The sequence below is a fragment of the Syngnathoides biaculeatus genome, chromosome 15, assembly GCF_019802595.1.
Source record: "Syngnathoides biaculeatus isolate LvHL_M chromosome 15, ASM1980259v1, whole genome shotgun sequence".
NCBI lineage: Eukaryota > Metazoa > Chordata > Actinopteri > Syngnathiformes > Syngnathidae > Syngnathoides > Syngnathoides biaculeatus.
This window is the reverse complement of record NC_084654.1, coordinates 13,540,392-13,665,000: the sequence shown is the minus strand read 5'-3', so window position 1 is coordinate 13,665,000 and position 124,609 is coordinate 13,540,392. Positions and strand designations below refer to the sequence as shown.

The window sequence follows — 124,609 nt, the reverse complement described above, 5'->3', positions numbered from 1 at the left end:
ACTAAGAATGCTGCACGCTTGACTGCCTCTCCTCTGGACTTCATGTTTCCTTTCAGCTCATTTTTTTGTGTGTTTCTTCTTACATCAGAACGGAATCGAGTTCACCGCCTCTCCTGCAAATATGTGAGCCCTGGCAATTTCATCCATTTACCGACTTCTGCCCGTTTCCTTGTGCGCCGTCCTCAAGTCCATACGAAAGCACCGCTTGTTTGAAGCCATTAACGATGACGGTCTTCCTGTCCAACTGTGTTTTAAGTGCAGCACAGGTTTGATTGCACAGCCCAGTGGAGTGTTTGCACAAATTGCAAAGAAATATTCAATGTAGGTGTAAATGTACAAGGTTAGATGTAATGCTGCTGTATGTCAAAACACTGCCAGGTGGATTTTTATTTTTATTATTATTGACTACAACAAAATTAAAGAAGTTCAGGGGCTTTTATTTTTATACTTATTTTTATAAAGACACTGAAGAAAATTTGATTTTATTGATGCATGCGTGCATCTACTTTGGTCAAATACCTCCAGGAGTGTACTGCTGCCAGAAGATGTGTTATAAAACTGTGAAACGACTCTACAGAGTGACTGAGCCTGTTTCTCAGCCCACTGTCGATCCGGAAGAGTGGCATATCTCTCTCGCTGAAACAACTGGCAATTTTAGTTGCAGCTAAGTTTCTGTGCTCTTTGTAATGTAATTTATTCCTGTTTAGAATGCTTTCTTTTTCTCTGTTCACTTGTATCTCTTCTTTAAGTGTTGGACTTGGGCAATCACCTGACTGAATGTTTAGTACCATTCAATGAAATGTTTCTTGTGATAAACAAAAAAAAAAGAAAATGTCCTGCTGTTTCACAACTGAATGTATTGCTGCTTTATTCTTTCTGATACTGCCTCTGTTTGGAAAAAATGCAACAGAAATAAATCAGATAAAACAAAATATTCTGTTATTACTGACCCAAAACAATAAAAACAACGTCAAGTTTAATGTGATTTTGTTATGAAAATCATACCGTATTACTTATCTCCCAGCCAAATTTTGGGTTGAAATGAATGTTTATATGGTAATAGGAAGTATCTTAATAGCAAGTAGAAAGTGACAAACTACTTTAACTTACTTTGTGCTCCACATGGATGCCAACATAATGTACTATATAAAAAGAAAGCTACTGTATACTAAATAAAATAAAAATGAAGCATATCACTACAAAATAACGTACAACTGGTACGTAAACCCATACAGCAACTTTATAACTTCTGAATAATGCACTATAATGAGTTTCATACTAGGCTGTAATGTCAATAAATATTTGTGTATTAATGAAATAGAAGCATGATGTATCCCCCACCCCACCAAAACAAACAAAACAAAAACGTGACTACCACTTTTTTGTCATTTCCAGCCAAGATGTACCTAGATAACATTAAGCATTAAAAATCACTTTACTGCAAAATCTGTCTCAGGAATGAAAAAAATGGGTTTAATAGTACAGTGCTGTGAAAAAAAAGTGTTGGCCCCCTTTATCAAAGTTTTGCATAGTTTCACCACTTTTGTATTCAGGACAAAAATCAAAATCTAAATCAAGTTGAACAAAAGCTCTAAAAAAGCAGCAACGAAATGACACAATCCAAAGAAATTCCACAACATTTAAAAAATGAAGTATTTGACATCAATCAGTCTGGAAAGGGAAACAAAAGCCATTTCTAAAGTTTCAGATTCCAGGGAACCATCGGGAGAACCATTATCCTCACATGGAGAGATCATGGAACAGTGGTGAAGTTTCCCAAGAGTAGCTGGTCTACAAAGAACAGCAATAAGTCATCCAGGAGGCCGCAAAAGAAATCAGGACAACTTTTAAAGAACTGGAGGCTTCCCTTATTTCATTTAAGGTCGGTGGTCATGATAAAAAAATATGGAAGAGAAAAAATGGCATCCTTGGATGACTTCCAAGGCGAAAACCACAGCTGGCCGAAAAAAATAACACAAAGGCTTGTCTTACCTACTCTTATTTTTGTTTTACTTCAACCTTTTTTTAAAGTACCATACATATTTTTATTAAAATACTTTTAATTTTCCAAAATAAATACAGTTCAACAGAATATTTTACATTGTTTTGAACTTTTTTTTGATCATGTAAGTATGCTACCGTAATATAATCATCGATTAGTGTTATCGCTATCAATTGTTAAAAGTGTTTCCCCATTTTTTTTTGGGAACACTCCAGTGAGACACTTTCTCCTGATGGTCTAACTGACCTAGAAATGAAAACCTAAATAAAATAAAAAAATGAAACACTTATGAAAAGTAATACATGTTTTGATTTTATTAAAATCATTATAATCATTTTAGATCACGATATCCCACTTTCTTTTGTTGTAATTGTGATTACGCGGACAAAATTATTTGATTTTACTGTCTTGTTGTGAGGCAGGCAGCATCTGTTTGACTAAAGATCAAGTGACCAAATATGTTTCCTAAAAAGAAAAATTCTTCTCAATAAAACGGGTAAAATGTCTGTCGTCAATGTGATTTATTTTGTGAGGGCGGCTGCCTGGTCGTCGTGCCTACTGCTCGGAACCCAGCTCATCCGGTCGGACCAGCACGGGCCTCATTCCTGCCTGAATGAAACTTGTTTGAACCGAGCCCCAACTCATCATATATAAAGGCGGTTGGGACTTCGGTTGACAAAGTTTTAGCACAGGTGACAGCAAGGTAAGAAAGAGCGAGACACGGAAGGTACTCGTCCTCTCCAAGGTAATGGCTCTTGACACGGTGCTCTCTCAAACCTGCTCTTGTAGCGATACCTTTTTTCAGAATCAACCCAGGATTTTGAGCATGAATGTGGTCTCCCTGATTGAGTGGTTCTCGACAGTTCAACAGTTCTTTGAAGAAATTGTGAAATGTTTAGGACCACTTGACCAGTCAGACATTTGCTGCACAGATCCATCGGCCTTTTGTTGGAGATGTGGGGTGAGGAACGACCTCTCAAGGCTCGCATATGATTATTTTTTTTCAACGATGTTGACAGTTTTTGCTTTTGCTTTTGTTTGTGCTTCGTAATGCTATAAAAACAAATAACCATCAAAAACTGCAGAGGGCTCTGAAAAAATACACCACAACAGATTCAATCTTTTCTCTCTGCAGCCGTGAATGCAGTTATTGACATCTCTACACCTTTGTTCCTTATTTTCTCAGTTTATTGTGACTGTGATTAAAGCTTCTGATTAAAATGAGTCAATAAATATAATTTGTCTCGGTTCCATTAACCTGTATGGACAGTTACTGCCAAGAGACAAGCATTGCTGTGCATGGTGTTCGATTTGACTGCAGCCATTGAGGAAGGTGGTTGAACTTCAAACAGTGAGAACCAAGTCACACGTCCTATTGTGTTTCTTCAATGAAAACACTTGTTTTAGCCCATAAATGTGAGAAAAAAACCCTCATACTACTATGTTCATAGAGGGAACAGTTCAAATCGGGATCTAAATGGAGTCGCTTTCATTTTTCATTATAGGCACTTGCAGACAAATTTATTTAGCAGTTGGCTATAATACAAAACAAATTTGTTTTATACATTTTTTTTGTGGTTGATATAGAACGAGCAACACGTATGAAAGTTGAGAACATCGATCTGGAGAGAAGACGATAAAGACCGGCACATTGTGGCTGCCCGATCACGTGGCGTCCTTGCATAGTGGCCAAGATGGTGGTGGCAATGTTCCATGAAACAAAAGGGCTGCAGAAATATTTTTACCTGTGAAAGGTTATTGCCGGTTCCCTCGTTGTGACGCCGTTGTGTTCAACCCAATGCACCACAAAGTGCAGACGTCCTTGTTTTATTTTTTGTGCTGTCCACAAACAGGGAATGTGCTGACACCCCCCTCCCCCCCATTTTTTTAATGCTGCCATAGTCACAAAAACTCTAAGGGGTGTGTTGTATCCCCCTGATGTTCATATCTTGTGCTAAGAATGATAAATGTAAATGTGAAGCGAGCTCTTACTTGCTCGCTCCTCAAGGGAGTCAGACCACAACTTCATAGACCTTGAGACCGCCAACACTTTGACCCTAGAGCAGATAGATTCAATTTATATGAGGAGTCTCATACTCAATTTACCTTGGGACCGCTGTAAGCAGAGTCTGGTTGAGATTGGGTCGCAACCTCGGCGCACATGCACATGTCTGCAATTGAAATGAAGTCTTAAAAAAAAAAATCCAATCTTTTCAAATGAATTATTATTATTTTTTTTCAAAACACAAAATAGGATAAAGAAGGACTCTGGTTTAAACAAGTTGTGTTCCAAACTGTGACTCGAACTCTCCATGGAAATGCTGCTGTAACTTTCATTCAATGAAAACGGTTTCTCTGCTTTCATCAGCCTGGTCGATGTCACACCCCCCAGAGCCAGTGTGATTGGTAGGTCCGTCACCTCCCCACACAAAACTGTAAAAGTGCCATGGATATAAAACTTGAGGGCCGCACTTTTGTTAAACTTTCATATTAAGGTGGGGTCCATACAATATCGACTCACGGGCTGCAAATGGCCCACGGGCCGCCAGTTTAAGACCCCTACTTCATATTATTTTCTATGGAGTAGTGATTAGAATTCAAAAGGTTCTTGACTCTCTCCTTCCTGTGAGGAATTTGCAAGTTCTCCTTGTGCTTGCATGACTTTTCCTTTTCCGCCCACCTTTCAAGTTCATGTATGTTACGTTCATTGAAGACTGTAGTGTAAATTACCTTTGGTCTGAATATAATTGTGAACAAAGTTAGCTGGGATAGCCACCAGCACTCCCGCAACCCTTCTGTGGATAAGCGACATGGAAAATGCAACAGAATGGTCCCTGACAATTGGCTGCTGACTTTTCAGGGTTTGTAACCCCCCCCCCCCGCCCCCCACCATCCAAAGTAAAATGGGATAGGCTCCATGTCACAACTGATTCTTATAAGGACAAGAGGTATATAAAATAGATAAATGGAGGATTATATTTTTATAAACCCTGGTACAAGCGTTCAGTCAGTCACTTCAAACAGCACCCTCTCCTGGCCCTCTTATGATCCACACATAGGTTTATCACCATTTGCTTCATAAATGAAAAATGCGCATATAATTTAAAATTACGTTTCAAGCAATAAAAATGTATTAAATTGAATTGGGATCCACTAAAACTTTATGACCTGATCTTCTCATCTTGAGCACAATTGATTCTAAATGATCACAGGATTTCAATTGATTTATATAGTAGAAGAAACTGAGTTGTCTGGAGGTCCAATACCAGTCTCCTTAATAAAATACACTTAGAGCACCACGTGGCTCTTTATATCCAAACCTGTGTGGTGGGAAACTAACAAATCAAACAATCTTGCAACGAAATCCAAACTCCTCCCTTTTCCCAAAGAACGCACCATAAATCATTCATGAAAGCACAGTGCACCCATGATCCCGCTTGTCTCCTTTCTCTTTGATGCCCTCCACGCGGTAGAACTATCAATATTTGCTAAATGATTCTCACAAATCCTTGTCCATGCATGCACCGCGGTGCCGAAGCCGCTGGTCTCACAAGCAAGTCTAAGAAATAAAAGAGGCCTTAATGAGATGCCCTGAGCCATTTCCCTGTACGTGCAACAAGGCCGCAGATGTAGTGTCTCAAGTCCCGAGGGGTTCCCTCCATGGAATTTCATCAGCAAAGACTCGAGCCAGACCTCCTCCACTGAGGGGTGTGGAGCAAAGTGACGGACGTGGTAAATCATCTTTACTATGGATTGTAATTATCAGCCTAGTGACAGGCCCTGCCTCCACTCCCTTACGAATAAGACATGCTGGTTGTTGCTACAATAATTGATTCCAGCCTGAAATATCATTTATTCACCCCGCTGTACTTGTTGACATTGTGTCAGAATGTACCGGTAAATCTTCATGTGATCCTCTTTTATCTATAATGACAATCGTCCAAACTTTGATGAATGATTTACCCACAAATCTCTTTTTTTTCCTTCTTCATCTGGGATACAGGGACTAAGGATTGGGGATCTCATATTGGATACTAGATGGAGAAGAAAGGATGGTGATTGGTTCTAAGGTGAACCCTTACGTATTTGCAGTCCGGCATTCCAAATTCACCTATTCATTTTTTTTTCTGAGCCCGCACTTTTTTATTTGCTTAAAAATGCACTATCTTTAAATGTGTTACTTAGATACCATGTTGAAATGAGTTGAGGAGGTTCATGGAGACAAAAGGAATGCTTGGACATTCGATTGTGGCATATTGGTAACAAGGAACTATGTTGAAGTTTAGGTGATTGATTTTTGGCAAGTGTAGTGCTTTGAGATCATCTTGTGGGATCTATAGCCAATTATAAACCTTTCTTGGACAAATTTAACATCTTCCATTAGTTTTAATGCGTCATACTTTTTTTTTTGCTTTCATTTGAATATTTAACTGAAGAAGAAAACTCAATTTTCCTCCCTTACAGTGATCTACATGCAACCTGCTGTTTTTTCTTTTCTTTTAATCAATACTTGCGCGATCTATTTTTAGATTTCGTTTTCGATTTCCGCATAGGGTGCCGTTGAGCCAATCCAACGTGATCACAAGGGTCATTTGACTCCAGTTCCCCAATCAAACGGCACAAGGCAGCCACATGACTGCATGAAAGCCTTCGCGGGCCAATCAAAGTGATTCATCTTGGGGTCAAACAATCAACTACGCGATTTGTGTTTATGTGACAGACCGAAATACGACAGCTTTGTCAGACGTACAGTGTAGCCTTAAAATGTGACCGCCCAAATATTTAAGAACACACTTGAGGAGACAACTTGCTGTTGTTTTAGACGTGAAACATAATCCCTATTTTATGCTCATAAATAACTGTAAAACATGTGCCGCTATCTAACCTAGCCCTGCTTTTCAGGATCTTTTCCTCACGACATAGTACACTAACGGTATTTCCTGGTGGTGTAGCCTGCTAGGTTACCAACATGGGTCTGGTGCTATTCTAGTTCTCCTGTTCATGCTTTATGGTTGTGAGATCTTTTCATCTATCAGCAACGTTTGCCGTAGAGTGTATTTCTTTTGTAATGAGTCCATGAGTGAAATTCTCGGGTACTGATGATACAACTTTGTGTCAAATAGTCTGATTCTCAAGCAGAATAGTTAATACCACTTCAGAGAATGATATGACTCATAGGTGCCTACCTGCATGGGGGACCTCCTTTGTGATGACCCAGGGGGCATCCACAGCACACCGAGATGAGACAGCTTGATGGATATTGTGTTTCAGACTGATACTAAGATTATGAAGGTATACTTGTACACTTTTCTTCTGCACACATTCTCCCATCCTGATGTGTAGGAGAATGTGCTCAACCACCAAAGAGGCGTAGTTCTTTGAAGGTTTAGGCTAGCTGTCAATCACGGATGGAGCATGGAGTTTGTCTGGGACTTTGAATGTCATAGAAATCCATCCATCCATTTTCTGAGCCGTTTATCTTCACAACGGTTGTGGAAGTATTGCAGCCAATGCCAGCTGTCATCGTCCAGGAGGTTGGGTACACCCTGAACTGGTTGTCATAGAAATCTATTTGAGGAAAAAAATACCACACTTTAATATGAAAATACCCTATGTAGTGGATGTGTTGTTCCCAGAGGAATGTGTGAGGCACGCCATTTTACAGACTACACTTGAAGGCAGCGCCTGTTTTTTTTTTTTATTCTGTATGAAATAAATCCAATGAAAGCAATTTAATTGACTGAATGTATGCTTGGAGGTCCATCAGTAAAAAAAGGGGGTGTACTCGCCTTGGTATTGATCAGTGGTGTCACGTCTTCCTTTCCAGAGACCAGGTGAGTCACATTAATGAATTTGATGAAGAACACCCCCGAACCAAATTATTAAATATCTACAGCTTACAATTGTGCCATAAAAATTACGGTAGGTACTCCAATTGTGGGAGCCCTGCGCCAGCAACAGTTTTGAAGTGGAAATGCCCCTCCCAGATAAAAAAAAAAAAAAACACGACTGGGACTGATACCTTATGCAGTTAATATTATATAACATGTTGATATTTGGCCGTGGGTGTACTTTGGTAGGGATGCTTGATGGCTGGTGGGTAGTCACTCCTGTTGAACGACAAAATGAAATAAATAAATATTGAAATAATAACATGGAAATTAACATATTTGAATAAATGACAATATAAATAAGATATAAATCATAAATAAAGAGTAAATAAGTAAGTTTCTTTCGGCTTGTCCCTTTCGGGGTCGCCACAGCGAGTCATCTCAGACACATATGTTTGGCACAATTTTTACGCCGGATGCCCTTCCTGACGCAACCCTTCTCAGGGAGTGGCAATTAAATAAATGTTAGAACAAATGAATTTCAAATAAGCAAATATTTAGATCATTACATAAATATGAAAACATTTTATCACTAATATATTTAACTTTTAAGGTCACATTTCTGTATGTGTCAATGCATGCATGTATATATGTATCAATGCATGCATGTATATATGTATGTACTGTATGTATTTATTTGTCACTCTTGGTCCTCCACACTAGAGCCCCCAAGACTCTGCAGATAACAAGTGGTAAATAAATTTGATGGATGGATAATGCCATGTTAAATCAATATAATCATGGTAATGGGGGATTCGTAATATCTCAAGTTGAGATAATTGCCATATGAAATAAAGGCCATAATATGGTTTCTAGAGTTACGACAGCATAGTGGTGATATTATGGGTTTGGATTCAGTTGGTTGAGTTCCATTTGAAGGTCCAGGTACTGGGTACTGATTATACATCCAAGTAATTTGAACTGTAAGTAAGGACCTTGCTTTGGGAGAAGTGCTGTGTAATGCCAAAGATCTGATGGGGATTAAATGAATCTTAAATGAAGATTCCTGCAGTGGACCAAAGCGAGACTGGGACTGGAAATAAAATGGGACTGGCTGATGGAAGAGATCCCAGTGTCGTTTTCATTCAATGTCTGAGGTGCACCGGCAGGCACCCAACCTGCAATTACTTGGAGTCTAAATGTGTTTTGTGCACGTGTTATCAAGGCTAATGGAACGTTGTAGTTGAACAAAGTACAGTGCGAGTTAAATTTCCCCTAAGGGGGACAGTTAAAGCATCTTCAACTGCACTGTGAATGAATTGATAATTTAAAAATAAATCTGAAGAGTAATCAGGTACAATGGGTTAATCTAATTCTGGGGTGCCCAAACTTTTTTTGCCCCAAGATCTACTTTTTCAAGCAGCCAACCTCTCGCGTTATACCTTATGTTAGATTAGATTAGATTGTAAAACTATTTAAAATAACCAAAGTGAGCTCCACCCACCATCCTCAACCATTTAGTCTGTGCGATAACAAGACTCAAACCTGCTGGAAATTGTGAAGTGAAGGTTATTCATTGAATATTGATTTCCAATCATGAGGTCTTATTGGCTTCTCAGTACCAGTATTAAAGATGAACACGAGCCATATTTAAATTTTATTGTTGAGAGCAGACAGTCCAAGGCAGCAGTGCGGATTAGGTTGAATACATCCTGCAGAGTTGTATAGTAAAGCCAATCCGAGTCCAATCAGCTGTAGTTTATCAGTGCGGTTTATACGGATCATGAATAAAAATTATCGATGCTACCTTGCAATATGTCAGTATATTCAGCAGGATATTTATACAATGCATCTTGTAGGACTATTAAAGGAGAAATGGCACCATTAAATAAGTCCAGATGAGGTCATTTGCGTGTGCACAGACGCACTGCGAGACTCCGTGTGAATGTTACGGGGAAAATCGCAGGGACGTGTCGTTAGTGATTATTGCCTGTGATGTCATGGTTGTACATCTTGGGATTGGGACCACTGCATGTAGTGAATAGGGGAGGAGAGAGAGAAGGGAGCAGGGAGAGAGAGAAGGGTAGAGTTAAAAGGGAGGGTGATGGGGAGGCAAGAGAGCAGAGAGGAGCAGAGGGTCCTCCTCGGATGATGTCCTAGAAGTCTCCCAGTTGATGGAGAGTGCCTCTTATGGATTGTATGGCTTCACTCCGTGGAATTCTGAGAAACTATGTCTCAGATGTGGGGATTCCTGGATTAAAACTAGCATGTGGAGATTTTTTCTTCTTTTGCGCAGGATCCAAATAGCTTCTGGTTTAGATGGCACTTGGAATGAGATAGGACGAGTGGGATATAACTGTAGGTGACATTTTTGCTGCCCCACATGGCTTTGCCGAACTCACTGGGCTCTCCCGGAGGGGGCAAGCCCCAACCCGGCATCATCGACCTGGGCACCATCTTTGTTGACTCTGACATCATTTTTGGATTTACCAGTCACTTGCTGAAAAGAAAAAAGAGGGTAAGAACAGCTCGAGTCAGTGACGACAACATCGGTGTTGCTTTGGGATTTGTTAAAAATAATGCACTAGCAAAAGTTGTGCTCAATGCTTCCAAACCTCAAACTTGCTCTGTCATTTTTTCATTTTTTAAATATCAAACTTTACTCAATGAGTTTGTGCATTTTGTATCATTTTCTTTCTCTTCTCCCTCTCTCTCCCTCTCTCTCTCTTTTTCTCTTTTTAATATTTGGCTTTTTATATTAAGCATGTAGTAAACTGTACTAGTAAAAGGACATCTTGGACTAATTTGGATTTGATTCTAATTCAAATTCATTTATAAAAGATGGCGTTGACTTTAAGTGATGTGATCAATTTTAATATCAAATGTGACAAATAACTATCAGTAAAAAAATAAAATAAAAGCATAAAAATTTCGAATGTTGTCACTTTCCGAGGGCCATCTGATGGCACCAGGCTATTTTTCGGGATTTCACGAGGCCGCTGTCTCTTACGTCACCCCTCACCATGAAATATTGAAAGTTTACAAATGAAATATTTAACCCTCAAGCCCACCACCCACCCATCTCCGGTGCTGTTCGCCTAAAGCGGCATTGCGAATGTTTGCCAGATGGTGGCGCCAGAGTAGCGTTCAATGTAGCCAAGGGTGCTGCGTTTGGGCTCCTGGATGATTTGCAGTTAGCGTTTAGTCCTTCCTTTTTTTGTTGTTGTTGTACTTTTTATTTCAAAAAAAGTCACTGTAAAACAGTGTACTGTGCGCAACTAAATTCAAATATACAAAAAAGTGGTCTAAATGCAGGTAAAGGGATATCGTTCACTTTTATTAATATTTTGTATATACTGTATAGATATCTATTTTTTATAGTAACATTTTAGGGATTTCCCCCCACTTAAACACAACCACACAAACAAACTAAAACAACACCTTTTGGGAGCGGAGTACTCCAAACATGAATTCAATTCATGTGTTTAAACGTTGTTTAGTGGCCTCAGAAAGTTCAGCCCTGCCATCCCACCACAACAATACCGCCTCTTGCGCACCCATGAGCACGCTTGTGGCCGCCCCTGCAGCACACTGCTGAGCAAACTCCTCGGAACACATCCGAAAGTGGACTTGGATCAAGTCAACAGTTGCTCAAGTCATCTCGGCAGCCGATATGACTCGTCCTCGCCTCGATCACGACCTTGGCGTCGGCTTCTTTTGAGTTGGAAGGGTGTACAGTAGAGCCTACTAGTGTACAATGTCTGCATCTGGGGGCTGCCAGCTTTCTCCTGACGACGGGGGGCATCCAATTGTAAGTGGTTAGGTGGAATGTTGCATTTGTAACCTTTTCAAATTATACACCTGCTCATAGCCAAATGCATTTGATGTGCCATCTACTCTGACAAGTGAAACTAACAAGAGCTCACCTTTTTTTCATCCCCCGCTGAAGTTGGAGGGATGTCCGACTGGTCAGTGTCCGCCCAGCCCCAGGAAGAGGCTCCTTTCTGCGGAGGACGCGCGCTGCAGCAGCCGACCCGCCCCCGAGGGCGCCGGGTCTGTTTCGGTGCCTGAGACGGAGGAGAAGGGAGGCTTTTGTCACAGTTGTCAGAAGAAAGTGTCCGATTTGAGGCAGCTGGCGTTGACACTGGCTGACCAAAGCTCATTAAAGGTAGGTCTGGTACTTCTATCTTATTAAACTTAATGTGAGCGACACAATATACTATACACAGTATACTATGAGCAAGTAGTTAACAAAAGGTTAGGGTTTCCATATAAGCTTAAAATGCAGGATAACATTTTGAGTAGTGCTTAATTTTTTCAAAAAAAGTTTTCTCAACTTTGAAAATGCTCATGTCCAACTGTTCACTGGTTCAGTACTTTTTGCACCATGATATTCTCGAACAAGGGGCCGTTGCTTGATCCATGAATTGAAATGAGCTGGTATTTAAGCATTTCTCTAATCTTTCCACCATACTGATCATGTTTTACATCATGAAGCCAAGATAAAGCCTAACAATTTGATCAGTACATCACCATAGCAAGGCGTCAAGGAGGATATTCTCAGAGGGGAGCGCCCCCTTAAGCTTAAGAGTGACTAGAAGAGTCACAGAAAGCCAAATAGTGTGCGAGGACATTCTTACAAATGGTTTATTCATGAATCAAACAGCTCAATTATGCCTTTCAGTTCCTTGTCAGAAAACAGCAAGTTGTGCAAGAAATAATGAAACACAAAACATTTGTGCATCCGTAGTTAAAAGTTTAGAGAACGTCAAATTAAGATCGTCTGTGGTGGTTCTAATACATTAGGATCATAATGACAGTTCAACCGAAAGTTGAATAGTCATATGCATTTTGCATGCAGTCAATAAAACTTTTAAAAGTAAAGTGTGCAAAAGTTGCAACTTTCGATTTTGTTCCGTGCCATTAGCAAGTCCTTTAGCAGGGGTTCCCAACTGGGGGTGAAGTGGTTCTTAAAAACAGAAGAAATGCTTCTTATCAGAAAATGCAGTACCAGAAATGTGAAGCCATCCCTGTACATTGTGTGTGTACATTTTGAACTTGTCTATCCAAGTAAGTGCGTACAGTGGATTGTCATTTTTGGCCAGAAAGCTGATATGTCCAAATGTGATCAATCTCATATTTTTTTTCCAAATCTATACCAATGGTCGGACCCCACATGGTTTTACTATTTCTTTGAAAGAGTTGAACATTCCTTGCTCTCTTAAATGATGGATGCAATGTTAATGATGCAAGAAATGTGCTTTTTCCTGTTTTCCTGAAAAATGAGAAACTTTTGTGATGCTTACATACTGACTCCTTACAAAGATGTCATTTAGCTACAAATAGTTTGCATGTTCTCCCCGTGCCTGCGTGGGCTTTCTCCGGGCACTCTGGTTTCCTGCCAGATCCCCAAATCATGCAACATTAATTGGACACTGTAAATTGCACCTAGGTGTGATTGTGAGTGCGGCTGTTTGTTTCTATGTAGCCTGCGATTGGTTGGCGACCAGTTCAAGGTGCACCCTGCCACCTGCCCGTTGAAAGCTGGGATAGGCTCCAGCACTCCCCGCAACCCTCGTGAGGATAAGCGGCAAAGAAAATGCTTGGCTGAATGGATGTTTCACACAACATGAAAATAATTAAATGTTAATTTAGTGGTGATGAGGTAAAAATGTACTGTATTTTAGGTGGGAATGTGAGAATTTTTTTCCATTGTGGACACTGAGTTGGTAACGACTGCTCTCAAAGTGTACTTACTCTACCAAAGGATTTACACGGTCACCTTTAACCCTCACATTTAGCGATGATGGCTTTAAATCCACCTGACAATTTCTTATTGCATCGAGAAAGTTGTTTATTACCAAGCTAAACTTCAAAAACTGGCCCTGGGTGCCAAATTGGAAAGGTTTGTAGATTTTGAAAGTGCGCCATTGTTTGGTGAAACAATGCTTATCTCTTTATTTCACTGTCTGGTGTAAGGACGGGGGTTGAGGGGGGGGATTGAACTAAACCAGCCTCTGACTTTGTAGACTGAGGAGGAAGCCGTGTCCCAGTCGACCTTCACTGTGCATTGAAAGTGTTCCTGTATGGCTGCTCGCACAGTTCCCACCACTGTTAAATATAGGATCAGAGACCACTGTTGTTGTGACGGGGTGCTATTGACCCCCGCAGCACATGGTCTGCCTTTTGTTGTCCCATTTTAGAGAAGGAGTCTCAAAATTCAGATTGGGTTACAACTCTTCTAGGTTGTTCCTCCAAATCCCAAAGTAGCTGATGTTCACTGAGGAACAGGTATACAAGGGAGTAGGTAGGGGCACCTGGATTTTAAGTCCCAGACAGCTCCATGTGTGGTCTCTGCTTATTATCAGATCCATATTTTGGTATCAGGTAAAACAAACAAACAAACAAAAAGCCCCAAAACAACGAAGCCATTTCAGTGCTATTTTCCCATGGGAACTGAGCCCTTCTTCTAGTGCAGGACCCTTCAACAGTTCTTTGTGGCCTTCACCAGGTGCGCTGTCTGCTGGAGGATCACTATTTTGCACTTGTTGATAGCTAAATTGGACCTTAATTCCGGGGCGGCAAACGCTGATGGCATGGTGCTTTAACTTGAGGATTCCTAATGCATAATGAAGCCATTGTCTTTGTGAGATTCAGCTGCTCACCTGTTGGCCCTCACAGTAAAGACACAGTTCTGGATGATTGCTTCCAAATTGCTTCCTCCATGACGCGAATAAGGTCACGGGGGCCACTCGGGGGAACTCCTGTTGCTTTTGCAATCACACTACCTGCTGGATTTGCATGGACTTTGTGTTGTGTCTACGGTCGTCATGGCTAAATAGAAGTGGAGACTATTTACCGAAAGTCGTGTTTCCCCCTCCCTCTTCATCCGCCGGCTGACCCGTTATTGTGAAGAGGAAGTGGGCTTGGTCCCCAGACATCCCCCCCCCCCTCCTCTTTCTCCCCCCTCCCTCACTGTTATTGTTTGAATACAGTAGTAATGCATTCTAGGTGAACATTTAGGGAGCAATGTGCTGTAATACAGCTCGTAAAATCAACTTGTTTTAAGCATATTGAGCAGAGGTATGTGCAACTTTCGTACATCTCATAAAATTCTTGTGGCACTGATCCTTTAGATGCTGAGCTGCAGTCTTGCAAGATAACACTTTGGTTGAATTACAAATTGTCAAATAGGATGGCCCCAGGGCCATTTGAGTATGAAGGTTCCATTGTGTCGAAACACACGCCGCTTTTGATAGAGATGTGCTAAATGCAACGACAACTTAGTTCAACCCAGAGGGAAAACCACACTAAACAATATCTTCTATTTTCTTGTGAGCCTACGTCCCCAATTATTTATAAGCTTCCACTTGATGGGTACCTGCAGGGGAGTGACCCATTTAATACTTAATATTATGGAAATTTGAGGGTTCTTGGAATAGTTTTTATATCTTTGTTTTAAGACTTAACCAAAGAGGAGATGATTGAAAACATGCAGAAATGTTTGAGACCCCCTATCAAATGAAAATTCATCTGCTTTTATTTGCATAATCAAAACCTACGGGCATTATTTCAATAGAGTGGATTTAATAATTGTGGACTAAGCTAATTGTAGCAGGACACGGTGGCCGGGAATTAAAGAAAGAAAGAGGGCGATATACTATAAAGCTCCAACTTCAAAGTAAAAAAGTAACTAGCGCCTTGCAGTCATCACAGACGCCGCAGCCCGGACCATGTGGTTGGTTGGCTTAAATTCTCACTTGGCAGCTCTCCTTTTGTTTTATGTTTTTGTGTGCGATCTCAAGGAAAATAATGTTAAGAGAGTATCAGTGACCATTATGGGTGATTAGGTTTCAGTGGCGCTTGTCACCAGCAATGATTGCAACCATCCTGAACTCATTTTTATGGCTGGAACAGCTCCAACAACTCCGTCACGCTAACTTACTTTTTTAAAAGAAGGTTGGTCATAAGATAGAGGATGTTTAAAACTGTGGAGTGGTATCAAATGTGGAAGAATTAGTTCAAAAGAGCATTGAGAAAGCTACAGGTAGCCATTATGCAAAATTAAAACCCTAATAAGTATACAGTTAACCCCCACCATTTTACTATTCAAAAAGTCACCTTTTCATCAGCTATTTGCTGAAAAAACTCACCTATTTGTTCTTTTTGTGCTGTTTCTATAATGCTCTAAGATGTGACAAAATGGTGGCAAAGCTGTGGCTAATGAAAAGAGCAATTGGCATCAAATAAGTACGTTGGAGTGATGGGTCTCAACTGAGAGACAAACATCTAGTATGCTGGCGATGAGTTAAGTTTAGCCTGGGCAGTTAGTGGAAATTACAGAGTCTCTTCAATCAAACGATCTATAAGCCATTTATTTTAGGGTAATGTTGTGAGATGAGTTAGAAATAATATTAATGAGTTTTGGGACAATAGCTTGTGGTACAGTTACAGTTTAAACTATTAATACAGGCAATTGCGGGGGCATCCTTTTTTTTTGTTTTTTTTGGGCTGTTAGTGATGGGGCGGCACAGCGGGTCGCCTGGTAAAGCGTTGGCCTCACAGTTCTGAGGTCGCCGGTTCAATCCTGGACCCACCTGTGTGGAGTTTGCATGTTCTCCCCATGCCTGCGTGGGTTTTCTCCAGGCACTCCGGTTTCATCCCACCTTCCAACATGCAACATTAATTGGACACTCCAAATTGTCCCTAGGTGTGATTGTGAGTGCGGCTGTTTGTCTCAATGTGCCCTGCGATTGGCTGGCAACCAGTTCAGAGTTTACCCCGCATCCTGCCCGTTGACAGTTGGAATAGGCTCCAGCACTCCCCGTGACCCTCGTGAGGATAAGCGGTGAAAAAAATGGATGGATGGGTGGATGTTAGTTATGCCTTTCACATTTGTTGGCCAAGGCACCCTAGAAATATCAGAACGCTGCCATGTTCTTTCATGCAGCCCCACATTTAAATGCTTGCACTTTATCATTTCAATTAAAACTAGCACCTGTGTTTATTTCGCCAAATATCTTTTGATCCCTCTCATGCAAAATTTAACGGAAGTGTTTTAGCTACATGAGAGTTTGGTAGTTGCACATACTGCAGGTCAATGATGGAGTCAGCAGTGAATCTATTCATGAATATAAATGCAGTGTTGAATCTCCTGTGCACCGCCATCACACTGATTCATTAACAGAGATCGTTCTACAGGGCTCTTATAGGCCTGACAAATGAGAATTAGGTGGCGCTGACACACAGGAGCCTCAATTTAATCAGGGTGTTAGCTGGGTAAAAGCAAAAAGGACTAATGGTGATTGCCAAGCGCAGCTGATGTACAGTATGCACAATGTTCCCAAATTCATTCTGGACAGAGTGTTTGAATGCGGCTTCCGGATTTATTAAATCTTAGGATCTTTTGTCTGTTTTCACATTGAATTAAATAAAGTAGTGTGTAGCAAATGAATCACAGGAGACATATTTGTATTCATGTGTAATCACTGACGACAGGTTTTTGTGGCAACTTGATCCTCCGTCCAGTTGCAGTTTCTGAATCCTTCCATGTCTAACAAAGCAGTTTACATGTTTCTTGAAGGAGGTTACGTCATGCTGCTAATGTTCCTGGGTTAAAATGTGAATTATTATTTTCATCTGTGACACCGTCCTTTTCACTTTCCTGAAAGATGTGGTGTCATTTCCTATTCAATGCCGCCATGGGTGACGCTCAATCAAGGACATTAGTTTGTTGTTTGGTTTGAAGTGTTTATACAGCACTGTTGCAAAGAAGCGACTGTGGCTTTTCCTCTCAGATGAGTGGATGAGCTATAAACCTCTCCTTAGTTCAGCCGCCTGAGGCCTTCGTGTCAGGTTTTGACGGCTAAGACTTTCACGGCTTGGACCACGTGTATGCTGTCAGGTTTGCAAACCACAGGGCCGAGTGAGTGGCAACCTGATGGTGAGATGGGGCTGGAAAAAGAAAGTTTTAAAAACGCCTCCGGTGATAAAACTCGAACCGAGTTAAAAAAGAAGTACTGTAGACCACAATCCAAGGCAAAGCACCTCTGGCCTTGGAGCTCTGCATGTGGCGCAAGTGTTTGTGTTTGTGTGTGTGTGTGCGAGCCTGCGTGTGCATATTCAATAATGTGTGAGAAGATGAAAGATGAGCCGAGTCGCTTCACGTCATATGTGGTCGCTGTGTGATTTGTGTTTTATGGGCATGTGTCTGTGTGGGAGCACAGAGTGATAATGTGGTGTCAAGTGGTGCACAGACCTCAGACATCAGTCACGGCTCTCCACGACTCTGTGGTCTTTTGTGAACTCCTGCAGCTGCTCACTGCCAATTTACCTCTTTGCTCAACCTCGTTTTGTTTACTCTTTGTGCATGGCAACCTCAAAGGGGCTGGTAATTCTCAGAGTTGGTTGAAGACTATTTTTTATCCACTTAGCATAGCGATACGTGTACATATTGGATTGTAGTCAGATAAAATTCAAATAGTTTTATAGTATCCAGAAAAAAAGTTTTTTCACAAAAGTCTTGTTGGTAATGGTAGCAAACCAAAGATAAAATTTCAAATAGTGGGTTTTGCTAACGATGCACCATGGTGGTAGAGTAGCATGAAATTAAAGGTTTAGTGAAGTGAACACTCATTTTATTGCGTAAAGTAGGTGGCTGCAGTAATCTGGGGGAAAGCATACTGAAATCTTCTTAATTTCTTAGCCCTAAACAAAGTATCTAGCAGCAAATGTTTTTTTTTACATTATATTCCCCCCCCCCCAATGCCATCTGGTAGCTCTGGTGTGTCTCTGCCTCACTTAGCCATAATGCAACCAGACCATAATGACATTAATTCAGAACAAATCGACACCTTTATCTGAATGTACACCAGGAGAAGGAGAAAGTTTCTTGGACATAGACAGTTTTTAAAAAAAAATTATGATTATAAGATGCAAACATCAGCAAGAACCTGACCTTATCTAAAATAGTGTAGAGGAGGTAAAGAATACATTCTCTTTACAATATATCTGAATATTGTAAATATTGTAAACTCTGATTAATATCTATGAAAATGGTGTAGACAGTTGATCCCCACTCGAATCATTTAAATAATCTGAAAAATACAGTAGGCCTGCCCTGCATGAGTTTTGTTGTTTGACCACAGTGTTTTTACATAAACACTATCTAATATGGGCAATGTGCCCACACGTGTATTCTTTACCCTTTTGTCATCGTTAACGATCTTAAGGAAGGCCTGCCCTGCATAATAACGCCCGTGTTTGCTGGTGTCGGGCGCAGGATCATGCGTAACAAAGAGCCAGACTGGAACCAAACAATAGTGCCACGGTCTGGGCTGACAAAGTGTTACGTTACAATGTCGGAGCGTGAACACAAAAAAAGTCGAAATGTCAGCGAGCAAAGTACACAAATACAACAAGAAGTGCGACGAGAAGTGAATTAATCAGGGTGACTTGTTAATATGGGGCTGGTCCCTGTGTGTGTGAGTGCAATGATGTGTAAATGCTGACTTGTTTGCTCTTCCCTCACTGGGCTCCTTCTGCTCAGCTCCATAAGTCAAGGTCAAGTGAGACGGGTACAATGAAGGAGCACAATCAATTCTTGAGTCTGATTCAGAGGGTTGAAGAAACATAGTTGGGATAAATTTTCAAGGCACTAAGGTAGGTACACGTACAATGAAGGAACACAGTGCGAGAGCCGGCTCCATAAAATGTACTCTTATTGACAGGAGGCCTTGTACTAGCAGACAAATCGCCTGGCTTAAAGTGAAGTGTTGAAAGAGAACCCCGGTGTAGTGTATCTGTTCACGGGCAGAGATGGATATGCGGACGGCAAACTGGGCTTTCCGGGCGTGGCTCCCATGCTCAAGGCAAATACTCGATTGGGGGGTACGAGGCCTTATGTAACCTTGAAATTGCTGTGTTTGTTTTAGTCTTTGTCAGATGTGAATGTAGCTCTCTCCCACCACCTCAGAGGGCTGCCATGCGTTGTGTGGCCTCTTATGGTGTCCCCCCGCACACACACACAGCACACAAAGTGGAAAATTGCATCTTTAACTAACTAACTAACTAACTAACTAACTAACTAACTACTAACTAACTAACTAACTAACTACTAACTAACTAACTACTAACTAACTAACTAACTAACTAACTAACTAACTAACTAACTAACTAAAGCACACTAGAGTGAAGAGGCGGCACGGTGGATAAGCTGGTAAAGCCTCACAGTTCTGAGGACCCGGGTACGATCCCAGCCCTGCCTGTGTGGAGTTTGCATGTTCTCCCCGTGCCTGTGTGGGTTTTCTCCGAGCACTCCGGTTTCCTCCCACATCCCGAAAACATGCAACATGGACACTCTAAATTGCCACTAGGTGTGATTGTGATTGCAACTGTCTCTATGTGCCCTGTGATTGGCTGGCGACCAGTTCAAGGTGTTCCCTGCCTCCTGCCCGTTAGCAGCTGGGATAGGCTCCAGCACTCCCCGTGACCCTCGTGAGGACAAGCGGCAAAGAAAACGGATAGAGTGAAGAACAATGCCGATGGAAGCCAAGGTTCAGTACCAAATTATACACAGATGAGGGCTGAGCAAAATAATGAAATCATTGATTCATTAATCAAACTGTCAATTTTGCAGGATTGGTTGACAATTAATTGTGCCTTGAATCAATTTTCCACGCTTCTTTCAGTGTCATCCTGTTTGGTAAATGACATCACCTCTTGGACGGACCACGCAGTCCTCTGCCGTGGCAACTCTTCCGGGCAAAGCGTTATCCTGCTCCATATGACATTGGCACGGAAACAGAAGTGCAGAACGTTCAGAGAGCTTTTATATCATAAGACTTGATTTTTTCCAGGAAAGTCATGTGTTATTAATGGAGGGATGTTGGAAAAGTGAGGGCGTGGCAGGGAGAAATCCAGATTTCTGGTCAATACCGCAATGGGCCTTTCTGTGCCAGTACCACCCTGCTGCACAAAAGGATTGTGGAAACTGCGCTTGAATCATCCTGCCAATAAACAAAACAAGCTGCAATGAAACTATAACCTCTTTCATAACCAAAGAAACAGAGAAGACATTTGATATTTTCCTACTTTGGAATGGACAAAGGACACGTTAAACATTTGGTTGTTTGTCCATCAGGTGACAGTACAGCAAACTATTTACAATTGCAGTCTTTTATTATGTTGATAGGGGATGTTCAGGTGGGAAATATCCGACTCCATCTAGCTATCTATTCATCAGCAAGATTCATCCCATGAGGTCTAGACTACATGAGTTGGCATGTTCTGGATCTGTATTGGGGTCCTCCTCCCTCTGGTCGACTGGGCTTCAGCCTAATTATGTCATTATTTAATCACCCCCAAGAGTATGTAATATTAAAATAGTGGTACAGTAAATGATGACGATATGCGGCAGTACAGAGACAACTTTGTCTTTTTTGAACTGTTCGTCTGTTTGATCTACCTGTACATGAGTTGGTATGTGTTAACTGGCCCTATATTTGCAAGCTAAATTAGTCAGGCAATTCTTTTCAGTCAGGACCTCATTCACCTACCTACAGAGGGCTCCATAAATCCTGGCGCCATGTGAAAATGCCAGTCAAAGTTCACGCTGCCCATGTTCATTTCATGCTTGACTGTCCAGCTCTGTGAATGAGGATGAGTGTGTGTATTGATGGCGTGCAAACGTGCGTGTAAGTACCAGAGGAAAGAGAAAGAGATGAAGCGCATTCTCTCAGCATCCTTTCCACTCTGCCTCAGCTGTCATCCATCTTTCTCAACTTAACTACCGAGCAATTTATGATTGCATTATTGCAGTTGGTGTTATATCCTCATCCCAGCACACAGAGATCACAGTGGTCTCCTTAATGGGGAATGTGAATCACTTTTGCTCTGATACCCCATTGTGGGCTTTAGTTTCAGGGGGAAATTGACATGAGACAATGTATGCACTGTTTAAAGTGACTCATTTACAGTAGTCTATCGGTATAATCTGTTCTAAGGGTTACGTTTTCCCATGTCATGAAGAACTAATAATATATGCAGAGCTAGGGTAACGCTTACAGGTTGGAAACCAGATGACATTTTTAGAGCAGTGTTTTTACATCTAAATTAGCATGAAGAATGTTAACGTTTCGCCTCAAATTGTCTGTACCGTTGATAAAGCTTTGACCCTAAAACAGGGATTGATTTTATATCCCAACGACCAATGCAATGTGTTCATCTTCAGAGGTTCCTTCCACTGCAGTAGTTGATTAATATCCGTTTGGATCTGACCTGAATTGAGATCAGTGGTACCTACCATCCATCCATCCATCCTTCCATCCATCCATCCATCCATCCATCCATCCATCCATCCATCCATCCATCCATCCATCCATCCATCCATCCATCCATCCATATCAGGCACTTATCCTCACAAGGGTCGCCGGAGTGCTGGAGCCAATCCCAGCTATGATTGAGCGGGGGCTGGTCTACACCCTGAACTGGTTGCCAACCAATTGCAGAGAACATAAAAACAACCATCCACACTCACACACACACACCTACAGGCAATTTAGAGTCTTCATTTAACCTACCACGTATGTTTTTGGAATGTGGGAGAAAACCGGAGTGCCTGCACTAAACCTACGCAAGCACTGGGAGAACATGGAAACTGCATGGGTAGGACCCGGATTTGAACCACATTCCTCAGAACTGTGAGACAAACCACTGTGCCTGCTTCTGACTGTTAATATTTAATTGGTGTCTTTTCATCCATTAGAACTATTTTTCAAATTTTCCCACTTTAATAATTCAATGGCACAAGCTGTTTTGTGTGTTTTCCACAACAAAAGTAACGAGAAGACCCGTTAATTAATAGTACCCCATGTACATATAAAAAAAAAAAGAGAAGCTAATTATACAGAGGAAGTTGAGGCAAGAAATCCACGATGAACAAACTCTAACCTCTTTGGTGGAGGAAAATATTCATAAATCCCTTATTCAAAGCTGGTACGTCTTCTACATAGATGGCACAGAGAGAAAGTGCATGCGCCACTGTGGTGTTTTGTTTCAGCATTTGAGTGATTTGATTTCAATGGCTTTGCAATTTGCATGCTGACATTTGAGAAGAAATTGCGTAGCAATGCGTTCCACCAAATGACAGCAAAGTCGTTTTTATTCTGGTGCAAAAACAGTGAATTTCTCCATAGGCAGATTGCTATAAAAGGTCACCCTCATCTGTATGGATTTTCATAACCAATTTCCATGAGAGAAAAGTCAAATGCTCCATTGTATGTCTTTGTCAGTGGTCCTACTATTTTGGACTTTGTGACACATTTGATGTATGTGATTTTTTTTCTTTCAAGTTTTGTCAAGTTGGCTGCCCTGCACCAACATAAAACTGTAAATAAGTGCATGTGTAAAAAGAAAAAGGAATTCTCATCAAACGCTGGCGCAAAATTGACTCTTAACATGATAAGACATCAAAAACTATTTGGTTGCAAGGGTGAACTACACTGACTCTGCTGGCTGCTCGAGTGAAAGTGGACGAAGTAATGAGATTCATATTTACGTTAAACAGACGACGATCCATGAGAATTGATGCCTGAGCTGGTCGACACTGCTGGCAGATGCTCGCACAATAAACCTTCCATGAACTGGCTCCCATTAATATATCTATCCTTTATGTTTCCCATCTTGTTGCTGCTGCTCTATTTTATGATGTCACTCTCTGTTACTGGAGAGCTCAGGGCCACTTTATCTCCTTCGTGTGTGTCAGGCACTTAAAGTTAAACCTCTCTGTTTATGAGCCTCAATCTGCCGCTCCATCCTCGGCGTTTGCGGCTCGCCATTACTACAGCATCCTCTATAAAAATGCGCTTGTTGTGGAAACTTGCAGCTTAAGGCACATATACACCAAGATGAGTGATATCCAATAAGCGTGGGAACAAGCGTGGTCTTCTGGATTTGTGGAAATGTTTAGTTCTCTTCACCTTAAGGCTTTGTCCAGATTTTCTAAAACCCATGCAAAAACAAACAAACAAACAAAAAAACAGTCCACACCATTTGGCTTTTGTCAAAGCAACAGGTGGTGCTGCTATAAACCCTAAATGGCTTCAAGAAGCTGTGATCTTCAAATGTCACTCGAACGAGTGTGAAGCGGCCGTGATGAAAATAAGCCCTTCCATATCTGAGGCCACAGTCTTCAGTTGGAAAATGGTGGAGTGGCCTCTATGGGCTGAAGAACAGATCCTGACCCAAGTATATAAACTCAAGTATCTTGGGGTGCTATTCATGAGTAAGGGAAGAATGGAGCAGGAGATTGACAGGTGGATTGGTGCAGCATTCGCAGTGGTGCGGACACTGTATTGATCGATCATGGTGAAGAAGGAGGTGAGTTGCAAAGGAAAGCTTTCAACTTTCTGGTTGATTTACTTTTCTACCCTCACTTGTGATCACGAACTCTGGGTCGTGACTGAAAGAACAACATCATGGATACCGGTGGCCAGAATGAATTCCCCTACACGGTGTCCAGGCTCACCCTTAGATATTTTGCAAGAAGCTCCTTCATCCAGGAGGGATTCAGAGAAGAGCCGCTTTTCCTCCGCATCGAGATGAGTCAGATAAGGTAGCTTGGGGATATGGTTAAGATGTCCCTGGACGTCTCCCTAGTGAGGTGTTGCAGGGTAACCCAAGCCACAGTGGAGAGACTACATCTTCCGCTGCCCCCACGACATGGCCGTGGAAGGCCATATTAACTAATCAGGATGGAAAACATCTCCAAATAGTAATTTTGCGTCAAGAAATTTGAGAGTCAAATGCGTCCAGGAGTTTAGGGGCACATGTAGAGAAACGACCACTCACATTGACATATAAGACAAGTTAGTCAGCAATGAGCCTACCATACAAGAAATCTTGGAGGAGGAATACCTGGAGAAAATCCATGCAAGCTCTAGGAGAACATGCAAACCTCCGTAGCCCGGATTGAACCCCAAAACTCAGAACTGTGAGGTGGGTGTGCTGAATATTAACTGAACAAACGTACAAACAAACATTCATCACCTTCATCTTGAGTTCAAGAGAGACGATTTGCAATTTCCAAAGAAGCAACCCAAACTTATTGCTTAACATTTATAACCATGCAAACTTATGACAGGACAAATGAGATTTATTCCAACCATTAGAAACTGTCTTGACCTTATATTTGGGAAACTGTCTAATTCCATACAAAGGATTTATTTTTCCAGCGTATATGAAAACACCGTACTGTTTCCAGAAGTGGGCTTTTACTCTGTTACAATGACTCGATTTTTTTGATAAATTGTACTCATCAGAGTAGTTGTTTTACTTTTACTTGAGTATTTCAGCCAAGAAAAAAAAAAATCCAACTTAAATGAAGTCTTCAGCCTCAGCAATATCTGTTTGTTTTTGGTTAGTCGCCGGGATATCACATGACTGAAGACAAAGTCTCCGTAGCCCCACAAAGAAGGAATGTTTTCAAAGTGACTCCTTTACATGAAGCATGACAGAAACAATGGCGTAAACAAGTAGGTGCGACATGGGAGTCAGAAGAGCCACAACACACACACCTGGCCTCACATTCAACCTACTCTATGTTTACCTTAAACACTACAAAATGAACAGCTAATACAGGCGACTGGTTCCTGTTTTTATGTTTCGCCTGTAGAGCTTATAGTGAAACAAACACAAAAAAGACAAGTAGTGTAAGACCATCTCGGATGGCCAATTTACCATAATTAGTTTCTAAAGATCTGATTCATTTTTGTGTGTTGGCCACGTTCCTGTTTTAAACTTGACATTAATTCGCTGATTTAATAATAATTATAACAGAGACAATACTGTTAGTATTTCAGTTGATTTTTCACTTTGAGTAGTACTTAAACTTACTCAAAGTAGTAATTTTTAGGAGTGTTTTTTTTTCCTTTTCGCTTGAGTCAAATTATTCCAAAGTAGCAGTAGTCGTACTTGAGTACAATTCCACCAACTACTACTACTACCAACCTCAGGCTATTTTGTCAATGTTTATTGGAGATGTTTTGCTGCGAAACACCTACATTAGCTCTTTGCAACATGCTTTCTTGAATCAAACGTTCCATGAAGACGGGGCAAGCGCGGCCAGCTTGACTAGCGTACACATGTGAGGAATTCTCCCCTACTCGCACTATTTGGAGCCACGGTGGGCATTGGCCCGGCTCTCTTCCCTCCATTACCTCAGACAGACTTAACTCCAGAATTCTCCCTGCGAATTCAGACAGCCAACGTCTTGTAAAAGTACATTACGTGAACAAAGTTGAACGTGTGGTTTTATTTGCACGCAGCGTTTTACAAGTTCCATGTTGGTGTGTCTTTGAAGCAGTGCATCAGTTTCAGGGGCAAGTCCCACAACAAACCTCGGCGCTTTGGCCTGAACTTCACGAGGGGGGATGAAATTGTATGATTTGCTCAAAGACTCATTTTTGTTCCAAATTGTCCTCCCTCCTAGTGTGCATTCCACAGTGTTCACTGCTTTCACACGGTCATTGCCACATGGGCCTAGTGAAACCTCGCCCCCTCCTTGTCCTTCTCCTTCTGGCCATCCGCTGACCCCACAGCTCCAATCGTCCCACACTGGGCATTTATGTCTTCATCTCTTTGTTAGTGCATTGATGAGGTGAATGCAGAGCACACTTGAACTCCCCCAGAAATGGATGCCGGAGACCACATCTGAACTGGATTTGACCTCCTCACACACAATCTGGCTGTCACACAACTGGAGTCAATTTAGACAGTAAATCCTGGCTAGATCTTGATAGTAATTAAGATATGAAAGGTGCTGTAAAAGCCCTACTCTAGCCATTGAAAGTCACAGTGGTACAATAGTGGATTGAAGCCCGGAGGCTCCCGCGGTTCCTGCACAATGCTTAATTAGCTCATAAACAAAGCTTGTGGGGCGATCAGAGGGCGCAATCAAAGTGGTTTGTTCTTTGGCGGCGCTCTCGTCATCAACAAAGCAACTCAAATAGCCCCGTTCCTCCATCGTTGTTGTGTCTCACTACGGTGCGCTTCCTGCCGAGATAAAAGGCCCAAAATCCAAAAAGGGACTTCGGACAGAAGACCGTCAACATTGGCACCTCTCTTGGCCTTCAAAGCTCGAGCCCCTTCTTCTTGCCGCTGGGTAGTGACATTGCTCCTCCGCTCACGACAGCGGCATCGCTGCATGTTTAGTTCCCCGTGGTGACTGCACCAGCTTTCATGTGTCCGTGACTTTGGTGGTCTGTTTTTATTGCCTTCCTTTGTACGTCACTGTGTTTGACTGGCATAAGACGGAGCCTTGAAGCTTGGCATGAGGATAGTTTGATATACACGTACGTGTTTTTGAGTTGGCGTGTGTGTCACAGTGCCTTGGTGTCCATGTTTTTTATTACCTAAACCAGGGAGGTTATGTTTTCTTCAAAATGGGCTTGCCCCTTTGTTTGTTTGTTTCCAACTTCCCGGCTCCAGTTTTTGGTCAAACTCAGTTTAAAAAAATAAAATAGTTGGTATTCTTCCGAGTCCATTCTCATTACGTTTTGTTGAAAACCACACCCTACTGATGACGTTTGTTTGGATTTTCAGTAATTTAGATCATCATGAAGCCACTGGAATTTTAGACAACTGAACTTTTCTTCAAGACACCGCATGTTTTAATGAAGTTTTTAGTTTCAACTAATCACAAGATGAAATCCAATTAGATATAAGGAGAAACACCTTAAAATGTCCAGCTGTCCATCGTTGCATTCAAATTATGTTAAAATGATTGGTCTTTGTATTCTATCAAAAGGTGAAAAAATATGTATTCTTTTCAATGCACAGCAAAGCCATTCAATGTGGGAGGTTTTCATAATTGTTTAGCATGCTTTGATGACAAATTTCATTTTTTTGTGGACTATCTGAGGTTAGACCCAAAATTCTTTAAATGTTTTTCAAAATTCCAAGAAGAAAAGGTAATTTCTGACAAAACGTGATCGGTTTTGCTGGTCATCCAAATTAGGATTATTCAGTCGTTTTGGTCTTCTACCTTTGTTCAGACTTGGAGGTCCTTTAAAAAAATAGATGCAGCAGGTTGCAGGCGATCACTGCTTATTTGTGTGGCTGTTCAATCATTGCCTGTTTCCTGTCAAAACAGGAAACGTCAGGGACGAAAAAGGAGGCGAGGAAAGGGCTGCCCTTGATGTGTGTTGGCTTGGGCTCAGGCTCTGCCTGACAGTGACCCTCCTGGTCAGGAAAAACAGACACGTTTGGGGCGTAACCCGCAGCCATGGTGGTATTTTTATCACTTTCGCAATGCACCACAAGAGATCCTTTTCCCCATCTGCTGACAACGGTCTGAGTCGCTTCTATCTCCCAAAGCACTCCAGCAGCTGCCGGCAAAAAAGTGAGGGAGATGTCCCACCTCGTTGTCAGTCTCACATTATTGGGGTCTCTGTTTAGGAAGGGAAATCCTTTTTGAGATTTGAATAATCATGAAATTGATGTACTCCTCCTAGACCTCCAGTCACAGTAGCACAATATGTCCTCTGTCAGACTTTAGCTGTCATGTGCTTTTTACCAATTCACCATCCACGTTAATGAAACATATAAAGAGGTAATATCAACCACATTCCAGACTGAATGTCCTCTATCAGTGCAGCTCAGGCAGTGTATTAACTGCTGATGGCAGAGCAGCTAAAAGGCCAAATGTCTGAAGTGTAGAGCTAAACGAGAAGGCACGGGCAGGCGCAGCACACAAATAGCTCATTAGGGGAGTTGGCTAATTATTGACTGTTGAAAAAATGATAACCATCTCTTACTTTGCCCTGAGTCACGATTCCCTCTGTTCGGCGTAGAGTTGTGGAATTCCAGGATTTGGATGGCACAGCTACTTTTAGCTCTTTTAAGAAGTCTCAAAAAAGAGCAAGCTGCCTGCACAAGAATGCTATTGTTCAACCAGCCAGAGTGTTTGTGTTTTCCCAACAATGTCTGTGGATCCATGTGTGCCCATAACAAGAGGCAATATGTGGGGAGTAAGGAAAAATATTATTGGCCATGTAAACGCCGACTTCAGCTCAAACAAAGAAGCCGAAAAGATGACGTGTGTGATGGCATCGACTGGGGGTCATCAGCAGGGAGGAGAGCGCTCATTTGTCTTTTCTTGGCAGACTTTCACATTGTGTTCCAATGCTGTGGCAGGAGGCCACTCCGATGGTGACCTCCACGAGCCACACAATTAGTTACCCTTTAACCTCCCATTCCGACAATCAAGCAGCAAGCACAGACGGAGGCATGCTTGTGCATCCCCAAACTTGCTTTCCATAAAGATGTGTTTGGATATGTGTGTGTGTACATAAAAATGTACCCTGAGTCAATCCCACAAGATGTCATAGCTCTGTCGTCCGAAGATTTTGAATTGAACAAAACAAAGGTTATAGGTAAAGATGAACAACACTTTTTTTTTGTCATGTGAGGTTACCAAAACATTGTTATATGACTCATAAAAATGTCAATTAGGCTGAATCTCTCTGGCAGTTAGTGTACTGTGGAAAACTTAAACCCTTGGGGTTATTTGCGGGCTTTTCAGTGCTTTGCTTCTTTTAGTGCAATTTAAGCTATTTTACATTACTTCAATAATTTCCCTACTTGTTGCCGAGATAAAAAAAAAAAAAGCCAGAGCTGACAGCAACGACAAACTGGTTTTTATTTATTTATTTAGAATATCAGTTGCTATGTTTTCAGACATGTCGGTGTCCTAGAAACAGTTTGGTAACCTTTTTGGAAGGAGGTCATTGTTCTTATAAGACAAAAGTAGCAAAATGTGCATTTGGGAAAAGGTTGCGAAACTATGCATTTTCTGGGATGCTGAATGGAAATTCCGATTCGCTATGAGGATTAGTGCACATTATTCTCCACCATGATAGTTGAATGTGTCTAGACATCTTAATTAGCAAGAAAATAAAAGATGGTTAGTGCTTATCTCTATGTATTGTTTTCTATCTCTTCTATTCTAACCAGGGTGTATTTTTTTCTGAATAGACAACAGTTTTCCATTACCCCACCCTGAACTGAAGCCTAAATTTCTATTATTGGTGAAAATTGTGTTTGCTGAGAAATCCGTGACATGGTAATCTCAGACATGGACATGTTTCATTCTGAATTAATATTCTCTATACCTGCAGTGCTTGACTGTTCCACCAGAATGATTCTGCCTTTTTCCACCGCTGCTGGTCCACGTGGACAGGCAACAGCTTTGTAACACAAAGCATGTCGCTCTGTGAATTCTTGACTGTTAGGGATGTCCTTGCACATCTCACCTTGGCATAAAATGACTTCAGTAAACCTCATTTTCTTGTTTAGCTCAAATTATTTTGTACCGATAAATATCAAATGTTCTATCAAATTTATTAAAATAGCGAATTATCGGTAATTGTAGATTCAAAGCTAGCTCATTCTGTTTCTTGTGTCTGGGTCATGTTTTCTTTTTTCTTTTATTCTTCTCAGCTTGGATGGTTCTTCTGTGAGCTACACTGTTATTTACATTGCGCACTGTATTTTATGCATCATTTATGACACCCCTGTTGGTGCTAACTCAAGACAGATTATATACAGTAGTTCGGTAAACCAAGCTTGTGTTTCAAGTGGTGTTGAGACGAAAATGTAGCGGCATCAGCTTGGTAAACAATTTGACATCATCCTATGCCAACACATCTGTGTGCAGTTTGCCAATTAATTAAAGAAAGAAAAAAAACCAATTGTAATGATAATGATTACTTGCTCATTATATATATCTTCCCCTCACAGTGGGTCAATCTATTCTGAAAATGGAAAATGGGGAGCTTAAGTGTACAGAACGTGAACACGTTTCTACATGGCTGCTTGCCAGCATAGCATAATTACAACATTGTGCATTACCAGATTTACTGTAGGATACTCAATATTTCGCTTTGTCATCATGATTGTACAACTCTGTTGTCATGACTGCAACTGTGAGGCTATGCAGTGTCTCTTTGATGTCTGCATTGGATTCAATGTTGTAATGATTACTGTATGTAAAATGAGAACAATATGTAGGCTACTAACCCCAAACCATATATTTGAGATGATGTGAACTGACAGATTGTAATTATGTTGTTGATGTTCAAACAGACATCAACACATCAAGAGATGTAGAGAATGATTATATACAGTTGAAAACAGATGTTTACACACATTATCTATCTATCTATATATATTTGCAGATATTACACTTTAAGCTTTGCCTTTTCAAACGTTTAGGATATTCTTCCACAAGCTTCGGCACATTCCTCCTGACAAAACTGGTGTAACTGAGCAATGTCTGTAGGACCCTTGCTTGACCATGCCTCTTCAGGTCAACCCATTTATTTTCTGTAGGATTGATATCGGGGCTTTGTGTTGGCCACTCCAAAACGGCCACTTTGGAACCAGTTTTGTAGTATGCTTTCCATAAAATGTTCTTTCATTTCATTTTGTGACATTCACCAGTCCCTTCAACCCAAAAACATGAGGCTGCCACCTACGTACTTTCAAAGTTGGGATAGTGTTCTTAGGCTTGGAGGCTTTTCCCTTTTTCCTCCATGGAACTATATTCCTTATGACCCAACAATTTGAGTTTGGTCTATATATCCAGAAATCAAGGTTTTTGCCCTTATGTATATATGTGCAAACTATAATCTTTTGTTCTGCTTCTTTTGACATAATGGTTTCTTCTTGGCAGAATAGCGTTCTACCAATTAAATTGGTGCACCACTTGTTTCACTGGAGACTACCAGTTTCAGCAAGTATCTTCACAAAGTCTTTTGCTTCTGTTCTTTGGTTGGCATACTTCTTCAGTTCAGCATCGTGGACTCGCTGTTGTAGTCTCGCGACGCTGCACTATTTGCATATCTGTTGTTGACCAATACTGGGCACTCATGTACCTGGTTAGGATCTGTAACATTTGGACAATCGACATTGTCCCAGGTTCTCGCACTAATAGTCACTTCAACAACATTAATTTCTTGAACTCTCTGCTCCCTTTGTTCAGTGGTCATTGCACCAGACTTTTGTTCTATTAGTAAGTTCAAAATGTTCTAATTGTTACAGGACTACATTTTTTGCACAATTTTCAAGGAAAAAAAAAAGTGACTTTTTTCTTTTTTAAAAATCTCTTTAAGACTCAAATGTATTCCCTGTCAATTGACTGTCTATTGTGATACTAGAGCAGCTCCCACTACTAGAGAGAAATTCCTTATGTGGTTTTGACATTCTTGTCAAATAAAGATGACTCCGATTTGTATTCTGACTCCAATTCTGAGCAGTTTGAAAGCTATACTTTCCCATATAATTATTCGGACAGATGAAAATGGCACCTTCAGGTATCGGGAAATTGCACCCATTGATCAACCAAACATGTGCAAGTCTTCAATTCTCTTCCTTTCTTTGCTGATTTCTCTCGACTTTACTTCTGTGAAGTTACACAAAGACGCAGTATCTTCCAGGTGTGCCTTCAAATACATCCACAGGTGTGTTTGTAATGAACTCCAATGTTTCTTAATAAACATATGAGAAGCCCCCAAAGACATAACATCATCTTCTGTGCTTTCTGAAATTGTTTAAAATTGTAGTAATATTACTGAATAGAAAGGCATTTAGAAAATATAAACAATTTGGTTAAGCTCAACAGGAAAGGTTTAGTCTGATTTCATGTTAGAAAAGAGTGTTTTAAATAATGCATGAAACAGTGGATGAAAAAAATCTGATTTCAACTTTAGATACAGTACATTTCTTTTGAACATGAGTGAGGCGCTTTGCATTATTCTGAAATGATTAATCACATGCACATTTTCTTTAGGTGTGGGTTAGTCTTACATCAGTTTCATGTTATTTGGCCGAGGGAGCTTTCAGAGGAGATTTATTGCATTAGTTGCAGTTTGTTTTCTCTCTAAATAAGCTGTAGAAAAGTGGGAGTGCTCCATCTCCAAGTGAGGACAGCCCCCATCCAAAACAAACTCCATCCCTCTCTCTCTGGTGTGACAGTTGAGACAGAGGAGAGGCAGGTGGCTGTCATCACTGGAGGGAAGTTTCAAGCACCGGTTTGGAACAAACTCTTGATTCTGGTTTCTATACTTTGTGGTGAGTGTTTTAAAGTGGGCTCTTCAATCCAAATAGGCCTTTCAACAAGCTCTAGTGGATGCTTTAGAAGACAGAATCCTGGTTTACTTTGGTAACTGCCTCAGAGGACGTTCCAAATGCATGGAACATATACTGTAGTTTATGTTTACTGGTTGTTGCAAAAAGCCAAATATTATTCCTTGCTCTTCATCATATGTGCATTATGAGACTATGTAATGAGGTATTGCACCCCTCTGCTGGCTTTCCTTTTCACTGTCCGTCCTTGCTTTCACCTGCATTTTATGGCAACACCTGGCACCAACTTGCCTGTTGAATCTTTCATTTATTTTCACTGTTCGCCTTGATAAGGGCGGGGGGAATACCGCAAGAGACATCACAGAGCCCATAAAGCAGTCGTTCCAATTAAAAGAGCGTGTTCTTTGCAGAAAGTAATGCAAACATGATGCAGTGTGTGAAGACGGTGGAGCAAGAAATACAATTGCTGCACTTTTTTTAACCAATAGAAACAGTCAGTTGATGTCGGGGCATTTTTTTTTTTTGCAAGCCATCAGTGAGATGCACGAATAAGCAGATGTCATTTAAGTGGCGAGCCCTCCCAGTACCCCTTTTATAGTTGATGAAAGAGACAGTAAGTGCTGCCTCAGCCCTGTCGAGGCCAGCGAGAGAGGTCAGACGAGGGGGAGTTAGGGAGAATGGAAGTCTGTCCAAACAGTGTGGAAGGGGCTTGTTTTCTTTATGAGCGTGAGTGAACAGGAAAGCGTAATTAACTGGCCAAGTGGTGAAAGGCTGGAGTGATGGATGGGCGCGGTGTGGAAAGACAGCCACACGAGTGGACAACCTACTCACATGTACTAAAGCTTTGTCCCATCAATTTTCTTTTTTATTTAAAGACAGTTTTACAGTAAGGGCAGCTACAAGTACCCCCATGAAGATGGATGTGCTGACCGCATGAACGCGAAGTCGTTGATCATCGCAGTCCAACTCCATTGTTTAACCAACGGAAAAAAAATCTACATTACTCTAGATATTTAAGAAAAAGTACATGATTGTGGCTAATAAAGAATGTGTTGCTGTGATATTGTGGACAGGTGGTTGTATCGTGTGTTGCAAGTGTCAAAAAGGGTAAGGTCTATTTGCATTTCTAGTCAGCAGTTACTTGATGGGCAAAGGGAGGAGAGGCCTAAATCACACAGGGCAGACAGTCTGACATCTGTCTCCGTGAGCTCCTCGTCAGGGAACAGATGCCTAAAGCTTTCATATTGGGCTGCTCATTTAAGGGAACACTCACGCAGACACCTCCCGCTCTTCAAACAACGTGATCTCCTGTTCCATCATCGAAGAGTTCGCTGACTGTAATGTGCTGTTCATGCTGTAAGCGGCAAACTGTTTTTATTAGGCGCTTGGAGTAATGCAATGTTTAATTTCTTGTGTCGTTTGAATTTGGTGCTGTATGCGGTTATCACCCACACTTAGTTCTCTTGCAGGTTAGCATCCAGTCACACACTAAATAGATTCTGCAACCATATCTGTCATGAATGTTTAAACTGAAATAATGTGACAAAAGTTATGTGCTGTATATGTGAGCTGAATGTTTGCTGTTGAAGTGGTGTCTCGTCAATATTTGATAGAATCTCACTGTTATGCATTACATATTCAGAGGACAGCAACAGAGCAAAAAGACCTTTGTAAAGGCTTAACGAAGTGAGCGCTTACAATTTCACCTCTTAATTTCTACCCAATTTAGCATATTTTTTCTTGATCTAAGAGAATAACATGACGAGATTCTACAGAAGCACAAGTTACAGTTCAAGACTATGAGAATTGAGATATTATACAAGCAGTAGGCTCATGCTAGATGTGATTTTCCATTGTTAATACTGATTTAAAGCATATTCACACTGATCACATTATATTCATAATTGCAAAAGATTAGATTTAAATGAAAAATGAAAAGGAGACAATTGCATGGTAATAATGAAACGATGGTGTGATTTCTGTAAAGCTATCAAGTCCTGTGTGAGGCGCCAACATCTGTTTGATGTGATTTGCAGAGCTGTCCAGCTTTGTTTTGCACTGAAGGCGTTCCCACAGTTTGCAGAGTAGCACGCTAGTGTGACATCCTGAGTCATTGTGTTGCGTGCCTCTGAGCAGGCAGTGGTTAAACTTAATGATGTGTATCCCACAGAATTGCTGTGCCACTAAAATCTTCACCTGGTATCTGATCAGAGTCATAGCTCGCAGCTCTTTCAGCTCACCGCTTTCCTTGAGGGGGTCTGAGCAGAGTCATAGGTTTTGGAGAGCAGGTCAGAAAGGGTTGGGGTGGGGGGGAGCAGAGGTGAGGAAGGGCAAAGAGTTGGGCGTAGACTGGGATTACACCGCTTGATGTGTTTCTTTTATCCTGGGGATGTAATCTGCCCTAATGCTTTGGGCCCACCTGGGGCAAGGCCAGCAGCTGTGGTCATCCTTCTCCCACTTGGCTGTCAAGGGGGAACCCAGCTACCTGTGGGAACCCCGATCAGATGGAATCTCTTGTCCTCCTGGACAGGGCCTCAACAGGTTTATTGGCGGTCAGTTCCTTTTGAGTCTTTTGGACTTGGTGTGTGGTGAGGGTCAACAGAGTCTTGATGCAAGTAAACAAAGATGACTTAAATCCTGTTATTTTAGGACACTGGAGAAGACTAAAACAAAGAAATGAGAGCTCTGCGTGGTCTTGATTTTCATTATAAGATCAGTCATACTATAGAATGTACAACTGCAAAGAAATGCATTGCTGTTGGTGTGAATATGATGTTTGATAAGGACAGACATGGTCATAAGACAAATTATTTCAAAGAAACATTAAATACAACGCAATTAATATTTACTAAGTTCAAGTCATCTTTTGGTAGTTAAACTGGTCTGTGTTCCAATCTAGTGTATTGATGAATCAGAGAGGTGTTACTGCTAGAAGACATGTACTAATTCTTGCTATGGTGCTGTGGGCTCACAAAATAAATCAAAGCAGTCCAAAACTGCACAAATATCTCCGGGGTGTGCTATTTTAGTTCCTTTTTTTTGTTTTGTTTTGTTATTTCGGATTTAGGTTGGGACTATTTTTCTTCATTTCTCTTTCTGTCACTGTGGGCAATGGGGGGAAATGGCCTCAACTGCAATGTTTTTTTTCACCTCAATGAAGCATGAGGGAAACTCATGCATTTGAAATTGTTGGAACCTTCATGTGATTTAAGTCAACTCCATGTCAGACCAACATTAAATAACACATTTAAAAGTCATAGACGTTTTCATTTTTATTTTTTTTTTTGCTTCGATAAATGATGCATTGACTAAGTGGAGTAAATGATGGGATTTTATTAAAAGTCAATATCTATCTAGACGGTACTGTGAACGACTGGTTAACACCTATACTTTACTGTACCTATGTGTTTTTTTTCTGGCCACTCTGGTTTCCTCTCACATCTCAAAAACATGCATGGTAGGTTAATTGAGAACTCTAAATTGCCCGTAGGCATGATTGTCTGCACGAATGGTTCTTTGTTTAAATACGCCCTGCAATTGGGTAGCGACCAGTTCAGGGTGTACCCTGCATCTCGCTGGAAGATAGCTGAGGTAGGCTCCAGCACGCTGTGAGCCTTGTGAGGATAAGGTGGCACAGAAAATTTATTTCTATTTACAGTACCGTTCAATGTTTTTGAAAAGCCTGAGTTTGTTTCAATCAGCCTGTGGGTATGCAGTGTGTAAAATTCTATCGAGTGAAACTCCATCATCACTGCACAGACACATCCAGTTACTGTAGATGTTCTGCCTGGTTTTCATTAAAGATAGTGATAGACGTAGGTCCGGAAGGACTTATTTCACCTCACTACGTTTGCCTCTCCGTCACAGTGTTCAACAAACCTTCTTTCCATATAAAGGTCAGTGCATCTGATTACATTTGTCCCCATAGTTTAATAAAAAGTAGTGCCGATAGGCAGTAAACCAACATAAGCACACGCGACCCTGGTCTACCTCCTCTCTCCACTCTTCATCTAACTTTCCTCCAAGCCACACCCACAACAAGTGACCCTGGCTGGAAAACCGAAACCTTCTCCCACTTTTACACAACAATGGTCAGATCCCCAATTTTAGCACCACGCCTCCTCACCAACAGGAATGCTTTGATTGTGTTGGTGCCTTAACTATGTTCTTCTCCAAAGACGTGATGTTCTTCACACTCACGTGCACCTGTCAATAATACATCACATGGATAGTTTACAAAACAGCCTTGCCGTTGGGGCTCTCCCACATATTCCTTATATTTATAGTCTCATATGCAAAGATTGTGGACCTGCCTGACTCTAAGTGTCATGCATATAGATAGTGTGTCCTTCACTTTTATCATTCTCACATCATTCGCCATCATCAGTGCCATCATCCTCACATCCTTGCGGCCCTGACCCTCTGTTCACTCGGCTAAGCATAAAGCTTACAGACAGTTTTACAGGAGAAGCCTGCTCTCTAACCTCCCAAAACCTCACTGAATAGCAGATGGGTGCAGCTTTGTGTGTCTTTTTATTAGCTCTCTTAAATCAACACTTAACAATGCATGGAGAGCAGCAGGGGAATTGATTTCTTCCATCTACCAGTGGCCTGAGATGGGTAAGGGTTTTGCCGAAGGGTGGAAGGTGAGAGTAGATAGATAGACAGATTTAACTGGTTCTGACATGGCTTCAATTTCTTCCCTGGGAAGCAATGTACAGTTGTTAAAGGAGAGGCTGTGCTGTTTTCTTTCGCTTTTATCCAGAATTTTCACTGAAGCCCCATGGAGCCAAGTTTTTTTTTTTTTTGGGGGTGGGGAGATACATTACAGAAAGTGACATCTCATCGCATGTATTTATAAAGCAAAGATCTTACTCTGATCCAACCCCTTTTGAGATATTATATTTCACTTGATTCTGTATCGTATAAAATCTGTCACTGAGCTGGCCACAGGCCCAGTTTGTCAGCTGCAGCCAGGATTTATGGGCCTTTGTAAGACCATAAGACCTGTTTCGTAGTTGTGCTTGGAATCTACACCCACCTGCTCAAGTATAAAACAGGTAGGCAGCACAGTAAATCATCAACCAACAACATAATGCCAGCGAACCATTCAGTTAGTTACTCTCCTTATGCTGGATTGCCTCAATTAATAATCTTAATAAAGAGTTTGTGCTCATATATCAGGGAAAATTGTGCATAATTGGTCTTAAGAAATGTTTTTTGTCAAGACGAGTTTTAGTTTTTTGTTTTTTTTTAATTGAAAGGAGAGCCCACTACCTGTGCTGGTCTTTATACTGTAGTGCCATTTGGGTCCGATGTATTAGGTGTCTACTGGGTATGATGTATTAAGTAGCATTGCATTAGGGCACTGGATTATTGTTTCCTCCTCACTCCTCTTGATCACCTCTGAGCATCCACAGCGCAAAGGCCTCATAAACATTTATGTTCGGGCTGCGGTCTTCTGTCTTAGGCCACGACTCCACTGGGCCAGAACCCGATGCCCCTTTATGCCTCTTAAGAGACAAACTGTGAGGGTGTCTGTGTGCCTATTGTATGCGTGTTTGTTTGTATGAAAATGTCTGTTCTCATCTTTCATAGAATTTGAATAGGTGTCTGACAGCTTGGTCTGCCGCCAGCTTCAGAAGGTGCTTATTTTCACATTTGCTGGCTTGTCATCTGTTTTCACGCAGAGACACTTATCATATGTAAATTGTATAGCTTTGAATTCCCAGTTCACTTCAGCTGTTGTTTCTCCTCAGCATTCCTCCCACGCAGAGAGAAACACCCCGGGGAACGCTCTTGGTGCTGAAGTGAAAGGACAACACTTCACTGGACACGGCCTCTGAATTCTGTAGAAAGATTGCAGAATATAAAAAATACCACAGATTTTAAATGAGGAGTGTCTGCATTATGTTCTACTAATCCACCAGGCCCTTATTTTGGCATCTCATGTGGTTCAGAATATTTTGGCTTTTTTTGGCTTCCTAGAATACACAATGAAATGAACATGTGTCTGATCAACACCCTGCTTGCATGCAGACACCGCGACTCAGTTTGAACAAACATGGGAACAGAACCGCGAGCAGGTCAAAGACGCTCGCAGAAAACACGAACAACATGTTTGTGGGTGGACATTTTGTGCAAAGCATTCCAGCGCCCCTATTATGTATGTTTTCTTTGTCCTACAGGACTCGGGCTATGCAGCCTTTCTGTTCGAGCAGCTCCGGACATCTGGGAGCAAGGAAGGTGATGTCACCTGCTGTCAAGTGTGCTTCACACCTCTCCACCAGCTGAAGCAGGAGGCGCTGCAGACTCTCCATGCTCCCGTCCCCGTCCTCGGCCCCGACATGCCGGCCCTGCCTGCCTCTTCCTTTATACCACAGCCATCAAGATTTGCTGTGTCATCCTCCAACATTCATGCGAGCCAAATCTCCAAAGGCCAAGCTGCCTCCCACTCAGTCCTGCCCTCGGGGGGGCAACCTCGGGGGTTGTGCTGGTCCCAGAACCCCTCAGTCACATCAGGTCCGAAGACCAGCGTCCAGGTGACAGTGGCAGGAGGGCAATTCACAGGATCCCTGAGCTCTGTCACCATCCAAGCACAGCAGTACCTCGAGGGAGTCTGGAGCATCTCCAGGGTCAACAACGTCCTCCCTCAGCCTAAACTGGTATGTCCTTTCTGTGCCTTTCCTGATATACACCGCATTCCATTTAGTGATGTCACTTTGACCTTTTTTCTGAAAGTAGCATTGCAGTAAAACAATGTTTAATTCCTGAGCGGCAGAAAACACAAACTGTTAATGTAAGTCTGACCACTTAAGAGTTCCTTTGTGATTTTGGGACACAAGCTCATCACGCGTAGCCTAAAGTGACGTTAAGGGAATACTACAGCAATTTTCAACATAAAAAATGAAGCATAAAACACCAAGGTAACATTTTTTTTTTCTTAGGAGAACACAAGTGACTTTTGAATAAGGAACAATTTAATAGTCTGTACGAATGCTAGACTCTCATTAACGAGGAGTGAACGATTCTTCATTATTTGTAGTCAGATTCAGGAAACCTCATCCCTTTTGGGCAATTGGTTTGACAGCTCCCATTCCATTGCAATTACAACAACCATTTATTGAGCAAGGAACTAACACTCAACTCTCAATTGTCAGTCACTTAGTCAAACTCATGGTCAGGAGCCATAATTTGGACATAAACATCTGAAAAACAATTATTCAAACAAAGCAAACAATGGAAAAATAGGGTTATAAATAGACGTAGACATAAAAAGTCAAAGGTCATTGCAATCCTAGTCTTACGGCCGCCTCCTCAAGGTCTTTTCGAATGTCCAACTCACAGCATTGCCATAACTCTCCAGTCATGTTGGATGAGTACTTCACTGTTTTTGATGTCAGCGAGGTCTTGAGTTTTGCTTTTTCTGTGTCACGGGGGCCCCTCATGTTGTGCTTCCTTCATGGGGGAGAATAATTCACGTTTTATTGAAACTAACCCAGCTCAATGTTTTACTGGCTCCTTGTGTGAAGTTTATTCTTGATGATCAAACAGTCATTGTAAGCTTACTGTTTTGAGAACCTGTGGACAAATGACAAATGACGGGTGCATAATAATAACTTTCCAATTACATAAATGTACATACATACATTTAGGCAATATCTTCTCGTCATATTTGTAAACAAAAATCGAGGGTCATGCGAAGATTGTGTTTTCCGTCTATAGTGTAGTGTATTTAATAATTATTTGGGGATTTAGGTTGCCCATACATAAGTGTTGGGACATAAAGTCTGCAAGGGGTCCTGAACAGAACCAGGATATAGCTGTCCTTTGCTCTAGTATCTGCCATTCATTAAAAGTAGAACTCTCTGAATGACAAAAGCCACAGCAGCTCTCGTGGTCCACTGCCCCAGAAGGCAAGTGCTTTCATTCAGGATTCTCACTTGGCCCCTTTGGTGAGGAGAACATGCAGTGTTGTGCAGACAAAGAAGTACAGACACCCTGTGTGGATTGTGTGGGCACAGAAATCCTTGTATGTGTGTTAGCCAGGGGGGCCAGAGCAATTCCACACTGAGCCTATTTTAGTGCTCCTTGGATCTATTGCCATACCCTGTTGGGAAACGGCGCTCCTTATATATGGAATGATAGTTGTGGTCGTTGGAATTGAAACTATCTGGGCGCCTCTTGAATTGACAGACTCCTGAAATATTGGCTACCTTGAATTGATGCCCAGTATTATGTTTTCAAGATGGCAGGATGATATTCTCTAAAAACAGACCACCAAGTTACTCCTATAGTCATGAAAAATCATTAAGGTCGTTCAGAATTTTTAATTCCCATTGTAATTCAAGGCATTCCACTCAAGCAAGAAAAAAAATAACCCCTGGTGAGTCATTTTGTCATTGGCCCACTGGTTGCTTAATGCCACTGCTACTTGTCTGTAGCTCTGAGCAGAGTTCTCGCTGCTGCTACTGTCGAAGTGCAGATGGACGTGCATGGCAGTGAGCCACAAACTACAGATAATGATGATGATGATTAAAAAGACTGACAGTTTTCAGTCTTGATGGGTGAAGAAATGATTGTACAACTACCTTTTTTGGTTTCTGTTTAAATATTTTCTGTCAGCCGAGCAAAGAAGCCGTGTTTTACTTCCCACATTGGACCACGACTTTTCTCATCTGTATTTTCGACTCTCACCTCCATTCTTTTCCATTGGCCACAGAAATCAACAGAGTGTGACCGCACAGATTAAGTGGAGATCTTTTACTTGGCCAATGACCACCTGTTAACCAGTGAGCTCTCAGGTCACAGGAGACTGGTGCCACACCATTGCTTTCCTCACACTTGACTTTTGTCTTTTTTGCATTCTTCTTGTCAGTTTGTTGCACACTTTTCCTTTTCCATGTCAAATTTCCCCAGCTTGGTCTTCCTACTTGCTCAGTGTCCTTGCTATCTGTTGGCAAACCACACACACACAAAGGACATAGACACGGGTTAAAGGGTAGAAGACCAGCTCATTACTGACTGCGAGAAAAGCTCGACTGACACAGCCTAATTACCTGATGGGGGGATAGATTTGACTTTTCACAAGGAATCAAGAGCCATTCTGGGTCCAAAGATGAAGTGAGCAGCTTGGCTGAGGGGGTTAAGTCCTCATTCTCAAGGGGAAATGCTCCAATGGTCTCCACTTGTAACCAGCTGTCACTGAGTGGTTGTGAAATTTTGTCCTGATGATTTTTTATAACTGATATCTAGTAGGCTCAATCTGTGAACGATTTGATGAGCCATACAGGTCAGCTTCCTCCACGGCTGAATGTGAAGTGCTGCAGCCTTTTTTTTTTTTTGCCACAGTGTAATGGGTCTGGTTCCATAGCTCTGGAGATCTGCAGTTGGCTCATTTTCCTTTTTCTTTTTCTTAACTTCATGCAGTCTTAGGTTTACATTTGTCATCTTGATAATCAACTTCATATCCACGATAAAGCCAGAAGATATGAAAACCTCAGCTCCAAAATCAAGCTCCACAGGAAGGAATGTGATATGGGGAGCTCACAGGGAACAGATACTGCAAGACTCACTTTGAAAACTCAATTAAATCCTGAAACCAAATCTTAATATAGTATATACTTGTAAGGCGAACAGAGGCGACACTTTGCACATGAGCAACCAAGTCTCTCATGTAAATATCACAATGTAAATATGTCCTCACATCCTGATATACGGTACGTATACAATTCACATGTCAGGCTCGTAGTAAAAATAGAACAGTTGCTAGCTTGTACTAACAAATGTTTAACAGTTAAAGGCCACACACTATGATTGTGAGGGATGTTATTTTAGTTCCCCAAACTTGAATTGAGGGCAAACACTGAGGGGATAAATGCAAGTGGGTCTGAGCTGTGAATGAAAAATATTCTTACAAATGTCCCAGGCTGCAGTGTTCCGTCATTGCTGCTGTACAGTCTGGATCAATGTCATTCTGGATTTTTTTATTTTTATTTTATTTAAAACACATGGTATTATCTTAACTCACTGGAAATCCACTTTTTGTAAGCTGCTGTTGGTCATTTGTCCGACAAAGTGAATGACTGGCTATGGTGAGGATAGAGCTATGTTTATTTCCTAGACAATGAAATCCAAAATTGAAAAACTCCAATGTAGCTAACATTTGCGAGTAGAGGTATCTTTTTTCCATGTGCTCGTGTTGTTGACCCGCTGCGCTGTCAATTATAACCCTATACTGCATTCTGGACTGCTGGAAGTTTGAAATACCCCACTCAGAGTTTAGGTAATCCAACTTCAAGCCGTTCCAGTTGAAATGACGTGAAACAGATGGTTGATGACCTCCAAATGTGTGTCGTTCTCATTTAGCGTTAAAAGGTACGCTATAGAGGACATAATAACAGAGCATTTCTTTTGCTAGCCTTGCTCACTTCTATTTGAATGCATTACAACAAATAAATTGAGAGATGATATAGTGACGTTTCTCTACAGTGTTGCTCAGCTATGTCATGTTTTCAAAATTTTCATTTTGGATGGATGCATTTCTGCAGTCTTGTTACTGTAATGCCCTTTCACATGGAAAAGCAGAGGGATAGCCACTGATACATTTTCCCAGCGATTGCAGAATCCTCTTTATTTGTCAAGGATATCAAAAACACATAAGGAACTGCTTGAGCACCATTTTAACAAAAAAGACATAAAAACACTCAACATTTAACAATTTAATGGAAAGAGGGAAAAGAGGGTAGAAGCTTTTGGAATATCTGATTGTTTGAGTTTGCGTTGATCGATAGCGACTACCTCAGGAAAGGAGATTGGAGTTTGTACAGTTTACGCACAAACACACACACTTGGGTGTAAAGACAGAGGGAGAGAGAGAGAGAGAGAAAGAGAGAGAGAGAGAGAGAGAGAGAGAGAGAGAGAGAGAAGAGAGAGAGAGAGAGAGAGAGAGAGAGAGAGAGAGAGAGAGAGAGAGAGAGAGAGAGAGAGAGATGATACAGCTTTCAACCACAGCTCACTCAGATGCTCACACACAGACTTGCCGTTGTCACATGCCACTCCACCAGGTCCTACTTTAAAGGTGCATGGGTGTACACAGACACTCCAACACATACGTATAGTATTTTCCATACATTTTAGCTTGCAATTATTCTTATTTTAAGACAGTATTATTCGAAAAAGAAGGGTTCACTGTGAACCATTTTCCGTGCTTATTAGTTAGGAATAAATGGAAAAGCAGCATTACATAAAATGTTGAAAATGTGTGGAATCATTATTTGGGGTCTGTGCTCTCTGTGTACTTAGTATGTTATGTTTTATATGTTGTGGTCTTTTGTTTACACCTCTAAAATAGTCAAGAATTCAATAATGGCTGATAAAGTACAATACCAGGTAGGGCTATACGATAGCTTAGTGTAATGAATTACATGGGCTTTCATTAAAAATATAATGTGGGTCATTACTTAATTACAGTATACTACAGGCCAGAAGAACCTAAATAGGGTGGCCAGAATCGATGCTGTTCATTCTGAACAGTCAAGGCTGCTGACTTCAGCTAAGCGACACTGGCTGCAGCATCTGTCCGTCCATCTGTACCAGAGCTCGGCAGAAGGGGGGAGTAAATGGAACGGAAGATATGCAGATTGTAGTCTTTGCTCACTATCTATGTGCCAACAGGCCCAGAGCTTGACGGCGGATGCCGGAAAAGATGTCACAAGCTCCGAGATGTCGCTCAACACCATAACCACCTGCAACAGCAGTACCAAGAATCGCACCTTGGCACCCTGTCGCGTCCGAGGGCCCATGCAAACGGGCATCCCTATCCCCACCACTGGTTCATCCAGCTCCGTCGCACACTCGTCATCTGCAGCAGCCTCATTCTTCATCAGGTAAGCATCTCGTCCAGGCTGCTGAAATCCAAAATCTTGACTGACTGATCAAGTGTTTTAATGAACGCATGTGATTGTAGGCCACACACTCATGAAAAACAGGAGATTCACACATACATGTTGTTTCATGTGTGGTTCCCGCTTCCACAGTTGATGTTGTACAGGTGCCTGTTTGACAGCATGCCGTGGGCCACGCTCCATCATAAACTGAAATGAAACTTTAGTTCACAGGCACCATTACCTGTGAATGCAGAATAGAATTACATAATTTAATACCAGGATGGAGAAACTCATGAAGGGGGCTTTGGTTAAGCTGTGTATTGTCCTGGAGTATTTATTTAATGTTTAGTTATATTTATTTATTTATTGTCATCGCACTTTGAAATTTTCCAAAGACTTTCCAGCTTGCTATTGTTACTGGAGCTTTTTGGCCGCTCAGTGAGCCTGTTTAGTGGCTCTGCATCCCAGAATAAGACCATGTTCTTTTGTTACAACTATCCCGGTGAGTACTCCCAGCTTCCAGGAGAGTGGATGGAAGTGTGCTATGTTGTCACTGATAAATTCCCTGGCAGTTGGGCAGTGCATACAACCCTGCCTCTACTCTCTGAGGGGTGCTGTACTCATAATGAATGTTGGCAAGTAGGTAGCCTGCTGAGAATGATGCATGGGGACTATTGAAGGTCTGCACCACACGAGGGAGAGAAAACCAGTGACGGGAGTGTGACAAGAAGCCCGTGGGACATAACTGAGGGGGCTCAGCTTTTTCTCTAGTAGGAATCAGAAGGGATTGTGATGGGCTTTTAATATGCAGGAGAATTCCAAGTCCACCAATTTCCTGTGCATCTCCATTTTTGTTCCAAGAGCAAAAGCTTGAACAACAGGGAGGTGTGACATGGGGTTGATTCCTGACACTGATTGATAAGTTGTCGTGTTTTCTTTGGACTGCACCAAAAGAGATTGTAATCAAGGGCAAGTACCGGCCAGACAATTTGGACTAACCAAAGGGTGGGGTGGGGGGTGGGGGGGTGTGAATCTGTTTTTTCCGCTGTAGCGGGTCCTGGTGGGTTAGAGGAGGTGCAGATGGAAGTACAGTAAAAGGTCCCACCTTTCATTTGATCCCAAAGATAATTTGCTTGGCAGGAATCTGCTGTTTAACTTGGCCCGGAGAAGTGTTACGATGCTATGAACAACATTCCACACATACAAAAAAGGGTGCTGGAGATGCATTGTATCTGATTTGAAGCTTCCTGACTCTCTGCAGCTGTTTCTAGCTACCAAAATATTATTGTAATCATTATCTCCTCTTTGTCTTTGGAACATTGTAAATGCTGATTAAAATGTAACTCCTCTCTGTGGTTTTACAGCGACGAGGAAAAAAAATACAATGCAAAAAAATTAGTGTCTTTTAGGTTTGAGGCTTGATTGAAAAACCCACATCTGATTAGTATTCCTTTTTGTCCTGGAAAGATACAATTAGTGGGATTTGTGTCCAAATCCTCAGTGCCAGGATGATGGAGCTGAATAACCAAACAGTTGTTGTTTCCTTGGACACTTGTTTGACATTCGCCTAGAACATTTCACTTGCAGATGAATTTTTAATTGGAATGCAATTAGCGTCAGTCAGGCTACTCCTGCTTTTGTATTGTAGTGAGAAACAGTTAATATTGTGGGCTTTCTCGTTGTCAAAACGCTTCATGATTAAACACCTTCGTCTTGAATTAATGTATTGTTTACCTGATAACTCAAGCACAGCAATCACAGTTTCTTGCACTAATCAGTAATTTATGTTCTATTTTTCTTTTCAAGTCTTTGTTGGCTGAATCAGATTATTTTCTGGGAATAAAATCTCACATTCGAGCCCTGTCTCCTCCCTAATAATTTTGCAAAGAGGCTTAAAAGCCAACAAGACACAAGGTCAGCAATGACCAATTAGACTGACTCTACAGTTGCATGGAGACAGTCAGGGGTCTAACACTAACTGGTTGTCGTCCATATCAGTGTGTGTGTGCACGTGTGTGTGTGTGAACAGGTTGGGGGTGGGGCTAATGAATTTTGAGCCTTGTGTTCAGATGACCAGCACGGTAAGCACTGATTGCCTTGTGACAGTGCATATGATTAGGATATTGACACAACGCCGTGCAAATGAAACCAGGTGAAGTTCGGCAGCAGGACCACAACTGTAGGAATAGCGGCTTTTTCTGCTCCCATATTCCCGTTCCATTAACACCTGCTGATTGCGGTGTGTTTAATACCGCTAAGGCCCCTGGGATTTCTCAATGGGGAGCTACAGTCAGGAGTCGATTGCTCAGTTTTCAATATTTTCAGCTTCGCCTGCTCAATTTTAATCCGAGACTACTGCTGTGTTAGAAAAATCATATAACATAGAATAAAAGTTTCACCCCTTCCACAAATTTTAAACACACATCAAACTATTAACAGACATTTTTAAAAATATTAGCCCTTGTTCTCACCATCTCGCTTACAGTTCTCCAATGAGCAAAGTGTGCTTGGTTCAAGTTTTTTTTTTAAATTTTTCATTCCTAGTTGAAGTTTACTATAAAATGGATGCATACAATGAGAGAATTCTACACTGTCGATATGAATACCAAAAGCTTTAACAAAACCATGTCATTTGAGTTAATATTAAGTTAGCTAACTTCATGTTAACATAGTCCAAAGCACACAAAACGGGCCAGCATAAATTAGAAGGGTTATTATAATGATTACCATAGATGTTATGGTAATTACAAACCTCCAAATAGCTGCAACTTGAAACATACAGGGAACACCAGTACATACAGTACAATCAGAGTGTACAATAAAACTCACAGATATACATTCTCTGTCCTCTGGTGGATCAATGAACAGTAAAATAGCAAAATATGGTTCTCTATTCCACTGAAGGGCCACCTTCTTAATTAGACTGTAGACCTCAGTGCTGTCCATTATGTTGCAGGACAACGGCATATGACAGTGCAGGTGTGCGTCACTAAATGTAGACTGTACACAGTAAAAGTCCATGCAAACAATTGCTCAATGGTGAATTATGATATTGCGGGGGTTCACTGTACACGTTTGGAATTTATAACCACTATGAGAAAACGTTGAGGGCTGTGCACCCTGTAGAGGTGACTTCTGTGCTACTGGTGCACAGCAGGGCAGGATCAGGTTTTTGCTGGATGTGACGCTGGAGGAATGTTACAAGGAGGTGGGCTTTATTGTACCTGCCCTGCAGCTGCTGCCCAGGTGAGCGCTGTTTGCTAATGACTATGATTGCATGGAAGGAATTTTCCTGTAATTGTGGCAGGCAACCATTCAGCCGACGTTAACCTGCACGCTGACGTTTGTGCTTTTGTGTCTGCGCCTCGTGGCCCCGAACTATTCTGAGTAACCATAGAAACACGTTGTTGGGTTTTATAAATGAAATACTGTATGATTATTTTTCAGTATAAATTAGGACACTTGCCTATGCCTCTCCACATCCCTAAACTGTAATTTATTCAGATGGAAGGATTAGCATCTCTTCATCCATTCTGAATAAAAGTGGAGAGATGGTAATTGTGATCATGTGTTGTTGTAAAGGCATTAAAGGCACCTTTATTTTGCAATTACTAACACTAAAGGAACGATTTTATTGATTGGGACATTCTGTAACTCTTTCATGGACCCATCCATTTGAGTTGGTCTAAATCCCTTAGCATCTACCAGTTTCTGATCCAGCATATTTGTGTTCCAATGTGCAGAGCCAGGTCCATAACCCCGACTTCGTTTAAGTGTAAGACTTTGAGAACCTTAACCTCAATCCCATTAACTATTTTTGGAATGAATGAGAGGGGCGGATGAGGAAGAGTGAAGGTCCAGGGAGAAGAGATAGCGAAGGTGGATGACTTCAAATACTTGGGGTCAACAATACAGATCAATGGAGAGTGTGGTAAGGAAGTGAAGAAACGGGTCCAAGCGGGGTGGAACAGTTAGCAGAAGGTGTTTGGTGTTCTATGTGACAGAAAAGTATCTGCCAGGATGAAGGGCAAAGTTTATAAAACAGTAGTGAGGCTGGCCATGATGTATGGATTAGAGATGGTGGGCCTGAAGAAACAACAGGAAGGATGTTGCGGTTCTCGCTCGGAGTGAGCAGGTTGGATAGGATTAGAAATGAGCTCATTAGAGGGACAGCCAAAGTTGGATGTTTTGGAGACAATGTTAGAGAGAGCAGACTTCGATGGTTTGGACATGTCCAGAGACGAGAGACTGAGTATATTGATAGAAGGGTGCTGAGGATGGAGCTGCCAGGCAAAAGAGCGAGAGGAAGACCAAAGAAAAGGTTGATGGATGTTGTGAGTGAGGACATGAGGACAGTGGGTGCTAGAGAGGAGGATGCACGAGATAGGCTTAAATGGAAAAAGATGACACGCTGTGGCGACCCCTAACAGGACAAGCCGAAAGAAGAAGACGAAAAAGAAGAAAGAATGAACTCCAATGGCCAATATCACTTACCTCTGACCTTTCAAACTCTCATCTGGATAAATGAATTTCCCACATAATCACACACAAAATTTCACAGAAATTAATTTTAGAACAACTTCAGGTGTTTTTTTTTCCAACTTTACTTTTCCAGGTTGGGCAATTGAGAACCGATTCTTATTTGCAATGCTGACCTTCCTGCAGATAGAAGTGTAAAGCTAGCAAAATGAAAGCAAATACAGAGTGGGAAAGAATATTGGAAAGAAGAAAGACCAAAATTTGTACAGTCTTTGGAAATGAAGAGGTTAATCAAACTCGTGGAATTTAGAATGTGGGTGGTGGTATGCAAGGTGAGCAAAGTGCAAAGGTAGTGTGTGGGGACTTGCCATTGAGTGTTTTATAGATAGATTTGTCTGTGAGTGAAGAGAGGACCAATTTATCAGAGTGCAGTTCACAGTCGTGGATGTTAGAGGGGTATTTAAGTTTTTAAAATGTTAAGTGTGTTAAAGGTGAAATGGATATAATGGTCTGCCATTTCCTGTTATCGTAGACGACATGGCAAAATGTCCCAATACTTTTTTCCCATTGTTTAGTTAAGTGGTGGTGATGTCTATAAAGAAAGGCAGAACAATGAGGACAGCGCTGTTTGGTTGGCTGCAGTGACTGACAGCAGGATTTATGACTCCTGACAAGTAGGCGAGACAGATTATGTGGAGCACAGAGGTCCACTGGGTGAGCGTGGACCCACATGGCAGGAATAGCACAATGCGGTTGTACGTTGTAAGTGATGTCTTTCGGAAAGCCAGCTCGGGCTCAATTCTAACAGCATCAGGAAGCGGAGATGTGCAACTGCGGGGAAGAATATTAGATTCAGCACTACCGGAGTCACAGAAATTGTGTTCACACACAGCATTCAGATTACTTAGGAGTATGACAGTTCAGTTCTGTCGCGGTCTTTTTTTTGTCCCTGAGTTACTTGTTTCTGCACATTACTCTTTTGTGCTCTCAATTGTATGCTTCTATCCGCTTTATCCCTGTCTCTGTTCAGTGCAGTTTTGTATTGTTGAGGGTGGACTGTCTGCTCCCTGCAGGTCCAAGGGTAATGGTTGTGTTGCCAAGCCACCGCAAGATAGATTCCTCCGCTGGGGCAAGAGTGTGGGCAGAATGTATAGCATAGCAGAAAACAGCTCTCTTTTGAGGTGATCCTGTAACGTTTGACATAGCTCCAAATTAATTGTCTGAGAAATGATTCATAATTTGTTGAAGGCAAGCACATAAGTCCATGGCAGCCAATGGTGCATTTAGAAGTATGGTGGGAGTGGAATTGGATATGGCTCCTTTGCTGTGCTGTATTTATTTTTATTTACAATAGGAAGAAATACCTACTGCTATTTTTACTGCTACAGTTTGCTAAGAATACAGCAAACATGCATGGCTGTACTAACTGGGTTGCTTACCCAAATACAAAGTCCAGGTGTGATTCCATCCAAGACCATCTGGGGTCTGCCAAGGCTGAGGTGTTGATGGAGAGTCGGCCTGGCATTGTTGTGTCAAGGACAAATCCTCCAACAACCCTTGGGCTCAAATCTACCCACAGTGCTTTTTCTCACCATACAATTGCTATGGTAGTACAGGCTGTTTGCATAGGTAATTCACATTAATAATCTATGTTTGTGCTGCAATTGCAATATACTTTTTGTGAGTATGCTTCCTTTCTTGGATAACAAGGTGTGATCGTATCTTTCCCTGCAGCAGCAGGCTGATGCGCACTATTGTGACGGCCAGCAGGGTATCGCTTGCGCTTGTCATCACCAACCTGCAAGTGAGAACCAAAGTGTTCCAGAGTGTTTGGTACGGCTTGCATGAGCGCGCTCTCCCTTGTTCCCCCGGATAAATCTCTGAGTCAGTAAGTCTGTCTGGCCCACTCACATAGCCTGCAGACGGTGGATGTCTGACAAACAAAAGAGCTGAAGTGCTGACGTGAGGCTATGTGCTCACCCATGGCCCATGTAGACTAAAGCCTAAGGGAAGAGTCAGAGGCATGGCACTACTGATAGATTCCTTTCAACTTTGGAGTCATGAGAGGACTTCTGGACATGTCACCTATGCATCATTGTATTGGTGGAGGTGATAAAAAAGGATAAATATGTGGTTCTTAGGAAGAAAAGGTCAACATTCCAGCCCACGTAGAGCATCCACAACTCAATTGGACAGTGGATCAAATGCCCAGGAGATTCAATGAGTAATACATAAAAACATGCTCCTTCCTAACAATGTGGTTAAATTTTGCCGAATATGGCAAACCTTGGCTTTACGACCATAACACCATTGAGTGAATGTAGAATGATGATGATATACTCTGCTAGCTACTCCTTATTTAGTAAATTGTGCAAAGACATCAGTGTATATGCAGCTTTTTGTGGTATTTCTTCATGTGGATGGCACACCAAAATAAGTGCCAAAATACAGGACTTATTGATCCCGATAAAGACAAAATGAAATTAAACTACGAGTTAAATTTGACTTCTTTTCTGGAAACAGGACAGTTAGTTGGTGTCTTCTGTCCATCTGAATGGCTATCAGCTGTCACGCCCCTGGGGGGTAAAAGGTTTACCATCCAAACGGTTTTATTTTCAGACAGTGACAGGTGTCATGCAAATGAACACTGATATTATACAGTACAACTTTTTCAAGATAAGGTTAAGCAAATGGCTTCAACCGATGCAAGGAATAAACATTTTCAGGATTATATGACCGATTGTGTGTACATGCAAAATAGGTCCCGTTGGTTTTCCGATCCCAAGAGCGCTCCCTGGCTTTAACGTTGTACCATTCACAGAAACAAAAATGGCTCACGACAGACTTTTCACACATCACTGCTCAGTGTGGTGTGTCACCATGGCCTTCTGTTTGCTCTGAATTACTAATACCTGCCTAATTAGTGCTTGTAGATTTATTTATCTAAATGTTTCTCTCGGGAAAACAAACACAAACTATTTATCAAGGGGAAAGTCTCAGATCAGATTCCCCCTTAGGATAAGGCCTTTTCCAGGTCAGGCTGCTCAGAATGTAGCCCATCAACTACAGCTTCAGAAGGTAACATTTTCATTATCATCTTGAAATTTTTTTTAAAGATATAGTAATCTCGGAACATACTTGTACGATTTTGGCCCCGGAAAGGTGCAAACCATTACATTGGAGTCCAGTAAAGCTTTTATCCCCTTTCCTTTTCTGAATACATTCCTTTGGATGGCAAGGATTACTGTATTCCGTAATCTGTTCACAACCCAGTATGTGAGACCTAGCGGCAGATGGTAAAAATCCCATTATCCTTAGACTCATTATGTGGCTCGGCCTATGTTTCTGTGTGAGAGTGATACAGCATCCACTTCTTGATCTGAACAATGCTCTTGTAGCCTCTTCTTCAACGGGTGAATATTCCGTTTTTTTTTTTTCATTTAATCTTTTCAACATTTTAATCTGCAATGATGGCCCCCACTGTCTGTAGACTAAAACACCTGTAGCATTGATGAAGTTGCCTATTAACTCAGATATACATGAATCCTGAAGAAACATACAGTATTCAGACTTCCCTCCCCTTGCTTCATTGTAATCCTCTGGAGCCACCGATTAATCACTCAAATGATCTGAGCAGCCCACCGGCCACTTTGTTGTGATAGCCTTTAAGTGGACATTCAAATGAATAACCCCTGTGTGCCTCTACTTGGCTGCAAGTGATTAATGAAAAAGCAAAGTGGGGCAGATGTTGTCATTTCCACAATCATCATGTCCCACTCAGACATATTGTACATATTTTTCCAAGATATACTTAGATATGGGGGCATCTCATGTCAAAAATATTGCCTTTTCATGTTTTCCTTTTTAACGCTCAATGTGCCGCACACATTTCCAAGACCGTCAACGTCATTCACGCACTGGTGAGGTGAGCAGAGCGGCGCATCCTCAGGATTTCAAGGTAAGGTGTGGGTGGGAAAGGCGGTTGAATCCGAGTTCAACATGTGCAGCAAGCGTGTGAAGTCATTCCAGATGATTCCCTGCAGCCGCAGAGATCAGCTCAGCCGAAATAGCTGGTGCCGAGTGTGCGGGAGCAGGGTGTAAATGCACAGGATGGGATGAAAGCAGCTGTTAATCTTTGTCAGCGGTGCCAGGGCGGCTGGGGGTGAAGGTGAGGTGGTGGGTGGGATAAACTGCAGTCTGCACAACCCAAGGAGAATGTGTCTTCATTATTTTCTGTCACCCTTCAGATGAATAGTGATTCACCCCCCCCCTTTTTTTTTATCCTCCCATGCATGTTAAATTGGTTTTGACGTAATAGGAGAACATTTAGCATATAGCAACTGGCATAAAGAGCTACAATCCGTCGCTTGCAGACAAAAGGGGTCAAAAGCTAAGGATTTATCTTTGACTCTCATTGCAGGTATTTCCAATTCTTTCCTTCAAGGACTTTGAATTGGCTCCCTTATCTCATTGACTAACAATTGGGTCCGACAGAGCTAGTGCCCTTTCTTTGTCTACTCCTCCATGACCAAATGTTCAGCCTATTTAAGGCCATATTAGCGAAAACAATGAAATGAACTGTAAATAGAACTATAGCTCTCGACTTTTACCCCCAAATGTTCCTCATTTACTGGTCTTAAGCCCTCATTAAGATGCTTGTCTGGTCAAGAGAGCTTTGTGGCCTGATGTGCATGCAGGGGCTTTACGAGGAGACCAGGAAACTACGCCTACAAAAGCCAGAAAGTTACAGGAAGGAGGTTCACACAGCCACGTGGTGCATTTAAGTACCCAAATCATTCCCCATGGAAACAAACACCTACGTTGCACACTTTGACCACTTTTGTGTCCTTTAGTCTTTGTGTAATTCTTAAATTCTAAATGCAACAGAGATATGTCTTATGACCATGTTAATGAAAGCTTGTCTTAAACCGACTGGTACCACCTTCCTTATTTTAAACTGCCATTTCACCAAACCAGGTTTCCCTGAATATTGATGATTTTTTTTTTTTTGCACCAACTGTTCAATTTATTCTTGGCCAACTGGGGAATACAATTTTTTGAGGGGAAAATAAGATTCCAAGGTGGTTGTGTCAAAGCCCCGATGATCAATTTATTCCTCCTCAGGCAGAAAATTATTTAGTGTCGCATTGATGGAGGCACGCTGGCACCGAGCCATTATACTAGAAGACTCAGCCGCTCCTTCTCGGGGCTTTTCTTCTTGAGCTGACTGTAAACGCCACTGTGTCTTTGAATCGTTTTTCCTATTCCACCACCTCGCGTCTCCTTAATTAGCCACAGACTGATGCAGAGGTGACTGGTGTGCAGCCTTGGGCGGTTATCATTTAACATGCAAACGTTGCCCCATTTGGTATTGGGTGTCCAAGGCCAAACAGGAACAAAAGACACATTGAACCCCCTTGTGGGAACAAAGATGTCTTCTTGGTGCAACATGTTTGATACATGCTGTGCAGGATATTGCCGAGCTAAGTGGACATCTCGTCCGACACTATCGGCTTTAAACGGGGTTTGTTTATCTATTTCTAATAAATCTTAGCCTCCAGATGTTTGTCCTTTTCCGGAGTAAAGTGACACTGGAGAGATGGAGGACTTTGCATAAGATGAAATAAAGCGGGCAGGCAACAAGTTGAAAGGTTGCTAGCTTGAAAGTGATAAGATTCACTCAGCAGCGGATAAGAATGTTTCTTTCCTCCTTTATATTTCATCATGTCTCAGGGTGCTGTCATTTCAAAATAATGAGAAGGATTTGTTTTTGGGTTCGTGAAACACGGGACAACGTAAAAATGAAATAACAGGTTATAATACACTTTTCTGGTCACTTCAAGGATGGATCACTGTGTTTATGATGTTTTTGTCCAAGACATTGTTCATAGTTTTAGTCAATTAGTAAAAGGAAAAAACATGTGAGCAAGATTGTAAAAATGTTTACACTAGTGGTGTTATGATTACACGTGAGTCCTCATAGGGAGGATCATTACCACACTAAACCTAATGTCTGTTATCACCCACAATTCCTTGTGCTTGGTTTTTATTAACCCAAAATCACCAATTCCATTGCTTACTTTAAAAGTCTGGTCTGTGTGACTGCAGTTCCTTTTGTTTTTGTTTCTGAAGACATACATTATACCCTGCTGCTCTGACTCATAGCCAACTTGTGTGATTAAACCTTAATTATGCACTCCATGTAAAGCTTTACTCAGTGGCCTTTCTTATTGCTACAAATTCTTGTCTGTATTTACTGTATTAATCTGGGACCGTGTTCTCAGGAATGCTTAATCACCACCGAAGCGTAGCATCGGTTTGGGTGGTGATCTTAGTGATATTGTATCATGGCCGTTTTTAGATCAGCACAGATATGCAGATTTGAACATATTTGGAGAGGAGCCAAATTGTCTGCATTGTTTGAATGTGGTTCTTTGTGTGCATCTCTCCATTATTTTGTGCTACATTTATGTGACACCCTTGCACATCTTTGGGCCAAAAGGCCGTTTGATTGTGTCAAGGGCGGCCCATCAATAAGACAGTTTGTAGTGATTTTAGCTCAGGGGAGGTTTCCTCATATTGATTCTCCAAAACACAGCACATCACCTGAAAGACTAGCACACATCCTCCTCAATCAATCTTGAGCAATGAACATTTGCTGATATTGCATTTTGCAGCTTCTCTAGGTAACAGCATGACTCTGTGAGCCAGCAGAACATTCCTTAAACGAATCCAGGACTAATTCGGAATATCTCCAAAGGCGAGCAAGTCTGGATCATTGTGTTGCAGTCATTATCACTGAAAAGTGGTGATGCTGGCTGGAGTTCAGCATTCCCGTCTCCATTCATGAAGAGCCATGTTGGACAGCTAATCAGCTGCACTGTGAGCGTGCGCTGTGCACAGTCTGATGTCGCGCTCACGCATCTGATCTCTGTGTGCCTGCGGAGGGACAAAAAAGGGAGAATCACCAAAAGGAAATGTCAAGGATGGTCCAACATGGTAATTAGCCAAAAGGCCTATCTGAAGATCTGTCCAGCTAGTGTGGGGAATGCAGATACATTTACACAAACAAGGTAATGTGTGCAAGCAAGTGATGATTCTCTGGGGCTGAAGAATTTCTGTTGTTAATTTGACAATGGCTGAAAAGTGCTGGCACCTCTCCTGACAGCAGGCAAAAGTGACGCTTTGAAAAGGGGGCAGGCCAAACATAGCCAGCTCTCTCTGCTCTTTTCTTCCCTACTGTCACTCCCTCCACGAGAGAGGACACAATCCTGATGACTTTCCCTGAACAAAGAGATTTTTTTTGTGTGTTAAATCTCTTTCTTTCGAGCCATTTCTATATGCAGCAATCATTATCTGTCCCTGAGGGCGGTTCTGTAGGGGACAGTGATGAAGCTGAAACGCTATCAGGGCGCTTCCAACTGTGACCGCTCCCAATTATGACGTCATCTTGACATATAACACTTGAAACCTCTCTGTGGGGTGAAGCATTAGTCTAATAATGACTGGTTAGCCTGTCAGTGTGACCAATGTTCACATTAGTATGGTCTTCCATGTGGATGCTCGGCAATCAGGACCCAACATGATACAGTGGAATTGGAAGCATGTGGCAAAGCTCGAGGGGAGCGCACTTTGAAATAAGCCCCCGAGATAAATTAAGTTGGACACACTGCAAAACAGCGCAGGCAAGCATGCGCGGGCTTGGAGGAAGCTAAAGGTTATGTGATACATCAAATCGCTTCATTGCAATTCTGTGCTCGGCAAATAGGTAGGCAGGGGTCGGAATTTTATTTTCCTTCTCTGCTTCCATAGTCAATCCATCCAAGTTCATAAAAGGGGCACTGTGTCAGAAGGGGAGAGAGGCAGAGAGAGAGTGTATATTTGCACTGAATGCTCTTTCATCTGGCGGCACTCACACCCACTCTGTCGGGCGCTCTCCAACAAGACCGGTTGGTCGGCGGCCCAGAGTGCTCCGTGCTAAATTGGCAGCCCGGGGAATTCGGAGCGCTCTCACCCTGATGCTCGCCCACGTGCGGGCTTTTATTCTCCTTTTTCTACCCTTGACCGTTGACTGACTGCACTCATTCTCACGGTCCAGCATCAATCTGTCCCTTGATGATGTCATTCTTTCAATGTCTTTGACACCTCGCTCTCATTTATTCGCAACATTGCTCATTCAGGTTATCCACCTTGCTGCTCTTAAGTACTGTATACCGTTCCTCATCTGTGCATCTAGTCCGTATGATTAATAACTCCTGGCTGAGTACATCCTTGAACAAAGGCAAAATAAAACGTGCATATAAAATACTGACTCACCACACCAACACAATCACACGCATGTACTATAGGCATACTAACTAAATCTGTTTGAAGTGTGGGACCCTAAAAGAAGAGAGGGATCCTGTGTGCATTCAGTATTCATCTGACGTGCAGTGGGGTGCAATGCATGCGTGCGTGTGCATGTGTGTGCTGGGGTTACAGGAGCCTGTGTGTGTGTGTGTGTGTGGGTGCGTGAGCGTGTGTGTGTGTGTAGAAAAACAGTACTCCCAAATTGCGCCGCAAGCAGCCAGCAATCGAGTGAGCTGACACTCCGTCTGGCTGTTAAAGGGAAAAGGGGATGGGCCGTGGGGAGAGAGAGAGAGAGAGAGAGAGAGAGAGAGAGAGAGAAGAGAGAGAGAAAGAGAGAGAGAGAGAGAGAGAGAGAGAGAGGAGAGAGAGAGAGAGAGACTCACACGGTAGAAGGCGCGGGAGGCAGACTAGGAATTTTCATTCTCAGCCAGCCAGAGGAAATCTTGCTCTCTAGTCAGGCATGCCGATTCCTGTACGTGAGCAGCGCAGACTCTGGGAAGGACGTGGTCATGAGAATCAGCAGCCACACCACCACGGGGGATGAACCATGCAGCCTGTGGGGTGAATGCAGAATGGATGTGAATGAAGGGGTGGAGATCAAAACTGTGTGGAGACTGTCGCTGGATTCCTGAATCTTTGGACGGTGGCAGAACTTTTTCAGGGGCAGAGAGATGGAAAGCTTTAGAAGTGCTTTAGTGGTGCGTGAAATGAGGAGATGCTCAGTCTCGTCCTGACCCGCTCATTTCCTCCTTCCAAGAAGCCCTGTGGACTACCTGCCCCCCATCACCCATTGGGTACTCTTCCTGTTTGCCCACCCTGTCCTGTGCTCCCCCCCACCGTTCAGTTTTGAGGTCGCTCACACCCCCTCCTACTTCTCTGCATCGTCTTTCCTCTGTGAAATCAGGTGGACACTCTATGATTGCAATCGGAGTAAAAAGAACCCCGGTGCCCTGGCTGGTGAGCGGCCCCGCCTCGCTCCGTACTCGCCAGACTGTGGTGAGAAATCGAATGTTCAAGTAATGCAAAACGCTGACCACACAGACATGGACTGCCAAGTTGAACTCTATCAGTTGTCTATTTGCTGACTATGAGCCTGCCCTAGATAATGGATTGGAAAGAGCTGTAAGTATGCCACACAGCATTCCCTCTAACTTTATTTGCACGAGATGCGAGTGGATTTCAGTTTGCCACTTACACTTCTTTTGAATTGCTTTGATCATTTATTCCAAATTACACACGGACCAGTCTCATTGCCACCCTGCTGGGAGTGAACAGGTGGATAAGCTGCCAGAGCCTGTCCTCTCAGCTTTTTTTTTTCCCATTGACTGATCATGACCAAGAAAGAGAGATGAGGGGATTCATTCATTTCCTTTTGTGTTTCCTGTGCATTACTTGTTTAAGTGAAACACGACAGATGAATTCAATTTTGTTTCTGTCCTTCCTTGCAAGCAGTTTTGATGCAGAATATAAAGTAAACACGGTTACTGCGTGTAGATTGCACCACACTGGTCAAACATACATTTTATAGCGGCATCCTTTTATCATCTGTTATTTCTTGGTGATTGCTGACAAGCTTGTACATTTATCTTGAATGAATGGGCTGCACATGTGCTACCTCTCAGTCCACACACGCGTGTATTGCATTGACCCACCCGTGCAATGGTGTAGTTTCAACCTTTCATTCATTTCACCTCACATTCAACTCCTCCATCGCCATCGTTTTTTTCATCCTCACAATCGAGCCAGCGTGCTATCACACATCAGTAACTCCCCGGAGAGAACCTTCTCCTGTTGCCCTCTTGGATGCAATAATTATTCCATCAGTCGGCAGCGTGTTCCCTGATTGTGCTCAAGGGCTGTCGCTGCAGGAGGGCGTACAGTGGAAAGGTGAGGGATGAGGGGAGTGTTGAAAGGGCGGGGGCTTGGGTAGTTGTCACTCCAGGACACAGGTAGCAGGCTGTTTTTTTTTTTTGGGAGGGGGCAGCGGCCCTTCCCAGTCCTGAGGAACCCACAGAAGGACTAATGGGGATCTTGTTCATGTTCATACAAACGTCTGTTCCTTCTCCCATGTGGTTTCTCTACAACAGCTACAATAAAAACCATTTCTGTGATCCCATATTTACAGATGGAGAAATAGTTAGTCCTATATATATATATATGGCGGCACGGTGGTTCAGCTGGTAAAGTGTTGGCCTCACAGTTCTTAGGACCCGGGTTCGATCCCGGCCCCACCTGTGTGGAGTTTGCATTTTTTCCCCGTACCTGCGTGGGTTTTCTCCGGGTTCTCCAGTTTCCTCCCACATCCCAAAAAACATGCAACATTAATTGGACACTCTAAATTGCCCCAAGGTGTGATTGTGAATGGTTGTTCGTCTATATGTCCCCTGCGATTGGCTGGCAACCAGTTCAGGGTGTACCCCCTGTCTCCTGCCCGTTGACAGCTGAGATATGCTCCAGCACTCCCCGTGACCCTCGTGAGGATAAGCGGTGAAGAAAATGGATAGATAGATCCTATCCCAGCTGTCAACAGACAGGAGAGGGTGTACACCGTGAACTGGTTGCCAGCAAACATAGAGACAAACAGCCACACTCACAATCACACCTGGGGCAATTTAGAGTGTCCAATTAATGTTGCATGTTTTTGGGATGCGGGAGGAAACCAGAGTGCCCGGAAAAAACCCACACGGGCACGGGGAGAACATGCAAACTCCACACAGGCAGGGCCGGGATCGAACCAGGGCCCTCAGAATTGTGAGGCCCACGCTTTACTAACTGAGCCACTGTGCCGCCTAATATATTCCCTGGGCACCAGCAGAGACAGACAGGTAGGAGTTGATGAGGCCAGACTGAGGTTCCCTTGTCTGATTCTTTGTAAGGCAGACAGCATGTACTGTAGCTCATAGCAGTATTTTAAAAACATATCAGTAGCTATGACTAATATGTTTACCTATAGTTCGCCTGTATAATTCCTATCCATATACCTTCAATTTAATGGTTCTAGCTTACTTGGTTTGATAAAAAGAAAATAAAGTAACACTGAATGTTTCACTTTGAATTATATGAGAGGGGGATATATTGTATGTGTTGTAATTGGCCCAGAAGAGACTTCTGATGGTTGTTCTTGTTCCATGTCAGTGAGTGAGTGGTCTGTGTTTGTTTGATCCAGATAAAATCAATGGTGTTTGCAGCTATGTCAATAATCCCTGATGATAGCCCTTTGGGAGAGGTAAAATATAAGAACAGGCTCTTAAAGACATGCAGCATCTTTCTTGGTAATGTTTCCTTGTGAATTTGTTCATCTCGGAAAATGAGACGGAACGTGTTTGCCTTCTGGCAGCATAACACATTGGAAAATATCCCACTATCAGTGTCATCAGCAAATCCAGCCAAGAACCTTTGCCAATGAAGACTTTTTGTTTCAAATGTTACTTCTGTGTTCTTCTTTCCCTGCAGGGCAGCTCAGAAACTGAACCTCTCCTCCAAACGGAAGAAGCAGCAGCCTTCCCTGCTCCACCCACAGGAGCCCTCCATCTATCCGACCAACTTCAGTGGCATCCTGCAGGTGTCGCCCCCTCCTGCCCCCCCATGCCTTCTCCGCGCCGTGTCCAAAGTAAAAGAGAACCCAGGGATGGGAAAGGTGAGGCACTATCAACACGTGGGCCATTTTCAAGCCCAAACACTCATTTACAATCAATTACAGACACTGATCGTACAGAGCTCATATAAAACAAAAAACAGTTCTAGCTTACCAGTTAAGATTGGAATGAAGTAGTAAACAGCTGGGCACATGAAATAATGTATTTTCAAACTGTTAATCTGTTAATAAAAGTACAAAAGGCATGCACTGAAGCAATGTCTTTAACTGGTAAGTCTCCACTTTAATCCTGTAAGTGGCAGTAGTACACATTTCAAACGGGTCGGCTGCCGTAAAAGTGACGAGTAATAAACAGTGTTTGCCATGTTCCCTGGTTTTAAAGTTCTCTTATTTTAACATACCCACTTTTTTTTCAGATTTGGTATTTGGTATTGTCTCTATAGTGCCTCAGTAAACGTGAGCTATGGATTAAAACCATCTACACGTTTCTGATATTTCCACAGACAAGGCTGTAATCCAGTTATTGTAAATTTATCAAATTTATCTATGCCACTAGCAAAGATCTCCGCCTAACTCTGCGCTCCTGACCAGCAGTGTCAACATAATAAATGCTTGTGTGAAAACGGCTTTGCCAAATATGGACAAAATGGATATAAAACTGGGTCAAACAGAAGTGCAATAGTTGTCAGAGGTTTTTTTCTGGACACTTATATGACAAAACTATTTTTTTTTCTCATGAAATAGACAATTTAATTATATTTCCATGTTAGAGAGTTATCTGAAATATGGGATTCCCAAAAATGATTCATTGAATACGATACCTGGTTCTCTTTTGTGAAGTATTGAAACTTAGTGAATAATCTTCTCCACAAACACACCAGGAAATAGGATGCCAACAAGTAAATAAATTCACAGTTGTAAAAACATAACCTCATAACTGGGCTTGACAGAGGTAAATAGACATAAGACACAGGAGTGGGGAAAGCTGGGTGTAGGGTGGAAACGCACTAGCCAACAAACAGAAGGCAGTCTGCTGCGGCCCAACCAGACTCATTCTGATGAGACTTCTCGAATATAATGAATTTACTCATTTTTCAGACCAGCATTCCTCTCAGTGAATACAATTAGAGTGTGGTAAAAGACTATCACAAAATACAAATCTCTAGTTGTGTCAACAGCGGGCTTTCCATTTCCATGTGAGCTGCAAAACTGGTAATGATGGAGCCGTCATTAAAGAAAGCTGTGTAAACACGTCATTCTTCCTCTGTGGTTTATTGGCTATTGTTTGTCTGAGCTGGCGTCCTGTATTTATAAAACAATAGTCCCCAAACAAGATTCTGTCCCACCTGGGTAGGAAGCGCTTGCTTTTATTGTGCCAGGTATCCAGACAGTTGGGCCGTTTATTGTGGATTTCCCATTGAGACACAGCAAGTCTGTGTTGTAAACAAGCCCAAAACTGAGGTAAACTGTGCATCTGTGCACCCAATGAGGTTGTTTCCAAAGAGGCGATTCACATTTATGGCATTGCTAGATGAGTGTAAAGTGAGGTGCAAATTCTAACACAATTGCATTTTTTTTTTGTCTTTGTGCCCAGCTGTTTTTCAATTGTTGAGTGACTATGTGATAAATGAAAATGATAAATCCACTAACTTTCTCCTTGCTAGGGTCTGTTTTGAAGTTTTCCACTATGTCATGGCAAAACTGGGTCACATCTACTTTTGACTTAGGCACAGTATGTATTAGGGGGTTTCCTAACCACACTAATGGACTTGTCTGGGGCTCTAGGGGCAGTGAACCAGGGGCCATTAGTACAGCACTCGGAGGTGTGAAAACACTGTAGCCAATCCTCTGTAGCCTCAAGCATGTGATCTTTGCCAACATAAATATAACTGAGTCATTTGCTTGCCTGTAGCCTCCGAGTGAGATCCTGCGGTTATGTGGAAGCCCTCTTTAAATGTCACAGCAAATGTAAAACTCTGTACTGTATGTAGGTACAGGTCAGACCTGGCAACAGCCCTTCTACAGAAAGGAAAGCATCCACTTTGCAAGGATTTCCACTCACATTGTTTTAGAGCCCTGATGCCCAAATGTGCAGTAATGTGCATGAACAGTACCCCACCCAGACTCTTAAACTGTTCATGGTGGCAGCAGAAATTGCACCATGATGTACTATAACCCCAATTCCAATGAAGTTGGGATATTGTTGGCATTTGCTTTGCATAGTAGAATTTTACTGGTATAGTTTGCAGCTGTAGAACGTTGGCCTCACAGTTCTGAGGACCAGGGTTCAAATCCCGGCCCTGCCTGTGAGGAGTTTGCATGTTCTCTCCGTGCCTGCGTGGGGATTCTCTGGGCATTCCGGTTTCCTTCCACATCTTAAAGACATTAATTGGACACTCTAAATTGCCTCTAAGTGTGGTTGTGTGTGCGACTGTTGTCTGTCTCCATGTGCCCAGTGATTGGCTGGCAACCAGTTTGGGTTGTACCCTGCCTCCTGCCCAATGACAACTGGGATTGGCTCTAGCACTCCTGCAACTTTCATGAGGATAAGCGTAGCAGAAAATGGATGGAAGGACAAAGTCCCAAATTCATTGGATATGTGTTTGTAAAGTGGTACCCCCCCCCACCCCACTCGCTGAGCATGCTGATGAGGTGTACAACAGCCCTCAGGTTAACTGCAACATATAGTCAGGCATAATGGTGAATTATGGAATCTGCTAATGTAAACCCTGAATTTCTCGTTTAGAACGTGCTAATGTAGATTTTCCATTTTCCAATCACACACGGCAACAGGGGGACGAAGGTGAGAAGTAGGAAGAGTGAGTAGGTGCTCTGGGGGGATTATGTTTGTGCACTCCCATGCTGGTGAGCTTCCCCTCGTCCAGAAAAACACCCCGCTGGAGTGCTAATCCTCCCGCATGGCACATGCTTCACACACATTCATCCGCACCACTCTATGCCTTGACTTTCAATGCACACCTAGCTGCCTCGCACTGACACCATTAGGCATTAAGTTGACCTGTCGGGTTTTCTAGTCACTGGATTGAGTGTTTCCATGGAAACCGTCGGTGTCCATCAACTCTGATACACATCGCCTGATGTTAATGCACAATGCAGCTGTGAGCTTTCCTTTTGGAAGCTGAGGTATATTCAGAATGCCCATGTCGTTTATTCCCTTTTGTCTGCATAACAAGCAACAACATGTTGAATGCAGCCTCTAAATTTCTCCCCGTGCGGAGAAATCTAGAAATGCGTTCTTGCATTGTTCTGTTTAGTCGTGTTTGGCCAATTGTTCCTGCTTATAGTTCGACCTTGTCCTTTTGTCTCTCTTGCTATTTGTTTCACTCTTGGTGCCAGGTAAAAGTGATGATGCGTATTTGCCCAACCTTGGAGGCGACAGACTCATCAGAGTCTCAGTCCTTCTTGAAAGTGGACAGCCGGAAAAAACAAGTAACCCTCTACGATCCTGCATCCAGCCCGCCACACTCAAGTTCAGGACACAGACGCTCCGCCACTGTTGCTGTCCCAAAGATATTTGCCTTTGATGCTGTTTTTCCCCAGGACGCTTCACAAGTAAGTACATACTGTCTGAATTGTTTTTTGAAGGCATCGTCCGGTGGTTTATTCTCTCAAGGGTAAAGGAACATCTTCATGCTGACAGGGTGTGGTCAGGGGCATAAGGAAAACATGCCACTCTTGGGTCAGGGGGGCACTCTTACCAGTGTGGGCCGAACACCTGGGCTTCTTAAGACCTATGGGGAATGGTTTGAATTCACTCCAGTTATATCTAACCCTGCTGCTATATCTAATCTCAGCCCTCAGCATGGATTCCCTCTGACAAAAAAGCCCAAAGGTCATATTCCTGTTTACTATATGGTGAAGCACATTTACACCATCAGTGTTTAAGCACAGTTGTTATGCAATTAACACTCCAAATGTTGCCCAAGATGCATGGAGCTTTAAATATTGTAAATGCAAGCGCAAATAGAAGTGTCATCCTAAAAGATCGACATCATCTCTTTATTATACACAAATCCTCCATCATTCCATCTACTTGAAGCAAGTGTTTGCCTAACTAAGCTGCTAATAGTTTAAGCCTAAAACGTTTTCACTGCAGAGCCGAGGCCAACATGCTAGATGGTACCGCTGGGACTGCGCTGCTGGTGGCTAACTGTATCAGCAATCTGCTGTGCTGTTAGAGGCCTTGTTTTCCATATGATGTATGGGAAGGGGTGTTGGGGGGTAGAGGGAGGCTCTGCTGCACAAGCGCTGCCCCAGAGGACCTATATTGAAACAAATTGCAAATATGAGTTACACGTTGAAGCATGCGTACACGCCAGAGCAATAAAAAATACTGTCCGTTCACACAATTTGGGAAACTGTGGCCAAGTAAATGTTTCTTTAAAAGGCTACTTGTTGATCTAGTGTTCGCTTCTATGGGGCTATAAATTTACTTCACTGTTGGACGTATTTCCACAGGCTGAGGTGTGTTCAGGTACAGTAGCAGAGGTCATCCAGTCAGTGGCGAATGGCGCAGACGGGTGCATCTTCTGCTTTGGACAAGTTAAACTTGGTAATGTCCCTCACTTACAAGAAATCATGTCCTTGCTACCAAGAAAATGATTTTGCCGCAACTCAATTGATTCCCAAAAATAATTCCTCACCCATGTCCTTATGATATTCTCATAATTATGCCTTCATTTTAATTGTATTATCACTTTGTCTCTAATAGTATAACCCTCTGTAGTAACTGGCTTTGAATCACATGGTACGTATTTACTCTCCTCTTTTCACAGGCAAGACGTACACTATGATTGGGAAAGACAGCTCCACTCAGACATTAGGTGTCGTTCCCTGTGCCATCTCCTGGCTCTTCAAGCTCATCAACGAACGGAAGGAGAAGACGGGCGCACGCTTCTCCGTTCGAGTGTCTGCTGTGGAAATCTTCGGGAAAGAAGAGGAGCTGAAGGACCTGCTCTCTGAAGTATCGACGGGGAGCCAGCAGGAGGGCCAGTCTCCAGGCATCCATCTCAGAGAGGATCCCATTTGTGGCACTCAAGTAAGAACATTTGTAGTTTCTCTGTGGGTTGTTCATCATCTCTGTTGAGAAATATTGACAGTGTTCTCTTCATCATCCCCCTCCTATAAAAATGATTTTATTGTATTTTTTTACTCCCAGCTGCTGTTGTCAGTCTTACTCTAGCACGTGTCTCTTGCTCTTAGATTTCCGGCAAAGCCGTCTGTGCATTGATGGCTTTCAACGTACCTTCGCATTGACTTTCTTGTCAGCATCCATCAGCATCTATTGCTTGCATGTGTGAGCACTTCTTAGCACAATAGAAGTATTATTGGGGGATGGTGTTGGTTTGAAGAGCCACTCACAGGTGTTGCTGTCAGATGTTTGGTTGAACGTGCATGTGCCCTCACTTCAAAGACGGCTCTGCTTCCACTTAGCAGCCACGTGAAGATTCCTTTCATATTGCCTCTCTTTCTCTGTCTATCCAACTTCATCATCATCCCATCCACGGTGAAAGGGCTTCCTTCTGCTTCCTGCTGCACCATTACCTCTGCTAATCTTCCTCCCTCTGTGCACATATCTGCTGTTTTAATTGCCCCTGAGACCCAATTTAATGGTCAAAAGTGTTTACTGGGGTCCAATTAACCAGTTTCCCCCCTTTGCTCCTGTCCTTTTTCCCGATCTGTTCTTTTTCTCAATCACTGTGTGTTTTCTTTTCCTCACCATAGCGTTTTTCTATGAAATCCTCATCCCCACCCAACCCATTTACAGCTTCAGAATCAGAGTGAGCTTCAGGCCCCGACAGCTGAGAAGGCAGCCTTTTTCCTGGATGCTGCCATATCGGCCCGCAGCACCAGCCGGTCCGATGCAGATGAGGAGGAGAGACGCAACTCACACATGCTGTTCACGCTGCACATCTACCAATACCGCATGGAGAAGAGTGGCAAGGGAGGAAGTTAGTGTCATTTCTTATAGCGAGTGTACAATTCACAGGCACAAAATTTCCACATTTTTACACACAGATTAGCTATGTACTGTATACCGAAACTCCCATAACATAATCTTGACTGTGAAATTCAGTCACATAACATTGGTATAGAAAAATCCATTCACAGGGGAGGGAGTACAGGGGGCCCAAGCACAGTGTAAGGGGGTCACTGCGCCCACCCCTCAGAACTGCCACTGTTTATTACACACCTTCTGTATGAGTTTCACCTCTGGGATAAGCCTGAGTCACTCTATCTAGTCCGACCTGTGCCTTGTAACTACTGACATCAATTAACAGTGTGTAAGGAACTTTGCGGAGACAGGTCCAATTTTTATTCACTATTTTCTCCCTCTGCTGTTTGCTCCTCAGTGTCAGGTGGACGGAGCAGGCTGCACCTCATTGATCTGGGGAGCTGTGAAAAGGTTCTGAGTAAAAGTCGAGAGGCAGGGGGTGGTGCGTGTCTTTCCCTGAATGCGTTGGGAAATGTCATCATGGCTTTGGCAAATGGAGCAAAGCACGTACCTTACAGGTAAGAATCCTTTACTCATAGATGCCGTGCAAAGTTTATCCCATATGTCATTGTATCCGGCAAGTCCCTGCTTGTTCCATTACCTGCTGACATGTTCTGAGCTTCTATACACTCAGTTTGTTAACTCTGCTTCTTTTGACAGCCTTCACTACTGTTGCAGTGTGGTACCTTACACTAAATATGGCTTGCCAAGCTATATTATGTCACTTTAAGAACAGAATTTCAAATGTTCTGTTATGGAGAGGGTTTCGAAATGATGTCTGCTCACTGTATTGTCATTGGAATTTATGACACTATTGTTCACTAAAAACTAAATCCCTACAGGGACAGCAAATTAACAATGTTGCTGAGAGAGTCCCTTGGCAACATCAACTGTCGAACCACCATGATTGCCCACATCTCCGATTCTCCGGTTAGCTACGCCGACTCACTCACCACGATCCAACTGGCCTCCCGCATTCACCGCATGAGGAAAAAGAAATCAAAGGTGCCGGAACCTATTCATTACCAAGTTGAATATTGATTTTGGCAGTGATAAACTGATGACCTTAACGAGAGTCCAAGTACTAATGATGCATTTTTGCAATAACAACCTTTACGTTTACAGTATTCAACTATCGCTGTTGACAGATGACTAACTAGTGCTGATTAATTGTCATTGAATATTATATGGATATTTCTGTCGTATTGCATAATGCAAATGAAATTTTGTATGTCCCAATTTCACACTTTAAATGGGTATTCCTCTTTCTGCCTGCAATTCTGGAGCTATTAAGCAAATTTGTAAATGCCTCCCCCAAATGAATGATTATCAATGCAGTGACTCTGCCGCTAGTTTTTCTCTGCTTCTTGACACAAAACCATGTAATCAATACACCTGCCCAAGGCGTCGTGTGATGTATTTCTTTGTATTATGGAAATATATGCTCCAGATAATTGGGCACAATGACACCATATATTTATTCAGTTCCAGTCGCGATTACAATGTAGTCAACTCATAGCAATTTATTTTACTGACATTTGTTTTGCTGTGGCGACTGATGTGCAGTTTCTACCTTAAGATAAATATTGACTGATCATTTTATGGGAATTAATTTTGCCTCATTCTTCCTTTAAGATGGAATTGTGGGAATTAATTTACCGTCCTAGACAACCGGTTTTAGAGAAATGTGTGATTATTACTGTGCATTAATATTTGTTACAGTCATCCTTTAATGAGCTTGTTTTTCCTTTTCAGTATGCATCCAGTTCATCTGGAGGGGAAAGTTCCTGTGAGGAAGGGAGGATCCGTCGCCCACCTCACCTCAGGCCTTTTCATCCTCGGACTGTGGCCTTGGATCCAGATCTACCCTCACTGCTCAGTGACCCAGAATACTCCTCCAGTAGTGAACACTCATGTGACACTGTCATTTATGTGGGACCTGGAGGAGCTGCAATCTCGGACAGGGAGCTCAGTGACAATGAAGGGCCACCTGCCTTTGTTCCCATTATCCCTTCTCTAAACAAGAAGAGGACAGCAAAGGAGGATCACTTTGACAGAGACCACTTCTTTAAATGCAACACATTTGCGGAGTTGCAAGAGAGACTGGAATGTATTGATGGTAGTGAAGAACCTACAGCATTTGTTGGTGAGAGCATGCGAAACCAAGCGAGCCCCAAGATGGACAAATCTAAGGAGAGTGGGAGCTCTGTTTCACCAAAGATTGTTGCAAATATGATTTGCAACCAAGATGGTATCTCACCGAAACAATCTCCTAAATCAGTTGCCTTCCAGCAATTTTGCAGTCCTACCACTAAATCTAAAGTGGACATTTCAGAAAGGCAAGACATACCTCCAGAAAGAAAAGGATCTGAATGTGTCCCAAATATATGCAGAACCAGTGCTGATGGTGAGAGGAACTTACTTTCAGAAAACAGTGCTGATGCTGATAAATTGCCAACTCCCCCTGAAGCTGTCGTAAGGGAGAAGATTCACTTCAACAAGAAAGCCTCTCGCAAGGAAAATTCGGAAAAGGTGGAACGATCCAACACCAGAATGCCCCCAGTGGGAATGAGCCACCAGGCCCTGAAAGGGAGGGATCATTGTACTTCCCCAATTCTCCGAGCTCCAATGGAGATGTGCCAGATGAGCTCCACCTTGCAGGAAAGGTGTTTTGATCGGGACATCCTGAGAGCAACTGTCACCTTGCAGCAGCCTGTGGAGCTGAATGGAGAAGACGAGCTGGTGTTCACTGTGGTGGAGGAACTCTCCATAGGCAGTATTGTTGATAAAGGCAGGCCATCTAGTATTATCAGCTTTAACAGTGACTGTTCTCTGCAGGCCCTTGCCTCTGGTTCCAGACCTGTCAGCATCATTAGCAGTATCAATGATGAATTTGATGCCTACACATCATCTGTTGGTGGAGCTGAGTTGAATGGTGCATCGGTCACACCGCTACAGGAAGGGGCAATTGAGTGTGGACATAGTAGGGGTTCATCTGTCAGTTCTTGGCTTAGTGAAGTGAGTGTGTGCACCATGGATAGTGAAGGAGCTCAATCTTCTGATGTGTTCCTTCCACCAGACAAGAGCATGGAACCAGAAGCCATGTTTCATTTTGATTCCCTTGATATGTTCCATTGTGTATCATCAACTAGAGATGCAAAGAACTCTTTCAATGATAGTGGGTTTAGTTTTTCTGAACAGGACAGTGATAGTGCTGCCTCAAGCAAACTGTCTTTGACGAAGTGTCCCCCATCTCCAGATTCAACCAAAGCATCCCTCAGATTACCTTCTAAATCAACAAATGCTCATTTACTTAACGCTACACTTTCACAGAGTCCCTCCATGGTTCATTCCAGTCTTCCAAGGAAGGTGAAACCTACCTCATCCATCCCCAACAGTGACAGCAGAGATCCACTGAGTCAAGAGGCCAAGCAGGAAAATAACTCGCACCACACAGACAACCTCCCACAACCTCAGCCGATTGTCTCCACTAGCAGATTTGTCAGAACGCCACCCAATGGTATCTCTTCAAGCAAAGTATCCAACACCTGTAACAGTGCACCTCGACCATCCAAGGCACATGGGTCTACCTCATCCCAAAGGGTGGTTGATGGGTGTGAAAAGTCTTTTAGTAAGAAATCAGATCCTCCTAGCAGAATGCCTCAGCTAAGAAGAGGCGCCACCACTCTTGGAACAGTGCCCGTCATCCATTCTTCAATGGACCACAAGGGAGTCCAAGATGTTGCAGCAGCAACAAGCCTTAAATTCTCCTCCCTAGGGAAAAACAACAAGGCTAACTCACAGAAATCAAGTAATCTACCCAGAGTTGGTTGTATATCTCCTCCTCCACCGCCAGTAAGGAAGTCCAGTCTCGACCAAAAGACTAAAATCCTTCTTCCCCAAAGTGCCTTAAAGTCAGCATATGGGGAGGGAGGAAAGGGAAGTGGAACAAGGGCAGTGGTATCAGAGGATGAGCTTGAGATTAGACACAGAGGAGACTCCATTAGTTTGAAAACCTCTAGCTCAAGAGCTGACCATAGCAATGTCAAACTTACCTCAAGTCTAAAGGCAAGAGGGACAAGAGGTGAAGCTGGACATCACTATGGTAGTCAGATGTCCCTGGAGAGGTGCGACATCGTGTCTATCTCCAGCCCCCGACCTGGACTTAGTAGGGAAAATAGTGGCACAAGTCTGGGGAGCCACGGTAGCAAAATTGGCAAATCTATTCCTAGATTTGGTATTCCGAATTCATCAAGTTCTCCTATCGCTACCTGCCCATCATCCCCAGGTGGTGGAACTATAAGTAAAACAGGCCACGTCAAAGCATCGGGAAATCCTCGAGCATTAGGAGCACTCAGTAGCAGTAAGGCACGCTCATTGTCTGTCAACAGTTCTAAAGGCCTAAGTTCGTCCACCAAATCTTTGGCCACTGCAGTTACTAGGAATACCAATGCCAACCTTCCTCCATCAGGTAGAACATCAGCAACTCGAACCATCGCTGCTGTCAGTAGTAAGCCTGGGAGAGGAACTATCATGGGCGCAAAGCAAGCCGTACGAGCCGCCAACAGTCGTGTGAGCGAACTGGCAACAAGCGGCATATCGAGCAAGCACGTGAGAGTTTCCGGAGATTCGGACAGTGGTAACGACAGTGGTGTTAATTTAGGTGATGACAAACCTCCGATAGCTATGCTACCTTCGCCATACAGCAAAATTACAGCACCCAGACGGCCCCAGCGTTATAGCAGTGGTCATGGCAGCGACAACAGTAGTGTGTTGAGTGGGGAGTTGCCTCCAGCGATGGGCCGCACCGCTCTCTTCTATCATAGTGGCGGCAGCAGCGGATATGAGAGTATGATCCGTGACAGTGAAGCCACAGGGAGTGCTTCCTCTGCCCATGACTCAATGAGTGAGAGTGGAATATCAACTTCAGGCAGAACAAGGATCTCCAAGTATCCCAAAAAGAGAGCAACTGGTGAGAAACTCATCAAATGAGTCACACTATTTTACACACGTTGAGAAAAGCAAAAGAAAACTTTCTCCATATTTCTTTAGCAATGTAGCCTGGACTTCATCCTCCATTATCCAGAAAGGCTCTTTATCCATTCCTTTCCATTATCATGTCTTATTCAGTTGCAAATGGGCATTTCATTGTATTTTCTTTTTCTCTCATTCAGCTCCATAAATTATTCATGTATATATGGGAAACCGGTGATGAATGTTTCACAAAAAGCCAACTCAAACTGTGTGATGATCAAGCCAGATGAATGGAACATGAGCGTAGGGGACCGAGTTCCATTTTTTGAGACCATTACATACAAACATTGGAATTCAGGACTTAAACGGGACTTAAACATAGCCACCTACAATATTTTCCGATTTGTGAATCTACAGCATAATAGCTCACGAAAAGCCTATAAATATGCAACCACCACCACTCGACCAGTTTTCATCCTTTGTGTCTCATACATATTTATCCTCAAACTCCAACAAATACCAAATGTATTCTTTTACGTGATTTTATAGGTTTCCAGAGAAGACGTCTAATTCCAGCTCCCTTGCCAGATACTTCATCCCTGGGGAAGAAAGTGGGCACAGCGGGCCAGTGGGTCGACTTGCCCCCAACACTGAAAGAGCCTTTTGAAATCAAGGTCTACGAGATCGACGATGTGGAACGTCTTCAGAGAAGACGTCAGGAACAGGCTACAGAGGTGAGTGGCGGGTTGTTCCTGAAATGGTCTACACTCCGTTGGATCTTTCTGACCTTGTCATGAATCATGTCGCGTCTGGCTCTCATGAAGGCCCAGCTAAGCCTTAGCAGTATTTTGCATCTATAACAAGTTGTGGGAATGTCTTAGCTCACATCTTCCCAGTTTCTTTTTAAAGACCAAGACAGGAATAACACGTCTCTGACCTCTGACCTTCAGTCAGCTGAGTGGCAAATCCCCGAGTGGCAATGTCGGTGCAGAGATCCTACAAGCTCAGAATTTTGACTCCTCGTTAATGTCAAGAGTTTTGGAGGCAATTACTAGCGGGCTTTCACTGATATATGGACTGGTCACAATGGCAAGAGTGAGGATAATGAAGTTGTGAGGCGGAAGAATGTGCAATCGAGATAGGCTCAATCAGCTCACCACTCATTGTCGATTGTTTTTTATAGCCCCTCTTCAGGTGCTCATTTGACTGCTCCCATAGGTTTAGGACAGCCACACAGAGATGTATTCATATCTAGCATTTGATTTGCTTTTAATTAGTGGACACAATTCAGTAGTAAAAAATGATTAGCACACAAATCAAATGAGATTGTTAACCCTAAACCATGTACAACATTGTAACTTTTTTTTGTCTTATTGTTTTCAGCAACCATTTAACGATGTTGACAAGGTGAGAAAATATTCGGCTGTACATTGTACACAAATGTTCGTATGTCAACATTATTGAGCTTTGAATGTCGGAATTCAAGTCGTTCTAATGGTTCCCCAGGGGTTGTTGTATTTTAACAATAAGTTGAAGATGTTGGAGAAAAGGCAACAGCAAGTAAGGGAACTGAAATCAAAGCATGAAGTGTTGATGGAGGAGCTGGAGGACACCAAGGCCCGGCTGATGATGGATCCCAGCAAGTGGACCGGAGAGTGTGAGTAAATGCTTTTTTTGTCATTGCATTTTCATTGTCTGTAATACCCACGTTGTCTTTTGTGAACAGTTGAAGTGGACCCAAGTTTGGATAAAGAGTCTCCAGAGTACTTTGATGTCTTGGAGCGGGTCACGGAGGAGCTGGAGTTTTGCGTCAACTTGTGCAAGTCCCGTGTCATGATGGTGACTTGCTTCGACATCAGCACACAGGCAGTCACCGCTCACGAGGAACCGCAGGAAGTTGAAGTCTGAAGAGGAATGGAAGTCGATTCGGTGAAATGAGGAAGTGAGGAAGTGAAAGGATGGTGAAATGTAGCAGCCACTTCAAGGATATTACTGGAACAAAGAATGCCTAAATGATAAGAGGGCGTGTCTTTGGAGGAAATCGTAACCACTTTGCTGCAGTGCCTCGTTGTCCAGGACACGTTTGAAGGCGGTGGAATGAAAAAGCGAGCACAAATGCAAAGCATTGGCCATCACAAACTCTTATTCAAGAGTCAGTGAAAACCAGGAAGTGCCTTTATTCAAAATTGTTCCATGTCATTGTTTTTTTCTTTGGTGCCGGTATCTCTAGAAACCTAAGCAAACCCTGAAAATATTGCTTTTAAGAATGACTATTTTATATTGCATTGTAAAGTGTATTTATGATTGGTGTGTAAAAAAAAAAATCTCATTGAAAGGGTAGAAATAAAGAGGGGAAAAAAATAAAAAGCAATAAGCTAATGTTATTGCGCTCCCAGACTTTGCCTTTTCTCTCATTTGAAACCTCAGTCAGCATTTCCGTCATGTACATTCAACATCTTGCGCCTTATGTTCACTTTTGTAGTTTTCTAGCTCTCCGAACTGGACTGCGTTCTCTCAATGAAGATGCATTTTCTCTCATCACCTGCCAGCTTGCCTGCGGAATACCGCAAGGTTGAGTGAATGTTTTTTTTTTTTGTCCCTCCAGTTGCCTTGATCACTATGGGTCTCATTGGATGCACTAAGGTAGAGCAGCAGTTATATCTATGGGTGCCCAAAATGAGATGTTGAGCCAAAACATATCAATCAGAGAACTGCTGTGATGGACGGTTACTGTTAGTGTTCTCGTTGGTGCCTCTACGTGTGCTCATGTTACGGTTTTCTCTACAAGCCGACAATAAGAGAAACATGATGAATAGTTACGCTGACAGCAAATGGGGATCCAAATTTGAAATGCAGAAAAAAAAAGAGGCAGAGAGGAGAAAGCACAAATAAGCCTGTTTAGTTTTTGTTGTTGTTAATGTGTTATAGCCGACCTTCGGCTCTATGCATTCCACTTTTTAATGAAACTACAATCTGACTATCATTACAGACTTAAAAAGCAGCAGCACATATTACACTCTTTGGCCTGGATTATTTTATTCAGTATTTTCCAATTTAGGCGAGTTTAAAACAAACTCCACTCCACCACTGCTATACTTTTTAGCGAAATTATGCGGCAAATACGAACAAATGATGTAGATATTATTTAGCAATCTGTATGTCATCTAAGATGATCACTGGAAATGACTATGATGAACATGCAATTTTTATGTTTATTTTTCTGCATTTATTTCTATATCTATGACAATAGGAATTTGTTTACTTTCTTCAACAAAGATGTTCTCTCTCAGGCCCTCTCTGAAGATGCTGCATGAAATTTTTTAATCATTTTTTTTATGGATGATTTCTACTCCATTTTTACCATTCAAATTTTTTACAATAACTTCACTTTTCGCTAATGTGGGTTTAGGCTTATGAATGAAAAATCTATAGTACCAAACCAAGACCTTTTTCCAAGAAATTATTTTATGTGAGGTCACATTTCATATCAAAACTCATATTTTCAAATATCTTTGTTTTTTTGTATAGGATTTGCAAAACCCTGTGTATAAATGTATGATATGGCAGCTTGTGTTTTACTTTTACAGTATTTGTGAATAAAAGACTTCTTACTGACAATCCAGATGCATTTTTGGGTTCACATAGTGTTTGGCGCTCTTTCAGTTGTACATCAGTACTTGGTTGTTCGAATGTTCACAGATAATTCCTTTAATGTAAATGTCAGTTGGTGTAGTGGTTCAGTCGGCTCACTTGTGTAAGGTGTAGGTGAAAAAAAAGTCAGCTCGCGCTGATATCTTTTCCTAATAAATAAATTTAAAAAATTAACTGAATTTTTGGTTGAAGTGAATAGTACCGTAGGTCTAGATTTATTTTGGTTGACGTGACTATGCTGGGCAATGATATCTACCCCCCATTACAATAAATAGTGTTATGATCCAAACGATGCTGGCAGTCATCTAATTTGTGCCCATATACTGTAATTGTTGCAAATGTCATAAAAGTGAATTTCAGTCTTTCTAAAAGCTATTTTCAGCCCGTTGCAGCATAACATTGGATAAATACGTTAGCTACGGCTGCATTGTGTTGTTCATGGGAAGTTGTCGTCTGAGTGCAGTTGCAAAGGGCTGCGGCAGACTGTCTAGTCTGAGCTAGACCGATGAAACGCAGGCCACGTCGCCTCAGGGCTCTCATCATTTACAGGGAGCTGGTTGTTGTTTCAGAACAGAAATGAGTTCACTTAAGAGTCAGGAGTCCCTGAACCTAAAACTCTTTTTACTTCAACCAAGCTTTGAACCTGTGTTGTAGCTTTCAGCGCAGTCTTGACTTTTTATTCTATAGGAACCTCGTCTAATTCTCTAGCCATTTTAGAATTTTGCCATTCCTTTTATTATTTTTTTTTTATTTCGCTGCCACTTCGGTACAACCAAATACCCTTCTTCCAAACTGACTTCAATGTACTGTAATTAGATTTTCGATGACGCCCTTGAAACATAGAATGTTTTCATTCTGCAGGCTACATAAAACCTAAAATTAAACTCTGTTTACTTTTAGTTTTTTTGGGGGGGCCACTTATCATTGTGCATAATCTGTTTATAAAGTAGTATTAAGGCTATACTGAAAAAAAACCCCAAACATAACAAGAATAAGGTCAAACATCTAAATAACTCTACAAATTCGAAATATGTGCTTAAAGTGTTAATTTGTTAAGCGTTAACATTGACTGTAATTTTAAAGGAAATTGTTGAAATTTTGCATGCCCATTCTATCAATTTAGTGAGGATGAGGTCAAGATAAGAAATCATTGTATGAGACATTTTGTAACCAAGTTAAAATATTCTGACTATAATATTCAAGAAATAAAATATTTTCAAAGGCGGCTCTTATTACACATAATCTGATCTGGTCTAGTGGTGATTTATTGTTATGAAATGTATTATTCAATTTATTCAATGTTGTGATAGGAAAATAGTCTGTATGAAACATCTCAGTCCTGGTCCTCTGTTCCCCAGCTGCCTCAGGTAGTGTTACTGGTTTTGGTTGCTCAGCTTGGTATTTACAGCTTTGGAGTCTCACAGATTGGTCTGTCTGAGGCAAGCTTGCGCTTTGAAGAAGACCCATAAACCTGACCAAATGCTGCCACTTATGTTCAGTAATTAAAGCAAGCTGGCATGGAGTAATGTCCCTAAATTATCAGCAGCCAGGCGAGAGATGTGAGATGAGGTTGTGCTTCAGGGAGGTCGTAACTATTGACGCCTCTCACCCCAAAACAGATTGCATGAGAGTCGAGTTCCGCACTCACATGGAACTCCTGAAGCCACAGAGCACAATGTGCCATGTATACTCAGGCTGGGTGGCCGTACGAGTCCAAACAAAGTGCCACTGGGTTTGCGTAATGCTAAAGACCATCAATCAGACCAAAGCGATCCATGAAGTAGATGAAATGGCCTTTTCAGAGGCTAGCGGCCACTGAGGATTTAACCTGTTTTAATGTGTTGAGTGTGTGTAATGTGGATGAGATCACCTTTTTGATTCATATTTAATCTGTACTGTCGGAACACTTGTAACCTTTTTGTTGTGTACCATAATGACAGGGGTCAAATATTATTTTGTCTGTTGACCGTCAGGGCATTTTTTGTTTCTGTACACTGAGTTCGAGACTTGACTTCAGCGTGCAAATCATGCATGCAGATGGTTTGTGATGGCGGTCAGTACACGATTGTTAAGAGTAATGAGCACGACCTTGTTGTTTGGGTGAAAGACTGATGGACATTTCTGTCTAAACTAGAAAAGCCATTTGCAGTGCTTTCAGAATCATGTTTTTATTTTTTGTCAAAGTTTTGACATAATTGAGCAAAGTCCTTGAATATACCTGTTGGTGGGATGGTTCGAGTACGCTACAGTCGGGTTAATGAGACTTCTTTTATGCTCTTTTTTTTTTTTTTTTTTTTTTTTTTTTTAAAGATTAGCAAATTGCACTCCGGAGATGACTTTCTGTAAAAATCCATTATTCCCATTGATGCAGCCGGATGAAAAAAAACCTACTCAGTGAGATATAACTGTTAATTGAGTAGTGAAAGTGAAACGGGAAGCAATTCCAACAGATGGTCATGCGCCAGGGAGAAGACCTTTTTAATGAGTTTGTCTGAAGAGGTTTCTTCATAAGACCCAGCTGAATATTTTCGTTTCACTGGCTACCGAGCAGATTCTTTGCTCGCTCCCAGGAGCAGTGGTAAGAGCCATCTGTTGGCGATGTGGTTCTTGAAGGGGCCCACATATACACAGCTCAAGGACACCACGTAGTTGCAGTCGTGGGTCAAACAAACACCAGATTCAATGTCTAGGTCACATGGCAGAAACTGATTGTGTTGAAGATTTAGCTTAATTGGTTCCACTCATTCATGTTTACAATTTTCATCCAAGTATATGTTATCGGCCTCAGACCTAGGAGAATCTGAGTCGGCACAAGTGATACACAGGCGGTAGCCACTCTGGATCTGTGAAACCCTCTTCATATACTCTTCTGTTTTAGTGTTGTACGTTTCACTCACCCAATTTGCTTTCTGAGCCCTCTGATTGACTGGTGACTAATCCAGGATTTTGCCTGCTTTTAACCCAAAGTTGGCCTTTTACAAATCCGTGCAATCCCGAACAGTATTTGGAGTACAGAAAATGAGTAGTTGTGCGTCACACATTTCCAATTTCACAATTTCAGTATTTCTGTATCACCACACATCAAGGATGAAATCAGTTATGTTTTTCAGTTGTCAGTCCATTTCTTATTATTAATCACTTGTAGTTTTGTGTGCTTGGCCCAAGGTCTTTGTCCCCTCTGCTCACACTCTGTCATTAAGTGTGTTGCTTTCATTGTATTCATGCTTTTCGTCATCCACTGCAGCAGTGAAGGCTCTTGTTCATTGTTAGTGCACTGTGAGATGCAAAGCATTTTCTCATCAGACCATTTCCTGCACAGTGAAGTGCTGACAGAGCAAATCCAGCCTTTGTATTCCCCCCTATCTCCTAGTTCGACACTTGATTGGTGCAGGCTCCTGACAGGAGGCTGTCAGTGTTGGCGACGTCTGAAGTAGAATACATACAAACGCAGGGGTTAATTACGCAATGTTTAGGTCCCTCCTTTGCCTCACTAGCGACTCAGGTGCCAATCTCATCCTGATAACTGCCTAATCAAACGTAGGCTGGCAGCTCTGAGCCGCGGCAACAGTTATGTTGATGGCGGCTCGTCTGGCAGGAAGCGTGTATCCTGCTGTTTCACGATTGCAGTTGCTCGGTAGGCAGGTACAATCAGCTCTTCCATTATTAAGACTAAAAATGTGGAGGATACATTTTTTCCTGTGAAACAGGAATGGGCTGCATCATTCTCACTCATGCTTGTTATACGCCTCATTAAAGCCGACAAAATAAAACTATTTGTCTTTTTATGCTGATATTCAATATAAATTATTTTTGAAGCTCAACCTTATTTTTAAATTCAGTCAGTTAAAAAAGCTGATGTCAAATACAAAATGACAGTTGATTGCATTTTTCATAATAATTTGTTGTTTTGCGACATCTCCAGGAGGTAATTTAGAAAGCAATAAAGAACGAGTGTAAATATCCCTGGATGATACTTGTACAAGAGAATGCTGCTATTAATTATTTGCTTCCATGGCTATATTGCTCTATGGAGCCCCATATAGAAAAGGTTGATTCCCAAAGGTATTCATATCAGAAAGAAGAGTAATCATGCTCATTTTTCATGACTGCTGTAATCTGGTTTGTTTGGTTGTCGTTTGGAAAAAAAAAAGAAGCCAAACTGTTTTTAAATGAAGTGGATGTTTTTGGTCTACTTCCACCACTATATTGGAAAGTAATTTGCCTTTGGCCCTCACGATTTGAGAAATTAAATTGGATGGCGACACCTCTGAGGCGAGAGTGAAACACAAACGTCCTTGACGACACTCTGCTTCGCTTCCGAGAGCAATAAGACATTGTTCAAAATAGAAGCGACTAGATTATTCCTAGCGCCAATTTCCCCAAGGTAATGTTCATTGTGCTTAAGTGTATGTTGCGCCATGGCAACGCGGATGGAGCTCATTCAATGATTGGCTCGGGAGCAAATTAGGCCTTGCCTGACAGTGTCCACGCAATCCACGCCTTCATTGTGCTACAGACAAGCTTCACCAGATGTTTTTTTCGTCCACGTTTGTTTCCGACCCGCCACCTGAATGACACATAGTGAGCTGCCCTCGTAATTAGCTGTCAGCTCTTTTAAGACACAGCTCATTGATTAGGTCATGATTGCTAATAGGACGTGAAATGCCGCTCCTTTCTCTACAGACAACAATGAATGATGGCCTTAAACTGCGTGCTGTTAAGAACTTGAATGGGGAAATGGCAATGGTGTTTTTTTTCCGACAGGTTGAATTTATGTTGATTTCGGTTATTTTAACATATTGTTTTCTATTCAAACATTTAGAAATTTGATTTGGGTCTGGGTCTTTTTAGTCTTTGTGATGAAAACCAAATTTTGGAACAAGTGAAGATCGTAAATGACTAAGACACGGGATCTAGTTTACAGAGTAGAACAGTGACACCTCCTGATAGTCTATAGAAGACACTCATGAAGTTTAAACTAGTGACAAGGTATCAGTAAAATGGTGGTCAAGCCATGTGGACGAGGCCTGTGATTGATCCTGCGACCACCATTGACTGCTCCTTTAGAGTAGAGCAGACCAGCAACATAAGGTAAAAACCCAAGGTCCCTACCCACATGCTATAGCAGCTATGGTGAGCACAAAGACATTAAAGACTGTAGAGATGATTGTGGACTTCAGGAGGCATCCTTCACCATGCTGTCCAACTGTCTTGTGCCAATCATTGAGACCTTAAAGTTGGTAGGAATTACAGCCTCACAGGACCTGAACTGGCTGACAAGTATCAACTCAAACCTCAAAAAAGCCCAGCAAAAGATATACTTCCTGCAGTTTCTGAGGAAGCACGGCCTGCCATGAGGGCAGCTGAGATAGTTCTACACACTGGTCATCGAATCAGTACTGCTGTGTACCTCCATTACAGTCTGGTTTTGTGCTACCACAATAAAGGCCAAACTCAGACTGCAGCGGACAATTAAAACTGCTGAAAGGATTGCCGGCACCACTCTACCCACCCTTGAGGACTTGCATGCCACCTGAACTAGGACAAGAGCAGGCAGGATCCTATCAGAGCCTCCACATCCTGGCGTCCAGCTCTTCCAGCTCTTTCCCTCAGGTAGGTGCTACCTAACAATGTAAACCAAACTAGCAGACATTCCAACAGCTTTTGCCCTCTTGCAATTATCTTCTTGAACAGCCAACTTAGCATTCCACTGCAACGCCCTGCCAATTTTCTGCCTCAAGTTGTTGTCACATTCTGCCGGGACAATTAGTATTGTATATTGTAGTTTATTCGTGCACTCACTGAGGCAGTCTCACCACTCTGCACCATCTGCACATCTGTTGTTGACCATTACTAGCCTCTTGAACCCGAGTAGCATCTCCACCACTTATACAATGGACTGAGGAGTATCTGCAAGATTTGCCTTGAAGTCTTGACGCCCTTTGCACAATGGTCAGTACACTGGACTATCGCTCTAATGAGCATTCGAACTACTGTATCCTCTGCACAACTGTAAGTAAAAACAAAGTGTTCTTTGTCTGTCTACTATTACTCAACATGTCGCACTAGGGCGGCTCCAATTACCAGAGACACATTACTTGTGTGTTGATTACATATTTAGCTAAAAAAGATGATTCAGATTTGGATTATTATGTCCCCCTACTGTATTTGAGTGTAAACTAAAATGTTTCTCCTAATTATTTTTTATGCTGTACTTGCTACAAAATTCTCTTGGTCATGCTCGCAACTTGCAGCTGCTGCACATAATGATAAAGTTTAGATTTTTGGGGGGCAATTACATTCTGGAAAAAAAACCTCAAAATCTTTTTTGTTCAGTTGATTTTCTTTCGGGGAATGTGACAAGTGTGAATGAACAGGTGGGCCTATGCCTGCAGGCATGTGAACCCAAGGCCTCAGCAGATCCACTATCCAGACTTTGCTCTCGGGAGACTTTTGGCGGACGTACGGCCTCCCCACCCCCTCTTCTTTCCACCGCTTCAGCTCCACAAACACAGTTGTTCATGAATATGGATTGCAGGCTAGGCTCCCTGGCATCATTAATGTGCCACAAGCCAGTATAAATCACATCACCATAAAACCTCCAAATGTTCTGATAAAGAAAGTAACATGATAACAACTGGCACAAGTCAAGAAGACAAACACCTCTTGACAGACACATGGTACATTGCTGATTTGTTGCATATTCCCATCTTTCATAGAGTTGGTCATAACTCAGAAAGACCCATGTTACAATTGTCATTCCGCTTACTGGCAAATATTATTTGAATGCGGAGGCACTGGCTCACAATCGCAATAGAAATTGAAAAACAATTAAGATCTCACCAAGGGGATTTTTCTTTAAACATCTTTTTTTTATGGTAGTATTGTTATACAGTTTTTAAACACTTGTGCATTGTTTCCTCCAAAAGACCTTCTAACCATCTGTAATGTTATTGAATGGGAACCTTTATGATATCAGCTTTACGATACACGTGAACATCATGTGTATTCTCAAGCCACATATTGAACATAATAGCTCTGCATCGTAAACTCTTCTATTTAAGCGAGATCACCGGTGAAGGGAAATGAGCTGGGCCGCGGTCAACTCGCAATGCAGCATCAGCTGGCTGCGCACTAAAAATGCCAATCTAATTAAGCCAAAACACACAAGGCTAGGGCATTTGTAACATCATCCTAATTATTCACTTTATCTCACATCAGTTTTTAAATGCGCCCGCAATAATGTCACCTTTTCAACTCCAGATAATTAACCTCTTCACCCATAAGAATGGTGACTGCTTTTCCAGAAAAAACTACATTGTTTCAGATGGAGTTGCCCTCGGTGGGCCGGCCAATTGGGGGGCACATAGAGACCAAAAAAATATCCACACATTAACACCGAAGGACAATTTAGGAGTCTTCGGTGAGGGTAACAAACATGTTTTTGGAATGAGGTAGGAAGCCGGAATACCCGAGGAAAACCCATGGAAGCGTAGCGAGACTCTGAGGCAGACATGTTGTAACCACTTGGCTTACTGTTGCCCAAAAGCAAGTCAAAAAAAAAAAAAATAATAAAGACCTTAATGGCGAACAGTCAGCTGGGATTGACTCCAGCTCATCCTCGACCCTAAGAACAAGTGCTATAGAAAATGGATGTGAACATCCCTCTTGTAGGATTTTCCTGACAATGTTTCCTTGCAGAAATCAAGTAGGCGTACACATTCGAGTAAAGAGTAAAGAGTTGGGCTTTTTCTTTCTGAATCTTACCAGTGTTTGAGCACGGCTCCCCTGCAAACGACACATGAATATGGAGCAGCCAGGCCTCAATGAGGCGGGCAGGCATCTCCTCTCTTCTTCAGAGCTGCTTCAGATGAGCTTCTTTGCAGGGGGTCTGCAGTGAAATTCAGGGGTGGGGGGGCAGCACAGTGCCTGAGCTTCCAACACGGACGTGCCACTTTTGTCTTGAGAAGAGCACTGCAAAATTCATACTTTCAGCCCTCAAAGACAGGGAATGGCTACATGTGAGATTATCTGAAAGGAGAGAACATGCCTTTCAGCGTTGCGGCTCGGAGATTCTTTTCTGGTTTTTCTAATAAGGCCTATAATTTTAAACGCAGAATGATGATCAATTCCTACTTTAGGTGAAAATAGTTATTATTCACTAATCTCATACAAGACTGAATTCTGTCGGCAACACAATTACATACATTGTACTAAAGATAAAATTTTTGGTACATACACTATTCCCCCTCATTCCAATTTGCACGATATCAAAGTATTTTCCCCATAATGCCTCCATTCTTGGGATTTACTGACCCAACATCAAGATATCTGACAAAACGTCACTTTCCTTATCACCTGACGGATAGTAGTTTTATAGTTTCAATTTTCCATTGTACTCTAAACTGTGTTAAATTTATTCAGTGTAAGTCGAACTTCACACCAGTTAAAACGATCATGAATTTCTGCTTGTGACAAACGCACATTTCTCTTGGTTGCTTCTCGGTTGTAGAAAATACATTCTTAGCTAATTATTCATGTCACCTTTATTTGAAACCCTCTTTTTCATGACTAATCTGTTCTGATTTCCTCCGGGACTTCCACAGTAGAAAATCATCAATTTCCAAGCCACCGTAGTTATGGAGTATTGGCCAAAAAACGGCAACCTGTAACTCAATTAAGAGAGCATGGAGCAATCCGCAGCCACGTCTGACCAAATTAGATTCACAGTTGCCGAATGCGGGTATTCAAGAGATAATTACAAGTGCAGGTTGGGTGCTAAGGCAATTATCAGGATGAGTGGGTAGCCCCAAATCTCATCATGGCGGTGAACTTCAACCTCTCCACATTAAAATGGACTTTAGATAGAGAGTAGGCTCGTGGGCAAAGTCTCCATTTACATTTGTCTTCATCAGCATAGCTTAACTCTCCCATTTAAAATCACTTATACTTTTCCTTGCTACAGTCTTCTGTTCACAGTACGTTCAAGTAGTGTTGATTAATGGTTTTGAGCAATTTTGATCATAGGTGCTCAATGCCTTGTGCTTTAGGTAGCTATGGCTGTTTTTCACAATAGGATATGGGAGAGAATGGTAACCGCTGAAGTGATAGATCTGAAAGTGTTCGTGGAAGACAAACATTTTCCTGAATTACAGAAAAAAAACATGAATTGAGTTCGGGGGAAGCCAGAAACCACAAAAAAAAACATTTTTTTTTCTTTAACCCATTCAGAATTTATGGGAATTGGCTGTATTTGTCAATCCTGTGCAGCTTTCGATTTATAACATGAGCCAGCACCAAGTGCTAATGCAGAGCTGAAAGAGTTTTCTCATTAGTGTTATGGCATGATTCCTTGTGACTGCCTCCAAGTCAGGCCTTAGATCATCCAGAAGCTCCCCCCAAAATAAGAAAAGAAATGAAAATCAATGTTGCATTGCTAATTACACAATATGTTGCTATCATATTTATTTCTGGCATTCCATAAATGTTTACAAAGTCGAAAGGGTTTTTTTTTCCTCATCACAACTCCACTTCCACCACAGTAACCATAATCATTGCACATAGTGGTAGCCTTTGACACGCAGCATTTAACGTTGAAAAATCAGCCCATGCCGATTCAGCAAATGTTTGATGAATGACGCTGTGAATGTTAAATTAATATTTTTGAATCTACTCCTCTAAGAACATGTGAAAAGGACTACGTGGCAATTTTGCCCATTTGGCAGATGCAATCATGGCTGCAGATCAGCTTCCATGTACATACAGTATGTTGGCTAATTAAATGAAGTCCTACTAAGCTTACAAAACTTTTTTGAATCAGGCATATGATAATTTTCCCAAAACATTTCCTGTGCAACTGTTTCATCTTAGAAGAGATCAATTCATTTTAAGTGGTCTCCAATAGAGAAAGTTTAATCCAAATGTCAACAAATTGGACAAGGGCATCAACAATTATCAACAGTTGGAAGAAGCAAGCAAAAGTCTAAATTCTCGAGTTGATCGGTTTGTTTTCTTCAACCATTTTAAGTGGTCTCCAATAGAGAAAGTTTAATCCAAATGTCAACAAATTGGACAAGGGCATCAACAATTATCAACAGTTGGAAGAAGCAAGCAAAAGTCTAAATTCTCGAGTTGATCGGTTTGTTTTCTTCAACCTATGTCTTTTTATTATGTTTTTTTTTTTTTTTTTTGCCTTGAGGCCAGGATTATGGAAATGCTAATAACCAAATCATGTACTGGATTGGACGCGTGGAACTGGAGGAGGTTGGATTGACTCCTTAATGTAATTACACTCACTCAGGGGAGAGAGGGAGACAGACGTAGGGTGGGAGGGTTGTGGCAGCCTCACAATGGCATGCAAGAGAGTGTCAGAAGACCAATGTTTCTATGTTGAGGGTGGGTCTCATGGCCCCAGGCTAGGTGCAACAGATTAAAGCATTCTGGCCATAGGACCTGGAAACTGCACATCCAAACGCAGGACACAGGGACTCGCATTAGGATAATGGCACAGGGGGATCATGCATATAATTCATTGGTATTCCAGTTCCCTGCCTTGGGTGTCTTTCAATTTTGCAACTGGTGTATTGTCAGTGGTGGAAATGTAAGGAAAAATACGAACACTGTGTGATTCATGCACCACTTGATCCGGCTCTTTCTTTTCTGTCGTGCAATCATGGAATAGAGTGCTCGCCCTGGTTGGCACATAGAGAAGGAAAAAAAAAGGCAAAAAGTCCTTTGATGAAAGGACTGTAGCCAGACCCCCACCCACACGCTCCCACCCTCTTTTGCGTCCTTGCCCTCTGGAGTTACTGGCAAAGAGAAGGGAGCCTCAACCAATTTACACAGACAGCATCCTCTTCTTTCTTTGGCATACCTTTTGCTTGCTTTGCCTGTAGCTCCACTCTTGCCGTTCTTGTGCATTGGATTTTGGAACGGTCAGGTGAGGTGGAAGACAGTCTGACCCGGGTGGCTGGCAGCACCTGCTGCATGGATGGGTGCAAGACACGGGAACCATCACCGAACGACCTTTCACATCCAGTGGTATCCATTTATTGTGAGGTCTGCCTGCCTTCATCTTTCTTTGTCACGACACCATCTTTTCCCCTGAAAAAAAAGTATGAGGGAGAAAAATTAAGTTTTTGTTAGTGAGTGAGCTCCACATGCTTCTGTTGAGTATTCCATTTTGAACTTCAGTTTCAGGCAGACCTTGGGAAGAACCAGATAGAACATGTTTTATTTACTAATGGGGCTTGGACGGCAGTCGAATGACTTGCTTGAATTGGTGCTGTGTGTGCTCGCTACATCATGGAGAATGAGCAGTGTTTACCCTGTTCATCACAGTGTCTGAGCAGTAATTGACCAAACACAAACCGAGGTTTTTGTTTTGTGACGGCATTAGTCATGCTAGTGGGATACGCTCAGTCCTGCTTACTGTTGTAATGTATTCAATAAATCCTCTGCACACACCGATTCTTTTGAATGTTTTGAAGCAGATCCAAACATTGTGGCCCATCAATTTTCTGTCCTCTGGGCTTGCCCAGATCAATTAAATCAAAGTTCAGCTCAGCCGGACTTTAATTATTCAATGAATAGCATCTGGATTTGGCGAGCCTCTGTGAACACTGAGCTGAAGAGGATGCTATTTGTCATGACCGCCTTCACCTTAATCTTAGTACTCCTGTGTACTGTATCTTAATGATGCACTATACTGTATATCATGTCAACATCAAAAAACAGTGTTGAATTAACAATTATCACATTCTTAAATTGTGCACAAACTTGAAGCCCAAGTGTCATGGCTATAAACATTCTAAAATAGATATTGTAACGAAAAATACATATAACATTATTCACTTCATTGTCTATACGAAAAAATAAATATGAGCGGAGAGCGCGTCATCCATGCACAATGTTGCGGGAGTCTCATTCAACATTCAAGTGGTTGCCATATTGGCTGCATACTCTGTCTGTGACGTCACGCTGGGACATTTGCCATTGAAAACACGCTGTGCCACCTTCTATGTAAGACGAAAACACCCCTTCTGACACGGAACATCTCACAACCGAGTGAAGTGACTGGGGCAATACTACTCTATCGTTTTGATCCATATTCAGAAGATGTACGGATCACGGCCAAACCACCTCCCCGCCCAATCCACCTACGCGCCGAGCGACGACAACGGCGCGGCTAAACCGCCTCCCTATCCGATCCACCTTTGTGACTCATAAAAACATTGCCACCCGCGAGTGATGACGACGCCGCGGTCAAACTACCTACCCGTTCGATCCACCTCTGCGCAACGATGATAAAAGCAACGCCGCCACCCTGGCCGAAGCCGTGTGGACACGGCCGGTGGCAATCCACAAGGCCGACTCGGCCTAGTCGACAAGGCCGGTGGCGATCCACAAGGCCGTCCTTCAGCGGCTGCTGCACGGAAGCCTTCGGATGCGCACATCCCTGATTTACAGATTACGTCCCCCAACCCTAACTATTTTTTTTTTTGTATACACACCTACCTGTCATTTGGAACCCACAAAGCTCTCATCCTTTGCACCTGTGCAATCCATTTTTCATGACGAACTGGATCTTTTGGAAAAGTATGAAGAGCAAATCCATCCTCCCGAGTGTTCGAGCAAAATCCAGCAATACAACGAGCCGGCATTTTGGCTAACACGAAGGAACAACGATCAACCTTCAAGCAGGTAAAACTAGTATAAACAGACGAGACTGCTTGAGTGCGCTACAGCCCTGTACGTCACTTCCTGCTTCTTCTCGAAAACAAATCTCTCAAGAGGATTTTCATGGCAGGAGTTACAAAAAGCCATATACATCAAAATCATGTTTTCTGGTGAAAAAACAGAAGGGTCCATACTGGCTGCTTTTTTTTTCATTAATAACATACTAAAAATCATGTATTTCATGACAGTGGCACTCTAAGGAATATAAACAAGAAAATTTGTGTCTTCTTATGCTTGTCACAAGATGACACCGTTGTAAGATGGCAATCCACTTTGCAAGTCAGCCAATGCGGTTGAATTCAAACAGTAACAATGCATCACTCTTGAACGGATCGCTGAAAATATGCACCGTTCTCTTCCGCATCGTTTTTTCCACATCATTTTCTTCCGCATCGTTTTCTCCTGCATTGTTTTCTTCTCTCCGACTGTCATTGTGCCACGTTTAAAGGGAATGATAATGAGAATGAAGTTGGCCGTAAACACTCATACTCATACCGGGCTGCGCTAATGTCCGACACTGGGCGAACTCAGCCCTGGTGTACAGTTACAATGTCTCCTGTGCTAGGTTTTCACGAAAATAGGACAAATGATCTCATTTCAGTTTATCGAATTTTGTGACATTTTTTGGGGTAGTGTGCAGTAAAAGTTTCCAATGTAAAATGCGGTCTGTGCCTTGGCTCGATTTAGGGAAACACTGGCCTACACCATAAGGTTGTATCTGAGCAGCAATTAATTGCCTTTGTGTGCTCGCCTGCTTTCACTTCATTCTGTATCTATGTAAACATTAATTATGTACTTCTGTAAGCAGACTCGTCACTGAACATTGCTATGCAGTCTGTTCAGTTTGCAGCATGAGAAAGAAGACAGACAACAGTTACAGCGGAATAAACTCCGTTATGCTGCCTGAGCTACAAATACATGTTCCTTGAAAATGTGACAAACACATCTATCACACTTATTTTTATCTATCCATTTTCTGAACTGCTTATCCTCACAAGGGTCGCGAGCGTGTTACAGCCTATTGCTACTATCATCAGGCAGGAGGCGGGCTACACCCTGAACTGGTTGCCAGCCAATCGCAGGGCACATAGAGACAAAGAACAGTCGCTCTCGCAATCATTTTCAGTCTTTTTAAAATATTTACATTTTGGATCGATATCAATGTGGCAGATGCTGATTGTAGAATACGATGTATTACATCAGCAATAGTGTCTCATGCTCACCTCACAGGCCTTAAGACCATTCTCATCCCAATTTACACAATGATGTATCAGCAATTTGAGCGCCTGAGGCCAATGTAGGTCTGCCAGCACCTCCTGCAGCCCATCACACTCAATAGAGTGGCTGACATGACATGCCTTGCGCCACAGATTGAATTAACAGCCATTTGTCTGCTGTGATCGTCTTGCCATCATATCAGCGTTAATTTCATTGTGGATGTTGTCATCGTGCATTACAAAGGAATCGAGTAATTTCACGACTAATGTTTCTGGTGTAGGGTTAACTATACTCCCAACTTGTCTGCTTTGTATTTTTACATGATCTCGATAAATTTGAGATTTGGTTTCAAATTACATCCTGGATCGTGGCGTTAATAGTAAATAGTAAAACAAACAAACCAAACAAACCTTGTTGTTCTTTGATTTACAGTAGGTTCAGTAGAATCATGCTGCTTGATGAGAATCTCATTCAGTTCATGTATACAATTTACAGTATGTGATGAGCTCTGCATGTTCATATGTTCTGTGCTGCTCAGCCACATTTCCAGTGAATTAATTAGAAGCAGTGTGCAGCATGGAGTAATTACCATGCAGGAGCAGGCGCTGTCTGAATTACGATTAGCACGTGAATAAATCTTCACTAGGGGTGTTTAGTTGGGGGAAGAATGCTCCTAGTAAAGTGGAACCCCAATGATAAACAAGGCTTTTCATGTATTGGAAATAGGTTTTTATCCTCTGGAATAATTATCTGGGAGACAGAGCTGCAACAGTCTGCTGTATTCCAAACACCGTAATGTACAACGTCGATTAAGATTCCGTCTCAAACATTTTGTTGTTAACCCTTCTTGACAACGACAGTTTTGTAAAATTCCGACAAATGCAGTGTTTGATTTTTATACTCTTTCCCTAATAAAGCAGCTTTGAAATGTGGTGGGATGGTGGAACAACTGCTTAAAGCATTGACCTCGAAGTTCTGAGGAACGGGGTCTGCATCCCAGCCCCTCCTGTGTGGCATTTGCATATTCCTCCCATGCCTGCATGGGTTTCCTTCCACATCCCAAAAACATGCACTAATTGGAGACTCTAAATTGAAAGAAACTCAGGAGTTAAATACACAGAATGAAAGACAGTGAGAAACACCTGGATGGGACATGAGCGGCTGGAGAGAGCTGATTGGTCAACACAAGGGAGGCGGGGAAACGTGAACAGGTGGACATAACTAACAATATGAGAGATGGAGCACAGGAAACAAACAAAACCAACCCAACTGGAGAACATGACAGTACAAGGACTTTGTATTCTGTAATTGGGTTTAATTAAAATGCCATAAAATATTTACAGTATTTCACTGAAGTAAGTCTTCCTATTTTGGCAGTCTTTCAGAACAAGTGCAGAGTCAACTTTCTTAGCTTTTTATCCCCATTAGGGTTAAAGGTGTGCACATTTTAAGTGATTTTCATTGTTTACTAACCCACTTCCAATGATGTTGAACTCGTGTTAAAAAAATAAAAACAGAATGCAAAGATTTGCAAATAATATAAATTATTTAATTGAATAGATTATAAAGACAAGATAACTGTTGTTTTTAGAGAGAATTCCACCGACAAAGCTTCAACAATTAGTGCCCTCAGTTCTCAAACATTTATTGAATGTTAAAAGAAAAGGTGATGTAATGGAGTAGTAAACATGACCCTCTCCCAGTTTTTTGGGAAAGTGCTGTAGCCATAAAATACCAAGATAATGATTATTTGCTAAAAACAATGACGTTTATCAGTTTGAACATGAAATATGTTGTCTTTGTACTTTATTCGATTAAAGGTCGACCATGATTTGCAAATCATTGTATTCTGTTTTTATTTTACACAACATCCCAAATTCATTGGAATTGGGTTTGTATATTTAGTACTCTCCAAAGCCATTCTTTGCAGTGTATGATGAAATATAAATTTAAGGCATAAACCACATATGTGGAGTTATTAACCAATGAAAGTGTATTCCACTCGTCTCTTTGATACTGTTATAATGGCAACTGTGCAAGTTATGCAGTCCCAAAGAAATTTAGAGCATTTTAAAGGTACCATTTTGGCTATTTAGGGCTCCATTAAGTGATTTTCCAACATGGGCTTAGTATAAAATTGTCAATTTCGTCAAAAAAAACAAACCTTTTTTTTTTTCCTTCTCATACAAGTGTCCAGAAAAAGCCCCTCAGACAGCTGTTTGACCCAGTTTTGAGTCTGCTTTGTTCCTATTTTGGCTCATTTCCTCTGATTGGTTGCCTCTGTCGAAGATCCATTTGTGATTCTGTTATGTTGACAGTGTTGGGTCTGTACCGGAAAGGCAGACTTAGATCTTTGCTAGTGACTTAGAATAAACTCGACAAATTTGAGACCTGATTTCAAGCCTCACGACAAAAAAAAAAAAAAAAAAAAAATGGACTCAGGAATGCTTGGGCAATTTTAATTCACATTTCACATTTTACTGAGGTACCACAGAGGCAATATAACACGCTAAGTAGCAGGAAAAAGTTGGTTTGGTAAAATAGGTATCATTTAAAGTGACAAATGAAATACTTGAAGACAATAACAGCAGATCAGTCATTCATATGTTGGACATTTATAATTCCCTTACTATTTTATTTCAACTAACTTTTGCCCTTTGCCATCCACCGAGACAAACTTTCAATTGTTAATAATTCAAATAACATTGGAATATGCAAGCCTCTTCCTACACAGACTGCTTAAAATGTGCAAATGAAGACTGATCAAATATAGATTTTCTACCGCCCTCAATTTATATTCATATCAGAGAACCTTGGTTTCAGGGCGTGGAGAAATAAAGTACCTGTAGGTGAAAAGTATAATACTAGACCAATTTTTTCCTTGGTTAAACATCTTCTTCATAATTTACATGGTAGTAATTTTGTTGCGTTCAGTAATATACAAACACATAAATTCTCCCAGCAGGAGGTTCAAGCATCACACTAAACTATCCACACTAACGGCCTTCCTTGCACAAGTAATTTATTTATATTTTTTTACAGCCTGTCAGGGTTTTTGCAAAGGGCCCAACGACACAACTTCACAGCAACTCACCGATGGCAATAACTCACTAGGTGGAGTGTTCAAAATCTCGTAGTTCACCTTGATCCCGTGATGGGGACCTGGCCCGGGACATTTATATTTAACGCAAAGATGAACGGCAGGTCGGGCGCCGCTCACGTGTCACGGCGTGAGTCACGATAAATAACCGCTGCCTATTGACGGGACACGGGACAGTAAATAGTTAAGATATCAACATCAACACAGGCTCAACCAACCGCGGTGTAATTTTGCAAGTCGTTAAATCACCGGCAGAGAAATATGAGTCCAAGGTTATTGAGTGCATCATGAGTGATGGAGACTCGGCGCGTGGTGTGTAAGGCTCATGTTGTTGCGGAAATTAGATTTAACACTGTGTCATTCCCTATGGGGGTGGTGGGACTGTGAATAACCCAGAAAACAGGAGGTATCTGTTGATTATTATGTTATTAGGAACTGATCGAAAAATCCATCAACAAATAGTGTGCTGTGCATTTTTCAAAGCAAGGCTGTTTTTGCACACCACCTTCTACATTGCAATAGAGGGTGGGGCTCTGGTAGATTGTGATAGAATATATGTTATGAAGGAAGGCGGGGGGTGGGGGGGTTATGCGGGATACACCATCCCAATTTGCGATGGACCAGATGCTGTCCCCTCAAGCAAAGAAATTTGCCCCAAACGACACCTGTAAAAAGTCTCCATCTGTTGCTGTGGGCCGCCGAATATGTCAGAACCGGCTGAAGGCTCTCCAACTGTGCCGAGGGTGGTTGTCTGGCGCCGAGGACCTCGTCTTGTCTGCTGTACCCCGTCAGCTGGTTGGGTGAGAGAGATGCTGAGGTGGCAGTCTGACAGCAGTATTCTGCCAACCGCCGCTTGTGACATCTCTTTGGGAGGAATAGGGACGGTGGGTGGGGGTACTCTTGTAACATTGGAGCCTGTGTAGAATGTCATTGTGGCAGCAATATTGTGAGGGGCCTCAGCTATTAAATGTCACAAAAGGTGTTCTGTGCTTACAGCTGCTGCATTTTACTTGCTCTCTTGGATAAGGAAAATAATGGTGATCAGGCAGAGGCACAGATGTTATCTAAAAGCCTGGATGTTGTTTTTAAATGTTGTTATATTAAAAGAAAATAAAGATTTTATGTGCTCACAAACTATTGCTGTGATGCCTACTCAGCTTTAGCATCCCTCATGTACAAGTTGAAATCCAAGGAGACTGTTTATCTCAAAGTGGTGCCTGTTCTTTGCGTTTATACAGTACAATTTTTAATTTACATGCATAGAGGTCACATTGAGGTTGTGATAATTATCGTGTTACCATTCTTGCTTCTGTTTAAATGCTAAAAACTGTGGGGAAAACAGTAATGATTAGCATTCATGTAGCTGTTTTTTCATCTTTTTTTAAAAATATTTTTTCTGCATATGAATTGGTTTGACTGTTATCCAGTAACTAGAAGATCAAGGTGTAGTTGTAAACATCTTGATCAAGTTTGGTTCATTGTCTATATCGGCTCATCCTAATGTGTATTCCACTTATAGCTGACTAGCTTGTTTAAAAACAGTTTGTCAAAGGAAATTGGTAATTGGTATTATTCAGATTGGAAGGATCTATTAAAATATTTCTATGAATCTTTGCAGGAAGTCTGACAACTAGAACCAACCAATTGTGCAAACTTCAAAACATGAAATCCCTGAGCAACTCATTACTACCTCTTACTCCTCCGCGCTTAGTACAAATTAGGAAAAACTCACATTAAAGCTTCAATATTTAACGTAGTCTTTAATAGTGACATACATACAATTTGTTCTGTTGCATACCCTGATCTTTAAATTGCATTTTCTGAATTAAAAATCGGTATATAAATGTTAATCTGTAATTTATATAGTTTATATAAATAAAAACAATATATGTAATTAACCGACATGACATCCTTTGGAATGAAGTGTTAAAACTACGGGTTGTAATTTTGTGGTTTATAGTTCGCACATTATTGTATTTTGACAAACTAAATACAATATCCCTGCACTTATCACTCAAAGACTCATTTTTATTAGTTATAACTTGTTACTTTCAAACCTGCAGGTACGTATCTATTTTCAACCCCTGTAGTGGTAATCAACAAGGTATGAGCTTTGCAGTAATTTAGTTAATGAAAAGCTTGGGGGCTTCAGACAACACTGGACTTGAGACCTCCTGTTCTAGGATGTCTTAATTATGTGCAATATTTTGTGAAATGGCTATTAGGGTTTCTCCTGGCCAGCCAGATGAGAGCCCCCTGAATATTCATAAAGCTTTGTTAAATGTTATTTGCAGACAGAGCAGCACTTCAGCAAACTCGTCCCTGTACCTTCGTTGCTCAACTGAAGGAATTACACTTTAGTAGTGGTACACCAAAATGCAGTCGCACATGCAGTACATGCTAAGTGAACAGCACTTCTGCTTTATGTGCAAATAAAACAGGATGCACCAACTACGCGCCAACTAAAAAATAAACAACAATCCCAACAAGGAGTTGTCTTTTCAAGCCAAGTGGATTTATAACAAATCCAAATCAAACAGGGACATAAGGGATATCGATTCTGTCATTTAACTTTGACGGATGGCCAAGCAGACTAAGCCAAAGCATATGGTGGACACTTGCATAAACACCGAATATCGCCATGCTTCATTTAAACGCAAGTGCATGTTGCTTAACGTAAATGCGACATATTGAAGACTAGGGAGTGTAAAGTGGTCCTTAATTCTATTCTCCAGAGAAAAACCCGTTCCCAATGTTCCGCCAAATGCATTTGCTGTGTAAAGCCAACCCAAGCGCTATTCATTTGCGCATCTGAGCATTTTAACACAAATGTCACTTCATCGTTCTCTGACGTGGTCACATGTAGAAAATTGGAATCGAATTGTAAAACAGTTGAGCAACTATGGAAAATGCGTTACAATTTAGAAGACTGCATCCAATACAGCTGTATGCTGCGGCGAGAGCGAACTCAGGATGTTCTTCTGTCTTAATGAGCGGAGCAGAAAGCCGCAGGGCATGACGGAGTGACTGTAAATGCGGCTGTCGCTGCTATAGAAATGTTTAAAACATGATTGCAAGACTCTGATTCCCATGTGTGGACTGACAAGCGAACAGTGGCAGCAAACTGTTGGACAAATTAAAACTGATCTTAATTGGGACTGAAAAGTAGACAGACATAATACAGTGAATTTTCATGCAATTGAAAATGAGTTGAGAAGATTTTCTCTTTAGTGAACTGTCTTTTTTTTTAACACTTGTTTGACTGGTAGCAGTGTTAAAATGTCTGTGAAAACAATGTTTTCTGGTGGTGACAAACTGTTGCTTATGGGAATTCCAACAATTCTGAGGTTGAGCAGCGAGCGCTCCGACACTGTTCAGTGGTTCCGCAGTACCTTTTAGAGCTGTAATCAATCACGACGCAAAAAGAGCTTGAAGCCAGCAATTTCGTCTTAAAATGTTTTAGTGATGATATATCGATGGTTCTATTCCTTGATTTATATCCAAAGGGAGGGATATAGCTGTTAATGGTGGAGTTCGGTGCACCCTTAGTGCTAATTTGTATTTATTTTTTTATTGGACATCAAATCGTTGTCAGCAGGGACAGTGGCCACATCTCTGCATGTCCTCCCACTGTGTATTATTCAATGACCAGCTTCAGCCTGGGAAGGCATTGGCACCCTACAAGCACAAAACCAGATGGGCACCTACAGTGGGGTCTTTCAGTGACAATTACTACAAAGATGACAATGTTGCATTGATGAGCTTGTGGTAAAGCCAATGATCGATACCGCTGACTTCAATATCGTTGATGTAATGTTGAGTGTCTCTCCTTTACCCTTTGAGACAACCACTCATTCCCGAGCCTCACCTTGAAACACAGCCGGAATTATAAAAAAGTCAAGCAAAACTTTTCAGCAGCTTCCATGTAAGAATTTGGTGTACCCAAAAATAATTAACTGGAGCAGCAACACTGTCTAACATGTTGAACTCACATTACATTTAAGAACAAATTATCGTCACACAGTGTCCGACAATGGATCAGAAAACATCAATTTGGCTGTGCAAGCCTTGAATCAGCATCTACAGTATGTGCAATTTCTTTGGAAATCTTACTTATATATAAACAATTAGCAATGGACAGTCAAGTTGCTGACATGAAAATGACAACCAATTAAAAAAAGAAAAGAAGAAAAAGTCAGTACTGTGGATGACTGGTTAGCACATCTGATTCACAGTTTTGAGGAACAGGGTATAATTCATTTTTTTTTTCTTTCTCAGCAGTCCAGTTTCCTCTCACATCCCAGATAAAACATGGAGGATATGTTCATTGGAGACTTTAAATTGAGCACGGGTGTGTATGTTCCCTGCGATTGGCTAACGAACAATTCAGGGTGGACCTCACCACTTGCCCAAAGACAGCTGGGATAAGCTCCAATACATCTTTGATAATAAGCAGAATGGAAGATTAATGAATTATATAGGTGTGCATGTGTACAGAGCGGATCACCATTTTTGGTCAACGTGGGTTTCCAATGGCAAATTATTCATTTGAATTGACAGGATAGCTTTACCTATCTATTTTTCTTTTCAAATGAAATTAAATATTAATATGGCCTTTAGTGAACACACTGTTGTCCATACAGAGCAAAATTTGTGATAATTGAATTTTTCTTGCTTCAGTTTTAAAACCTATAGGGTGAAATGATCTCATTGTTTATTCATGAGATATTGTAATGAATAATAGATTGTGTCCTTTGAGCCCTGTGCCCTTGTGCTTATTCTTGTTTTTAGGAGATTTTCAGATCATATCTGGCCGGGACGTTTCCTTTGGTTTCCTTTTGGGGGAAAAAAGGGTTCCTGCACCCCGTCCACAGATCCATCATGTAACCTCGCTTTTGCACATATCGTACATCATCATGTGTGATATGTAATATGGTGTGTGTGGTCTACTGTTTGGTGACACATAATATATTTCTTTACCACTGTCTTCACAAGAAACATCACACCTCAGCTTTTCTTGTTCGTTATTCCCCTCTTTACTATGAATCACTACTTTGATACGCGTTTCACCACTGCTCCATTCATTACAATCCAAATAATTACCCACACAGCGTGAATGAATGTGTGATTATCATACGAGGTAATGTTGGAAAGATACCCTCTTCATTATGCTTGGCTGTGTTTTGAAATGACAATAATTAAACATCTGCCACATTTCAATTATTTTCACTTGTGGGGAAGAACAGCCCCGAGCAAATGGGATGTTGTACCCTATGCATCTTGGGTATGAGAATAGAATAATTGAGATAATTATCTCTCAGGAACAGGATTTTTCAAATGGAATTACCATAAAACATTGCTAATTTTAAGGGGAGAACTAATGCAACTCAAATAATTTGAGCCCGACGGGAGGTATGAATTGTTCACCCACACTCAAGGGTGGGGGGATGTGAAAAAACCTTTGTTGTTTTTCCTGCATCAAAATCTTGCATCTAATTGATTCGGTGCACTGCAGTTATTCCAGGTCAGCAAGCTTGATCTGATAATCATTCATGATTCGATTTTGAAAAAAAAAAAAACAATTCAAATGGCTATATTATCACAACCTTGTATTTTTCTTTTTTGTCACCGCTTATACGTGCCCATAAAGGTTAACCAATTAATCTAACCATAAAGCGCGATAAATTGGGAGGCCTTTTTTTTTTTACAGAATAATCCATAACAATAACTTTGTATATTCACTGTGGGAAAGCTGTAAACGCAGAAAGCTGCAAGACCTGAGGCACGAATAAAAATATGAAGGAATAAAATTCCCACTTTTCTCAGTTGGTTTCTTATCGTCAGTTAGTTTTACATGGGCTGACATGTATTGCAAACTAAGTCCCTTTGGTTTTTCCTTTGTCTGCTTTGAGTGAACAGCTCTGGAGGCGAAGATGAATAGTGTCAGTGTTGTTGCATCCAGAATTTTCTCACCCCAAGCAAATCTTGCACCAAGAGCTTGGAAGTTTCTGTCAGTCTTTGTAGGATATTTGTTTTTACCCCATCCTCCTTCGATGGGCTTTGACGTATTTTCTCGAGCCTTCCCAAAAGGAAGCGCTCATTGTATAAGATCAAAAGTCATCAGAGAGGCGCATTAACGCAGCCGCTCATCGCTGATCTTCGGTGAACGGGACTTGTCCCATAGGCGGCAAACTCCCGAGCTTGAACGGCGCAATATCATCTCATCCTCTTAATGAAGCAGCTGTAATCACACTGGCACAGGATGGTTGTCTCTCATTAGCACGCTGGTCGGGAAGTGCTCTGCCACGCTTTGATGCTGTCAAGGATTCCACCGGCGCTCAGAACAAAGAACATTTTCCTGAAGGAAAAAAGGGGAGGATGCCCCCGTCAGTCGGGAAACTGTTCAAGTTTGTCAGAAAGCCTTTGTTTGCCTTCCAAAACAAATGGACTGTTTTAATCAACTTTTTTTTTTTCTATATTGTGGGAGGGTACGAATTACAAAGGGTCGCACCGAGAAGCAAGTTAAAAAGCCCTTTGAGATTATTTGGTGACCGTACATTGCTTTATTTCCCCTCCAGTTTTGCTCAGTTGATTCCAATATCGAGTGAAGTGGACTCAGTTATGAAGAATTAATAGAGTGGGTTAGCCCATGGCTCCTCTCTGATGTTCTCGGGCAATTTTTATCGTTTCAAACCTTTTTTTATTCAGCCTTCGACAAGTCCCAAGATGGAATCGTATATTTGCCCCATCTTTGCACGCTCTCTGCCACGAGACTGAATGTCACAGCAGCATGACAAAGGTGAAGAAATGACAGAAGACAACAAAAACAGAAGACAGGAAGGCCAATTTTTTCTTGACTCATTTGAGTTTTCTGCTGGGTGGGGGCTCCAGTCACACAAGGCGGCATCCTACGTTCCATGTGCTGATTAAAAGGCAGAACTGCTCTCCTGCTTCCAGTAGTTTAACCACAGGCTATAATGGCAAACAGAGAGGCTCTCCTAATTGTCTGCATACCTGTAGGGCAGTGCAAGTTAGTCCGCTAATCACATACTGTTCACTCACCATGTCTGATGGTTTTGGACCTGAGCAGCTCAGATTGGTTTTGGAACATTTTTTTTTTTAAATCGAGTATCTGTAAATTAAATATGCAAAATGATTAGAAAGTCAGGTCGCTGATGGTGTGGCAGCAAACTCACGACTTCCTCTTAGGCAGCAGCATAAACTCAGCTGCCACTCAGTGACAATGTGAATTATTTCTTCCCTGTGACTAACAAGCAATCAGTCCAGTGTGGAATCCGCCTCTTTCTCAAAAGTCAGCTCAGATAGGCCCGAACACTCCGCACCCTACAACAACATCAGCGATGGAGATAATGGATGCCCATTTATTTCAATTTAGATTCATTATTTATTATTTAACATATATGTTACCCTTAAAATTATCAGACAATTAGCAGCATTGATACGCAGACCTTGTTCTTGGTCACTTGTGTAACGCGTCTCACGAATGGAAAGCAGTAATTTGATGATAAAGGTACCGGGTGTGCTTGCATATTACTGTTAGGGATCAATGCTTCTGGATAGATCATCTGCCAGTAACCAACCCATCGGTGTAATTGTACCAGAAGGAAATCAACTCTCAGCTGAGGGAAGTCAAGGTTTTAATTTAATTAAAGATAAGACTGCACTCAAAGGACCACAATAAGCAACTCTTTAGGCTCTACAAGCTGGTGACCCTGGATCGGCAGCTCTCTGGAGAACCGTTTAATAGCTCGCTGCTCGATTGTTAACATGGAAATCTATGCGAGGAACCGCGTGATGGTGTGCAAAGGTACCCTGACGATGTCCTTCCCTGATCTGATGGGCATGACTTTGCATCACATTAGATTTGTTAATCCGTCTCAGCTACATTATGTGCACGTTCCTTTATAGAGTATTAAACATTGTCTTTAACGTGATTATTTTATTTTAAAAATTTCAAATGTGTTCTGTTGCCACTACCATAGGGTGAAACCATTTCAGAAATGTCAGCAGGTACACGCCGGTCTGAATTTTTTTGCTGTTCAAGCACACCACAAGAAGCCGAATGGAGCGGCGGATTTTACGACTGAGCAGATAAGCACGTTATCGACAGAGGGAGACGCACCTCTGAATCCTGATTACAGCCACTTTGTGACACCTGGGGGACCAAGAAAGATGTCTTTAAACCTGCCATAAATATTCACTGTGACTTAATTGTGCATGTGGAAGTGATATTAAGATCCAGCAGCGGCAGATTTTGGAGCAATTTATGCGGCAGCTCCGCGTACTTTGGCAGTTTGCTCTTTCTGCACTAAACTTGGGAACATTAAGTTGCAGATATTTACCAAAGAAACGGCGTGCGCCCCGCTGCTATCAAAAATTCCGCCTCTCCTTCTGCCATTGTTCCTCCTTTATGGGTACCAGCCCCCAGTTTTTATTGACCATCTCACTAATTGCAACCTGCATAAACAAAGCGTGGATGGGCTCGAGCAAAATAAAATGCTCAGATAATTAGTTTTGCAGGGGGAGGATTATGTCTGCGAACATTGATCTGACGCCTTTCGCTATTGAATAGTTAAGGGAGGGACGCATGTGACGCTGACAGGTAGCCTGTGTCATGGATCACAGCCTCTTATCAATACCTCGCCCCCTGACTGGGGGTTGACTGTTGCGCATCGCCTCAATGACACAAGTGCCAATTGATTTGGGATCCAGCCAGGGAGGAATAATTTAACACATGATGAGGGTGCTTTTTTTTTTTTTTTTAATTTATGATTACATGTTGCTGTCTTTGTTTTGCCTACCATGCACTGATGCCTCTAAAGGGAGCTCAGCATTTGAAGGTACATTTCTGACATGTAATCTTCATTTACATAGACCTGCTAAAGAGACTAAACATTTGGGAGTGGAGACGTTGGTAATACATTCAAAAAGTTTACATAAAATATATCAGAATAAGTGACTAGATCTGAGCAGATGTTGTCTTTGGGGATGTCGGTGCAGCATGTGGATAACTGCGTAAGGTTTTTTTGTTTTTGGAATGCTCTGTTCAGGTGATTACAAGTCAACTGTTGCTTTGTGAGTGTAACAGTCTCTGTGCTAGTCAGCTGACCTTGCATAAACAGGAAAGACAACTTTTAGTATTCCCCAGATTTTCTGATAATTGTCACAAAAACTGTTTAGGGAAAATGGTCATGCTATCCTGTGGACGTGAGACCGTATCAGGGATTCGCGCTGAGCCCCTTCCTGTTTGTGGTAGTAATGGATAGGCTGACTGATGAGGTTAGACTGGAATCCCCTTGGACTATGATGTTCGCAGATGATATTGTGATCTCCAGTGAAAGCAGAGAGCTGGCAGAGGAACAATTCAAAAGATGGAGGCACGCACTGGAAAGGAGAGGAATGAAGATGAGCCGAAGTAAAACAGAATATATGTGCATGAATGTGAGGGGCGGAGGAGGAGGAGTGAAGGTCCAGTGAGAAGAGAGAGCGAAGGTTGATGACTTCAAATACTTGTGGTCAACAATACAGAGCAATGGAGAGTGTGGTAAGGAAGTGAAGAAACGGGTCCAAGCGGGGTGGAACAGTTAGTGGAAGGTGTCTGGTGTTCTACGTGACAGAAGAGTCTCCGTTAGGATGAAGGGCAAAGTTGATAAAACAGTGGTGAGGCCGACCATGATGTATGGATTAGAGATGGTGGGCCTGAAGAAACAACAGGAAGGATGTTGCGGTTCTCGCTCGGAGTGAGCAGGTTGGATAGGATTAGAAATGAGCTCATTAGAGGGACAGCCAAAGTTGGATGTTTTGGAGACAATGTTAGAGAGAGCAGATTTAGAGATTAGATTGAGATTAGAGATGGTGGCACTGAAGAAACATGAAGCAGAACTGGAGGTGGCAGAAATGAAGACATTGAGGTTCTCTCAAGGAGTGAGCAGGTTGGATAGGAGTAGAAACGAGCTCACGAGAGGGACAGCCAAAGTTGGATGTTTTGGAGACTAGGATAGAGACAGCAGACTTTGATGGTTTGGACATCTCCAGAGGTGAGAGAGTGAGTGTATTGGTAGAAGGGTGCTGAGGATGGAGCTGCCAGGCAAAAGAGCGAGAGGAAGACCAAAGAAAAGGTTGATGAATGTTGTGAGGGAGGACATGAGAACAGTGGGTGTTAGAGAGGAATATGCATGTGATGGCCTTAGAAAAAGATGTCACACTGTGGCGACCCCTAACGGGACAAGCCGAAAGGAAAAGAACAAGGCCTACTCTGTTCTGGTGATTACAAGACAACTGTTGCTTTGTGAGTGTAACAGACTCTGTGGTAGTCAGCTGACCTTGCATAAACAGGAAAGACAACTTTTGATATTCCCCAGTTTTTTTCATGGTAAATCAGGAATTGTCACAAAAATTGTTTAGAGGGAAATGGTCATGCTATCCTTTTCAAGAAGTTGTCCTTTGAGACCCTTTTTAAAGGATTTGCTTTACTTTACATTCCAAAACGGCAGTCAAAACAACAGTTTTGACATTTGAAATCTTTTGTAAAAGCTTTTTTAGTGAGGACTGTCAAGATACAGCTAGCTCTTGAATAATGCCAATGGATTTATTTGTTAGGTGGTTGTGGTATATTTTTTTATGCAGTTTGAAACCGTAGGAGTGCCTTGATGCATCAGTAGAATGTTAAATGGTAAATTTTCTCCTCTTGCTTGTGTTTGGGGGAAGGTTTTACGCTGATGCACGTGCTAGGTGTTCTATAAGAATAAAGATTATGGTGGTGCACTGGATGTGCAGGTGCAGAGAGTGCTTGGGGGAAGGTGGGGTGACCTTGGCCATGATGGCGAGGCAGCCATCTGTCTTGGGCCACGAAGAGGTGACCCAACATCATTGTTTAGTCTGACGGGGTACACTGGGGTCACTGGGAAGGCCAGGCCTCCTGGGTGGAGAACAGAAAAGGGGGTCTGAGTCTTATGTACACTATAAGAATTATCAACATGTGCTCCACTGACACAATAACCATGAAGTATACCTTGATTTTTTTTTTTTTTTTTTTGGACAGCCCATGAGTCCTTTCAATGCATGAGATGGGCGATACAATAATTATTGTCATTTTGACGCGGCCACCCCAATAGCGTGTTATCAATTTGCAAGACTTTTGTATCAAAAGCATGAAAACGAGAAGTAATTTGGATGTAATGTGCTCCACTCATTCAATTCAGAATGGGCTTTTAATCTCTCCCATTCAGGAGCATTTTAACAGTAACTGTCATTTTTTTTTGGTATGAGTGTGCCCTCTGTTCTGCCTGGAGTGCCAATATGAACACATCAATTCTCCACTTACTTTAATGAGAATATGGGACCATCCTAAAACATGGCTGCTTGGAGTTAGCATTCTCTTATTTAAACTGACTTGCAAGTCTTCTAGAAATCATCATGCATGACTCGGCCAGGTTATACTAGAGGTATGGATTGACTGGATTTAACCTATTTAGATTTTAGATGTTTTTTTTTTTTTAATAGGATTTTGCAATGCACACATTAGGAACTCCTTTTCCCTACCAGCGTACTCGAGACCAAATCAACGGCGACTCTTATGGTTGCAGACAAGTCGTGGAATCTATTTCATCTCTGCTGCTTCAAGACTATTTCAAACAAGTCGATTCAACGTTATTGATAGAATTGTCAGGGATGAATTAAAACTCCCAGTACAGTATGTTAACATAGACAACATTTCACCCGCCGTCAGTGGCAGTGAATGAGCTATATCGATGAGTATGCACATTACTGTCATTTTTTTTTTTAAAGATGCTGTATCAATACCAAATATCGCAACGCAGTTTCAAAGTCATTATTTAAAGACGAAAGTCTGAAAAGCTTCCAGAAATTTACAACTGTGGTGATATTTCCTTTTTCTGGTCGGGCTTCTCTTAGCAGACAAAGACCTCAGAGGAAGCAGTCAGACATTTGGGGGCCATAGCAGACAAGGTGTTAAATGATAGCGGGCCCATGCCTGTCCTTTCAAGCATTAATAGCAACTCCATAGCTCAAATTTCTAATGGCAGTTTTGATCACTGTTCTTTCTTTTCACCCTGACTTGACTTGCTCAACTTGCGCCACTCTGCTACTTTGATGTAATAGCAAGTTTCACTTCTGACCTCATCCTCATTAGTCACATTTGTGAGCAATAATGTCCTTTTTTTGCAAGGGCTATAAATTCACAGGACAGCAGCCACATTAATGAGTAACCTTTTCCAGGTTGTTGTCGAGTAAAACCATCTCAATGTGTGTCATAGTTCAGTTATTTTACCCATTTGGTCTGAAGTGTTATTTTTTCAAAGGAGAGGATGAATGTGTTATTATGTGTTAATCACAGCCGACTTCAAAGGCACGCTGAGCTTCCTGAACTCCATCTGGACTTCGATGCCAGAGCAAGCGAGATCAGAGGTCGTGCTAGAGCTGTTCTCTGTCTGCTACTAAGTGGATAAAGAGTGCCAGAGAGGCAAGGAGCTCATGAAAGTCTCTATAAAATGGGGTTTACAGCTTTGCATGGTAAAAGTGACCTCCTCATGTCTTTGCTCAGTCAAATGTCTTCTGGGGTGCTGCAATACCGACGTGTTGGAGATGGGCCACGGTCGGCTGATGGCTGATTACTGTCAGCTCTTGTGTTTGTAAAGCGAAGTTTTCGGGTTAATTGGTGCTGCATTTATGGTCTTAACAGTCTTTTGGTTGACAACATGCTGCGTTTGATGTCTGACATCATATCTGAATGAGAGGACACATTGCTACATGTTAATACTGTATATGTCACATACACGGCAGACAATTTATTAGATCACTAAGCCTAAACTACTGCACTGCAGTGTAATACAATAGCTGTGCTGTGAACCCTTCATGAAGGTTATGAGTTTTTTAGTTGAGGGAAACATCAAGCCACATGAATTAAGACACACAGACAGAAATCATGCCAGTGCTGAGCTCGAGCGCTGTTGACAGCCTCCAAAATGACCATCAGAGGAAGTCAATATCACTCTCAAACAGATTGAATCTAACATTTTTCAACACTGTGTTTTATATTACTGGATACCAGGAAAAGTGCACATCAAATATGTGTTTTGTATGGATAGATCCTTGGTGTTGCTGTGCTTTTGTTGTTAATAAAGGACTTGATTTTACCTGGTCTGTTATGTAGAGTAGAGTGCATAATAATGGATTTTTGTTTTTACTTTTTTTTTTTTACTCGAAGGAATGTAAAAAAAAAAAGAGCTATATATTACCCTCAAAGAAGTCTTGATTGTTGCTAGAAGCGGATTTCTCATTTGTATGTCCAGAAGCATACAGATATTGAACCGAAATGGTTTAAGAGAACCCAAACAGCACCTGTTATAAGGCAAATTGCTTGACAGGTGCAGCCACACTCTTGCAGGAATAAATGGCCATAAATGCCTCTGTGCAAAATAAGGGTGCCCTGCAGTGTGAACATAGCACAAACTATTCCAAAAAGGTACTAAACAGCAATCCGCAATATGCAGAAAGTCACGTGATGGAAAGCGCGACAGCCGTGTTCCTGTTTATGCTTCTCCAACGACCATGACTACATTTTATTTCATGAATGTTCGATGCCGAACTTGCTTAAATATGTTTTGTGAATGGATAGTTTAATGTTCCTAATGTTTTTCTCAAGGCTCCCTTTGCCATTCTCTCGAGCCGGGAGAAGGCCAGCGCTGAGAACAGCTTTCCCTAAGGCACAGTTACTGGATTAGGTCATGCTGATGCTATTTCAAATTGTTCTTGCTTTGTCAAAATAAATGTCAACTTTTCTCATTTTTAAACTTGAAGTCTTCTGACTGTTGGCTTTGTCTCATTAGCAGCCTGATAACTCTTTGGTTATTTTGGCTAGTTGAGAAAGAAACGAGTTGGTGGGGGTGAGTGCATATTGAAAAGTCAGCAAGTACACTTTCTTGTCTGTTCGGAATAGTGGTATAGATGTCATGTTTGCCGCGTTGCATATGTTCACATTGAGGTTAACTGAAATTGTAACCCCATCTTTGTGTAGCCCTACTGGTTCTTTTGAGCAAACACTTCTCCGAAACGGTTCATTTCATGGATGGGTCGCAGCACTGTCCCCCTCCCCATTTAGTGAGGGTTCAGCTTGTATGAGTGCAATGCAAGTACACATCCAACCTTTTTGACTTTTTCCCACTGCTCCAAGTCTCTGTGTATATGTGAAATGATGTGTGGTGAATCACACTTTATTGTTTTTGCAGAGCTAGCATCTTTCCCATACACCAGGCTCCATTACTTTTTAATCTACACCAGGCTATATGGCAAAATGGCAGCAGGGAGTTGCCACAATATCACAAAAGTGACTTTCGTAAAAATCTTCACATCATTATGTCCAAGAAAAAGAAAATGTTTTGTATTGTACACTGTATCAAAAGGGGGCAAAGGGAGAGTCATTATTTGGCATTTTTGTGTACTTTATTGGACAGTTTTATGTCTAAGATTGAAATTTATGTACGGAAGCAGTTCAAAGTGAGATATTGTGAGAGTGAGAGCAGTCTTGCTCATGACCCTTCTGGCATATTTACAGATGGTGATCAATCGAAAGCAGACGCTGCCCCGTGAGCAAAATCTTGACTTTTGACCGCGGTCCGTTGACACTGACAGGATCATGACCTTGAGGAAGATGGAATACGGAAGACATCAGGTTTGTTCTGACCTTGGCTTTACCGCAAGTGATTTGGATATGCACCCTTCTGCTTGACAATGACAGATGCGCACTTCCTTTAGTTTTGGAACAAAAACACAGTATCTTGTATAAGTTAATTAGTAGAATTGAATTAAAAATACTTGCATCAGATCTCTCTCTCACACGCTCTCTCTCTCTCTCTCTCTATCTATCTATCTATATCCTTTGTTTACCCAAGTAAGGAAATTGAGAGCAGATTCTCAGCAGACACCAGGCAAAAAAAAAAAAATAAAGGCAACTGCAAAAACACAGATATCAAACTGTACATTGCGATCTACTTACATAATATTTTACATTACACCATAGCACATGGTGAACCAAAGGTTCAAAAGAGGCTACGAACACGTGCGGCAATCTTGTATAGTATCCCTGCCTTAACTTTTTAAACAATGATATGTGGATGGATGAGCTGACTTTTGTTATTTGTTGTAGTGTTCCAGACGTCTGGGGCAGAAAATTGAAAAGAAGATAGACCAAAAATTCAGAGGATAAAACTGCTGGATTGGGTGTATGCATGGTGAGCAGTGAGTGAAAATAGGGTGGGGTCCTGCGAATGACTTTTATATATCAACATGCGCCAGTGAATTTGTCTCGGTTAGTGATGAGAAGACCAATTACCAAGGAGTATAGTTTGTGTTAAAGGAGCACTGGTGCCAAAGTGGAAGGCAGTGTGGTATATGGAGTAGAGTGTTTTAATATTATTAATAAAAACGTATATAATATTAATATGTAGGCGGCACGGTGGAGCAGCTATAGAACGTTGGCCTCACAGTTCTGAGGACCAGGCTTCAAATCCCAGGAATTTCCGTGTTCTGCCCGTGCCTGTGTCCAACTCCCCCGATCCTTGTGAGGATAGGTGGCTCAGAAAATGGATGGATGCACGTACATAGTATCATGAATCGCAAACATCTGGTCTAAATTACGGTAAACACAGACGAGGCCAAAGAGTACCTCACTTTTACCACTGGATTCTCTTGTTGGAAGGTCTGGTCAATACAATGTGTAGTCATGTTACTCATGCGCTTCTTTCACTGCCAGTAAATGAGATGCAGAGGTGTGTTCTTCCTAAAAAGCCACCTCAGGCTCACACATTCTCTTCAATTTCAGATTCAGAAAATTTGTCATTCTGCTCCAACTTGGCAATTTATATTTGCACCATCTTTCTTATACATGTTGCTATACAAAACTAAAACATTTTTTGTGAATTTGTGGTACATGTTGGGCCAGGTGTCACTTTTTAATCTGAAGCCATTGTGTGCGTGTTTGTGTGCGCGCGTGTGTGTGTGTGTGTGTGTGTGTGTGTGTGTGTGTGGCAAACAGGATTAAAGGTGTTAGTTTATGTGTGGCAGTAGAGGTTTACTTTTACAGTCTGGGTTGTGGTCACATGATTTTCATGCTATCAAAGCAAAGATGATGAAAATATGCTCAGATCATCCATTTGAGCTGCTTACAAAAGACACTTCTCAGTTTGTCAAGGTTTCACACCAACCCTCCCCTTTTTCTGATATTGTTATTTTTCCAATGGACTAGTGTGAGGTACCCGACGGATTGCCAGGGGCCAGTTTAAAGCTCATGCACGGGCAATCAATTATCTGCATCTTGATAGTGGAGAGCAACCCTGACCCGTTCTGTGTCACGATATTGAGCCCAAGTGCACTTGTGTGCATGTAGGGCGTGGGGCTGGAGGAGGCAGAGATCAGGGTACTTGTGAATACTACACTGTAAGATGTTATGTTAGCACTTTACTTTCTTTTTAGTCTACCTTAGCTAGGATACTTACCCACTATATACTAAGCAGGACGTGCACTCTATTGTATGTTTTTCGAGGTCCTGGAAGGGCAAGCCCACTGTCGTCGTCGTTCAGCTTCTCACCATCTGTGCATGGGGGGCAGGAAGGATGAAATGCCACCTGCTTGTGTGAAGGTTTGCTGCAAGAATATTGCTGCATTCACTCAAGCCAGCACTCCACCTGCATGCCAATTACACTGTCAGACTAATCTCGCCCAACCATATGCACCCTCACACTCCAGTCCTCTCGCATCCCCCTCTAGGTACGGACACAACATCTGTAAATGAACTGACAGCTCTTAAAGCAGCCACTAATTGACTCGCGCTCGATTTCGGAATCATTACTGAAGGTATTGTTTTGTTTTTTTGTTTTTTTTTTTTGGGGGGGGGAGAATTTGTCTTTACCAACTCACATTATAGATTATTATGCAACACAAACCTGTCACATACCTGAAGTTACTCAGAGAACTTCAAGAAAGCCACACTCCTTGTGTATGGCTTATTCTGTTGTGTGAGTGGCAACAGGTTGTTATACGGGTTAATTGTACTTCCTAGATACATCTTGATACAAGGGCAATTTATTTTTTCCATAGGGAAAAACAGGTAGAACAATTACTACTGTATCTCTCGTTCGAAGCTGATACCACAATGTTGACTGCTCATCACTCACTAGTTGAGCAGATTTGACATCTCTGTATCATTGTAACATGAAGATGCATGGCTAAAAATGACCAAAATTAGTGTTTTCTTACCTTGTTGAAGTTCCTTAGCGTTCTGCCATCTCCAATTTCTTGCTGTACTCGACTCCTCTTGAATAAAACGTGTCTCCATAACGTGGCTAACTACACAGCCGCAGACAAATGATTGGAATGTTCTTGGGCGCACCACAAAGGTTAGATGGCCTGGAATATTTTGGAAGATCCTTTGTTGGAAAACCTGGAAGCAAGCAACATAATGGCTAGCATTGATTCTCTCCAACTACATCTTCTTTATTTTAGCGTATTAATCTATTATTGCAGCACTCTTTCAATAACACAGACCTAACCTGGTAGGTCTCTCTGGCAATGGAGTTTCACCAAGGGATTAACCACATGGTCCTTGCCGGGCTTGGAAACAGCGCCAACACTGTATTGCCACTTGGGTAGCTTGGATGAGCAGAATGTCAAACTCTACTGTACCGTAACATTGCATAATACTGGTAGAAATGAGGAGCAAGGAGCTGCCCAGAAATCATAGAGAATGTCAGGTGTTCCCCCCCCCCTCCCCAGATTTGACCTTTCACATAACACTTTTCCATGTGCAGTTTTTATTGTAATTCTTTCTGCCAGAGATGGAGACAATTTGCATTGTCAAATTAATATATTTTTAAAAAAATTCAAGCTATCCATCCATCCATTTTCTTAGCCGCTTATCCTTATCCTTATCCAAGGGTCACGGGAGTGCCTGAGCCTATCCCAGATGTCAACAGGCATGAGGCAGGGTACACCCCGAGCTGGTCGCCAGCCAATCACAGGTCACATGGAGATAGACCACAGTCACACTCACAATCACACTTATGGGCAATTTAGAGTGTCTAAATAATATTGCATGTTTTGGGGATGTGGGAGGTAACTAGAGTGCCTTGAGAAAATCCACCCAGGCACGGGGAGAACATGCAAACTCCACACAAGCAGGACCTAGGATTGAACCCTGGGCCTCAGAATTGTGAGGCCAACGCTTTACAGCTGCTCCACTGTGCTGTCCATTTATAAGATATCCTACTGTGTAGGCAAAATAAAAAGAGACTGAAGAAAGACCATGTTCTTTTCAATTTCTTGCGAAATCCATTCTTTTGATTTGGTCAAAGTGGTCCAAATATCTAATTTTAAAGGGAAAAAAATGACCAGATTGATTTTTTTTTCCTTGCCTCCCCCACTTCTTGTTGCGCTAATCAATAAACAATCTGCATAACTTTCCTGCATCAATATTAAATGTGGAAGCTAAAGGTCTCTTCACCTGCAGGTTGCAGCCACTCTGGTTTTGATGCTTTGAAATGCACCACACGCCCCAAATTGTCCCAAGGGAGACCCTTATTGTGTGTATGCATGCGTTTGTGTAAGAGGGACTATGCTTGCATCTGCAATATGTATCAGGTTTAATGTATTTCACAAGTCTTCCTTTTGCCCTGCGGGACCAGTCCAGGCGGTGTACCCCAACTGTCGTCCAAAATCAGCTGGGACATGCTTCAGTTCACTCACCACCCTAATGAGGATAAGCAATATAGAAAAAGGATTGATGGAACTCTGCCTTTGTGGGTGTTTCCGCCACAGAGGCGCTCTGCTCTTCCAAATTGCTCACAGCCGCTCTGTCAGAGGGGTGGGGCGAATTATGGTTGGGCTTTTTTTTTTTTTTTTCCTTTCTAATGAGGAAAACAAATGAGCCTACACGAGCCCACAATTAGATGGAAGTCATGGCTATGTGTCGTCTTTAGATGAGCAACATGATGGCCTCTTTACCCCTGGCGGGAGGAAAGCCCTGCCCCAGGAGATGGCTCATTAGGACCGAGGAGGGGAGGCACTGCTGACAGTCAACACAGTGGGCGTGGTAAGAGGCCGGGGTGGGGTGCCGCTGCCAGTCAGGCACAAAAAGAGAGGTTTTAGCCTTTTGATAATGAGGACCATGCTGATTCTACAGTTGATATTAGCTCATGGCGACTTGCTACTATAAAGTCACGGTCACACACTTTTAGCGCAAGCGACATTTTCCCCCCTCGCTTTGTGTTTTATTTTGTGGTGGTATGAAATATTTCATATTGACAAATGTGAAAAAAACAATCATTTGTTGTATTGCAAGGAATCATATCATTAGCGCATGCATCCTGATTGTTTGTCATGTTGATTTAAAATGGTTGTCCAGTCTTGGTTTAGTGGCCTTCAAAATGCAAAGGATAAAAGGAAAATGTTGTAAAAAGGAACCTTAAACAGATATATCACCTGACGCTGTGGAGGATGAGATCATTGAGTCCTCGCCTTTGTTCAGTGGGCATTGCAGCGTTTAGTCCCATTGGGGAAAAAAATCCATGGATCTGTAAAAAGCTGGAAGAGTGCCACCACATGGTCACTGGCGGAAAGGATATTTTCCATTGCACACTGCATTTCGCTCTCAGATTGCAAAGCCATTTTAAAATGAAAGCAATATTGGGCTAGTTACTGTACTTAGAGTTGATTTAAATGTTTCATCTTTCTCTTTTAAACTGGCAAATATGCTATGATTCAGTGCTGACTGAATGGCAACTGGTGGAATTGCATCGAATAATGCCACATTATTGATGCCAAATACGGCAAGCACTTACAATTTTCTTCTCAATAAACTAAATACCATGTTTAATCTAAAATTAAGTTTTTGACTTTGTGATAGAGCTTGTTTAGCTGTGTAGAAATGTTTGTCCGCAGAAGCTTGTGAAATGGATTCAACAGTAAGGAACGGCTGTGTCAGTGTTTGCACACTCTGTTCCAGAATCTTAATAATTATGCTAGATCACTTTGTAGGTACTCGATGAATTGACTTGTCAGGGGTAAATAGATAAATGGATGTGATATGTGTCGATGACACACACTGTGAATCAAAGCTTGATACGCTTTGCACCGTACTAAATGAGATGCAACCATAAAGCTCCTATTGGCTTTTTTTCTTTAACATCATAGATTATTTTAGTACAAGACAGCTAAATAAAAAAATCACCCATGAGTAATCATTTTATGTATTCTGTTCTTGACCATCAATAAACATTGTACTGACCACGATAAATTATTAAAGGTCCCCTTCCATCAGAATATTTATTTCTGTTCTTTTATATATCACAAATTTAGTTTAACTTCAGTGTGGTTTGTGAATAGAAATTGCACTGAAGGGCAAAAAATGGCAGACTTGAAATCCCTGAAAATTTGTCGATTAATATTCATGTATGGGCACACTTCGCGTGTGGCACCCACCCAGTCAGCTCAGCTGAACTCCAGCATGGGATCTTCGAGTTTTAAGCGAGCGAGTCTCAGCCGGTGCTGAGCCAGGTAAATGTAAATACTATACATCTGTTGTGTTTTACAAGAGTGTCTAAACGATATTCATAATTTATCATTTATAATGCAGCAGTGGTTGATGAAATAGGGAAGCCTGCATTTACTGTTGGCAGTGGTGATCATCTCAGCAGGTTCCATTTTAATGAATGGGAACAGATGGTCAACCTAAACCTGGAAATCGAAAATGATTTATTTGTGCGATACAGCTGTAAATAAGTATTTGAACACTTGTCTATCAGCTAGAATTCTGACCCTCAATGACCTGTTAGTCAGCCTTTAATAGTCCACCTCCACTCCATGTATTATCCTGAATCAGATGCACCTGTGTGAGGTCGTTAGATTTTGGGGAACAACATCTTTTCCTCAGTCAGAGCATTGAAGATGGGTCGTGGCCGGGTCTTTCAACATGACAATGACCCGAAACACACAGCCAGGAAAACCAAGGAGTGGCTCCCTAAGAAGTATATCAAGGTTCTGGCGTGACCAAGCCAGCCTCCAGACCTAAACCCAATAGAAAATATTTGGAGGGAGCTGAAACTCTGTGTTTCTCAGCGACAGCCCAGAAACCTGTCTTATCTAGAAAAGATCTGTGTGGAGGAGTGGGACAAAATCTCTCCTGCACTGTGTGCAAACCTGGTGAACAACTGCAAGAAACGTTTGACCTCTGTAATTGCTAACAAAGGCTACTGTACCAAATATTTACATTGGTTTTCTCAGATGCTGTAATACTTATTTGCAGCTGTATCACACAAATAAATATTTAAAAAAATCGTACATTGTGATTTCGGGATTTTTCTTTTTAGATTATCTCTCTGAGTGGACATGCACTTACGATGAAAATTTCAGACCTCTCCACGATTTCTAAGTGGGAGAACTTGGAATATAGCAGGTTATTCAAATACTTATTTTCTTCACTGTATTTAAATTTTCAAATTTGAGTTTAGAAGAAAGAACTTTCATAAAAGTAGACTTTTGCCTTCTTCACTCCTCACAAGACAAATTCAGCGATGAGTCTGTCAGAAAACGACGTGTTTTAATTAACTATTGATCACGCCACAAGGCTACTGCACATTGTCCATCTCTGTCGTGGCGCGAGGTTTGTCTGGCGGACCGCAACCCACCCGTGTCCCCACGGGACCGTGACGTCGCACCATTCATCATTTGGAGCGAGGCAACGGCTTCACCATCTTGTGTCCTCACACGGCCTCGCCGCCCTCCCGTCACCCTGCGGGCTCTCCCGGGGAAGGTTTCAATTAAACATCCCAAATATTTGGGAGGTTTTAATTTGCCTTACACCTTATTTATCTTTGCAGCCACAGCGCCAGCGCCCAGCCAGCGCAGCCATGAATAACACCATCTCTCTGTTCTCCTTTATATGGAGATTAGCGGTGCCGTGTGTATGAGATTAGTCTCGTTGAGCCCATTTGGAGAGGGACCGTCTCACGAGACCGCAATGTGACTGGTTAGCTCCAAGCTGCAACGGAGTGAAACAAGTGGATTAAATTAGAAATGGAGTAAACTTTGTCAAAAATGAATGAATTGCGAAAAATAAATGGATTATCTGCTTAAGTACCCTTTTAATGCCAAGAATTCATGCGGTAAACATCGCATGACTTTTGGCGGGGATATTGTCAGCCTGCAAAAATGGTCAGGTTAGGAGTGCCGTCAACATTTTTCCAACAATTTTTATGTCTTCCTTATAATGGCAGACGTGAAGTCTTTTACATTCTGTGTTCTCACCTTGCAAAACTTCTTAATGACAATCTTCGGCCAGCAATTTGCCTAGAAACATCTTGTTAATGGTCAATTGATTAGGGCGTAATGGGGGTATTGATCTGGGTGTTCCACAATGTGATTTTTTTTTTCTAATGAATTCTTTTTTTATATGTGCAGTCCAGTGTTCTGTGCTCAGTTTCTAACGCTAGCATGTTCCCGCCCGTCTGCAATTAAATGCACATCATTAGCGTTCTTCCAGTTCATCACTCAGCTGGCAACAGAGAGACCTAAGAAGATAAGGGAAATTACTTTGAGGGATGGCCTTGGACATCATTTAGTTCCAGAGTGTTTCGCTTTTCTGTGACATGAAGACCCGCAATCGGTCTTTTACATCAAGCCTCCGTCGAGAAAACTTCAATTGTTTTTGATGGAAGTGTTGATGTGCCCCCGCCCACTCCAAATCAGCAAGTCTTTATTCTTCCCATTGTCGATCAATACTTAGATGCTCATTTGCACTCTCCCACTCACAGTCAAATGCACTCCTCATTAACGAGAACTACTGTATCTGGCATAGAGTCTTTAGAGCCGTAGTGGAATCAGAAGTAATTCAGTCTGATCACTTGTAATATGCGTTGAGAAATGGAACCTTGGGATTGTGGATCATTTACTTTTTAGGGAAGTAATTTAACATGTTTCAACCTCGGTACGAATGTACATTGCTGTCTATCAGTCTGTGTCGGAGAAGAAGCCGCTAGAGGCAATAAAGACGTCTTGGTAAAGGATGAGAGAGCCTCATTTTAGAGAGCTTCATTACTCATCTCATCTGTTAGAGAAATTTAGGAGCTTAATTTGGTTGTTTGAGGCAGATGACATAGCCCCAATTCCAACATTGTTATAGTGGAGACTGATATCTAATTCATAACTCATGTGCACTTGGGCAGCGATCCATCAAGGAGAAGGATGAACTCTCCTGCTGCAGTTTGGGAAGTTATGCCGGAGAGGTGGGGGTGGGCGTGGTATTTGACCTCTTTTTTTTTTCTTTCATTACATGTGGCAATAAAAAAAAGAGTTTTCTGATGATTTGGGGGGATTGTTTATCGATTCATTGAATCTCAAATCATTTGAGGGAACATGGAGTGAAATGCAATATTCACACAACATTGTTGCTCTAAAATATTTTCATTTTCTTGACATTATTGCGATACCACTGTGCGGACAAGTTAATTGTGCAAGTAACTCAATCTTTGATCTTGGAAATGAATATGTCAATTTCCGTTGGTTCCTTTGGGGGAAAAAGTATTTTTCCAACTCTGTTACACTCAGACATTGGTGCATTCTGAAAAAAAAAAAGTGATTGTGTTCCACCTTACAGTTCCAACGTAGTCACTCACTGTTGCTCTCCACAACTTTTGTGAGTGTTTTTACATATTTAATCGGGTCTGGCAATCTTCTCCATTTCTCTAGCAAAAGAAGTCATTTGAAATCCTTAGCTTGCCACTGCTTGTCCTTGTCAGTTTTTGTTTTTTTTTTGGCAAATGATTAGGACATTTTCAAATATGTTCATTAATTAGACTCATGATTTTCTGTCATTACAGCCAAAATCTAATCTATGGCCTCCATTGACCACAAAATCCTCTTAGAACCAATCACACTCAATGCTCTTGGAGTTTCTAGTTGCGTAGGAAAAAACATCGTAGGAGCAGGTCCATTTTGACATTGCACAGGCCTTACATTATGACGATGCTTTATTTTTATGTTGGTGCCCTCTTGTTCTTAGATCTGCATTTCCACGGGGTAATTAGCGGGCATCCAGTTTGGCCGCCTGTGTCCGACTTAGCCAGAGGTCTCCTGGTAAGTGTTCAGCATCCTCGGCCAGCAGAACCAGGCCATCCGGCTGCTTTGCGGGCTTTGCAAGGATGTCGTTGCAATCCTTTTCTAATCCTGTTCTTCCATGCTGCGAGCGTGTTGTTGCTGTAGCATCACGCGGAACATATGACAGCGCTGATAAGAGGGACTTGGTGGGATTGAGTCAAATTAAAAAAGGATCACTCTGCATTATTAGCAAAACTTTGGGAGAGCCTTCTTGCACTCGTAATGATCCTTTGTCAACGGTCGTTGTGTGACACTAAATGCGTTTGGCTGTCATCAGGGTTTGCCTATGAAGACAGTGCTGCCTCCTATGAAGAGGGGAGGATTGACATTCATTCATGAATTCATTATTTATTTCCCCCATTTCCTCATCATGGTGAGGTATGTGTGCGTGCTTCTGATGAGGTGTGTGTGAACAGTGTCTGAGCTAAAGGGGATCGTAGCTGCTCCACCCTGAGACAGTTGCAGCTTTCTGTGGGATTTGCCATGAAGCAGAACTTAGGAGAGGAGTTTGCTTCTACTCACAAGCAGCTCAAATCACTAAGACTCGACTACTCGACTCCAATGACTCTAATGCAGTATATTTCAAGGTTTACTGTATATTTCTTTTAAATAAATGACCACATACAGTTGTGTTGGAGTTGAGTCATTATGTTTCTAAATTATGAGAACACTGATTGAGTTCTCTCATGCAAGTAATCATCCATCCATCCATTTTCTGAGCCGCTTATCCCCACAAGGGTCACTGCACGCTTCAATTATGTGTAATTTTTGATGCTGCATTTAAAAAAAATAATGAATGAATGAAAAAAATGGGACAGAAGGTAGAGTAGAAGAAACAAACGTGAATGGCCAGGAAGTGGCAATGATTAGTAAGGGAGAAGTTAGAAAGGCACTGAACAGAATAGAAAAATGGAAAGACAGTGGGTCCCGATGACATATCAATGGAGGTATGGAAACAATTTGGTGAGGTGGCTGTGGTGTTTTTGACCAACTTATTGAATAGAATATTAGCGGAAGAGAAGACACCTGAAGAATGGAGGAAAACTGTGCTAATTACCATTTTTAAGAACAAAAGGTGATGTTCAGAACTGTGGAAGCTACAGAGGTATTAAGATGATGAGGCACACAATAAAGTTATGGGAAAGAGTAGTGGAGGCTACACTCAGGACAGAAGTAAATATCTGTGAGCAACAGTGTAGTTTCATGCCTAGAAAGAGTACCACAGATGCACTATTTGCTTTGAGGATTCTCGTGGAAAAGTACAAAGAAGGTCAGAAGGAGCTACATTGTGTCTTTGTGGATCTAGAGAAAGCCTATGACAGAGCGCCAAGAGAGGAACTCTGGTACTGCATGTGCAAGTCTGGTGTGGCGGAGAAATATGTTAGAATAGTACAGGACTTGTATGAGGGCAGCAGAACAGCGGTGAGATGCGCCGTAGGTGGAACTGCGTCAGGGTTCTTTGGTCTTCCTCTCGCTCTTTTGCCTGGCAGCTCCAGCCTCAGTACCCTTCTACCAATATACTCACTCTCTCGCCTCTGGGCATGTCCAAACCATCATAGTCTGCTGTCTCTAACCTTGTCTCCAAAACAACAACTTTGGCTGTCTCTCTAATGAACTCATTTCTAATCCTATCCAACCTTTTCGCTCTGAGCGAGAACCTCAACATCTTCATTTCTGCTACCTCAAATGCTGCTTCCTGTTGTCTCTTCAGTGCCACCATCTCTCATCCGTACATCATGGCCAGCCTCACCCATTTTGTAAACTTTGCCCTTCATCCAAGCGGATACTCTTCTGTCACATAGAACACCAGACACCTTCCGCCAACTGTTCCATCCCGCTTGGACCCATTTCTTCACTTCCTTACCACACTCACCATTGCTCTGTAAAGTTGACCCCAATTATTTGAAGTTGTCCACCCTCGCTATCTCTTTTCCCTGAAGTTTAAAGCTGTAAGAAAAAGATGTAAAATAAATCAATAAATACATACCAGAACTGTTTCACCAACACAATTGTTGAATTAATCATTCATAAAAAAAGAAAATAACAGCGAATCGCGCAGGTGCTGATGAGTTATTTTAAACTAGTTTGTTGTTTTAAGACTACAATATGAGATTATTTATGGGACGTTGAGCTACGATTATTCTTCTTGATGCAACAAGAGCACTGACTCTAGAATGTTCAGGAAGTGCTTCTCCAATCACACAGAAATAATAAAAGTATGGTTGACCAATTAGCCATGTATATTCTTCACAGAATTGAAACTATACACAACGCTTTTTATCTGCAGTACACTGTGTATGCATCGTATGATACAGATGATGTTAGCACACAGCACTTGTGTTCTTTTACTTGAATGAATTGCATTGCAATGGTACAGTAATATACTATTTACCACCATCCTGCCTAAATACCATGTGATGGAAAGGCCAGTCACATCAGAAAAATGACCCACAACGGCGCAGATACGACCACAGAGACCTCTAAGTAGGCCTTAGAAGATGAATTTTTTTTCTGGCAAAAGAAGAATGAGAGCCATAAAAGTTTTGAGTGATGAGTTTAATTCACAGGCAGAAAGGATTTACCATGATAACTTGTTCTGTTCTGTAGCTCATCAGTATGGTAGATGGTGTGCAATTTGTTTAAAAAAAAAAGGAATAAATGTCTTCATGCATTTACTCAAAGAGTGAATTAAAGTGATGGTTTTAAAAGTGGATCTCCGTGCTTCTAATGTGTCCCATATGTTAAAAAAAAGACGGAAATGTGTTTTGTTGCGGGTGTGTCTGGTGCAGATAGACACCCCCCCCCCCCATCCAACCCCACATATCCGGAGAATAAAAATGGCCTGCATGTTGAGAATGGGGCTCTGCGGCTTCTGATTGATTTGGCTGTAACAGTGACAACAGGCCTCCCCTGTGTTTCACTCTGCATAATTCTTTGATTAATGCTGAGCATCCTAAAATCACTCCGCTGCAACACAAAAATCGAATTAAATCACCTGGATACAATCTGTAATTGATTGAAAGTGTCAAAAAAGCTGCACGCAATCATTAATAATGTGAAGGACTTTTCAAAAATAAGGTGTATTAAGAGGTTTCCTTTTAATGTTGCGTTTATTTTGGCCGATGATGCATTCCATCACGCCCGCGTGGTGCTCAGGTGCCACTGGTGACGTATACGTGTCGGACATTATTCTTTTCAGTCCCTATTTTATGCTGATGTATTTCACTGTCAGTACAGTTTCCCATAGGACCGGCAAATTCAAATGTATGTATCTTTGTATACAAACTACAAAGCCACAGATCAGTAGACCAATAAATGAAAGCAGTGTGGGCTTCACAGTGTATGACTTTTGTTCCGAATCAATACTGTAAATTATTGAAGACTCGGGGTGGGGATATGCCAAATGATATTCATTGGAGGGAGCGACGTTCCCCTGGGCTGCCAATAAAGCAAGTCATGTTTTATTTTATTCCCTAGTGAAGCTAGGAAATGTCTACTTTGTCATACTGTATTTTTCATGAATAACAATTACACATTTTAACAATTGTTCCTATGCAAGACTGTGTTGCTTTATTTCTTTGCAGAGTGCATACACTCCAGATTCACAGTCATTAGGGGTCAGGCGACTGTAGCTTGCAATAGTGTATACTGAAAGCCGTTATTACTTAGCCAAATGGGGTATGCGCAATATTCGATATACATTCATGAATATTTAAATACATCTAAGTTGCTAACAGCAACAATAGTATGCATCAAATAAAATAATACCTCTTGGAGTGTCAAACAAAAGTGTGCATTGTTAATTATTAAAGGCAGATATTCATTACTTGCATTGGATTAAAGTTATACCTTCTTAATGTGGTATAAAGTTTGAGTTTGAAGGATACATGCCTTTTTTCTTTTACAATGACCTCTAAATATTGAATTTGATGCTTTACTGCTAAAATGGTATCGAAGGGGGATTTAAGTTTCCACATATAGCCAGCAACCTTGACATTTTTAATGCAGAAGTCACATGACCGTCGGCACACTGAATTGTATATTAACCCTGATTTGAATCCAGACTTCCTGCCAGACATGAAGCGACGGCCTTTCTGTGGCATCACAGTAAATTGACTGAGTACGAAACCTTGCGCCGCGTGTGGATCATTAGCAGCTGTCATGTCAGAAAGACCCCGTGTCACCTTCCTCTCAGCAGATTTAGGATTGATAGGTACCGCTCAAGGTCTGCTGACCTTCCATACTTAGCGAAATATGCAAGGCAAACAAGCTCAATACATTATAGGCTGTCTCGGTCCGACGGTTCCTGATGTGAGATACACACCAGTGGATGACAACTATTATTATTCGAGGTGCCGGAATTACACACAAAAGTGAGCCGATGATGCCTTAAATGTCATAGGCTGATGGAGACGTCAATAACCGCATCCACCGCCTTCAGAGTATGTGCGTGCCCACTTGTTTGTGCGTGTCCACATGTTTTTATGAGAGCTACCATCTGATGGGCGTGCTCATAATGCATAAATCAGCACTTTGGGAAATACTAAAGCGTTTATGCAGGGAATAAAACTACACTGACCTGCAGGACATGCTTTTTTTATTTACAGCATTACATTTACCATTGTTTATCAGCAATTTGTAAATGTACATTTTATTGCTATTTAAAAAAAGCTTTGCTGGGTGATCTAATGAAAATAGTAAGCAATATTTACCTTTTGTTTACAAAATATTGCATCTTCGGTGTAATCAGATGAAGATGCTGGAAAATAGTCCAATTGAATCAAAAACAAAATGCTTCAAATATAGTCACATCCACTGTAAAGCCGTATCCTTCATCCAGTAATTTTTTTTTAAATAAATACCTCATACGAAATAAAAGCATCCCTATTTTCCTGTACCTTTAACTTGTGTTTTCAACGGTGACATTTTCATCACATACTGTTCTGCTGCTCATACGTTTGGTCCACATATCACATTTAGCAAGAAGATATCACGCAACTCGCTTGTCAATTGAACACACAGAAAATGCTACAGTGCAGTGATGGTTGTGGAATTTTATGAAAACAAGGAACAAAAACCTTTCGGGGTCGTAACACGTTAGTTTGTTGCATTTTCAAGTAACGCAGAAAGTGAAAAAAAATAAATGTATTCTTTTAGCTGCAACTGCAGAAATGTAATGGAGGTACAATATCACTGTACTATCATGAAGTTCATATCATATTAAACACAATGCTTGTAGTATCTTATTAAAGAGCAGCACGTGTAACTTTGTGGTTACACATGTATTTGTGCATAACAGCTCCTTTCGAATAAATCAACAGTAAGAAATAAACACCTCATAACCTGGTTTCTATTTGAGGAACTAAAATGGTATTTTACCCAATAGAGTAACCCAATTCTTATTACCGAAGCATTGACCAGCAAGTGTTTTTTTTTCTTCAACAATTTTTTTTTTTTTTTTTTTGTATTGTAGCCTAGTCTAGTGGAAATTTAAAAATGTCTTAATTAAGTGAAAACTGAAGTGTATCATGTAGTGTGCGCCATTTCCCTTTAAAAAAAAAATGGAGTTTTGGGCACTAATGGCCGGAGCAATTGCAAGCGCTCATCTCTCTCTTCATTCTCTTTTCACTCTCCTTGTAGCTGAATTCCATTCTGTAATCATCATTTCCTGCTGCGAGCCTAAGGGGGGGGGGGGGGGGGGAGTAGGAGGGGGGTGTGGCACACTTCTCTACACAGTATTTACTCTCAAGCGTTATTCTTCACACTCGCCGCTCTTCTTTTATTGCCTTTGTCATCTTACATGTGCATGTCATCTTACATGAGATGAGTTCTTGGCTTCTTGTCTTGCATCTTGTGTAAATCCAGGGAGATGAGTTTATCCCTTTTTTCGTATATGATGCTGAGCGAAAGGTGAGCAGCAGGGGTTAAAGGTTGAACAATTGTGCTTACTTCAATAATTTATGGTGGGGTTCCATCCTGAATTTGATGAAGTAAAAATTAAAAAGTAAAGTAAAGTAAAAAATTAGTTTCTTTCTGAAAAAAACCAACATCATTTTGGGTACTTAAAATTTAAGTGAATTTTTTTTAAACAAAATTGCGAGCACGCTAGTGAGTTGTTAGCATATTAGCCTCAGACTTCTGAGGTTGTGAGTTTGAATTCAGGCTCCAGCTTGCATAAGTTTGCTCCAAGTACTCTGGATTTCTACCAACATGTAAAAAAAAAAAAAAAAATGCATTTTGGGTTCATTGAAGACTTTGAAGAGTCATTGGGCATAAATGTGAGAGTGGATTGCTGCTTGTCTATGTGGCTTCTGCGATTGGTTGGCAACCAGTCCAGGGTCTACCCTGCCTCTCACCAAAAGTCACCCGGGACCAGCCCCATACAACCTTAGTGCCGTGCTGGTGTAGCATTATAGAATATGTACTTATATACAGTATTGCATACAATGGACCAATAAAGACCATTGATTGAAAATGTTTTAATCCATCATTTTTGTCATATAAATCTTACTTTAGCCATCTATGAGCATATAATCAGGTTGGCCACAGTCCGTCAAGATTTCAGCCAGCATCATCACAAACACGAGTACACCACAAGGATACGTCCTCAGCCCCATCCTAAACACCCTTTTCAGGCACAACTGTGTCACCTTGCACAAAGACAACATCATCTGGAAGTTTACAGATGACAAAACAATTGTCGGACTAAATACTGGTGGTAATGAATCGGGTTAAGACTCTAAATTGCCCATAAGTGTGAATATAAGTGTGAATGGTTGTTTATGTTTACCCTGCAATTGCCTGACGACCAGTTCAGGGTGTACACCGCCTCTTGTGCAGGGTCAGCAGGGATAGGATCCGGCACGGGCGTGACCCCAATGAGGATAATTGATAATAAAAATGGACTGATAGTTATTAAGTTGGCATCTATGTGGATGACAAATAATTTCATTTGACAAACACTTTGAATCTTTGAATTTGAATTGTGCCGCACATTGTTAGACCGATAGCATAGTTGACCAAGTCGTATTTGAACATTTTCGTAAATCCAGAAAAAAACAAGAATTTTGACCATGTAAATGTTACAATTTGCATCGATACTGTAACAGTAAACTAAGACTGACAATGGGAATCATGTTATATTACAGTATTCATGTTATTGTACTCTTCTGCACCATCATGCATCTTCTATCCAAGGATGTCACTCTGTTTTACTAAGATGTCCGATTTTTCATGGCGTCAGGTAACGTCTGTGTAATAAAATCCAGAGAAGAAAAATATACGATTTTTCCATCATGCCTACTAGCCCCTGAGATGTGACCAAGTCAACAATATACTATAACATAGTTGACGTGTAGACCTATAAAAGACAACAATCCTTTTAGGATGACTTATTGTATACAAGAAATCATAAACTAAGTGTCTAAAGAACTAAAGCCTCT

The 124,609-nt window shown here is 41.8% G+C and overlaps 2 protein-coding genes and 1 long non-coding RNA gene across 9 annotated transcripts in view; all 3 read left to right on the top strand.

Annotated features, from left to right (window-relative positions):
- The window catches only part of aspg (asparaginase homolog (S. cerevisiae)), a 29,796-nt gene extending 28,864 nt beyond the window's left edge, over positions 1 to 932 (top strand). For all 6 annotated transcript variants that reach the window (XR_009798397.1, XM_061843530.1, XM_061843531.1 and 3 more), the window contains one exon: positions 89 to 932. Coding sequence is in view for 4 of the 6 variants with exons in the window: in XM_061843530.1 (XP_061699514.1) it covers positions 89 to 127 (39 nt within the window). In the remaining 2 variants the exon portion in view is untranslated. The remainder of the gene's footprint in view (positions 1 to 88) is intronic.
- Positions 933 to 5,452: 4,520 nt separating this feature from the next.
- On the top strand, positions 5,453 to 7,407 carry LOC133513690 (uncharacterized). The gene is made up of 3 exons (XR_009798572.1): positions 5,453 to 5,734; positions 6,006 to 6,072; positions 7,181 to 7,407. It is a non-coding gene; the product is annotated as an uncharacterized LOC133513690 (long non-coding RNA).
- A 4,103-nt stretch (positions 7,408 to 11,510) lies between these two features.
- Positions 11,511 to 76,023, top strand: kif26ab (kinesin family member 26Ab). Of its 2 annotated transcripts, XM_061844264.1 has the most exons (16): positions 11,511 to 11,644; positions 11,783 to 12,001; positions 39,165 to 39,641; positions 44,653 to 44,864; positions 61,146 to 61,329; positions 64,645 to 64,860; positions 65,767 to 65,860; positions 66,084 to 66,346; positions 67,076 to 67,259; positions 67,662 to 67,821; positions 68,146 to 68,308; positions 69,059 to 72,275; positions 72,827 to 73,011; positions 73,661 to 73,684; positions 73,784 to 73,934; positions 74,004 to 76,023. In XM_061844264.1, the coding sequence occupies exons 1-16, from the start codon at positions 11,591 to 11,593 to the stop codon at positions 74,183 to 74,185; spliced, it is 5,985 nt and encodes a 1,994-aa protein (XP_061700248.1). In that variant the 5' UTR covers positions 11,511 to 11,590; the 3' UTR covers positions 74,186 to 76,023. The 2 variants fall into 2 exon arrangements, with proteins under 2 accessions (XP_061700248.1, XP_061700249.1); XM_061844265.1 differs by lacking the exons at positions 11,511 to 11,644; positions 11,783 to 12,001; positions 39,165 to 39,641; positions 44,653 to 44,864 and adding an exon at positions 58,616 to 58,814 and having other exon boundaries at positions 74,004 to 76,019.
- Positions 76,024 to 124,609: the final 48,586 nt, after the last annotated feature.

Excerpts from the sequence above, each read along its gene's own strand:
- kif26ab (XM_061844264.1), top strand. The coding sequence starts at position 11,591 with ATGTCTGCATCTGGGGGCTGCCAGCTTTCTCCTGACGACGGGGGGCAT. Across the intron at positions 11,645-11,782 it reads ACGACGGGGGGCATCCAATT|TTGGAGGGATGTCCGACTGG; the intron begins GTAAGTGGTTAG and ends CCCCCGCTGAAG. Across the intron at positions 66,347-67,075 it reads ATCCCATTTGTGGCACTCAA|CTTCAGAATCAGAGTGAGCT; the intron begins GTAAGAACATTT and ends ACCCATTTACAG.